The following is a 144179-nucleotide window of genomic DNA, read 5'->3' as shown; positions in this document are numbered from 1 at the left end:
AACTCTTTCCAAATACTAGTCAGTTTGTTTAACTCCTTGAAAACATTAACATATTAACTTTCTTTAATGTGTTGTCCCATTTCATATCATATGAAACCACAGAAATCAACTCTTCCCTCTACACATGTGTTAATAACAAAGATAATGTGGTCTCAGAGCTTTAGATCCTAGATGCATGCGTGGCATTGTAAAAAAAGAAAGCATACCCTAGGTCAAGTTAATTGCTCTGTTTTTGGAAAACCACATCAAACTGGCTTTGGAAATCACAAGAAAATACAATCCGTTCTGTGAATATTAAAATAATACAGTATTACAGAGACAAGTTGGTGTCCAGGCTTGATACAGCAGTGGTGCTAACCACCACAGTGCAGAGCAGCATAACTACCTCCTTGCCATCTGACTCAGAGCCTGAGTAACTTTCCCTTTTCCCTAAACACATCTAGCTAAATTTACAATAAATCAGAGAGTTTAATGCCTTTCAGGGAAGGAAATACTTCCTCTAAACATTTGCAAACATCTGATTTCAGGGGGAGACTTCAGTGTCCAGGTGCTGTCAGACTCGAACATGTATTTCCTGTCTGATATGCTCTAGATTTCTGCATTCGTGCAGATTAGATGCCCTGTGTGAAGCACAGCCAAAATGTGATAGACATTGCACATGCTCTGATCATCTGCAGTAGATTAGATACATCTCGCATTGTACACGCTAACTGTATTTGCAATGAACAATTAATCTGTGCATTCATAGCAGCCTCTTATGCAAGATAAATGGATACACACCATCTCTAAATCCTGGACAGAGCTAGCGCTCCACGGCCTTCGCATGTTTGAAGAAACAGTCACGTGAGAGGTGACTGGAAAGACACAGTTCACCCTCAAAAGCAGGGTACTTGTCAAGTAAGATTTCATGTAGTGAAAATTATTTAAGCTGTTTGTGCACTTCATCTCTTTACTCCACAAGCAAATCTCAGAGCTGTTTACCATAACCTGCTTGTACGACAGCACTCATCTCTAGTTCGCAAGAGTTCTTGTAAACACCTGCTTAATGTCATTAGCAGGGGCCACAGAAGAACCTGTAAAATGACTGACAAAGTGCAAACCTTTGGAGGGTCTGAGGTGTTACTTATCCGCAGCAATTAAATTCTTCCTCGGTGTTCTGACTGCGTGCTATTGCTCTTGTGTGGGAGAGTTGGAAATAAAAGTAGCAATCAGCTCTTAGTTTCACAGAAGTAATCTTGGTACGTTCTGTCCATATTTTGTCAGTCTGGTCCCTTTACTCTCTGCATGTTCTTAGACTTGATGCTAAAGAGGAGGAGGTGAAAGGAGAAGACATTGTACAGAATCTACAAGAACTTGCTAATTAAGTAAACATCTCATGGCTCTTTTCTCTTTCAAGCTGGAGAAAATAAAATCCAGAGAGGTAAGTTTTTAAAATAGATATTGTACCATGTTGTTGGGGTGGATTTCTTCTGTATTCACCACACCTCTGGTATTCACATCCTTCTCATTCTTGATTGATGCAATGGCAGTCCGAAAGCTGTAAGGAGGGATTTCTGTCACTACCGGACCTTGTCCTCACTGGTCTAGGAGCCGCACAGGTCGTAGCGGTTTTAGCAGCCCTCTCCAAGCTTCACAAATTCCAAGCTGAAGCAGGTGACTCAAAAGTTAAAAGAGTCTGATCAGTTTAGGTGTTTATCTTCCCATGAAAGTTGGTTGTTCACTGGTTTTGTTGCTTCTGTAAATATTTACAGTGCAAGGTTTCAAAAATCTGCCTTTCAAAACCATCACACAGGGTCCTTAAATGGATCTAGGACTCCAGAGTGAGACAGCAGGCAGGAGGTTTTCCGATGGACTGTCCTGCAGCTGATGCTGTATGTCTGTGCAGAGGACCAGTGTTTCCCTGTATACCTGCTGCACATGCATTTCTCTGAACCCTGCTGTGCTGCATTGGCAACTCCGAAAGTGCACTTGGAAAAAATGAGTATGCTTAGAAATTTCTAGTCCTGCCTGCTGGATATGACACTGAGTGTTGGATTAAAATATATGGGGAAAATTGTCATGACTGGACAACTGAATAGGCCAATTAATTTCACTGAGGTTTTGAAAACCATTTTTCCTCTGCTATGCTGAGCCTTGGGTTGAGCAATGAGAAAGCAGCAGGGACTTGTTTAAATAACAGAAAAAAATCAGAATTAAGAAGGAACTGGAATTCCACTTTAGACACATGAATACCTTTTCTCTACACTGGATTTTCCTCTGAGTGCATTCTGGATGGTGCATATATCACATCATCCATGCCCACGACACACAATTGTTTTCTTTATAATACCTCTTACAGGACAATCTCAAGGTCAGTAAAGCAGCAGATTGAAGAGCTGACATGTTTTATTACCTGAATGAAACTAATTATTGACACCACTTACGTGACATCTGAAACATTTATAGAGGTTGTTTAGTGTTTATTGCAATCATGATATTGCCTTTGTGACACAGGCCAGAAAAGTTAGATATGTAAGATCCACTAGTACCTTTTGGTAATTCTCTCGTTAGTTGCCTGTCTGCAGCTTTTTTGTGATTCTATTTTTTCAGGAATGTAAAGTTTTAAAGCATTTTAAAGTGCATCAGGCTGAAATTCAGCCGCTGGAGCTGCTAGATACACAGATGCTTTCCCATGGAAGTGTAATTAGCCTGGCTCCTTGCACTGCAGGGGGGAATTCTGCTACAAAGGAAGGAAAAGGCTGCTGGTGTCACCTGCTCTCTCTCAGCATTTCCATGTATTTGAAACTACCTTAAAGTTCACATCAAATGAACTTCTATAAGGACCTGTCCAGGAAGGCTTCTATGATGATGTGTTGAATTTGCCTGCAAATTTGGCCTTGATGTTTTTCCATCTTACTATGCCACTGAAGTGAGGAACTCAATTGCTCTAGACACCCTCAGGCATCAGTTTAATGGGTGCAGGAAAGAGGTTTTTGATCATCCTCTAAAATCAGGCAAGGCAGAGAGTGCTCCTGTCCACATGCTGTTTGAGCTGAGGTTGGGGCTGTTCTACCCCCATAAAAAACATGGTGAGAGAATAGTATCTCAGTGGACTAATGCAGTCTTCTGTGTCTTTTTATAGCATTACACCTGTATAGTCAAATTTTAGGTGCTTCAGTTAGATAGTTAGATAAATGGGACGAACTAGAGCTGTTGGAGACTTCAGACTTGCTGCTAGAAAATTAATGAAGGTTCACAGAGGCTTTGCTGTTGGTACTTATTTCCATGGGACAATGTCAGATACTTTGGTGACAGTGAAGTAGAAGGTTAAGGCAGCATATTAATTGCATGGCTCTTTATCTTCTTTTAATATTTACCAGAACTTAAGTGTTTGACCCTTCTGTACCTGCAACAGAGGCAAATACTACTTCCCTGTTTTCTTTATGGAAGCTCAAGTCTTCCCCAAGATCTTCTTTGGATGAGTTTGCACAATTGTACTTGGGAAGAAGATAAGGTAAGAAGAAGAAGAATTATTAAGGCCCCTATACATCCTTATTTGCTTTTAAAAGCAAAATTCATGGTCATTAATGAATTTGTGGCTGGAGTCCCTGTGTAAATACCTCAGGAATGGTTTAGCTGTACCTTTGCTGTATACCAGCTGAACCTCAGTTTTAACTCAACTAAAACTCGACTTAATACCAAGAATAGACATACTTAGATGTACTCATTTTCCTCCTACCAGTGTATGAGAGGGAAGATCTGTGGCTGCATTACATCTCAGGGCACTTCTGTGCTTCCTTACAGTGCCTTACTGTGGCCAGTTAACTCAACTGAGAAGCTAACTTTATTTTGTTGCTTCTTGGCTTCTGTTAAGGCTGTACCAGTTAGCCTTAGAAAGATAGCCCAGACTTTATGCTGGTTGGCTTGAGACTTAGGAGAACATGAATATGAGATCTGAGGGCCCGTTCTGCCTCTTATGTGCGCTTTGTGGAAAGAAATCTGATTTTAACTCTTGCACTCAATCCAGTAATGAAAAGTAACGTCGGATGTGAAAAGTTGTCACCAACATGTTTTGTGTAAACACTGAGACCCAAACTGACCATTAACTCTTAGAAGCTGCCATTATAAAAGTCTCTGACTAAAACAATCCTCAGTGAGCAAAGATTGCTAGCAAGATTACAAAGGTACCAGGTATGTGTTAAGTAAAATTTAAGTCATGCCAGATTAAGATCATGTATTTACAAGAGAGCAGGGAGTGGCCCAGGCCACTACACAGTAGCAGACATCGACATCCCGAGCACTGCAAAAGCTCGGCTGCTTTATTTGCAAGAGCTACTATGTAAATTGTGTGGAGTCACAGATCTGTCAGCTGTGAAATGGACAAACTTGAAGGAAGGATGAAAGCAAATATTAATGTTTTTCTGATCCTTTTGCTTTGCTTTAGTGCATGTAGCTAATGCAAATTAGTATAGACAATAAATAGTGTGAGTGCCAATTGGACTGCTTCCTAAGTATGGATTTAAATGACTAATATTATGTACTAAGAGTTGAAACATTTGCCCCTAGTTTTTGAAAGAGGACCACAAAAACTTCAAACAGAATAAAAAAAGGAAATTATATGTTGTGTTGGCTGAGAATTTCTTTCTGAACAGGGCCAAAATAAATTATTTCTTTTCCTATTGTGTACACTAGGATTGCTGATGAAATTTTTAAATGTTTAATTTGTCAAAAATACCAATCAAATTCACGTAAAGAGCCATTCTATCCCTAGCAAGTACCAAAAGAATATTCACAAAATGCATTATCCAATGTCTTTAACTTGAAGGCAAACTTCTTCAATGTAAATTTGACCTATGCTGAAGTTGCTCTGGAGTTGAACTATCCATACAACTATCTTAGCTGAGTGGGCATTTAAGATCTCTCTTTGCAGAAAATCGAATCCAAGACTGAATAGGCTCAGATAATTCTTCACATCCAAGTCAGCATGTAGCGGCATTCTCAAAGCACTCATTTGAGCTCTGCTCCCTGGGCTATCATCTTATATCCCTTCCCATTCATTGTGTACACAGAAGTGTTAGTGGAGAGACATGGGTAGTGGTCACTAAATGCCCTGCTCCTGGCCTGTCTTTGTTTCCCTCTTGTGATGCTGCACTTCAGCTGAGAGCCTCGCTATCTGTGTAGTAGAGATTATGTCTTGATGGATGAAGCACATAGTTCAAACATCAGGGAAAGCTACCAGAAGGTGGGCCAAGAATACCTTTCCCAGAAGAGACCAGTCTGCTGTTCATTACTCTTCCTACAAATCTGGATGCATCCCATCCCTGACCTGTCAGCCTCACATCTGTTCCTGGGAGGATCAGGGAATGGATCCTCCTAGGAGCTCTGCTAAGGCACATGAAGGACAGAGAGGTGATTTGGGACAGCGAGCATAGCTTCATCAAGGGCAGGTCCTGCCTGACCAACCTAGTGGCCTTCTACGATGGATTAACTACATTAGTGGACAAAGGAAAGACTGCGGATGTTGTCTATCTGGACTTCTGTAAAGCATTTGACACGGCCCCCCACAACATCCTTCTCTCTAAATTGGAGAAGTATGGATTTGATGGTTGGACTGTTCAGTGGCCAAGGAATTGGCTAGGTGGCCACATTCAGAAGGTGGTGGTCAATGGCAAAATGTCCAGAAGGAGATCAGTGATAAGTGGTGTCCTTTGGGACCATATTGGGACCAGTACTGTTTAACAACTTCTTCAGTGACAGTGGGATCGAGTGCATCCTTGGCAAGTTTGTGGATGACACCAAGTTGAGTGGTGCAGTTGACACACCTGAGGGACAGGATGCCATCCAAAGGGACCTGGACAAACTTGAGAAATGGGCCCACGTGAACTTCATGAGCTTCAACAAGGTCAAGTGCAGCGTCCTGCACCGGGGTCGGGGCAATCCCAGCTATCCATACAGGCTGGGGGATGAAAGGATTGAGAACAGCCCTGAAGAGAAGGACTACACAGAATCATGGAATCACAGAATGTTAGGGATTGGAAGGGACCTCAAAAGATCATCTAGTCCAATCCCTCCACCAGAGCAGGAACACCTAGATGAGGTTGCACAGGAAGGCGTCCAGGCGGGTTTTGAATGTCTCCAGAGAAGGAGAATCCACAACCTCCCTGGGCAGCCTGTTCTAGTGTTCTGTCACCCTCCCTGTGAAGAAGTTTCTTCTCATATTTAAGCGGAACCTTCTGTGTTCCAGTTTGTACCCATTGCCCCTTTTCCTATCATTGGTTGTCACCGAGAAGAGCCTGGCTCCATCTTTGTGACACTCACCCTTTATGTATTTATAAACATTGATGAGGTCACCCCTCAGTCTCCTCTTCTCCAACCCAGCTCCCTCAGCCTTTCCTCATAAGGGAGATGCTCCACTCCCTTAATCATCTTTGTGGCCCTGTGCTGGACTCTCTCCAGCAGTTCCTTGTCCTTCTTGAACTGAGGGGCCCAGAACTGGACACAATATTCCAAAGGTGGTCTCACCAGGGCAGAGTAGAGGGGCAGGAGAACCTCTCTTGACCTACTAACCACCCCCCTTCTAACACACCCCAGGCTGCTATTGGCCTTCTTGGCCACAAGGGCACAGTGCTGGCTCATGGTCATCCTGCTGTCCACCAGGACCCCCAGGTCCCTTTCCCCTACACTGCTCTCTAATAGGTCATTCTCCAACTTATACTGGTACCTGGAGTTGTTCCTGCCCAGATGTAAGACTCTACCCTTGCCCTTGTTATATTGCATTAACATTTTCCCTGCCCAACCCTCCAGCCTGTCCAGGTCTCGCTGGATGGCAGCACAGCCTTCTGGTGTGTCAGCCACTCCTTCCAGATTGGTGTCATCAGCAAACTTGCTGACAGTGCACTCTATTCCCTCATCCAAGTCGTTGATGAATATATTGAATAATACTGGTCCCAGTACTGACCCTTGAGGCACTCCACTAGATACAGGCCTCCAACTAGACTCCGCCCCATTGACCACAACTCTCTGGCTTCTTTTCTTCAGCCAGTTCCCAGTCCACCTCACTACCCGATCATCCAGACCACACTTCCTCAGTTTAGCAGCGAGGAATTTGTGGGAGACTCTGTCAAATTCTTTACTGAAATCAAGATAGACCACATCCACTGCTTATATTCTTCCAAGTGGCCAGCCCCTCCTTCCATGATTTGTAAACCCTCCTCTTCCACTTGAGTTTGCCCAGCAGTTCCCTGTTTAATCGAGCAGGTCTCCTGACTCCGTTCCTTGGCTTGCTATGTGTCGGGATGCTCTGATCTTGAGCTTGGAAGAAGCAGTCTCTGAATGCTAACCAAGTATCTTTGGCACCTCTACTTTCAAGTACCCTTGCCCATGGGATTTCCCCTAGCAATTGCTTGAAAAGGCCAAAGTTTGCCCTACTGAAGTCCAGGGTTGCAATTCTGCTTGGTATTCTGTTCCTGCTACATAAGATCCTCAACTCCACCATCTCAAGGTCACTGCAGGCAAGGCAGCCCTCAACCTTTACTGCTTCAACCAGACCCTCCTTGTTAGTGAGGATGAGATCCAGCAGTGCTCCTCTCCTAGTTGGCTCATGCACCGTTTGCATCAGGAAGTTATCGTCAATGCACTGGAGGAACCTCCTGGCAACGTGCACTTGCTGCCCAGAAGGGAAATTTTATCTTGGGCTGCATCAAGAGAAGCATGACCAGCAGGTTGAGGGAGGTGATTCTGTCCCTCTACTCCACTCTGTTGAGACACCCTCTGGAATCCTGTGTCCAGCTCTGGAGCCCTCAGTACAGGAAAGACATGGACCTGCTGGAGAGGGGCCAGAGGAGGACCACAAAGGTTGAGGAAAGGTTGGGTGATTTGGGGTTGTTTGGCCTGGAGAAGACTCCATGAGACCTTCTTGCAGCCTTTCAATACTATAAGGGGGCTTATAAGAAGGATGGGAACAGACTTTTTATTAGGGCCTGTTGTGATAGGAACAAGGGATAATAATTTAAAACTAAAAGGTAAATTCAGAGAAGATATAAGGAAGAAATTTTGCACAATGGGGTGGGTGAAATACTGGAACAGGTTGCCCAGAGAGGTGGTAGATGCCCCATCCCTGGAAACATTCAAGGCCAGGCTGGACAGGGCTCTGAGCAACCTGATCTAGTTGAAGATGTCCTTGCTCATTGCATTTGGCTTGGACTGGATGACCTTTGAAGGTACCTTCCAAACCATACTACTCTATGATTCTATCTGACAATACAAGATATGGATGACCTTCTTCTGCTAGGTTTGCAGGAAAATTAATTTCATTAAATGAACCAGCAAAATTGAAAACTTCCAAATACAGAAAGATTATTTATGTCTGAAACAAGATATATAAACAGTAGGAGGTCATAGAATTTTTGCTTTTCATCTGTGTTTAGAAATTGTTTTTCTTGAAGGGAAGACTATTCTTGTCAATGTTCATGTCATTGTCACTTCTGATCAGGAGAACAGACTACCCACTGGGCTTCACCACCTAGCAAAGAAGATGTTTCCTGCTCTGCTTCGTGGTCAAAGCGATTTTTTCCCCCTCTATTTCCAGTCCTTTCTATAGACTAACTGCTCACAGTTTCTGGCCATTTTGTTGTATAAACACATACAAATCTACCATATCAATCTCTTTTGGGAAGCTACCTATTGTAATGTGACAACAGAACCTGGCCCTAGTGGACTGTATGATATATGGTTTTCTTCTGGCTTTGAATACATTTAATACCATACATCTTGGCTTTCAGGAAGATCTCAGGCATGAATAAGTCTCTGGCTTGTCAGGGAGATGCCTCGTGAGTGAGGGCACAGGATGACTGTGGAAGTTCCTAGTGGAAGTGCATTAATTTGAGTGCTTCAGAGAAGCAGGGTAAAGACCTGAAAGTGTGGAAATCTCTGAGAAGTCCTTGGTTGGGTTGTCCTGTCATCTTGGTCTGAGCATCTGCTCTTTTTTCGAAGCGTATCACAAGTCATGTAGATATTCTTGGGGCCTTAGGGTTGTCAGCCAGAACACACTTTGATGAGTCATGACTGCTTAGCACCTCTGAAAATGAAAAGCCACATGGACAAAGGAGACAGTTGATGCAAAGAGTGCAAAAACTCCCTCTTCGTGCCTGTGTTAAGGTAACTATGTAAAGCAATGTCACTATAAAAGAAATAGGCCTGAAATAGTAACCTCCTTCAATATCACGTAAGCCCCATGAAATCAGTACTGATGGCTCCTCTGATCCTGGCAAGAAGGCTGCCAGCGCTGAGAATGCAGCTCGAATCCCTTCTAACTCCCCCATTTGACTTCATATTCTTGATCTTGTGTAGGCAGTTGAGAGACATATGTGATCCTTGTCACAGAAATAAATCTTGTTGATGTTCATCCTTTGTAGGTGTCTTCCATTGGTCCTGACACTATTTCTAAATTGAGTTTTTGAAGACTTTAAGGAAGTTGACTATTTATTTTCAAGGGCATTGAGCCTTTTTGGGGAATTTGATTGGAGAGACCTTCCCTCCACACTGGTGAGCTCTTATGTTCCTGGAAAGGGACTGCTCTTACATGACCACTTCCTTCTTTTCTGCCATGTTTTCCCCAGTAGCTGGTGCTGGAGTTATTTACTAACAGCTGTGTGAGTCTGGGTCCTTGAGCTGTTCCTCTGAATAGCTGTACTGAGTGATGGCACAGACCAAGACAAAACACGGTTGTATGAAATGTCCAAATCTAACAATCATGTTAATGACTCCTTCTTGAAGTCGCACATGTCCTATACTCTGTGACTTCACATCTGTCCTCATGATGTATTCCCACATGCTTTGCACATATCTCAGCATTCTTGAACTTCACTAACCGACAGGAAGGGAGTCTCCAGGAGTTAGTTCATCATGTACTATGGGAATCTAGCTTCTCCTTTCCAAACCTATCTTCTGGAATGGATTTCCAGGCTTGTGTTTGCTGTACAACCAGTTATGTTGGAGAAATTTAGGCTTATTTTTTTAACCAGGCAACTGCAAGAAATGGTTAAAAAACATTACTAGTCATAGATTTTGGGGTTTTATTCCTGCCTGAATCGCAAGTGCTGGTGGAGAATAGAAAGGGCACCAAGAAACGTTCTGCAAACCAGTCTAGGGAGAGGCACAGACCCTTCATCAAAATGAAATCCTACCCACTCTCTGTAAAATCATCTATTGCAACAAGCAACGATAGCTGAAATATCCCTCCCTCCTATGTTATGTTTGAGGATGGAGAGTAGCATTTATCAGGCTTTGAAGTATGTTACTGCTCCTGCATTTCTTCTTTCCTAGATTATTCATTATACCTGCCCTTAAAAGGAAAGTTATTCAAATTTCCTGTTTGATCAACCAGCAATTAGAGCTGGTCTTTGCCCACCTTATATTCAGGCTGTACCTGAAACTCAGCTCCCTTGGCTCTTCTTGGTGTCTTTTCTTTACAGAAGGGCTAGACAACAGATCTCAGATCTTTTGAGTTCAAACTGAAGTTGTAGTAGAGGGTGGGCTCTGTGGGAGATGGTCCTCCACAGATCCATGAGCGCTTGCCTACTCCATGTGCCAGCTAGAAGCATTCTGGGCAGAAAACACTTTTGTATTTTGGAAGTGAGGATGAGATGCTATTTGGCAGCATAGGGGTAGAATCTGCAGAACGTGTATTGACTTGCAGGTAGATTTTGGCAGGGAATGAATATGTAGTGAGACAGTGTTATATCAATACATGGAGACTCCGGGAGGAAGAGATACATGCCTGTGTTTTTCCACTGCCTTGCGTTTAATGGTGGCACAGGTGTGGTGTTAGTCTGTCTGTACCTGGAAGGATTTTGTATGAAGCTGGAAAATGGGCATCCAGGATAGACTTTTCCTCAATTCATTAAGAGAAGGCAGTTCAGTGCCCAAAGCATCATATAGATTTTTCTGACCTTAATGTTTCTGTGATTTGGGGTACACTGGCATAATTAAAGTACCAGTCTCTTTTTAGTTTTAATTCCTAAGAATGTTATTACAGGCAGAGCTCTCTATCCATAGCTTTTTCTAAGGTTAGAGCAATGCTTTAGTTTGCCTAGCAGCAGTTCTCATTAGTATTCAGGAGCAGAATGTTGCAGTAAAGGAGTCCAGCCAGCATATACCACAATACTTGTTTCAATATATTTTGAATTATTAAAGAAATATTTTTATTGTAGATAAGATAATCACATATGCAGAATATCAAGGTCAGTGCATGAGAGTGTTAAGGAAAAACAATAAATGCAGCAGATAACTAATTTATCTCCTGGGAATGTTATTTCACGCACTGACACATTTTCCTCTTTAGCATCGAACTATAAGGCTGAGTTCTGTGAAATGCTCTAATTAACCTATCATCATGTACTTATTTATGGTGTCCCCAAATGATATTATCAAAACACAATAGTCTGTTTTCTACCTCTGCTCTATGAAATGTTCCAAGATCTGAATATTTATATGAAATAGTGATTTTTGAAAACAAATATTTTCAAGCCTGTTTTATATGTATATCTCGGCACACTGACGAACTTTAATTGCCAGCAACCAGGCAAAGCATATACTCTTGAAAAGTAACGAGTCACTGTTACTTCTTTTCATCTGGCTATCAGATAAAACTCCTTTAAAATTAGTATTCAGCACTTCAGAATCCATGCACACAGGACAGGTATAATTTGTCTTTCCAACACACTTAACCCAGCAAGTGCGTTTCTTGGTCTCTTTGATAGAACAATAAGATTAAAGGTAGTTATTTCACTTTCTGTGAATCTCCACACAGTGATACAAGAATCACTCCCCATCCCTGCAGTAGGTTGGATCATACTTACTTGCTCGCTGCAAGTTTGATTTAACACAAGTGGAATGGAGACCTGAAAACCACTTGAAAAAAAAATATTGTTGCCCATAACTTTAGTTGTGTGATAACTTTTACATAATTGTATGCCCTTTTTACCAGCCTAAGATTTTCTTTCTCTTAATTAAGTAGGAAAACCTGTCTCTCATTGATTTTACTGTAAACGAAAGAACAGCCTTTTCTAAGCTCTGACAGTATGCTCAGCCTTAATTCATACAGGGAGATACATGGTTTGTAGCCAAAGTAGCAGACAGTAGCAGCTTCATCTTTTGAAAACTACATTTAAAAACCTGACAGCTTGCATTCGAATACTTTCTGTGGTTTGCTTCAGGTATGTTAGGTTTTATCGGCAGTGTGAGGCTCAGGAAGTCATTCGTTAGTGCTACGTTCGGTCTCGCACTTGTATCTGACTGCTAAGTTAAGAGTCAGTGTTATTAACTTCTAATGATGCCATCTCCTGGTGAGTGGCGCCTGAGCTGGTGTTGTGATCTAGGGGCAGCACAGAGAAGAGGGAAAATAAACAGCAAAACCAGCAGGGCTGATGAAAACACGACTGAAGTGGGAGTGTGCACACACTGAGGGTTTTGCCTTGGAGTATAGAGCTAGACAGATACTTTATTAACTGTTAGAAAACAATCCATCAGTTTTTGTCAGTTGCTGAGGGCAGTTCATTCTTCCTATGCACTTGTACAGTGCCTAGCACAGCAAAATCTCAATCTTGATCAGGGTTTGTAGTCACTTTTCTAATAATATAGCCATGTTTTAACATGATGTTGCTCGCAATTCATGTTCATGGATTTTAATGTTACTGTTTGCAATGAATCAGTGCACAGATTGCTAATAATGTCTCATCTTCTTTGCTTCATTTATTTGGACTTTCTCTTTCTTCGCTTGTAGCACCTTCAGTGATTGAGGCATCAAAGCCTACTCCAGAACAGCCTTCAGTCACTTGGGCACGTATGTGCACACACCAATGTGCTTGCAACGGTGCCAGTTCATTGGCTTAATAGACCTTTCATAAGCAGCCTCTCTGCAAACACTGGATGAATCTGAATTTTTAACACCGGTCATGAATGGCATATTTTTCTCCCGGTGAAAGGTACATTGGGTGCATTGGGCACCCCTGTGTAAAACAGTGAAAGTGGCACTGTCATTTCAACAAAGTAATGGGGCTGAATATCTTCCTATATGATCCTGTGGGGGATCAAGTTATGGGTTATTCTTGCCTTCATAATGGACTGAGCTTGCTACACTTTTCATTGCAGTATGTATTTTCGTATCTTAAATGACGTCTATATCTTTTTTCTCCTGGAAATTCTACAAATGACAAAATTGCATGTAACATTCCATTAGTGGTGTCATTACTGCCAAATACAGAATTATATTTTTCTCCTGTCCCCACTTGTACTACTCATACACTGCAAAGGGAATTCATTAGCAGATTCTCTGTCCGTTGACATTTAGTTCTTTCCATTGTTCTCTGCATTCCAGGTTGCTGTCTTCTTCTGAAAATAGGACCTACAATCTTTCTAACTAACTAAGCCATTAGCATTAAAGCAATGATTATGTAACCAGTTTGGGCTTCTCTAACTGTGGGCTCCCCTTCACCTTCGCTGCATGTCTCTGCTATGTTCTTGTGTCAGTAAAGATAGTATTGATGGAAACTAGGCTAATAAAATCAGGAAAGAAAATTTGGGGTGGATGAGTGGAGCTGGCTCACAGCACGGCTGTGCCTGGTACCAGTGTGAAAGGGAGACTAGACACATGTCCTTGTGGTCTTTTTATTAGCTCAAACTACTTGAGAAAGTTACAGCATTGGACAAACACTTTGCACCTGGAATTCACATTTGCTACTTAGTTCTACCTGCATCAATGATTCCTTGTTGGAGCTGTTGGACTGGAGGTTGGCCCACATATATTTTAGCATTGATGTCTTACTGTTGAACTTTTGGAGGTTTTTTTTGTTTAACATCACTCATGACAGGCATATCACTAAGAGGATGTGCTCAGATAAAAGGAGAACACAACACAGGAATGTACTGAATTGGCTTTTGTTGCATGTTATCGTACTGCTGGAGACGATGTACTGCACAGCATTTCTGCACAAGTCTTTTTTTCCACAAAGTCGCTACTTGCGTGTCCACACAGACAGAGCTGGAGAATAGCTTCTGTGAAAAACAGTGGGAGAGACACAGAGGGGGAAACTTAATCCTATATTTCTTGTTTCCTCTAAAGAATGATGTTAAAAGCAATAGGAAATTTCCAGCTGTGTCGCCAATATCTATCATAAAGGTTATTGACTGAATTTAGTAAACCAACACCAGCATAGCAGACAGGAAAACGGAACTCAATTCATTTTAAGCATCACATGGCTTTCATAATCTCTCTTCAAAGCTGAAGACAATGTTAACTGACACTTTGTTTTCTATCTGGGATTTCCTCATTGTACAAGAAACAGCTTTGTTACTAGTGCTGCATTGTACAGTTTTGAGGTGAGGGAATATAAAGTTGTGACTGAAAGAACAAGGCTGACATATAAAGCATGGGACTTGACAAGTCTGTTAATAGCCCTTCTTTTTTTAAACTCTTTGGTCCAAAAAATAGTCTTCAGAAGATTTCATGCACAAAGTCAGGTGGGAAGGATCTTTGACACATTCATTTTGATTCTGACTCTCTGCTTGATCTGTTTAAAGATGATCTTGCAAAGATTGTCTTGCAGCATTGTACCACTTTTTCATCTTTAATTAATTTTTATAGTACTTTTTTCCATACTTTTAAAAAATACATTATCTTGACAATATGAAAACAGGAAGAACAACTTTGCCTAGAAAACATTTTAGAATTTGACTAGGCTGTTTCTGTCAGTACAGGAGACAGAACTGTTTGTTTCATTGGTCTCTATATAAGATTTCTTCTTAGTAAAACCTTTTGAAATGCTTTATAGGTAGGACAAGTCACATAAAACTTTCTGTTTAGTAGGCAGATACAAGTATCATACTGAAGAGAAGGGGCAAAAGACATGCTGCTGGTAAGAGATGCAGGACATTATGTGCCATGTCTATAAAGGCAGTTAATGTTCAGCACTATCATGCTGTTTGATGACAGAAAACTGTATGGATGGGTTGAATATGTCTCCCATAATCCTGCCAGATCCAGTCTTGTTACTTGGGGCTGCATATGTTGTGTATCTATTCTTTCCATAAGCCTCTGCGCCTAGTGAAAGGTAACCAGGTATGCCCCACACAACATGGGAAGCTCAGAAGAGTCTCTCAGCTGGCAGAAGAAGAGATCTTTGGAGTCCATGGGGCCAGCTGCCAGGAGGCTGACCCAGGACAATGTGTCTTCTCTAACTAGTGGGACTTTAATGCCAGTGCCTTTCTGGCTGTTTACTTTTGAGCCTTTACCAGTGCTTCTGTCCTGGCGGTATATTCTCAGAATTTCATCCAGATGTTATCATACAAATAATAACTGAGTAGAAGCCTCACAGGTTGGTTTATAAATCGCAGTTTTGTAAGGATGTGGCTGGGCTGCAGCAAATGAAGACAGCTGCTAATGAAAACTATTGCTGTGCCAGCATGTACCTGAAGACAAATGCTAGGCCAAACATGCGTAAAGCATCTGGTTTTATTCCAGCGGCATACGGCAGCTTCACACCCTTAACAAGAAGTCACCCTCATGGTAGCATCAGCCAAGGGCAAGGTCAATCAGCCAAATGTGGAGGGGAATTGCATGTTCTGATGTCTTTTCTGACCAAGAATGTGCTTTGTAATCACAAGGAGTACTTATGATGCTTGGATAGTTTTCCAGAGCACAAATATAAAGCTGGTTGGTTGTCGTTAAGTCTCCCACGTGCATACACAACTGTGCTGTAAAAAGGTGAAAAAGGAAGTGAATTACAGGCGTGATTGCAGGATGACTAGATAGGCCTCCACAAGACATACTTGCAGTTCACAAGGCTGCTCAGTACGTGAGCCAGTCTGCTGCACTGTGTCACCCTTCCAATAAATGGAAGCCAAAATGTAAAGTCGCTATGTATTTGCTCAGGCAGATGAAACTGATGAGTGTAATGATCCAGACATATAGCCTGGCTGACACACTGTTAGAGTCAATGGAAGACGAATAACAAAATGTGTAGGGGTAGACCTCAGCAATCTTAAATATGCCAATTTAAAAAAAACAACTCTGGATAAACAAGTGTGGGAAATTACTTCTGATTCTGTTTGACTGGCTGGAAAAAAAAGGTCTTTTTCACAGTTATAGGTGAGGGAGGGCTATTGGCACCTATGAGCACCATTAACACTTCTCAGAGACAACAGAAATTCATCTCTCCTTGCTAGGAATAAAGTCACCTTGAGAGATAACCATCAGACACTCAAAGAGCCAAGTGAATGACACTTTCTCAGCATCTGGTGCCTGCAAGTTAGATTTTCAAGTTTGGATGAAGAAATCTTGGTGCACTAGGAAGCCTTTATGCAAAAGGAATTGCTTCCTTTGAATGCGTAGCATGTTAAGTGCAGATGGCAGCATCCCCCTGTGGACCTGTGCCAGGCTGCTGAGCTCAAGCTCTGGGGGATGTTGGCTGTAGAGGAGGCAGCCCCCACCACCGTGCTGCTCCCTTGGTCTGGGGTCCTTATCAGCAGCATGCCCGGAGGAGTGGGGGAGGCTCCAGCAACTGCAGGGATGAAGCCGTGGAGTCGCAGGCTGCACCATTTGTTTTAGCTTTGGAGTCAACTGTGAGGGGCGAAACATCTAATGGTTCTGGGGCCTGTGAGGCATTTGATAAATATTTCTCTTTGAGGGTCTTCCTCCTGCCCAAACGTGGCTACACAGAGAGGGGGCACATGCATGAACCTGTGGCAACAGATGTCTATTTTGCTGAGACGTGCCATGTTTGACAGAATGGCCCATAAAGAGTTAGCATGAGGCTGGAGAGCAAGCATCTCTGTTTGCTATAAACAAACCTTACCAAAGTGCCTGTAATTGCAGTGTTAGAAGGTGGGCCAGGCCTACATGGTAGCAAGGGAGGAAAATAATGCTTTCTTTTATCTGTTTGTGCAAACAGCTGGAGACAGATAAAAGTGCAGACAGACTTAACCTACACAAAGATTGTGACTGTGTGCTTTCCTTTGTTCCTCAGTGCTTTCTCTTTTCTTCCTTGTTATATTTTTATTTGCAAATGAGACTATGTACGGTACACCTTCTGAATGCTTTTTATTTTTTTTTTCCTCTTCTTTTTTTACTTTAAGTTAAGGAGATACCTGTTTCTCCTCAAACTCAGCTCCTGCAGCTGCCTCTGCTTCAGAAGTATGTAAGGACACCAGGCTCTGTGCTCTGTTCTGCCTGCTCGTGGCAACTTCCAGAGCTCTGACACAAAGACCAGACTAACCTCTTCCACCATTAACCATCACTCAGGATATAATTTGACATAGTAAGGAAGATGTAAAAAAGTTTTGAAGCAATCTTTTTCAGATTTTCCAGTAACATAGAATGCAATGGCATAGGCTAGAGAGAGAAAAGGAATTTTTACCTTAAAAAACAAACAAACAAACACCTTTTATCACTTATCCCAGGTAAACAAGGAGAAAATTTTCAAATCCCAGCTTTCAGCGTGAGTAGTGATTTACGATGACATTAATTAGAATCACCAAGCTAATTTCCCAATGCAATGCTTTGAAACTGTAGAAACTGTACCTTGCTGCTTCTAATTGGATGCCTTGGACTGATGTTTTGGTACAGCAGGAAAATGTTGCTTTGCTAGATTTTTTAATTGCTCTAATTCTTCAAGCCATACCAATCCAGTAATGTATAACTCCGTCAGGGTGACTCTTGCAGGCACATATGCTCATCTACATTAAGGAGTTATTTCAGATCAGCTTTTCCTGATTACATCTGCTGTGGATGTGATTGCAACAGAAATAGCTCTTCTGCTATAAAACCTGTATTGGACCACTTTTTCTTTTTGTTAATGGCAAACTTATGACTCTGTATGTTTTCTGTAGGGATAAAAAATAAGTATTGCTTCAAATTTATCTTTACTGTACTATGTACTTTCCACATATCTTGCTGCTTTCCTTCAAAAAGTCTATTTGAAGCTCATAACAAGCTGTATTGCCTACAGACTTCTCAGGCATGCTTTACAGCAAGCCAAGATGTTTTCACAATGGCACTGCTGCAATTTCAACATCTGATAAATAAAGGCATGACTATTTTCCTCCAGCTGTTCTCTTTGATATTTAATTGTCCTAAGACGGTACCTTTCTTTTCAATGTCTGTGGAAACACAGGCCCATGGGTACCAACAAGTTTGTGGAAAATAATGAGAAAATGACCATTTCTGGTCTAGTGTATCTTATATGACGAGTGAGAAACCTTACTCTTTCCACTCAAGTCTAGGGTGTGGAAAGGAATAGTCTGAATCCTCTGCAGTCTTTAACATGAATATGTTTTTACACAATTGCTATATTTCTATAAAGGTCTGTTACTGAATAGTCATAGATTCAAAAGCAGCCACAATATTATGTCATTTGTTGGTGATGGATCCTGCTCTGCTTAATAAGTGGATTGTTGTCTTGGTTTGTGGCACCAAAGAGATTTATAAAAAAATTTTAAGAATTAAATGTGTTGAACTTTTAAAAGTCATTAAGGATTTTATACATCAATGTCTTTTAAGCCAATCAAATTATGAATTTGATTGTTTCTATGTGGTAGCTTCCCTTGGCATTTTTTTTAAACAAACATGTTCCTGGTATTTTATAAACTTGCATTACAAATGCAGTTACACATTCCAAACTTTTTTATTTTGCAGCCTAGCATATAGCCTAGCCTATGGCATATAGTCAAGACAACTTTCCTATAGAAAAAAATTTAGAAGGCTTGTTCTTTTCTGTCCTTTTAAAAAGGAGAAGCTCATATTTCTAGGATGTGAAATAAAATAAACCCCCAAAAGACAAATAAGTATCAGCTATGTGTTCTTAAGAAACATGTTTCCTGCTTAAGATTATGCATACATACGATTTATCTATTATAAATAATAATAAAAGCTGAAAGACTATGTAACTTTTAGACCTATTCTGTATGTTGGAGTTTGAAATATACCTGTCCTTCAACCCCTCCTTATCTCTCCAAATCTCAGATTATTCATACTACTCTGCCCTTTTCTCACTATTTCGTTACAGGATACAATACAATGACAAATGGTAGATAAGAATTTTCAAGTTTAAATAAAACCAAACATAAAAGCTCTTCAGAAACGAAACCAGCTTTATTTGTTAAAATAGCTGTACTGTGTACAAAGGAAATTACTATAATTTAATGTACCTAAGGCATAGAACATTGAGGGGTTTTTTTCTTCCACTGGAAGAACACTATTTTAGAGCTAAAGTGTTGTTAGAATCAGACATTGATAAAAGTAATAAAATAATAATATAATAATAAATACTTCTTATTCATAATATAAATTTATAATAATCCAAGTATTTAAGCATTAACTAATACATCTTAATCTGCCTCCAACATGTAGGTAGAAGTGTCTTCTGTAGCTCACAGAAGAAAAAAGTTGTGTGACATCAACCCTGAGATGTTTCCCTTTGTCCATTTTCACAACTGCCAGCAGCAGAGCCCCAGGAGGATGGTGAGCAGGCAAGCGAGTGCAAACACTGTTTGCTGAAACCTTAGCCCATTAGAATATAGCCTGGTAATTTCCTCCTTTTCTGATTTCAGTTCTAGAAAAAAAAATCAAGAAAATAAATGGTTAATGAATAAAATATGCACATTTTAAAACATAAGGATTTTCAAAATACTTTGAAAGTCCTCTGACATCTTACAGGTACTTAAGTTAAAGGTATCAGCTGTTAAAGTCAATCAAAGAGGCTATTCTCAGGGAGAGATGTGAATAGATGTCCCATCAATGATCGTTTGAGGAGCAACTGATAGCACTTATCAGCTCTTGCAGGCATTAATCTCAGAATAATCAAAAGTAAATACCAAGCAAAAGCAAGAGCAAGATCTTCACAAGAGGTATGCACTCAAATCTGCATGTAGCCTTTTAAACCTTCCTTTAACCAGAAGGGCTTTCATTTACCAGCACAAGCAGAAAGCCATACCCTCATGCATGTGAAAGCCACCGTGTCCCTGCTCAGAGAGAGAGCAGACAATTCTCCACTGTCAGCTTTATTGCCTTCGTTAAGATGACCTCAAGTGTAGTAAGCAGTAGACTGCTTTTACTGAGCATGGCAAGGCCTGCTAGGTCTTTTGCTCCTGTAATGGGAAACGATAGGGCTGATTCAAAGGATCTTGAGCACTTAACTCTTCTGAAGAGTTTAACCAGCAAGTTTGGTGCCACACGTAATTAGTCAACACAGAAGACTTCAAGGTAAAAGTAGCTGGTTGTGGGGTTTTTGGTTTTTTTTTTTGTCTGTGGTTGCAAAGATAGGAATGTCACCTTTCTTTTGTATTTCACTTCTTTGGACCTGTGGGCTTAATTACCCAGTACAGCACATCCCGGGGACTCAAGAGGCTCAAGTTTCAAAATTTGTATTTACTTCTGAATTGGTGGTATAACTCAGGAGTCACAGATTCAGTGCACTGCTACTCAGATAAGAATCTGGTCAGAAAAGGCTGGTGTTTCCTTGGGGTACAAACGAATTTTGAAGCTATTTCAGTCTGTTGTTTTCTTACCCTGCTAAATAGTGATGCTGCCACAACTGAAGGAAAGTATATTATAGCATAGGGTGGGAGACATCATGGATAGAGAAAGGAAAGAATATTTTGCACTAACGTTGCCACTAGAGATAAAATAATACTGAACTCCTATTAGTCATCTCAGAGTATTGAAAATAGTGTGGATCTCAGTAGCCGTGGAAAATAGGTACCTGTAAAGCGATCCTTCAAGTTTTTATGCCAGCTGATACACTGTTTTCAAAAATACTCAAACCTTTACACAGAGAGTTTCAGAGGCTGATGTATAAAGACTCAAGGTAATATAGCAGTTTTGAGGAGACTGCGTGCTACTACTTTACACTGACCAGGACTACGGCTATACATTTTTTGTAGAGTGTGCTCAGTCTTAGAAATCTGTACAAGAATATTTTGAAGATTAAGATGCAGATCTTAAAATAAGGTTCAGACTAGTTTTCTGCCATTTGTGTGTGAAGTAGATTATGAAAGAACATGCAAGTTTTCAGTACTTGTTTGTCTAGTGTAATACTGGTTTCTACTTCTACCACACCAGCTTATTGTACTGTTTTTTCTCCTTTCTCATCTAAGAAAGATTTTTCTATGCTTGGATGTAGGTTAGCTGTACCAGTTGGTTAAGTGGTAAGTCATACACACGTGCAGGTTTTGCAGAACAGACTAACTTTTAATCCCTTATAATTTTCAGTTAAAATGGGGGAAAGTTTCCTATTGCACAGGATTATTAAGATCTCGAAGTATTTTATATTATGTATTATACAGACAACGACAGAATTATTTACTGTCTCACTAATGCATTCTCTGAAGCAGAGCAAGCCACTGCAGAAGTCTAAATAGAGCACATACAGCATTCTCTGAGTTACCCCACCTTTGCAGAATACAATTCTCTGTTACCCACAAGATAAAACCGGTTCTTAATGCCATTCCTTACCACAGTTATCATGCATTATTTCTGAGAGGCAGTTCAGAGTACCATAGCCGCACCGACACAGCCAACAGCCCTTCAGCACCCAAGCGCCATGGGCAATACTGCCGCAGTTGCTGTCAAGGACAAGGGAGACATTTGGTACACCCCTGATCCCACCACACAAAATAACCAACCAGAGCATCTTAGTCGCTCTCTCTGGTTTCGGGCTGGTTTTTTTACCTTTGCCGCTCATCATATTCACAGTATCTGCCAGTGAAATGCTTTAGGCAGGCACAGAAAGCCCCTAGGATACAGGTCCCTCCATTTTGGCAGCACTGCCTGTTTAGTTTTTTACCTGCAAGACAATATTACAGAGGTTACCAGGCATCCTGGAGGGCTCCGATCCTCCCCTTTTTCTCACTTGTTCTCTCAGGTCTCTCCAGTTGCCAGAGGATCTTAAGGATATCTAGTTTTATTGTCTTTAGAGACAATAAAATTATCTGCCTGTTAGGAGTGTTTGTTCAGTTAAGCCCAGTTTGTTTAGTTAAGGATTAGAAGCAGACTACTAGGGATTACAGGATGGTCAAGAAGCAATGCCTGGCAAGCCCCACAGCAGCAGCAGCAGCATATATTCAAGTGAAATATTTCACTTTAATGGAGGCAGGTTTCAGTCACACTAAGAAACAGGGCATTGTCACCGGGAAGTGCTGCTTATTTATTAAGAATGGAGGCTTTGTTACTGGGAGGAATTACTTAGTTTTGAGAGGGGAGGGGAACACTCCCTCAGGCCTTCCTCATACTCCTGGGAATGAGTACCTACTTAAAAATGTATATATGTGGGAGTAAATATAAATCTGACTCCCTCCCTGCCCTTTTTTTTTAAATTAAATAATTTTTGGTCATGAAATATGGTGAATTTTTAAAAAAATGAACATATTTTTACAAACACTTCTGCAAATCCAAGGGACCAACCCCTTCTTAATTCCTAGTATCCTTCCCTGTTTTCTGTTACCACTTTTTGACATTAGAGATCCCCGGTTCTACCTTAAATCTTTTATCACCATTTCCTAAGTGGCCACGGGAATAATTTAAATTAGCAGCCACAGAAAATCAGAGGGCTGGAATCTTCCAGGACAATACCGAAAGCATTACTGTGATACAGTATTTTAAAAAGCAATTCAATGGCATTGTTTAGATAAATAATGTTACTTACTCTCTGTAATTCCAGTGAAAGGTACCAAAGCCCTGGAATTCTGTTGCTTTCTGCTTTCATAACTATGATTCATGTCACTGAGAACATTTATAACAGTCCCTTCGTTCTTGAGCTGCAGCTTTTGTGCTGTGGTATTGAGACTTTTCACATCTTCTTCCCGTTCTTCTTTCTCACGGCCTTGACAAGAAATGCAAACATGGAAGGGTAGCTTGTAATGAACTAATGCACACTCTAAATGTACAAGAGAAACACGGGGGGCGAGGGAAAAAGAAATTTTCCTTACCTTTTCCTAAATGAACAGCCTGCCAGACCAGAGTCACAGTGAAAAGAACTCTACAAAAGACAAAGATCTGAAATAAATTTCTGACAATAAGACAGAAATACCAAACCGGAGACTGTGTGGCGGAGAAGGAGCTTTTTAAAAGCTTTATCAACCATTGATAATAGAAACTATAAATATTTTATGCCAGCAGTAATTCGAATTAACACATCAAAAATCTCAAATTAGGCTTTAAAATTGGAGGGGTGGGGTTGGGCGGGCAGAGAACAAGGACACACAGACTAGGTTTGCTTCCAGAAAGCCATGGTTTCTATACATTTGCTGGTTGACAACCAGTCAAAAATGTCTCTGTACATTTCTTTACCACAAGTAGGTTGTTGCCAGCAGTTAAAAAAGCAGCAAAGAGAAGAAGAAAACATTAACCTTCACCCGCAGTTCCAGGTACATTTGTTCTTTCCAGTTTCCTGGCCTTATTATCTTCCAAGAGCAGCACTGCTAAAAGGATAAATCCTTGGCTAGAGAAGGTCCCTGGCAGCTCAGGCAGCCTTACCTAACAGGATTTCCCCAGCACATTTTCCTGCAGCCCGAAATACCCGTAAGATCCTCCAGGAAAGCTTGAGCAGAAGAAGAGGTCCAGAGCCCCTCACTGAAGGCTGTTGCATGCGGCACTCCCCACACCACACACAGCAACAGGAGGAGGAGAAAGGGGGATGGATGAAACCTTTCTCTTTCTGTCCAGCTTGTAACGACGCCGAAAATACACAGTTCCCAGTTGCACGGCTTGCTGAGCCCTCACTGGGGTCCTGTCAGGCAGGGATCATCCTTAGGATGGGACTCCCTGGCCTGCCCCCGATTTACATGCACTGCTGAAGGGTGGAGCGAAGTGTGGGCACCCACGGCTGGGGGGACACTTAAGGGCCCATGACCACAAAAAAGTCCAAGCCCGGAAGATCTCAACTCCAGTTTATTGCTTAACAGAAAACACGTTGTATACCACAGAGTGCATGGAGGAGAAAAAACTGTTCTGCGGGACTACAATGGGTACATGAGAAACTGCAGCAGGTTTACAACAAAGGTTAAAAAGCCCAGCTCTACCTGTATGCCTTGTCTCTACCAGTTTTTCCACAGGGGGCTCTACTTTATGAAATTGTACTGCTTTGCAGCACAGATATTCCTTAGAGCCTCCATTAGAGATTTCTACCAAAAGTACTACAGAAAACAGTACAGAGTTCTTCACAGAGGTTTGTTGTCTCACAAGAGCTCTTAATAAATTCTTCAAATACCTTTTGAAACTTTTTTACTACCAGTTAAATTAGACCCATTAGTGAGTATTGCTAGTCTGAGTCCATGCAATATCAGCAGATACCTAAATTTAACTTACCGTGTGCACTGAAATGAGCTAGGACAAGTCACACAACTTTACTTTGTCTCAGCAGCATCAGCAAAAGGACCTGCAGCTGGACAGTGGTAAAAAAGCAGCTCTGGCCAGTCTTTTCTCAAATGGCTCTACGTGTACCCCTGACTCCACAGGGCCTTTACCTGAGTGGTAACAGGAAACTGCAGCAACACAGCTTTGTTTTGGGGGGGCATGTGGAAGAGGGTGATGCTTTCAGTACACCAGTGCAAATCAAGCTAGTACAAATTGCACCTTGACTAGATATATGATCACATCAGACATATTGGTCAGGTCTCCAGTTAGATATAACCGCTGTCTTAATTCACAAAGACAGCTGTCCAAATTAAGTCAACCTGCTTGGCACTGAAGCAGATGGAGGCTGTTCTGAGCACATACTCTTTCATGTCTCCTGTGGGGACACTGATCTCCAACAGGAGGATAGAAGCACATGGCTGGAGATGTGAAACGGCTGTTTCTGCAGGGGATGCTTGCAGGGAGTGCTCTGCTGGGCTGCATCAATCTTAGTGGATAAGGCATTCCCAGTGCTGGTATAACTGTGGACTCCAATTGATCTAAGCTCAACCGTTTCTTGTAGATGTGGGCTAACTTCTTTAGCTTCGTGGTAACATGTTTCATGGTGTGTTTTTTGTTTGTTACTAAATTAAGCTGATTTAGGTGATGCTATTCTTGTGCCGGGCTTGTACCAAAGTACTATGTCTTTTGGAACTGAGAATCTGTGATGTACTTTTGTGTGTAGTTCAGCTAAATCAGTAGTAGAAGAATTCATATGCTAACATTTGTAGGTAAGATATTTAATAGAAAGAATGTTATGATAAAAATCACAACATGTTAATTCAGGAAGGGATTTTGTGTTTCTGATCTTAAATAGCAACAATTTTTAAGGAACAGATTACTCTCACCTTCATGCTGTCTACCTCTACCTGCTGTGATTCACAAGAACTTCTAAACTAAAGGTGTTAAGGTTTAGGTACTTGCTTAAAACCTATCACGTGTGTTCAAGTACTGTTGTGACTACAGATGCTGTTCTGCATTAGGACTGTAAGATGTTTCACACAAAATAAAAGAGACGTAATTTTTGCATGTGTTCACAAAACATATATGTTTGTTTTATCAACATATGAAAATGTTTACTTGTGGAAAATACAGCCCAAACAACTTTTGCTTTCATTTGAGTTTGCCAGCTGTATAATGAGGTTAGCATTTTGAGTTTAAAAAGGACAGCTGTAGTTACATCTGTTCACTGTTTTTTAGTACTATATTAGGAACAAAATATTCATTTTCGGTTTGGTCTAACTGGTAGTGTCACTTTAAATTACAATATTCAGATGCTGAAACACTGTCCTTTAGCATCTAGTTTGTTGGTTTTCCCCTTCCTATAGATTGAAGGCAGAAAAAATAAACAGACATAAGTAAACACAGGAATGTGACACTTACTGGGTTCTTTTACTAAATGCAGTGTCAATATAGTTCTCCTGGAGAGCTTTTCTGGGTATCATATTCTTAGCCCTATACTGGAGGTAATTTTCAAAATGAGGATGCTGGTGAAGAAATATTGATCAATTTTCACACCCTGTGCCATTTGTTTAAGACCAGAAGTCATCCCTGTAACCACAAAGGCTAACAAGCTGGGGAACCGTAAAGCAGTTGGTAAACATTTCTCAGTGTGATACCTCGTTGCTTCCTTCCTTCTCCCTACAGCCACGCCAGCAGCAGGACACATAGGAATGGGGACCATGTAAATTGCTCAGATGCTGCTGTGGCCTGAGTGCCCTATAAGGGTGAGATTGGTGTGATGCTGCGGAAGAGCTGCTGTTTGTTGTTGACAGAACCTACCAGAAAGTGATTGCTTCTGCCCAGGGATTTGTGAGGAGCTGCAGTAAGGGTAGACACAACGCCTTTATCAGCTTGAAGTAAGATAAGAGTGGAGCCAACCAAAGACCTGGTCTTGAGCATTTCTGTCGAGCCTGGTATATGCAGGGGATGGTTAACCATTAGTTAGGGGCCTTCAGTGCTATTAGTTCCGACAGTGGGTCAAGCAGCCTATATGGATAAAGGTGGTAAGAAAACATGATGTTACTTTATTAGTCCACATAACTCCTTTTGTGCACATCCAGGAACCTGTAGGTCAGTAGCCTACATCTTCTGGTACTGTTTCCCAGTGTGCAAGTGGACCGCAACATTGAAAGTTAAAGTGTGGATAATACGCGCTGGTTTTTTGGTATATTAATGTTTCATACCAACTGTATTCCTGTGTCTATACTCCATATTTGTGGAGCTTCAGGATCAATAGATGCTTAAGGACTGGATGTAGCAATGGGAAAACAATAAACAAAGGTGATGAAAATGTGTGTGCCCCTGGCTTCCTGGGAGCTCTGCTGAAAAACCTGCTCAAGGGTATGCAAAGTTCAATGATGGCCATGCAGCCCAAATGTCTGCTGACTAGAAAGCTTTAGGTTCCCAAATTCCAGCTTAGAGCTAGGATCAGATCTCTAACCAGATTGGGCAATGTTAAATCAGTTATGCAGAATATTATGGAAAACAATTGAAAACAATTGTGCCCCTTGAACATTTATTGAAATCTTAGGAGTAGAAACTTTTGTGAAGCAAAGCTGTCAGCCTGAGTGACTTACTGTTCTCTGAAGAAAGGGCAGACCCCAGGCAGTCTCTGCTGGGAGCTCTTAGAGTGTGCTTAATTCATTAAATGCTAAGAATCCTGGATGGAGGGACCTAATAATAGCCAGCCTGATATTTTTATTTGTTTATTTTTTGTTGGCTACAGCTGCTACTAGGACTTCTGACAGCTACCCAGGCACTCTTGATTTCTAAAGGCTATGTAAAACTTAAACACAGTCAGACTGAATGATTTTTGTGGTGTCACAGAACTTTCTCAACAGGGGATGGTCAGACCAGCTCTTGTTACTGTCAGAAATTTCCTGTACAATCGTGTAGAGGTTGCTGTTGTTACCTCTTCATCTCTGCGTGTGTATGAAGCGGAGATCATACACAGGCACAAGGGCGTTCACTGGTTCCAATGAGCAGCATAAATGCCCCAAGCACCTTTTTTCACTTCAGGCTAAGAATGGCTTACATTGGCTAAATTGCAATCTGCCAGTAATTGACTTAACAAAGTAAGAAGCAGGAAAGGAAAAGAAGATAATCCATATGGTGACTTGCACCAGTTTAATGCCACAGGTCCATGATTAACTTAAGCAGGATAAATGGCTGCTGCTGCTAAAAGCATGAGTCCCCTTCTGTCTTACTCCATGGGCTATTTGTTTGTACTACCTCCCTCACACTGCCAATACTGTTTGTGCAGCCATGACTGAGCTAGAGTAGGGAGTTCATCTGAATGAAAACTCAGCTGGCAAAAAAATGGTTAGTTTACAGCTGGATCAGTTCCCTGATGTGGTTCGCCACATGAGCACTCGTGCTGGTAGAAGCAGGAGGCAGGGATAAGCAGCCATGGCTGTGTGACGGGCAGTTCCTTTCTGTAGCAGAGCTGATTTATACCAGATTAAATTGACTGTGGAATATGTAAGTAGATTTCAGTTCATAAATTTAAAATGGTGTTCCTCTCCCTAGGAAATAAACGACAGCCAATATAACCACATGATGATGATACCACCTTCTATGCTTTCATCCTATTAGCATTGAATAATACAGAGGAGTAGAGCAGTCATCCTGCATCTCTCTGACAGCATGTGAATGAAGGTTAGTACAAGGAAGATGAGAATGAGATTACCAAATGAAAGGAAACAGCTACAGCAGTCCCTTGGAGAGGGAACGTCATGTAGGTGTTGTACAGAGATGTAATGGTCTATCACAGACTGACATAGATTTATGGCATAAAACCAACCTTATAACAGAGCATCCTATAGGTTTTCCTTCTACTAACAGTTACTCATTAAACATGATGAAAGTAATAATATAATATAATGAAATAATATAATAATGAAAGGGTTTTGTAATGAAATGAATTTAGTTTATGACTTTTGTGTACAGAAAAAAAAATCTACCAGTACACAGGGGAAGTGATAAGAAGATCCTGGTTATCTTCCTCTGAGAGAAAGGTTCTTTGGCAAACAAATCAGCAGAAACACTAAGAGAGTGCAAGACTGAGACTTTTTTTTCTTCTTCTACAAAGAAGTTTCTTCTTCTACCAGAAGTTTTAATATTTTACTGGAGAAAAAGGAAGTCCTGAGGAAAAGGAAGTTTTGCACAATTATTTATTTTGAAGTTTGAAAATACGATGCTTTTAACCACCCCAAGCTCTACAGAGACCCAGAAAGTATTTTTGTAGATTTAGTAGTGCTGAGCTCTATCACATTTTTGGCTGAACACACTGCTCATCCACATGCTCTCAGGTGTGTGTGTCTCTGTCTTGTCCACCATTTAGGAAGCTGTGTCAACATTTCAGGTTTAAGAACAGGCTCTTTCTGACTGCAGTTCACCAAGTCTTGTGCTGTCTTACTAAGGGGCCATTTGGGGACACTGTAGTAGTGCAGTCATGCACTCAAGCTATATCTTTCTTGTGAAATTACTTTAGGCATCTATCTGAAAATCTATCTTTTCCATATACAAAATGCAATTGCTTGAGTTTAATGGCATATTTTGACCTGGCTCAGCAGTCTTGCTCAGTGCTGTCAGCTGGCACTAGAGTGAAATTTTCACTCAGTCAGGTGATCCACTCTAGCAGCAAAGACAGAACCAATTCAAAGGTTGAATAGCTGTCAGGCATTTCCTCCACTGTTTTAATTTGGAAGTATTGCAGTGTGGCTTTGCCTGTGGTTAACAGTGCTGCAGTAGGATGTGACCCCAGGAAGCCTTTTGGATTTATGTGGCATGATACAAACTAGGAATTTCATAGCAGACTTGAAGGAGTCACAGAAGAATTGGTGAACCTGCAGCCTAATTTAGGGACAGGGATGCATATCCCAGGTGACTGTGAATGGAAACTGCTGCACAGATCTTGCCTTTGATCCTCAAACTAGGCAAGGATGCTGGCATTTCTTCAAGATGAAGCTACATGTTAAAGCTGAGCCAATGTTAGAAGGCTAATTCCCAAGTCAAGCATATGCAGAGATTTAACTGGCTCTAGTGGTATTGGACCTCTTATCCATTTGTTAACCTGGAATAAACCTATTTACCTTTTCTCTGAGATAGTTTTCTGTCTTATGAATTGAAGCATCTCAGCAAGAGGTCCAATGAGCACTGGGGCTGACATGAAGAGGGTGAAGGAATGTGTGGCTGGGAGCCAGGCATTGAAGGAATGAGGTGGGCAGGGCATGTTTTCAGGTATTATGACCTATTAGATCATCTTAAACCACAGAGCCTTGCTTAATCTTTTTTTTTTTTTTTAACCTTCTTGGATTCACTATTTCAAATACAAAGTAGAAGGAGCTTGAATATACATGTAAAAGTCGCTTCGCAAAATGGGATATTGGTCATGAGATATGTGTAAGGAACAGGTCTGACACTTGCTGGAGATTTATCCTTGTAGGCCTCAGGTATGACAGGCAAAAATGAGAGATCCAGTGATTATTTTAATCTATGATAATAGCAGTTAAATGTTAGTATCCATTAAAATAGGAACAAAACAGTATAGCATAATTTATACCGCTGTCAGGAGTCCAAACCTTTCTTTTCTCTCCAGTTTATTGTTCCACTTGAGGGTTCCTGTCCCCTGTGCCAGGCCTGGGTTCCAGCTCGGCCCTAGCCCAACAATTCAAAATATGCTATGTGTTCCACTGTTTGTGGATAGCTTGTTCTCCAAGCTGCTTTTCTGAGAGGAGCATGTTGAAGTTGGACTTCTGCCACTACAACGGCTTCATGTCTGCTTCATGCTAACTGGGGAACTACGTGAAGTGAACTGGAGCTGTGTAGGTCGGCGCCTTTAAAACACATCTCTGTACCAGAACTGGCACATATATAACGATGCTTGAGGAAAGCCGCAGCTGTCAGCAGAGGACAAATTTTAATATCTTTATCCAGGCACTCAGGATGGATTGCCACATCAAAACGCAGTTTTGGAAGTTTCTAGCCTGTGAGTGTTAGGGAACAGTCTGTGAAGTTGACAATATAAAAATCCCACGATAAAGAACAAACTAGGAACCCCATGAGCAATGTCTGGAATACAAGGGTTATTTTAAACAGTTATAATAGATTACACATGGGCCTACAGAAGGAAAGGAGCCATCTCTCTGTCAGCCGTGGTTGCCTCCAGTGTGCTGGAGGTCTCTGTGCTGACAGTGGGATTAACGTGGGGGAAAGCAAAAGCAACAGTGAGATCTGTACAGATAGAGTCAGGCTGTCAGGGACAGAGCACCTCTCAACATATGCTTGACTTGGGGATTAGCCTTCTGACATCACTTTTCCCTTTTGGTTTGAGAAGAGTGATTATGGATTTAAGGAAAACTGACTGGTGTAGTTCCACAGTCTGTTACTGAGTATCTGCAAATAGTAAAACTTTATCTTTTTTTTTTTTTTTAAAAGCATGGTGATATGGTGAAGACAAGAAACAGTTACGAGTGACATAACTAGTTATGACAACCTCTGCTTGATCGCATTTGTTTGTTAAGACTGGAGAGATGCATTGTGAAAACACAATTTTCTAGTTACTCTGCCGGTTAGGAACAGTGTAATGCTGGCATGGGAGGATAGTCACTCTGCTCCAGAAACCAGTGGTTATGGCATGAATGTTGTTGTAATAGTACTATCCCCTGAAGACAGGAGGGTAGAAAGTCTGAATCACCTAACACAGGCATATTGTGAGCAGTTACATTAATGGTATGACTGCTCTAGCATCAAACATTCAGAGGAGGAATTTCTGGAAGCCAGGAACAGTAAATTGATATAAGATTTTTCTGGAACACAAGGTTTTATTTGATAATAAGGACTATGAAGGGCACAAGACAGGATGACAGCTGCAGTTTCACAGTGCGATATGTATATTTGTGCAAATGTAACTTTTTTCTTTTTTTTTTTCCTTTTTTTGTTTCCTTCCCAGAAAAGCTAGTTTTTTATGAGCTTTCTGCCTTGCTTCTCCTCCTACAGACTTCTGTCTCCTCAGTTACATTGCCCAAATTGTTCAGGTCATAATTTACAGCAGAGAAAATATTCAAGTTTCCAATTATTTAATTTAAATTTTGGCCTTTTACAGATCAAACATAGAGGGCAGGCTTGCAAAGAAGTTGAATTGATATAATTGATTAAACGAAACCTTAGCCCATGTGCTCAGCTCCTCTGAATGACTGAGGAAGAAAACTAAACTTCTGAAAATATGGTGATTTTTCAGCAGTGTTTGCTTGTAGCCACCTCTAGGGGTAAAAAAAGGTTGAAGCAGTTTAATAGATGACCACTAAGTCCTGAGTCTCCAAGGGACATAGAGACCTGAAACAAGAACATGGTGTGTGTATATTTTGTTAATGCAGTTTTGTTTGGCTAAAGATGAAAAAGAAATAGTTGGGGAATTTTAGAAAGCAGTAAATCTCATCCCAGGAAATGATAGCAGAGAAAATATCTGTGAATTTAGGATGACTTTACAGCTTGAGATGAGTATGTGTTTAACATTTACGGTGGAACTTGGCTTAGCTTAATTCATTTCAAGTGGTGCTTAATGGATGCTCTGGGAACACTTATAAACTTCCTCTTTAAGTGAAAATCTGCCATTTTCTCTACTAAATCTTCCTGTTTTTACAGGGACACAGATTTCTAGGGGCCTATGACAGTTTATCATTTGGAAAAGTGACCTTTATTTCCATACATCAAAATTGATGAGAAAAAATGCTTTCTTCTTTTAGTAAATTGTGATGTTTCTCTAGTAATAACAAATTTCTTCCACAGTCTGGCTACATGTGTGTTTGTAACAGGTTAAATTTATTCAACAGAACAGATTCTGTCCACAAGAATAAAACCAGAAACGTTTGTGGGAGAGGAACACAATCCCTGATCTATGTGAAGGAATCATGTCATCGTGATACACCCTCTGATGTATGGAAGGGTTGTATTAGTTGGGGATAGTGCTTGTGCGGCTGGGGCTGATGTCACTGAAGCACCCATGCTCACCAGTCCCACAGTGACATATCTGTACTTGCACGCACACATTTTACGTGCTCTTATCAAAATTATGGCTGACATTTATAAGCTATTTTAAAACATCTGTAAACTTAATTTGCAAATTAGATGCAGAGCTACATTAACGGATATTTAGTCTAACACTACTATCAGGGACATATTTTAACACCCAGATGGAGATCTGATCCGATGTCCATCTATGTGTTCCTGACCTCGAGTGACTACATCACAATAATTTTTATCTGTCTTGTTGTCACTGTGATTTCATTCTGACAGAACTACCTTCAGCTAGCTTTTGGTTTTTGCCAAAACGTCACAAGTAAGTACATACATATCTCTTGAGGTGTAGCCGCACTGCTATATTAACTCTGTAGCTGCTGGCTGGCATTATGCAGAGCTGCATTTGACCCATGAAGATGGGCCTATAGCCCTGTGCAGGGATGGGAGGCTAGTGTTTGTCTTCCTGCACACATCAGTATCAAAGTGGGTTTGCTTCACTCCGCCTGTGCAAAGAGGAAAAGAACTATGTTTGGGATCATTTTGCTTTTTTACCCCTTCCTGCACTGAGCAAGCTGGCAGATTGGCAAGAATTTATCACAGTGGCTGAAGGTTCATCAGGATGTCCCGAGACTGACCTCTTACCAGTCAATATAGTTTGCATTTTACATTTCTGCTGGGCATTATCACTGCTCAGTTTGGTGGCGGTCAGCCAGGGACTTGTCATTATCTAGGATTCTGTTGGGAAAGGTGCAACCAAATATTGACAAGAAAGTCTCTGTTCCAAAATCTTATAGATCATTAGGTACCTAGAGGAACTCCTAGCTTCATGGTTTTAAGTTAATGAAAGAGAAGCAGGGAAATGAATAGCTACTTTTAAAAGCAGTGATCTACCAACTACTACTACTACTTGATAAGCCTGATCTTAAGTCTGGTTGTTTTTCTTTCCCTAGCACTGAATCTCTATATTCTCTCTGTCTCAAACTTGCCCCAGCACTAACAGTTTAATGTAGTGGTGTTTAACCCTCATCCCAGTTAACCTCTCCTGGATGTTCCCTGTTTCTATCTTTCACAGGTTCATGCATGAGAAGGCAGATGTTTGTGCATGCCTGAGCTACAGGTTTTGCAGAGAAACACAGCTGAGTAGGGACAAGTGGCAGTTCTCAGTGTACAGAGTTACTCCATGATGTGTCAGTCTAACTCTTCATTAGTAGCTGACAGTTTTGCAGCATTAGGAGCTCCAGGGAAGCATCTATAACCGCCTGCAGATCAGAGAGCCAGAACAATATCTCATTTTATATGAAACAGCCCTTTCAATGAGCCATGCCACATCTGTTCTGTTCTGTTCTGTCAGTTTCCTGTTAATAGGAGACTTTTATATATATTTGCATTAACAAGACAGAATACTAAGCATCCTCAAAACTTATTTTTGGGGATTTGGTACTAGATGGTTCTCCTGAAGGGTTTTTCTGATGCTCTAAAGACTTCACATACCTCCCTTCTCTGCCAGCTATGAAAACATTCCTTGTGTACAGATTTCCATCTCAGAAAGACTTTGTCTAGAAACTCTTAGCACTGTTTTGCACTATTAGACGATAAGAGTTGTCTGATGAAGAAATTACACCAAAACCCCCACCCCTACAAACCCCAACAAATCACAGGGACCACTTTAGTGATGCATAGAAGTCAAATGGAAAATAACATATACCCCGCAAAGGACAGCCTTGAGAAACCAAGGTGACAAAGCAGGTAGGCTGCATACAGTACTGTTACATACACTAATATAGTTCATTTGTCTGTTTTAGGTGAATGGTGCTCAGATCATGCAAGGCAATGCTCGTGTGGGTGGCATTAATGCTGCGGGCTTGTTTTTACCATAGGACTCCACTGTGCTTAAATGTGGTTCTGACAAGCTAGATTCGTTGTTGTGATGCTATTGTGGGACAAGGGGGATTGAATGTGAGCTTTACACTGCCCGTAAAGGGGTGGTCAGCCTGAGCATGAAACAACCCCATCCTAGAGATCAGTGAAACTATGAGCTGCAGCTTCCTGGCTTCTACTCCAGCTTAACTTTCTGTCTTGTAAAGACTTGCCACTGAATTTGTGCCAAAAAAAAAGGAGATAGAATCATAAAAGATTTTGCAGTAAAGCTTATTTTTCAGTCTGATCAATTTCTCTCATCTGGTTTGCAGCATAGCTTCCCAAACACTTGAGTAGCATGTCTGAGAGGAAGGTGTACCCTGCCATGGAGACTGGGGGAAGAAGAGGAAATGGGAATGTTGTAAGTTCTTAAAAGGGGAATTGAACCTCTAGTAGAGAGTAAAGGACAGAAAAATCAGAAGCACAGTGAAAAATGGCCTGTTGTCAAAGATTCAAACAAAGGGTTGGCTGTATTGTTTTAAAAGCAGAGTCCTACTGTCAGTATAGTTTATTTTTTGTTAAGGTTTTACTCTGTCAGAAACTATGTCCATTCCCAAGTGTCCATTTAGCAAAATGAAAACTCAAATTTGGATGCAAAGAAAAAAAATTAAAATGCTCTGTCTTTATGCCAGGTTGAATTTTTGGGCTTCCGTAGAGGTAGCCTCAGGCAACCATTCTGTGCATCTGACAATGAGGTTGCAGTCCTGTAACTATGGCTGGTTGGAAATGTTGACAAATTGGAAAAGGCCTGACGTCCAAATGAGGTGCTGTGGAAATGCATTGTTTTGACAGAGCATTGTTCAGGAACTGGGACTCACTTTCAAAAAAGGAAAATAACTTGACAGTTGTAGCTCTCAGTTGGGATTTATGAGATCTAGGTTTGAATTCCATCTTTTTCTGATTTAGCCTCCGGAATGGACTTGGGTTTTCACAAAAATCTAATTTTAGTGTCCTAGCGAAAATTCCTTTAGATATTTTGAAGCCCAACTCTGTTCATCTGCCTCTGCCTTCCTCTGTCTATTTGTCTTGCATATTTTCTTTCCATTTATTAGGGAAACAAAAAAAAAGCCTTGGCTTTGTTCCGATGCAAAGTAGGAATATGTTTTACATCTCAACATTTGCAGGACAGGGAATCAATTTTCCGCCCAGCTCTGTCTGGAATGTAATTATAGCAATTTTAATATCCTTAGCTTTAATTCTTATTATTGATCCTTTTATTGACCCATGTCAGCTCGTTATTGTGTAAATGCTGACAAAGAAACTGGTAGAAAATAACAGTTATCAAGTAGCATCAATTATTTTTTTTGTTTTTCCCACCAGAGAGTGAAAGAAGGTTCTCAATGTTTCTGCAGCAAAAATCCAAACTTCTTCCATTCTCTTCACAGTCTCCAATGCAATCTTTGCCTTTCAGTTGTTTGCAAGCATTTTCTAACTCTCTACTCTCACATTCACACTGGATGGCTAAAAAAATCTGCTGTGGCCTAAAAAATGAGATCTCGGGGCAGCATAAAGCCAAAAAATAATTTCTATGCCCATTTTGGAACCAGAATGTAAGAAAAAAGCCAGCAAAGGGCACTGCACTGACTGCAATTATTTCCTTAATGGGTTTGTTTTTGTTTTTCAAGTATTACATTCGAGCTAACTGCTTTGCTGAATGGCCGCAGAAATCAGGGTGGAAAGGAGGTAGGATATAGTTGTTCAGACTGTGGGCTTACACCTGATGTGAGTTCTTGGCTATGTCTAGGCCATTTTTGAGCTTCCTCATTACTGATGTCGGAGCATGTCTGGCATCCAGGGCATGCATAGTACAGTACTTGGATCCAGTCTGTTTTAGCATGCTTTGTGCATAATTAAATAGGTTATGGCTAGATTATATTTGTCAAGCACCTTGGCAGATTGTTTCTCCTGCATGGTCAACATGAGGCAAAATGACCAGTTAACTCTATTTTTACCTACTTACTTTATAACTGTAAAAAAAGTAGTGATCATGATTTTGTTGTGTCCATGTATGCAATCATGACAAACACTTTTTTCACAGAAATGCAGAGTTCTTTTGCTGGGTTAGGCAAAGCCAGTTCTTCCCACAGAAGCTAACTGCAACTGAACTGCTGATATTTGAGCATATTTTAATTTTTTCTCTCATTTTATTCTGATACAACTACCTAATGCAGACAAAAGGTATCTCATTTGTATCTAGCAATACCATGTCAATCTGCTCATATTCATGGTGGAAGTGCTTTGATTCAAGCAGTGTGTTGCAGTCGCAATGATCTAAAGTAGGCTAGGTCACATCCAAGGACAGATTTCCAGGAAGGGTCTTTTCTGTTGCTCTTATTTTGGCATTGCTGGCAGTTCTTTCTTCTGATTCCCATGTGCAGTTGTGGGGAGATAGAGGGAGGCAAACTGTGGTGCAACACAGCAGTTAAGGAACATGCGGTTCCCTTGGGTAATTGCTGTGCATGAAGAAGATGGCCAAGGTTGTGCCCCCTTTGTGCTGACTCTGCATCTGGCCCTGGAGTTGTATCAGTCAATGGTTTTGGGTGAAACCAAGAATGATGCTTCAGGGGTGAGTACTGGGACAGTTACAGCCACAACTCCAATGTGTGGCTGGAGTCAGCGCAGCTCAGGATTTTACTCACTGTACCAGAGCATGACAAATTGTGAAAACAAAAAAAGGCTCTGAACTTTTTTCTGAAACCGCATGATAAAATATAGGATAAAATAATAATGCAGAACAACAGAAGTTGTTGGGGGAAACAAGGAATGATGCTTGGTTGGAACTTAAAGAAGAGCCTACAGGCAATGAAATGGAAAGAAATCTAACCTGTTTCCCTCTCTGCAGGACCTCAGGACTGAAGTGTAATGTCTGTTACTGCCATAGTGCTTTCCAAGGATGCAGTTTTTTAGGTTTTTTGTTTTGCTTTGTTTTGTTTTCCTTTTGGAAGTGTTGTTTGGGCAAAACTAAAGATGGCAAATGCCCTGAGGACAGGGGGATGAGGGAATTAGGGAATTTAAATATCTTGTTAGAAATTTGAAAATACTATGTTTGATTCTGGTCATGTAACTTTACTTCCACAGTCTATAGATTGCTTGGAGGTATCCAGAGATTTTTTTTTTTTCTTCCCACCAGGGAAATAAAGAAGTTCAATATAAACAAGTTGCAAAGCCTTGGGATTCCTTTGAAACCAGCCTGTTGTTTTCTAGGCAGCTATGTTTGGGACAAGGGAAAACAGGCTCCAGGACAAGGTGGGTTGTAGTTTGTAGGGAGTTTTCTCCTTGTCCCTTCAGCTCTGAGGCTACTTATCCTAAGTGGCAGTCCTGAGTAGAGAGGGGGCCCACCATGAACACGAAGCGAGGAGGAAAGCATAAGAGATTCTGCCCTTTGCACATTTTGTAAATGACTTTCTTAGCCATTGATCATGATCTGTCCTGCCAAATCTTATCCGTAGACCTTGTCTTTTATTGTAATAATCTTCATACTGTACGTGGGCATTCATTTTAAAACCCTGAGTTCATCAGACTGTCAGTTTCTCCACCCATGCAGCTTTATACAAGCAATGCTTTGTGAAGTGTTTTACACTAAACCATGATTTCCCTGAAAGCAGGGACAGAAAAAATTTCAGGGTTGATTAGTAATATCTTCTTTTCTTAAATGAATTCAAATTAAATAGATAAAAAATGAAAATTGCCTTGGATAACCTAGTATTTATGGTGAAGTACAGACAGGCTCATCTGCAAACTATTACCTTATGGAATTGAAAATTACTCTTTTTTTCACCAAAGGGCAGTGAACTTCATATTCACTGCATAATCAGAACAAATAACTGTGCAACTACTATGAAAAAGCTACCATGTGATTACTTTTACACTGCTGTTAGAGCTCCTTCATCTTGGTGTGGGAAATTACTGACCAAAATATAAGCATAGTGAGTGTAAAATGCCTGGGACACACCGACTGATCTATGTGGTAGGTGGAAGGCATACAGAATAAAAGCTCCCTATGTCACATACAGGTAAAGGATATTGGATTTGAGTGTGTGCATATCAAGGATTTCCATACGTCATTTAATCCGGTCAATTCTACTGCTCCAGCTGGGGTAATTGCAAAATATTCAACAAAATGCCCAAAGTCTGTGACACCAGTTTGTCCCTTCACAGGCAAAGGTTCTGCTTGAATGTCTCTTCTGAATGAATGGCCCTCCAGCAGCTCATCTACCAAGGTAGCTCCTGCTAGAGCCTGAGCTGCTACTTTGCTTTGTGAAATGTTTAAAATTTCCTTGATGCAGTAAAAGGGTTAAATGGCTTTCTGTTAAATGCTCACAGAAGTAACAAAAACTGTGTTAACAATGCAAAAGGATGACTGGATCTGGGATATGCCAGGGCTGCACCATGGAGAAGAAGGTGTAGCAAGGTTATTTAAAGCCACAGAAAAGAAAAATATCTGTTTTCAACCTTTCTTTTATTTTTTGACAGTCTTAGGGCAATGATTGGCTTCTTTTTGTGCCTGTAGGACCAGGATCAGACACTGTATGACTATGAGGCAAAAGGACAAATAACTTCTTTAAATATCAGAGGGCACTGAGGCACTTTGAATACTGTTCTGCTTGACTTGCTCCTGTAAGTGGCACATACAGCTTGGATGTTCACAGTGTTTTCCTAGCTCAGCTCTGCTTCTGTCTCATGAGCTGTCAGATTCAACACACTTGATCTGTGGGACTTTTATGAAACCTCCTTTCTGAATGTTTTATTGATAAGAGCTATTATACTGGAGTTTTAGACAGTAGGTGGCTGGAGATGTGTGTTCTAGCCCAGGCAATTTAAACTCATGTCTCCTAGGTCTGGTAAGAATGACCTTACCACATAGCTACAGGCTAAATTCATGACAGAGAGTGGGTCAAAACTTGTAAACTGCTCTTTGCGAGTTATGTTCCTATGTACCTAAAAGACCAATAGCCTATGAAGAACGGGAGACATAAATCTGTACTTCTTGCGCAGTGAGGTATGCATTTTTATCTCACCTGTCTCTATGTAAATCAGAAATAAATCTGTAAATGGAGACTGGCAGCCCAGATCACTGCTTTGAAAATGAGTGCACTTAACACCAGAGCAAATCACAAGTAAAACTCTCCAGTTCCTCTCTGGTCCAGTGCACTTCTGTGCGGGTACAGCTTCAGTAGCAGCAGTAAAGGATGCCCTTGCTGATACCTAAGCTTTAACATGATGCTTACAGCTCTCAGCTTGGGAGTGAGAGAGATTAATGGGAATTGCTCAAGCTGAAAAATACATTTTCAATTTGTAGATGAGCAGCTGTTTGTAGAAAGATGGGTATCAGTTCAGAATCAAAAATTTATTTTAATTCAGTCAGCTGAAAATGCGTGATGACTTGATCCCTTAAAGACTGTTGTGCGCTTTCGTTAGTTATACACACAGATGTGGTTGATAGAGACTCAGAACCCAATTCTGACATTGATTTAGGTAGTGCTTGCCTACGTGTAATGACAAGGAAGTCAACAGCAGGTAGACCACACTATGGACTATAGGCCTTCTTTACACTTGTGTAATTTTTCGCACTCGCTATTTGATGCCCACAATGGCATTATAATTCCATTTTAGATTATTGTTCCTAGAGAAGTACCTGTCTTCAACTAGAGAGACTAGCACTTGTTAACTAACATCTCCCATGGTCTCAGCTCCCTTGCTTGACTTCTGTAGAAGTTATTTCATCTCAAGTAGTGGAAAAGATGTGGAATGACTGTTCTCTTACCCAAGCACCTGCAAAAATCTAGCTGAATGCAAGTTTTATTAGTAAATGTACTTTATACATGTTTCACTAGCAGCATGAAAATTTTACTCTTGGTATTGTTTTACATAGGTATACTTGGGTAGTAAAAATCTTGTAGCTAGATTATGTTGTCTTTGTCTTGTTTCAGAAAACTGAAATTCTGAATTTCTCATTTATTCTTTCTGGTGGACTTAAGCTTTTTGAGGATCTCACATAGTACTTCCTTTTGAATACAGGTATCAGTCTTTTCATGGGAGTAAACTCTTGGGCTGTTCGTGAAATATGAAAAAATACCGTAGAAGGAACTAGAAATTTATGAAATGCTTGTTAATTCAGTGAGTGTAAGAGATCAATGCTCCAGAAGGTCAAAGACTTAAGACTGTAATCAGTGTAAACTTTGGCTATTTAAATACCCAAATTCTGCTTCATTTTCATGGATCTCCGGTCCGAGTGCTGAAATTAATGGCATTCAGTCTGGATTTATTATGCTGGTGTAACAGTTCAGATCTCTGAAAAAGTAATTGGAAGGATGAACTAGACAACCAGTTTATTGTCTATAACTAGCTTATATTTATAAATGCTATTGGAAAGGTTGCTAGATGAAGTGGAATTCAGCATTTGAGCCTTTGCCATTTTCAGTTCATCGCTATAAATATCTGTGAGAAGGACTGAACACATTACGATAGAATATGTGTGATAGCTGCAAAATTCAGGAGACACAAAGGAAGAAAAGGAAGTTTAAGCTGAAAAATGTTAGTCTTTAACTACCAACTATTTTCTATAAAGTTAATGTACATCACTGTGCAGCTGCCACAGTCCTTGAAATGGATTTAGAGAACAATGCAGTCATCAGGTACAGTCAACATGGGTTCACAAAGGGAAAGTCCTGTTAATCTAATTTGATATCCTTCTATGATAAGGTCATCTGCCTATTGGATGAAGGGAAGGCAGTGGATGTATTTTTTCTTCATTTCAGTAGGCTTTTGATACTGTACATCACTGTACCTTTCTGGAGAAGTTGTCCAGCTGTGAGATGAACAGGTCCACAGTGTGTTGGGTGAAGAGCCGGCTGAATGGCAGGGCTCAAAGTGTTGTCATGAATGGGGCTACATCTGACTGGTGACCAGTCACCAGTGGTGTTCCTCAGGAGTCAATTCTTGGGACAATTCTGTTCAATATGTTTATCAATGATCTGGTTGTAGGAGTTCAATGCACCATTAGCATGTTTGCTGACAACAAACTGGGAGGTGCTGTTAACTCTCTTGAGGGACAAGATGACTTGCAGAGGGATCTAGATAGATTGGAGCACTGGGCAATTATCAATTGCAAGAAATTTAACAAGAACAAATGCCAGATTCTGCAACAGGGATGGAGAAACGCCAGGCAAAAGTAGATATTGGGAGAGGCATGAGCTGGAGAGCAGCCCTGCAGAAAGGGACCTGGGGGTGCTGGTTGGCAGCAGCTCAGCACCAGTCAGCAGTGTGTGCCCTGGCAGCCTGAAGAACAAACCGCATCCTGGGGGGCATCAAACACCGTGTAACCAGCCAGTGAAAAGAGGTGATTATCCCAATGTATTCAGTGTTAGTGTGGCCTCACCTTGAGTACTGGGCCCCACAATTTAACAAGAATGTGAAGGTCCTTGAATGCATCCAGAGGAGGGGAACAAAGCTGGTGGAAGGGCTGGCAGGCATGTCCTGTGAGGAGCAGCTGAGGATTCTGGGTTTGTCTAGTTTGGAGAAAAGAGGCTGAGGGGCGACCCCATTGTTCTCTACAGCTTCCTGAGGAGGGGATGTGGAGAGGGAGGTGCTGAGCTCTTCTCCCTGGAATCTAGCAACAGGACAGATAGGAATGTTTCAAAGCTGTGTTAGGGAAGGTTCAGACTTGACATTAAGTCTTCATCCATTTTGACCACCCATTATGTGGAAGAAGAGCTGCTGGTCCAGATGCTGGGTGTCTCCTTCCAGAAAAGGAAGGTGACATTCGTGCAGGAGATTATCTGTGTCACCATGCAACAAAGCAACAGGCCTGCACCTTTGCAGCTGGTCCTGAGGCAAATGTTTCCCGACAGGAGCTCTTCAATGGCCAGCCCGTGCCCTATTGCTTATCACTCCAGACCTGTCCTCCTCTCTGCAGACTCTGCCCCACGTTCTGGGGCTCTGCTCTCCTACCAGTCTGCACTGTCCAGTGCAGCCTCACTACAGTAGTGCCAAAATTCCTCCTTCTACGCAGAGTCATGACTTGGTGCTGCTCTCTGCTTCACCCCAGGGTCATACCCTGTCAAGGCAGGAGCCCTGAGAAGTTCAACAAGAGGAAGCTCAAAGTCTTGCTCCTGGGGAGGGACATTCCAGGCCCCAGCACATGTGGTGGATTGTCTGGCTGGAAACCAGCCAGGGAAAGGTGACCATGCTGCTGCCCTTGAGCACAGGCTTTCTTTCTGCTCTTCCAGATCCAGTGTTGGTACTGGCATTTCTTCTCCATTTGGAAAGGACACCTCTTTGGCAGATGGGTGCCATCAGTTCCCCAGAGCCCCTCACTACCACCTCGACCACTGGTCCCCACCGCACAATCTCTACAGGACTTCCCCTGGTACAGCCCTTCTCTGCTGCGAGTGAACCCCTCTGAAAAGGCAGCGTGTCCTCTCTGTGCTCCCCAGGGCCCTTCGTCCTCCTCTTACACAGGACCTTTTCTTCAGCCAAGCTGGCCATGCAAGATGAGGGGATGGACAAGAAAGTGGCTGCTGAGTTCGGTGCCAAGAGCTGCTGCTGGGCCCCAAAGAAAGGCCCAGGACCCAATGGCAGGGCCAGAGGTGACCCTGCATGCCTCAGGCACGCAGCAGGAACGTGGGGAGGAGCAGAGCGGCGTGAGGCTCTGCGGGCAGAGAGGCAGGAAACAGTGAGAGCAGGTCAGCCCCACCGTGCTAGGGCTGCACAGAGCGACAGAGTTCTGCCCTGAGAGGAGAACCCTGCTGTTCTGGTAGAGACGGGCTCTCTCTGGAGACCAGGTGATGCAGGGTGTTCAAATGTGATAGTAGGAAACATTTCTTTACAGAGAGAGTGGTCAAACACTGGAACAGATTTCTAGAAGGGCGGTTGATGCCCCAGGCCTGTCAGTGCCTTAAAAAGAGGTATTTGAACAACACCCTGAATAACATGCTTTAACTTTTGGTCAGCCCTGAATTGGTCAGGCAATTGGACTAGAAGATTGTTGTAGGTCCCTTCCAACTGAAATATTCTATTCTATTCTATTCTATTCTATTCTATTCTATTCTATTCTATTCTATTCTATTCTATTCTATTCTATTCATATAACTCCAAGAGACTGGTTCTACTCAGAGGTCGAGTCTCTTTCATTCAAAAACTGGTACTCCCACAGATGTGTTATCAAGCCCTGATACATAAATGGTTTAATCCTGATGATAAAAACTGATAGAAATACAGAATGAATGACATTTTCAGTCCACTGGCTGAGACATACTGGTATAAAAGTACCAGTAGAAGTAGATATTTATGATCTCTCATTTTTAGGAATGGAGACTTTGGCCTTCAACTTCTCCTTATTCAAACTTTTTAGCCTTGTTATGACCAGAACAAAATAAAATGTGGATGACCAGTAAGACTACTAATATGGTTTCACACAACATTTTGCCGAGTCTAAGAGCAGCTGAGGTACTCCTGGCAAGTTAAACAGCTCTTTCTGTATTGAAACCTGGCACCCACTCTGGGGCTAGTAAAACAGCATAAAACATAGGTCCATTTGACTTACTCTTTTAATTCTGTGTAAGTTTTGCAGTTGAAGCACAGAACAGGTGCATCTACCTCTCCCCAAACCAAAGGTGTGTGAAAGATTGCAGGGAAAAAAACAATGCAATTTACATCAGCCTCAATGAGAGAGGGGTAGCATCTCCACACTTAGGATGCTACTGCATGAGATAGTATCTGCTGAATCCTAGTTTCATTACACAAAACTTCCCATGAGAAGCCCGCAGGCCCTGAAGAAACCTTCTTACAGAGAAGAATATATGAAGTATCTCAGCAAGACAATTTTAAGTGGCCTAAGCATTTAAGTGTTTTCTTTATATAAATCCTTATGTGATTGTGCACTTAGACTGCAGTAAAGATACTTCATACTACAGAATTGCTCAGGAATAATTATAAATTTTTTTTTTTTTTTTTTTTTACTTCTGTAACTTGCTCTGCCTTAAGTCATTGGTACTGTTTTAGCCAACCAGACTAGCTAACACATAAATATTAACTATGAAAATAACATGGCACATCTTTCAAAACTGAAAGAAAATTAATAATGACTCCCGTAAGGATTGTTTTCTTGGAAAGCCTGAACTGATCCATAATAAGGTACTTAGAGTGATATAACTTACAAAACTTCCCTTTTTCTCTTTCTGGAGCAAAGGGTAAATGGGAGGGGAAGCCTTCTCTCTACTTAAATAAATACATTGCTACCAGCTTAAAAAAATATAAGACTTTCAGTCTTAAAAAGGTCAAGCAAACAATTTATGTTAAGTTTTTACACCAGCATCAACAGTTCAAGATGATCACTCAGTCTCTTCAAAGAGACAATCAGCTCATAAGATGGATGATATTGTCTGGAGGATCATTTTGGAAAAAGGTGGCACTTATTAACAAAAAAAAATGTAACCACCCATTAGAAAGAAAAATAACCTCACTCAGACAACAAATTATTATATCAGCATGTCAGTCAGTTACAACGAAAAGTTGAAAAGGAAGAAGCAAGTTACCAAGGTTTTGCAGGGAGGGGGTTAAGTTTAAACATATGGGAACAAACAGACCTCTCACAAAGTATCCTGTGAGCTTTCAGCCTGGCACCAGCTCCTGCTGTGCACAGCAGGCGTTTCCCTTCCAAACTGGAGCATATACTCACAAGACACTAAAGAGGATCAGAATTTTTCCTGATTCCTCCTTGAGGAACACATATTACTTCTGACTTTATTGAGAGGATATAGATCCATCCTGAAATGGGATTGAAAAAAGCTGACAAAAAAACCAAAAAGGCACTATTAAAGATGATGTTCCTGACTTTTGCTAACAAAAACCCTCACTCCCAAAACCCAAGTGAGCATACCCAAACCAATCAAAGCACTATAAAGTTGTTTTCCTCTCTTTCTATCCTTCTTTCTCCCTTTCTCTCCATGTAAAAGTTCTACTGCTGCAGATATTTTTCTCAGAAATGGAGAAAAGAAAAACAATCTACTGTAGGTATGATCACACCAGCAAAATACTCCTTTCTTTCCCCTTGAGGGTCAACAAAATCCATACTTTATTTTCAGCTACCTCAGTAGAGGGATAAAGCAATACAGAATCCATGGTTTGGCCAGAGTTGCAGTGGAAAAATTGATAGATACTGATGAAGGTAATTTTGTATGTGCAGCAAAACGCAGAGGTCAGAATGAGAAGTGTCTGAAAGAGTTTCCTCCACTAGACCTGCACTACAAAATCCCTTTAAAATGAACATTGTGCTACTTGTTGGGTGTCCTTGCAGTCACTTATTTATGCTTATAGTTGTGGTAGCGGTGTTTTTTTCTTGCTGCTTCTAGGTATCTGTTGATATTATCTATATCTGTGATACCTTGTGAGAAGCACAAAGAGTGGAGGTGGGCTTTGGCTTTAAGCAATTTTTGTTCTTTTCAGATTTGGGACTCACAAAGGTTAGTTGGGGTTCCTCCAAGGTTTTTTCTACTTTATCACAGTCTAAAAAAGACTCTTATGAGGGCCATCATAGGCAGAAACTCCTGCCATAGCTATGTCTTCTGGAAGGAATTGCTGAAGGAAGACGTGCCAACATCTTGTCCCTGGAAGCTGCTTTGTTTTGGTTTGAATCAGGGATGCTGTTAGTAATTGGGTCACTTCAGACAAGGCTTTCATGTCCCTCAGTATTCAGTGCAAGTGTTCCTGGATAATAGTGCTGCTGTTTTCCTCTTCTACCTGCTACTATTCAACATTTGGAACCTGAGTCTGAACTTACAGTGGTATTTGAACGCTTTTGTGTCAGTGTGTCTGCTCCTTTTTCAGGGGTGTTCACTGCATAAAAGGTCTGTCTAGGAATAACAGGGTGTGCAAAGCATCTCGTTACTTCACATTTTTCATCCTACTGTATTCTTTGACATAATTTGTGGGGTCATTCAAAGGCATTCATGTCTTACTTTTTCTCCTGAACTGAAGGGGGACCAACGCCTAATCACCAAAGAGAATCTGGACCTAATTATCCATGTGATGCACAGACAGGTTGTTGAACTTTTCAGTTCACCTGCTGAAAATATTAGATCTGACATTAATTCATTAGCAGCCTGAATATTTATTTTTCTGTTTGAAACACTTCAACAGCAAGTGAAAAACCCCATTGTTTGGTTGAGTGTGATGTGAGATAACCGAACAGGTCAGAAAAGGGCCACAAAGGATGACTCTGCATCCAGTCTGCCTTACTGGGTAAGATGCTTAGACTTAATATTTTGATTCAGGCCTCATCTTTAATTTAAAGCTTCACTTGACTGGTTTAAACAGAGAACTGATTGCCTAGTCAGATTTTCAGTGCTCCACAGCAGCAGTCTATTAACCTATTTAGATGGTATCTACAGTAGTAATGAGATTAGAAACTAGAAAGGAAACTGAGATAGAAGGGGAAGTCAAGAAATTGAAAAGCAGATTAAAATTTTGGTACATTTTTTGATGAAAGCACCAGAAATAAGGGTCATGTTGTCCCACAAGTGAGTCTGGCCAGCTGATACAACGTAATCCTGCAAAGACAGTAATGTACCGGTCAGATTCTGAATAAGTCTGATGCTTAGGTAATACAAAACAATAGGAAGATTATATGCATTTCTCCTCAGTGACATCTCCTCACAGACTAACTGTACCTCTTTGGAGCACTGTATTTGCAATAAAACTAGTTATTTTGGGTTACAAAGACCTGAAAGCTGTAGTTCCCAAACTTTCACTGATGACATTAAGTGTAAGCCAGCTTCAAAAATTAAATTTCCATCACGCTCCTGATTTGGCAGCTGCCGCTCTAGGGCAGAAGCACTGTTTTGGGCCCCAGAAAACCTAGTGCTGCTTTCTCCAAGAGTACCTTCTGTTCCAGAGCTGCTTTGTCTCTGCATGTCAGTTTTACAGCTTTAAAATTATGACGAATTTCAATTTTATTTCTAATATGCCTGTTTTGCCTGATATAAGTTTTCATCTTCCCAATGGCAGGATCTGTTTCTCCCTTTCTTTTTATTGGATCTGTCTTTGTGATATCTTCATGTGGCTTTTAGGCCAATAAGACATTATAGTAAAGAACGTGTGAAATCCGTAGCTACTAATTTGCAGAGAATGCCTTCAATCAGCAGTTTAGGACCTTATTTGAAGCTGGGGATCAGAAGGCTCCCACAATTGGTCTTTATAGCTATATTTTGCCATTGATTTGATCGAAACAAAGGCTGGTTATCCTACAGCCCTGCAGCAGGAAGGCATTGGTTTTTAAAGGAAAACCACAGCCTATTAGCAGCTGTGAGCACAAGCTATTGCCCATTACAGCCATTCTTAGAAGCAACTGCCTGTGTACACAGGTGGAAAAGTCTGATTCACTAGACTGTGCAAATCAGGAAATGGCCACACTGAGATCAGAATCAAATGTGTTTAAAAATCTGCAGCTCAGCAAAAAGTCCAGCAAGTGTTATGCTCTAAAAATGCTTTTATATAGAACACATTCTTAAAGCACAAAGTAAGTATCAACTGTAGATAAATGTGAAATTTGAAAATTGTAAATTGTTCAAGGAGTAACATGGGAAACACAAGACTCTAAGGATGCTAAGTGTTATATTTATTTCTTTCTTTTTAAGTAGAAGAGTAAGCTTCTGTTAATAAGCAAACTATTTAAGAGAGTACCTGGAAAAAGAATATGGGGTTTGTTTGTTTTGCTATGTTTGAAGTACAGAAATTGAACCAGTTAAAATAGCAGGTTATAACAGGATTAAATTTGTAATTCTTCCATTGCATTTGCACATGCATGTCAGGAATGCTTCTGAACATAGAAGGAGATATGTATATCCAGAAAAGGCTAAAGTAAGGTTAAGTGATATTCAAATTAAACTTCTTGATGAGACAGAGAAATGAAAACTTTCAACGTGTGAGGAATAGTAACCTCAGTTTTCTGAAGAACAGTAGTTATTTGAACTATTTAAGTGGATACTGCATTGTTTAATTTGTCATTTTAAATTTCTTATCAGTCACTGAAACTAATAAGTTATACCCCTAGAGTCTTTCCTAAAGAAAATATAATCTTGTTTACCATACAGTACTTGTGAGAAAAAAACCTCACTACTTAAAAAATTCTGTTCCTCTCAAGGAAGGTAATTTGGGGAATCAGAGACATAACTAAAAGACTTAACTAGATGTCCATGAAAAACCTACAGATATTTAAGGGAACAAATATCTTCTCTATGCATTTGTAGGAAATGGCATCCTGTGTCAAAATCTCTATTTGTAAATCCCCTCCACCCCCTCCTTTTTCCTCCCCCCCTCACAAAAGAGTGTGAAGATCCCTGGATAGTGACTTGAGGTCTACTGACAGTCACCTTGATTTCTGTGTTACATCTTCCACGGTGCTAGAAGCAGATCCCTGCAGGTACAGAAAGCCACAGCTTTAGAAGAAATATCTCCTTTCCTTACTCAGAACTCTTAAAGCAGCCGGGAGAAGCTGATATTGCTAGTTAGGTTCTACAAAACGTTTCTGTTAAAAGAACAAACCCCAACTCTCAAATCTCACTAGTAAGCCCAAAGACAAGTGGAAATGTTCTGGCCTGCTTCCATAATGTAAGGCTGAGTACAAGCAGTGCGAAAAAACCACAGATGTTTTCTGCTGGTAACACTCTGTGAAAGTATTTTGAGAATCTCCTCTTCATCCTTGCTTTCCTCTGCAAGCGTAAATCAAAAGGAGGAACTCTTTCAGCAGTGAACATGCACATTTTCTCCTTCTATTCAAAAAACCTATCTGAGGCATTGGAATGCATTTCTGGCAGGCACCCAGGAGCACAGGAAATTTGAAAGGAGCTGTGAATAGCTGCTAACAGTTGCATTCAGAAGAGAGAAGATAGTGGAAGCTAGGAAATGTAGAGCAGCAGTTTGCTCTTTACCTAGTAGGCAAAAGTCAGATTCTTGGACTTCTAGGTAGCTTATTAAATAATCTTTTCATGAACCTAGCTTTTACCTTTTTTTTTTTTTTGTGGTTTTATTAACACAGACCTTTGATTTGGCACTTCCCCCCTCAACTAACTAGAGCTGTCTTGTGGTATCAGTTTTCTCCGAGATGCTTTTTGACATGTTTGATGTCCTAGTTGTAGTGTTGATGTCGGCTGCCTTCTGCAACCTGATAGTTGAGGATCCTGCTTAGTGAGAGAATGCATACTATATATCTGCTGTCTCAGCCTCTGAAGCTAATTTATTTACCACAAGCATCTTGAAATATGTGCTATGTTACATGGAGTCCTACAAACACACTTGTATAGAGAGGAGTTAGTTCCTTTCTACCATGGATAACAGCACAGTCTCTGTTAAGTGCAGAAAAATACAGAGCTTTTAAAATTAGTCAATTGGTCAACTAGAAGAATATAGACTGCTTTAAAAAATTTCCTTTATGTTTTTTGTTCATCTGTCACAGAAGTATTTAGGACATTCACAAAAAACTGCCCAAGATACAAGTTCTTCACTTTGCAGCAAAGTTTAACAAATTTAACAATTTGCCTGTTAAATTTTATTAAAAGCAGTGTTAAATGCCTAAATCCTACATTCACATAGGCATGTGTTTCTACATCTGAGAGTTAAAAATAGTGATGTTCCTTCAAGTGTATTGAGATGCCATAAACTACAAAAAAACCCCAAACCAAAGCAAACAAACAAACAAAAACCCCACAAGGAAATATTGGAAATGTCTTTTGTACAAGGATTATATTGCTTTTGGGTATTCTTCATCCTATCCTGGGCCACAGGGCAGGATGATAAGATGACCTCTTGATGTCTTGCCTCTCCTGTTTTTTGTGGCTCTGTAATTGCTTGATATTCTTTCAGCAGAAGCTGAGAAACAGGATTGTCCTTCAGCACTATATTTTCCTCATGTTATTGTCTAACACAGATTGAAGTCAGGGTGAAAGAAGGAAATGGCTCTGTAAAACCATTTTAGGTAAAAAATCATCCCAGTCTGCAGTGGTCGGGGAGCTGTATTAATTTATTGCCAGCATTACTTTGGCAAGGATACAGAAAAAACTCATGAGTCTTTTTTCAAGTAAGAATGCACCTAGGAAAATGATTTTGAGAGAAGAAATTTGGGATATTGCCAGAGTTTTAAAATATGATCATGAAAAGGCTAAGTTGGTTCCCTCACCCATTATTGGCCTTTCCCTATCAAGACCAAGTCTTCTAATACAGAAAAGGTTATTTTCAAAGCACAGCATATATAGTTCATTTCCCACATGACTTCACCTTTTTGAAAAATATTTGCTTCAAGTGATCAGAAAATAGGTTCTTTGAAACACCAAGCTCTCCTTGGCTTCCAGAGTGAAAGACTTTAAATAGCTTCAAGTAGAGATTGGTGAATACACAGCAAGGTTGCACATTCAAATTGTCATAATTGGTGCTTCTCCTTTATTACAAGTTTTCTAAAGTAAGAAAACCTACCAGCAGCAGAAGTACTTTCCTACATTCTTGATCCCAGAAATCCTGAGTGTTTATGTCAGAACGATTTAAAAATAAGAGCAAGTAATCTAAATTAAGGGCTAGAAACATGCAGAGCAAATATGGTGGTCAAATAAAACATCAGAAATTAAATACAGATGGACAGCTTACTTGTTTAATACCTAGTTGCAGAGGAATGAAATTGGCTCACAATTAGCAAAACAAGGAGAGGCGAAAGTCACTAAGGCAGTTAGAGTGAATTATTTAACCATGTTGCAACAATTCCTATGGCAGAAAGATTGCTCCAGAGCATATTTCCTAATTATATGATAGCACAGGAATTTACTGTCTGTGAGGCCAAGGACAAGTAGCTGAGGATATACCTTTGAAAAGACATTTGTTCCATTAAAAGACTCTAGGGAGAATCCAAAATATATCAGGTGTGGTTGTGTCCTAAAGTAACTGTCTCTGCCCAGTTCCGTGGATGTCTTCTGTTGTGCTCTCAACTTTAAGAAGCAAAAATATACTATAAGAAGAAAAAAGGGAAATACTTTTGAATCTTCCCTAGCATACTGACAGTGAAAAGGCTTTTACCAGTTGCCAGTCACTGTGTCAGAGAACAGAAGCAGAACCCAAACGGATCTAAGACACAAACCAGGGCTCAGCAGAGGCACAAAGGACAAGTCTAAGTTGTAGCATAGGTGGGAAAGGTGAAAGAATCCCTCAGAGCAGGTATTATATGATTTAAAAAAAACTAGTTAGCAAAAGCCCATGTTAACTAAATTCAGCTCACTGGAAAATCAGAGAAATTTTTTCCCTTCAGCTAGTAAAAAAAAAAAATCAGTCAAGAACACTGACAGAGCTGCAAAGAGGATCTTGACCTTTCTAGCCTAGTAGGGAAGCTCTTATTCATTATCCTTCTGTAGCCTTTCAAAACCAAGAAAGAAATAACAACATACTCTGTCATCAAGTCCCTCTAGCTGTTGCTTACCATCATCTGTTTCAGGAACAAATCACTGTGAGAACTTGAAGCAGCTTTCCAAGTTGTGTTCTCTAAGACTTAAAAGCTGCTACTTCTGCTTTCCTGCCTAGCAAATCAGTCAATAAGCAATTGAAAGGCAATTATCACCTGTCTACCCCCCACTCCCAGTATGGATATCTCCACCACAGTGCACCTGAGTGACCGTATGTCACAGCAGACACAGACTGCCTGTGCCTCTTTCTTGCACCCGCTGCCCCAGTACTGCACGCATGGTGCATCATGTGTCAGAGGCAAATGCAGTTTCACTGCGATACATGGGATGAATAATTATTTATATCCATTCAGGCTTAATTGCCCCAGAAACATTTTGAAAAGCCAGTAAGTTGTGCAGAAAGATTTTTGTGAATGAAAAAAAACCCCATCTGTAACACATTCAAGGAAACACCTAATAAAAAACCGAAACACTGCAGCAATGAGTTGAATGATTTCTCATCTCCAAAAGAAATCCTAATTACATTAAGTCTAGGATGTCTAAATAGGGTCGAGTTATGCAGTAGCAGACAATTTTGAAAGCTGATGCAGTCCCTTCCTTCCCACACAGGGACCCCGGACATTACTTGGGCGTGGAGCTGAAACCTGCTACAAACTGGTAAGTCCTGTCAAAGCCTCCTGAAATCACAATATCTCTAGGTAGGCTTAAAGCTCTGCCAAGCCAACACACAACTGAAAGCCTTGTAGGTAAACCTTGCCTTGTATGCAGACAGATGCCTGCCTCAAGAAAACTGACACTTGTAAAGCTTAAATTTGAACAAATCATCAGGTGAATGTCAGGCAGGTGTGCAAGGCTCTTTAAGTCTAACACAAGTTGTCGAAGCTTTGTGGGCATTGTAAATTATACCTAAATTGCCATGTCAAAGGGCCCAGACCTTTGGGAGAAATGATATGACAATATGGATTTATGCATTCCTTTTGCAACACAAGGGCACAACACAAGGTCAATGCAATAGAGAATAAAGAGCTAGAAGCCATACCTCCATTAAGGTCATATTAATGTCATTTCATATGAGGGCTAATAAAAATCAAACTCCTTTGCTCTGAAAATTATTGGTGGCCCCTTGGGTAACTGATGTTGGTGTTTTGAGTATGCCATCATCTGCAGCTATTTGGGATGAATCTCATTGAAATTGTGCAGCTTCCTGAGCACACAACAGAATGACCATACTGCATTCTTTGGAAAAATAACCATCTCTTTTTCTCATGCGCAAAGCTATGTGAACAAAATTTAAAATGACTTGGTAGGTAACTTGGGGAAATGGAACTTTAAAGGCCAAATATAAATAGGTGATTACTAAAATTTTACTCTGAGATGCCCACATTCTTTGGATGCTCATGCATTTCCAAGACTTTCATACAAAAACCCAACCAAACAAACAACAAAAAACCAAAAAACAAACTACAGGAAGGGAGCAGCAATGTCTCTTCCAGGATGTACTGAGAAATATCTTCAAGTCATACACTCCCTTGTAGTACTTGCATAGTTTTTTCCTTGCTGCCTTCTTTTACTAGCTTCAGCTACTTGGTGTTAAATTGAGCTGGCAGTGTTACAGGCTATTTTAAATCGATGCTTGCACAACTGCAAGAAGCGTGAAGCTGCCAATGAGTAGTCAATGAAGAGGCAGTGACAGCAGTTATCAGCTCCTCCATACAAATGTCCCGAGTTCGCCAGCTGTGTGAACCTTCCCAAGTCTGATTAAAAAGATATTAATATTATTACTTTTTTAATAAGGATATGTACATACACATACACATACATACCTACATATATATATATATATGAACCAGTTTTTGTGGGCTTACAAGTTATGACCCTTCAGACAAGTTTACATTTCAAGGCACCCAATTTTCCCATGGTGAACTGTGTTTTCAAAAAGCTAAATCAGTTTTGGACTGGACGTATTAATGCTATCTTGCATGTGGTTCACATCATTTCAGTGTCATGCCAGAACTGGAAGAGGCTGTGATTCAACAGTGAAGACAATGTGTTGAGTATGACTATGTTTATATCATTCTGAAAATACAGAAGGCCCCTGGTGTGCAAGTGAGGGCAGAGATTTTTTTCTTCACTTTGTATTGCTTGCTATTGATGTGATGTAGTTCTGTCTGGATTAGGCAAGGGAGGTCATGCCATTTAATTGGGAATACATGAGCTGCTTCTGTCCAGTGAACTGGCTGATCTCTTTCTCCCATCCCAGACAGAAAACACACTGAACAATATAAGAAAGTGTCTTTTTCTTTCTTTGACCTGTGACTTGAACTGGCTCAACTGATATCAGATTGGGTGTTTCTTGGTCAAAAGCAGGGGAGGTGGGAAGGGTATTTGGAAAAGGAAGGAGTAGGAATCACAGAATCACAGAATGTCAGGGATTGGAAGAGACCTCAAAAGATCATCCAGTCCAATCCTCCTGCTGGAGCAGGAACACCTAGATGAAGTTACACAGGAAGGCATCCAGGCGGGTTTTGAATGTCTCCAGAGGAGACTTCACAACTTCCCTGGGCAGCCTGTTCCAGTGTTCTGTCACTCTCACTGAGAATAAGTTTCCTCTCATATTTAAATGGAACCTTCTGTATTCTAGTTTGTATCCATTGCCCCTTTTCCTATCATTGGTTGTAACCGAGAAGAGCCTGGCTCCATCTTTGTGACACTCACCCTTTATGTATTTATAAACATTGATGAGGTCACCCCTCGGTCTCCTCTTCTCCAAGCTAAAGAGACCCAGCTCCCTCAGCCTCTCCTCGTAAGGGAGATGCTCCACTCCCTTCATCATCTTTGTGGCTCTGCACTGGACTCTCTCCAGCAGTTCCGTGTCCTTCTTGAGCTGAGGGGCCCAGAACTGGACACAATATTCCAGAGGTGGTCTCAACAGGGCAGAGTAGAAGGGAAGGGGAACCTCTTTTGACCTACTAACCACCCCCCTTCTAACACACCCCAGGATGCCATTGGCCTTCTTGGCCACAAAGGCACAGTCCTGGCTCATGGTCATCCTGCTGTCCACCAGGACTTCCAGGTCCTTTTCCCCTACACTGCTCTCCAACAGGTCATTCTCCAACTTATACTGGAACCTGGGGTTGTTGCTGCCCAGATGCAAGACTCCACACTTGCCCTTGTTATATTTCATTAATTTTTTCCTCGCCCAACTCTCCAGCCTGTCCAGGTCTCGCTGGATGGCAGCACAGCCTTCTGGTGTGTCAGCCACTCCTCCTGGTTTGGTGTCATCAGCAAACTTGCTGACAGTGCACTCTATTCCCTCATCCAAGTCGTTGATCAATATAATGAATAGTACTGGTCCCAGTACTGACCCTTGAGGGACTCCGCTAGATACAGGCCTCCAACTAGACTCTGCCTCATTGACCACGACTCTCTGGCTTCTTTTCTTCAGCCAGTTCTCAGTCCACCTCACCACCCGATCGTCCAGACCACACTTCCTCAGTTTAGCAGTGAGGAATTTGTGGGAGACGGTGTCAAATGCTTTACTGAAATCAAGACAGACCACATCCACTGCTTTGCCACCATCTATCCACCTCGTTATGTCCTCATAAAAGGCTATAAGGTTGGTTAAGCATGGCTTCTGTTGTTGTCAGCAAGCTCTGTCAGCTCACCATTAGCTGAGCAATTCCACTGAAATTCACCTTAGGGATAAAGTTGGCTAAATATGTGAATATGAAACGTTGGATTCTAAAAACTGGGCCAGAAACATCACAGCCTCCCTCATCTGCAATGTGATGATAATCCAAAATTATTAAGATCTCCCAGTGAGTATGCCGGGACAAGGACTGGCCAGAAAGGCAACAGCATTTTTTCGCATGGTTCATATCTGTAAAGATATATTACCATTTTATATTAGCCTAATAGACATTAAAAAATGGGTACATGGTAATGTCAACATAACTACATAAATTCCAAGCTATATAAACTGGAATATAATAAACTATGTTTTTCTTTGCATGTTTTCTGTATTCTTCAGGAAACAGTTTAGAGAGGGTGACGTGAATGTACCAAACACGTGGTAACTTAGAGAGCCTGCAAATATATGTCTTTACACCACAGTTGTATTTGCAATTGCCAGGATATAAATCCAAGCAAAATAATCTGTCAGTAAATGTACCATGAGTTTTTCCTTTGTGCAACTGTAAATACATTTAAATCCTATGGGATGACTTGGACATGGAGTGTTAAATGATGCTGTGTTAGTGAAGTAACATGACTCCAGAGAAGAAAGTGAATGCCATCTCTTCGAAGAACGTGCCAAGCATTTATGACTTAAGACAAAACTATTAATAATCACGCTATGACGTTCTTTTCATATCCCTGTACCACCTCCCGTCCCCCCCCTTTTTTTTTTTTGCCTTAAACTAATTTCACATCCTGCTGAACTGAATACAAAAACTTGCTACTGCTGATGGGGGAAATCTCCCTCTGCCTCTCTGCTTTTTTTCTTCCCACTCCCAGCTGAGCAGCCCAGTTGTGCTGGTACGTGTTAGATCCAGAAACCCTATACTAAACCCATTTGTCTCTCAGAAAGCTACTGATGTATTTTGCTGGAACAGTTTTCTACTGAGTTAATAAGAAACTTACAGAGGGGAACTGATGGTTACCAGAGCTGAAACAAGTAAATGGTAGGAGTACCCAGCTGGGAGCAGGCAAGGAACTAGAACTTAAAAAGGGACATCAAGAGCTCTCTCTTTTAATAAAATTGAGCTTCAGGTCAGTTCACCCTGTCTCATGAAATCATGCCCTAAACCCTACAGTCAGACATGGACTACATGCATTGTAGAGAAATAAGGACTTGGGTGCCTGTATATGCCACTTGACCATAGATCTGTAGGCAGAAACTGCTATGGCGTACATTATTCTCTACCAGAAGAGATCATAGAGAAAACTTTGAATTTGGGTCCCAAAATCTTATACCAGCAAATTACTGTTCATATAGACCAGCGACAAACAGGGAAATAATGAGCCAAACCTATCAATATTTATAGATAATGGTCAGTATAAAACATATGAAATTTCCAATACCTACACACAATCTCTTGATAGAGGCCAGCAAGGTCTTGCAGGTCTCTGGGGCTTTTCTGAAGACCCTTAAGTATCTTTTAAAATCTGCTCAGTAACAGTAAGATCTCTTGTAAGTAAGTAAGTAGGCTCTCTTGCCAGCTGTGCAAATGAGTTGTGATTGTTTGTCTTAGACTGTGCTGAGACTCTAGTTCCCCAAGAGCTGAGCTAAGTTGGCTTTTCCATGGTCCTGCTTACCTAGAGCCTTGCTTGTGTGGGACACCTCCCTTCTGCTGCTGCTGGTGCTCACCTGACACCGAGGTTTGCCAGCTGGGGAGTAATGAGCCAGAAACTAACACTGCAAAAAGAGACGGAATTTTTCCCAGATGCTTTAGCTCCCCAAACTTGCTGTTTCTGGAACAATGCGAGTACCAGTGCCAGCAGAAGAGAAGGGCAGAGGTGCATGTCCAGGGCAGAGCAAAAGGTAGGATGACTGAAGCAAGTCTGGTAGGTGTTCTTCTTTTTTTCCAACAAGTTTTATCCCAACTTCTTCTTCTTCTGCCCCTTATCAGAGGACTCATGTAGCCCTCCACTAGTGAAAAAAACAGGCTCTCCAAACTTGTCTTTTTGCCTGTTTAAAAACATTTATTTATTTTGCATGCTTCTTCATTACTTGCTTGTAATACAGATCTCAAATCTCTGAAATAGAGTCTTCCAGTTAGCCTTATCAGAGCTAATGAAAAACTATTTAAAACACAAACTACCTGAGAATCAATGATGCTCAGAAAACAACCTATCATCTCCCTTTCTTTTTGGCACCCACTGCTTGTGGATACAGACTAAAGTGCTGCTTAAATCCCTTTTTTTTCTTGTGTACAGAGAAATGTAGCTTTTAATTGCTCTGTTTTCCACATGTTACCTTTTTTTCCCCTAGTTCTTTTAGTTCTGCCATCCTGTGTTGTTTGGTAATTATTGCAGAGTAAAGGAATCTGATAGAGTTATCCTTTATTCAGCTCCTGTACTACTGTGGGTCAGTGCTGTGCAAGCCTCTGCACAACTCAGCAATCTGTCCCAGCACAAACTGGCTTTGAGTAATTATGGGTAGGATACAAGGAGAGGGCCACTTACTTCCAAACAAATGAGCTGTGGGTGTCTCTTTTTCAGTAGCCCTGATGGAGTTTGATCAGCTGGTGAAAAACACTGTCCTACTGGTGCCTGCAGTAGTAGAGGACCAAATTAAAAAGACCCTGGAGTTGAAAGGACCTTCTTAAAAGACATTTTCACTGCAGTATCTGTCTACAAAATGTTACTTAAATAATGCCTCTTCTTTCAGGGGTATTTCGTTATTTCCACTGTAGTACCTGAGTGCTCCATATGCTTTTTGTCATATCTGTGTTAGAAGCCTGTAATTTCATTGCTACAGATCCTAATGCCTTGCAGTCCCAGTATAAATGTGCATTTGTCTGTTGAAAATATTTAAAAACATAGCAAAACATTTCGATTTAAATTATTACCAGTCTTTCTGATTTGAAACTTTCTGAGAAACTATTACCACCTCTACTTACGAGTTCATTGTGTTAGAATCTTTACCACCTCTGACATGCATCTATAAATCTGTAATAGAGTTATTAAAGCTGTGCTAAAGGTTGGGCTTATTAAAACTGCCCTTCCAAATGAAAATGATTAATTTGGGTCTTAATGGAGTAGTTCATTTAAATAAATTAAACACCATTTAAACTGTTTTTAAAAATCATTACATTCTACTAGGTCGATTATTTTAAAGTTATTGTTTAATCTGTATGAATTGCCCAGACAGAACACGGGTCTTTCATCCTTTGTTGCAATTCGTCATCTGCTGTGATAAACTACTTTGTCTCCACCTGTAATTACCTTCTGTAATTGCCACTGCCCCCTCTTGTAATGTTTGCTTGACATCCTGAAAGGTAATATATATTTAATGGTTGTAATACCTTTAATATTTGCTGTTGTCAACAATACAAAGCTCAGCTGCTTAAAGCTGTACTGGTAATGGATAACACTCTCATTGGCGTACTGATGTGGAGTTTTTCATCTGCATGACTGGCTAGATCTTCAAGTGTGTCTTCCATCTGGATATTATAGCACACAACTAGTGATGGGTCTGTGTGGACACAGAGAAAATTAATGTATCTGACTGGGCAGAGGAACCTGGAAAGGGCTGCTAGGACCAGTGTTGAACCATTCTTGAACCAAAGAACCTGCCAAACCCAGTCCTGGCTCTTCAGCAGCTGAGTGGTGGGACTTCTGGAACTGTTGTCACCTCCACCCTGTCTACTATTCCCAGAGCCCCCCAGACCCTCAGCTTTCCATGGCATGGGGATATTTAATTTGTGGCTTTTGGTCATGTGAAGATTTATAGGCTGCAGGGTCAGCAAACTTGGTGACTCTGCCCTTGCAGAATATAGTCTCTTTTGCCAGAGATAGTTCTCCGTTCCTGCTAAATATTTGATTCAGTGGCATCCACATTCTGTTAACTAGGCCCATGAGTCATGTGCAGAGGAAATGCCTGACTGTTTCTGGGTGAATTACCTTATCAATATTAATGTGTGTTAAGAATGCTCATAAAATTAAAACTCCTCCTTATGCACCTTCGGGACTCCATTCTTATTCTTGGTCTTTGTATTTTTCTACTTTTAATCCTCTATATGAACGAAAACCACTAAAACCCATCAGACCGGCACAATTAATTTATTTGTCTTCCTTTCAGGGCTCTTACAGAGTCATAGAATCACAGAACCTGAGCTGGAAGGGACCTAGAAGGATTATTGAGTCCAACTCCTGTCCTTGCATAGGACAACCCCAAAGTTTACACCATGTGTCTGAGGGTGTTTTCCATATGCTTCTTGAACACTGTCAGGTTTGAGGCCATGACTGCCTCCCTGGGGAGCCTGTTCCAGTGCTACACCACCCTCTGGGTGAAGAACCCTTTCCTCATGTCCAACCTAAACCTCCCCTGGCACATCTTCCTGTCATTGCCTTGGGTTCTGTTATTGGCCACCAGAGACAAGAGATCAGCACCTGTCTCTCCTCCTCGTCCCGTTGTGAGGAAGCTGTAGACCATGATGAGGTCTCCCCTCAGTCTCCTCTTCTCCAGGCTGAACAAACCCAGTGACTTTAGCTGCTCCTCATACGGCTTCTGCTCCAAACCATTCACCAACTTCGTGTCCCTCTTCTGGACACTCTCCAGTAGCTTTATATCCTTTTTATCCTGTGTTGCCCAGAACTGCACACAGCGCTCCAGGTGAGGCCACACCAGTGCAGAGCAGAGCGGGACAATCACCTCCCTGCCTGGCTGGCAATGCTGTGCTTGGTGCACCCAGGTGTTGCACCACCCTGGGTGGCCCTCTTGGCTACCAAGGCACACTGTTAGCTCATGTTCAACTTGCTATCAACCAGAACCCCCAGATCCTTCTCTGCACAGTTGCTTTTCAGCATCTTGTTCTCCAGTCTGTACATACAGCCAGAGTTGCCATGTCCCAGGTGCAAAATCTGGCACTTGCCCTTGTTAAACTTCGTGTGGCTGGTGATTGCCCAGTTTTCTAAGTTTTCTAGATCCCTTTGCAGGGCTCTCTGCCCTCGAGAATGTCAACAGCTCCTTACACTTTTGTGTGACCCATGAACATAGTATTCTATAAAGTCCTGCATCCAAGTCATTTATGAAGACATTAAAGAGTGCTGGCCCTAAGATGGATGCCTGTGGAACCCTGCTAGTGACTGGTCTCCAGCCCGATGTAACCCCATTTACCCTTTAAGCCTGACCTGTCAGCCTTGTAATTTTTACAACAGCAATGTTAAAATGGTGTCTTTTGGGGCCAAACTCTCATTCAGTTTAATTTCTTTCGGCTCTGTCTGCACTATATAGCAGGAAATAAAGCATGGAGAGAAGCACTACAAAATTAGCACAAGGTGGCACAAGAGCTACAGAGACCACAAACTTTTAATTACTACCCTAGATCGAGCTTTATCGCCCTAGATTGACCTAGCTTATTATGTGTAACTTTGAAATGAAAAACATCCTTTTCGGATGGCCCTCTCATCTGGGTTGCAAGCATGGGAAATTCACCTAAGCCATTGTCATATTTATTAGGTCATGCCAGTGTGATCTAAATTTAATCTATAATTGGTAGCATGACACTGAATTGAGAAGTCACTGAGTTTTTTTGCTGTACTTATCTGAATGTTGCTTCTGTTGGAGCAGATCACATCCAGATGCTCACTTACTCTGCTCATAGTTTGTAGGTATGGATTAAAACTCCTTTTCCTGATAGCTCTGACTTACCTTATAAAGTTATGAAAATAATTTTGCAAAAGCTCAAAAATGTTGTGCAGGTGGGGGCAGAAGAGGTGGCCGGATGCACATGAGCAAGAAACAAGTATTGTAAACTCACAGGACAGATTTTCTATTTAAACCACCTGGGTTACATTTTTGTTGTAACTAACTGTTTCTTCCAGTTCATGTGTAGTCCAAGAGGTGGCTCCTGAGTCAGCAAAACAATAAAACTACCTGATGTTTTCAGGTAAATCAAAACCGGTGCCAGCCAAGCTCAAAATTTTGTCCGCAAACATGCTTCAGAGCCCTTTCCTGGTCTCTGCATGGTTGGTGGGAAGCAGGCAGTGGGCAGTGTAAGGGTGTTTGCCATCCTGGTGGGCAGTTCTTGGTCATGAGTCAGAATCCCAAAGTCCCCTGTGAACCTTCAGTTCAGCTTCCTTTGATTAACCATGTGTTAGAATGTCAATATGAGGTCAGATTACATCTTTTCCCTACTAAAGACAGGAGTAGGTTTCTGGCACTCCAGGGCAAATTTGTTTTCTGATGTCACAGCTTTTCCTCACTTGTTGACCTGACCCATGTGGTAGCCTCATGAGTTCTCGTGAGGAAGCTACAATGATATTTGTCTTTTTAAATTTTTTAAAAAATCTTTCTTTCTTTCTTTCTTTCTTTCTTTCTTTCTTTCTTTCTTTCTTTCTTTCTTTCTTTCTTTCTTTCTTTCTTTCTTTCTTTCTTTCTTTCTTTCTTTCTTTCTTTCTTTCTTTCTTTCTTTCTTTCTTTCTTTCTTTCTTTCTTTCTTTCTTTCTTTCTTTCTTTCTGTCTCTCTGTCTCTCTGTCTCTCTGTCTTTCTCTCTGTCTCTCTGTCTTTCTCTCTGTCTTTCTCTCTGTCTTTCTGTCTTTCTCTCTGTCTTTCTGTCTTTCTCTCTGTCTTTCTTTTCTTTGGTGTCTCTGTTCCTTTATTTAATCAAATTCAAGTTAATTGCCCTTGGATTCGGGGGTCTGCAGAGGCCAGTTCTATTTCCTTATTTGCTTTTCTGTGTTGTTGTGACAATTAACTCCAAGCATGAGGTATCTAAGGAACGCTTACAAGGCATGCTGGCTGCAAATAGAGGTTAAATATTGAGTGTTGCTTATTGGAGAACTTTTTAACTTACTGGCATCAGGTCAGGAAATAAAAATACAAACATGTTTCTGGATTAGAAGACAGAGACAGCTTCTCTCTCTTTTCTATCTGTAGCTAATACTCATATATGCTGTTCCTCTGGGAAAATTACTGTCTGTAGCCTAGTAATAAAGACATAGACCCCTATGAACTACATATTGTAAATGGGACTACAGTGGGACTACTGGGAAAATGCAGTCAGGCCAGAGCATTACACGTTCTAGTAACATATTCTTGTGTGTATTCCGCAAAATAGACTACCAAAGCAGATTTATCTCTGAGGGTCCATATGATAAACAGAAATAAAGGAAAAAGCAGATATTTGTACTCATGTTTCTGTAGCAGTATTATCGGAGGCAGAAAATCCTCAGGGTTCAAAGCTATAGATGCAATGAACTAGGTGTCCCTGTTATGTGGACAGTAGATGGCACCATTTGATTCATTCTTAAAAACATCCTGTTCTACTGTGGTTTTGTAAAGCTGCAGGTCTGCAGGAGGGTGTGACAACAATGTGTGTGCTGCTTCATAATTGGCCCAGTGTAGGAACATTTATTTGATTTTTTTTTAGTGTACCACAGTGGAGTGCAATGGGGCATGAGCCGTAAATCTGTGGGGAGCAATGGTGTGATATGGTTTTCACAGGGCCAGTGAGTCGCCTCATCCTCTCAGACATGCTACCTGAGCAGGCTGCCACGACAAGGTGTTGCATTTGATAGACCAGTGGTCTGTTTGCTGCTGTTTTCCAGGTGGACAAAAGTGACTATAAAGGGAACTGTGTTTTCCTGTCTTTCCTGTTTTTCTTCCAGGTGTAATTGTCCTTGGAAAAAAATGAGTTTTTATCCCTCAACTGTGCCCTATGACACCTTGATGAAGATATGCACCCCTGGAAAGAGCTTGTGCTGCTTCACAGACTTGGTCAGCATAGACGGATAGCTATGGTTCATTCCCTTTAATGACACATCTAATGAGGCTGTCTACTGAGCCTGGCTCTTACCAAAAAGCCTCCTGTTCTCAGCAATTGCTGGTCAATCAAATGTAATGTACATCTCATTTCTGTTCGTTCACACCAGTGGGCTCCTGTGCCTTTAATTTGTTGCACAATTAAATGTAACAAGAGAAAGATCAATAGATAACATGCCCATTATTTTACTCAGAAAATGCTTCTTAAATTAGGTGATGCAGTTCAAATCAGGTATAAGTGTAAGTAGCTCTAAAAGGAGCCTGAGATTGAGTAAAGCTGTGCTTCCATTTACCACTTTGTGCAGCTTTCACATGGAGGGCTGATCATCAAATGCTAATGCTAATATTAGTACTGATATTATTTCATCTCAGGATCCCTTATAACCTTGTTAACAACCTCCTTGGAAGAACTCAACCAGTTATAGCTTTGTTGTCTACTCAAAGATGTTGGCAATGTCTCTGGTGTCTTGCACAACTCTTGATTTTAAGTGCTGTATTTCTTCTTCACAGTGCCTGCAAAACCCTTCAGGAGCTCTCAAATATTCTTTCTGTCATGATTTTAAGGTCCTTGCACATTTACTGGAGGGCAATTTACCTCTGGACAAGCAGCCTCAATGAGCCAAAATTATTTTTAAGACATTTATGAAATACTGGGGACAAGTCTATAGGCGTCTTGTGGTTCTTTGAGAGATGCTTATTCCCAGACGACTTGGGAGCTGTGACTGTTGAGGACTTACCTACTATGTCAGTAGGGTCCACAATGAAGTCTGTAAACAGCAGCAGTGAAAGGGTTTGTTTTCAGCAGAACTATGCAACCTCACCATAAAACCATGAGCCAACATAAAACTGAGCCATAAGCCAAGCCTGCTGAAGAACTTGTGATAGCAGAGGTAAGTCTGCACGAAAGGCTTCATAGCACAGCTAGGAGAGCAAGGTGGTGTGACCCATGGCTGAGAATTAAAAACTTTGCCTGAGACTTTGCCCATCACACTAATGCTCTGGGCACATTTCAGAAAAGCCATCTTTGGGCTGTAGCTCTGTCAGGAGTTATAAATCAGATATTTCCCTTGGAGCACACTGAGACTGTATCAGAAAGGGCCAAACCCTCAAGACTGAAAGGTAACAGATAAAATAATCTGCCCTGGTGAAGTGATTTGTAATGTGACTTATGGATTCTGCAGTATTATTACAGTTATTCTGCAGCTCAGACAGTCCTAGACTGAATGCCATGTGGATAGTGTGACTATAAAGAAACAAACAAAAATATTTTGCTTTGCTGAACAGTTCTGTTCAGCACATGATGAATTAGTACAGCAAGTTCTATCCTCTCTTAAAGCCTGCCCTTGTGTAAGTCTTCTAAAAGATTTTACTTTGTCATTTGTTTATGGGAAACATGTCCCTAAAAAACTGTTAACTGTCACGTGTTTTCTGGGTGTTTTGATGACAGCTATGTCAGGAGCACTTTTGTTATCAGTCTTTTTTCTCTAAAGTGTTATGTGAAGGTGCCTAGTCTACACCAAATGCTCTTCCCACTTCTTCCCATGCTGGGTTTTGGCTGGAGCTGTGTTACAAGGACACTCACATGAATATCCAAAGTCTTCTGACCTTAATTTAGTCACATGCTATTATGCATGGTAGGACAAACAAGGAAAACAGACCAGAAAAACAAGCTTATCAGTTGCAACTGATGATCTATAGCAACAATTCATACAGTAGATTGTGTCATTAGTATCTTTATTGCCTTTACTTTGTGAGTTTTCTGTAAAGTGTCACATCAGAAGGGATTAAGTAGAGTTAACAGTAAACTCTTGGTTACCCCACTTGGATTATCTGAGTTGTGGTTTTATCAGTGTCAGGGGTAGAGGATCTACTATCTTAAGACAGTAGCAGGGTTAGATGAGTACAGTGATTCATGATCACAGCTGTATTGCTTTCAGGGTGAACTCATCAATGGAAGCAATACAGCTGCTGTCTCATGGAGCAGCTGGCTTCACACTGCGACAGCTTAGGCACTTTTGCATGTTGTTGCCAAGACTGGGATGCCAAGGATTTCAGTGCAGGCTCCATCTCCATTTGGCGATAGGTCCAGTTTGGAGAGGCTGATGAGTTCCAGAAGCCAAAAGGGATGTGTTTTGTTATGAAATGGCTGCTTTGGTACCGCTTCCTAGGCAGTGCTCCTTATTCAGTGAGATGATTCGGTAGCCTTCAGTGTCACATGAGCACATAGACCCTGAGTGGTCTACTGGATCAGTTGGATGAGGAGCACTTTCCAGGGGAGCAATGCGACAGGTGTGCAGTGCCATGTTTGAGAATCTGCTGAGGCCAGTTTGGCTCTGGCAGACCAGCACTGTTGCTGGGATGCAATTTGCAGAGAGTAACTTTGAAGGAACTAGCCTCTGTCAACCAAGCATGCCTTAAATTGATTTAAGCCTTTTGATAGGCTTAGTTGGATGCAAACAAATCTTCTATCTGTTCGCTGTGTGTCTACGACTCCCTTGTTTTTGGTGTTATCCATACTGTCCAAGCTTTTTTTTACTATTTGCTAGTATAGCAGCTCCTCCAAGAATGGACTATGCTTTGACTGGATTTGTGCAACCTTAGATGCAAGATACTCTTTGAATGAAACTGGTTTTGGAGACACATTTAGGTACTGACTTAACATACAATTTTCCTTTCCCTTAATCTTTTATTTTTTTTTGTAAAGTACACTGAGATCCACACTAAACAATACTATATGTTCTTTTCTCTCTCTTTCCATCTCTTCGGTTACATTTTATACCTTCTCTAAATCTTGCATGTGCTTCCTCAGTGTTCTTCCATCATTGGTGTCTTCTTCTTCATAGGATAGCCTTCTATAGCTTTTTTTCTTTTTATTTTTTTTTCTTAATTAGCTGATGTCTCTTTCACTACATGATCTTTTTTTCTCTTTTCCTTCCCAACACACACTGCAAGTCTCTCCTTCTCATGGATAGGCTATGATTGTAATTTGAAGAACAGCTGATCTATGACTCCTTGGCTAGGACCAGGGAGGTAACTGTAAGGTCAGCTGTCTATTGCTGAGACATATCTCAGTTTTTCAACACTTAAAGAGCACAAGAACTCTTATCTTCCTCAGCCAAAATCAACACCTGTGCAGCAACTGGTAGATCCTGAAAAAATGAGGTGGAGATCACATATTTCTTAGTATAATGGCTAATGAAGAATTATCTCATGTTATTGTGTTCTGAACAAAAATATAGGAAGTTTCCTAGGAAGTTTACAAGAAAGCAGAAATCTGGAGCGTGCTTTTGATCACACAAGGATGCGCTTCTCTGCTTCAAAGTATCATCTCCTTCACTGATTGCTTCATCAGCTCTTGCAGCTGAAGTCTGAAATGCTTCACTTCTACAGGAAACCCATACAGCTATTTGTAAAAAATGTGCATGTTAGTGGGCAGATGAATCAGAAGATAAAAATATTTTAGGCAAATGAGACATGGTAGCTGTGATCAATACACTTTTTATTTATCATGAACAACTGAAAGACTGAAAGATGACTGAACAATAAGGACTTGTGATGCAGAACCTTCAGGCATGTCACCACACCTTGAAACACACTGCACCGAAAAAGATTGAAGTAAATTGTGATACTATCTCCTTCAGGCTTGAAGACAAAATTGAGTGTTTAAATCTGCACTTCATGTTTTTCCCTGATTTTCCTCTTTCATTTGTACCAATGTGATGTGATTTCAGGGAGGGCACTGAAAACAGAACAATGTAAAATTAGTAGCTGAACTTTCAGCCAAGCTCAGCTGCTGTAATTAATACTCATTATTACTGGCAGTGATGAATAATAAACCGAGATGGCTGAAAAATGCCATTTTTTAAATCAGAAAATTAAATAATATTTTAACTGAAAAGCTGAATTTAAAAGGAAATTAAATCAAAACCAGTTTTTGGAAATGTTTCTGATAAAAAACTTTTTTAAAAACATCAGACCCAAAATGTTGTGCTAAATGTCCTTCCCTCCTTCCTTCCTTCCTTCCTTGCTTCCTTCCTTCCTTCCTCTGGTTAGGTGTAAATCAGTTGTTTTTTTGACTAAGAAAGATTTTCTGATTAGGAATGGATGGGCTTATTTCATTAAAGGTGCAATCACAAAATTTCAACCATTCATGCTGGATTGTCAGGGCCCTGGAGGCCTTGATGGGCCTCCCCGTCCCTGTCTGCATCTTCCCCTCGCCCCCTTCTCCCCCTCTGCCCTGACGATGGGGCTTCCCCATCCACCCACAGCCCAGGACCTCATGTCAGCCCCCCAGTGCCATCAGCCCCTGCCCCAGCAATGCCAATGCCACAGCAGGGATGGTCTCCAGCTGCCTACAGCTGCATGGAAGGGTGGAGGAAGAGATAGTCCATACCAGAGTAATGCAGACTGTTTATTTTTTTTTAATTCTCCTTGCCTTTTTCCAAGGAAAATTCATAATGATGAGTAACATTATCTCTCTCACACTTTCCTTGGTGCAAATGAGATGCTGCCCAAGCGCTGTTGTTTCTTGTTCTGTGTCGAGTCATGCAGTGTAGATACTTTATCCTGCCCGTTCCTGCTGTAAGACCACAGATCATGTTATCACTTTACAAATATAGCATATTAGTACATCTGGAAGGCTAGTCACGCTGTGGGGTTCAAAGAGGTCTGGCTAGCCATGAGCTATGCTGCTGCTATAAACAACCTCGGTGTCCCAAATTGAATAACCAGAGAGAACACTTGGGAGCTCTGGACGTTTGTGTTCTTTAGCAGTAGGTAAGTGATAGTTTTGCTGATTATTGTGTTTCTTCAGATGTGCGGGGTCAAGGTGGGAAATGGCAGGGAAAGTGAGTAGTTGTTAACAGGTCTTCGTTGCTGCTGCAGTGCTGTGGATTTTTTAATGCTAATGTATGTGGGAAAAATAGCTGAAACATGGAGTGTTAGTCCAAAGTGATGTGTTTGCTGGATACCTTTAAAGATAGTAAGATTCATGCTACTTATGGTTCCTCTAAGTAGATTTACACCTGTGACAAATCCGGACTTTATAATTTAGGAAAGCTTTCAAGACTCACTCCATGACTCAGTTGTAATAAACCCTTGCTATTACATCTCGAGGACATAGGCTGGCATGAGAATGATTTTCAATAAAAAATGGTTGGAGAGGTTGGTCATTTATCTTTGTTGTCTGTCAAAATTTTGAGTGGAATTTAAAAAGATATATAGAACTTCAGTTTCTGAATGCCACTAACAGTTTATCTAACTGGTATATGAAATCTAGGCTGCTAATTTTTCGTGAACAAAGCCTATCCTTTAAAGTAAAATATTGTCATTATTGTTGTTGTTGTTGCTACCATAAGTATTCATGTGCTATCACTGATATGTTTCTTTCTGTAGGCCAAAAGGTACTGACCAGCTCTCTTCCTTTCAATGGTAGTTAACTGAGCACCATTTCAAGGATCAGTGATAGGTGATAATGCTCATTAGCCAAAGAGGTAGATACAGTCTACCTGATTCAGTCACAGAATTTGATGGTTAGGAACTGGCTATGAGCATTTTACCCATTATATGAGTAAAATGATTTTGTATCTAACACTGGAGATAGGACTAAGTGGCTTGACATAGGTTTTTGCTCTCCTCTGCAGTAGAGGAAGAGACAGATGATAGGATTGGATTCTTATATCAATGCATGGAAAATGGACCTCTGGGAACAAAAGGAAGTGATCAAAATTTTGAGGGTCTTTGGCTAGTTGCAATTAGGACAGGGAATCTAAAATAACATTTGTCCACATGGATAACTTCAGAGGTTGGACCCTGTACAGGAAAGGCAACAGGAGTAGCCTCACATCTTGGGGATGGTCCAGGTCCATTAACCTTAAGACAAATGAGAATAAGTCAACGAAATGTTGTTCTGAAAAACCGGATGTCATAAAACACGTCTGAGAAATATGAGACTGTAATTTTATGCTTAGATCATCTAATTGCATGTGAAAGCCTCCATGTTTTGTTCAGTGGCACTGAGTGGGTCTTTGTATCAGTAGTTAAGTGTGGTCTCTCTAATCAGTTCTCAGCACATGCTGTAGCTTTCCCAGGACTCTCTTGTCTATACTACCTAAGACAATGGTTTTCACCTGCTGACTACAGCTACATTCATAGATTCAAACACCTTCAAAAATATCTAATACACTTGAGTGTTCTGTTTTTACTTTGGCAAGAAACAGCCTTAAGACACATACCCATTTCAAGTACATCAACCCTCTGTCAATCTTATGGGAATTAAACCTCTCTTCAATAATGCCCATTGGAAAAGAAAAAAGAACGCATTTATGTCACAAACGTCAGTCCAGTGTTTCATTAGCTTAATTGTCAGTGGAAGAATCACTTTGAATAATTAGTCAGCTCACTGAAGTGCTAGGGGAATACATCTGTAATAAATACCCTTGCATACATAACATCTATCACGCTTGATGGCAAACATAGTGCTACAAGAGTTGAGGAAGTATAAGGAATATTGTAATTCAGCTACTAATTAATCCATAATTAAAGAACAAATTAATGAATAACCCTGTGAAAACTTGTCTAAAAATCAAGATGTGAAGACTGCAGTGATAAAGAGGAATCTTGTTTGTGAGACTGATTAATTTACGTCTAGAATAGGAACTGATTAATGAAAACTGTCAGTAAGACATTGTGCTGCAGCACTGGACAAAGGGAAATACACACATAAATATATGTGGAAACCAAGCTCAGCCTTTACATATCTATATTCACATTACCTTTAAATTTTGTGATGTTCACAGTTATTTCCACCTGAAGTACCAGGAGTAGGTTAAGAAAAGACATATCTACTCTCTAAGCTGTGGTAAGTAAACACTGTAAAAGTTATTTATTTGTGTGTGAAGAGGCTAATGTCAGATTTTGTTCTTAAGTGCCTCTTTCATGAAACAGCTAAAGCAGAAAACTCAAAAAGAACTTGATTCATCAGAGCATTCAAGATTAAACCTTGTGATATGCAAAGGCAGTAATTTCTGAAATTAACTTCAGTGAAAGCTGAACTAATTAATAACTTGGAAGTGTCACTCTCTGTCTGTGTTTGTTTACCTAGGAGCCGGCTGGCTGAGACTGCACTCTTGAGAGAGCAGGAGGGAACATTTCGAACTCCCAAAACATCTGGGCTCACATCCAGGTGTCAGGACTGCTTTCTCCAGCCCTGAAGCAGCTTGTCCCTTTCCTCTTCTATTTATTCCGTGGTGCAGCTGCATTTGCTGGATCTCTGAGGACCCAGCCCTTCAGGTGGCACCCATGGTGATCCATAGCATTGCCCTGCCCACATGCTTCCCAGGACCTAGCCATCACATGAATGCATATATGATCTTAAGCACAATCTATGTTGGATTCCCAGCTCAAACTCTCACTGTCAAATCTCTGCATCCGGCAAGTCTAGTGACAGGTACACAAGCCAGACTAGCAGGGAAGGTAATTCTCTGCTGGTGTATAACAACAAGAGGTTGTTACTGACAGCAAGACTAGGCAGGGAAGAGCACCTTCCCGCTTTGCAGCCCTCTTCCACTCCCCAAGTGGCACAGGGCAAAACTAGCCCACTTACAAGCTGTGCACAGTTAGGAGAATATAGTTGTATACTATGAGCATTGTCACCATTTCTATTGGTCTTTCAAACACGGCATGTTTCTGTAATTTAATCTTTCCCTGATAACAGAAAAAATGTTTTCAGTTGCCATCCAAATGTCAGGTTTCCTTTGAATTATTTAAAGACTTGTGAGATAAATGACTTGATCATTCTGAAGCACACTGTGAGTGAGCTTATTTCCTAAGAAATTATTTGCAAGATTGGTAGGAAATATGTTCACCCACATTTTCCCTTATGTAATCCTGCCAGCAATATTCATAAGATTGCAGAAGATCTCCCACAGTGATTATCTGAAAGAAAAAGGACCCAAGCAAACAAGGCTGTTAAACAAATTGAAAAAAACCCCAAAACATTAATAATTTGGTAATTCATGTGAAGCAGCAAAGGAAAGTACACACAGTGCTGTTATTGAGGGCAGCTAGGCCCCATATGAACTCAGGAGGGCTGTAAGAGAGACTAATATTGGCTGTATCTGTAGTATCAAAACTATGTTGGACATCTTCCAGATTCAAGGGAAGACATGGGTCTTGTTTTGCAGAATACACTGTGCACAGACAAGTTGTCCAGCATTAGCACTGATGCCAGCTGTGTTCAGAGGGGGCTAGACTGTAGTATAATAAAGCAAATATAATTTTGGCTTATGACTGGCTGTATTCAACTCACTCCATACAAGACAGAGACAAGACCGGTAAACAAGTAGAAGCCATAGAAAAGTTGGTACAATAAGTCATGGAAGGCCACACAGTTATCATATCTAAGAAAAATTTCCCCCTGTGCTTCACTGCTTTCCTTTCGAAAAAAGACTTTGCCTTGTCCTATTTTTCTTGTAGTATGCTCCTCAGTATGTCTATACATTGATATATCTCAGACTCTCAGATGAGTGCAGAAAAGCTGCAAACTGTTGATTCAATGAAGCTGTTGATTTGAAGAGCACTTCCCTGTGGACAGCCTTCTGTCTGAAATTCAATGTTACTTTTAGCATATGCATCCTTAAACACTTTGCTTCTTGAATATCGGTCAGACCGTGGCATCTTGTGATGCTGGCAGAGGTAACTGATATGAAACTCATTCGGTGCTAAACACCAGGAGCAGGCAAAAGGCAATCCCATTTTAAAACTCAGTTGCCTGAGTGTTCCTCCATATCCCAGGTTGGTTACACTTCCAGATGTATTGCAAGTCATCATTTTTCCCCTTTTTAATAAGCCTAGGGGGAAAATAAGAAAGAGTCAAACACCTACACTGGGTACAGAGGCCAAGCGGAAACAAGTGGAAACAAATACAAGTAAGTGGTCATGAGATCACTGGCGGTTGTCAGAGATTGTTGTGGAAACATCTGGCACGTCTGTGGCAGTGCTGCAAACATGAGGTGGAGAGATCAGTAACTGAAGGGAGCAAGGGCATTTAAGAGGCAGCATACTAAATCTTTCCAGTTTTACTGGTGGGTCAACATAGTCTGAAGTATACATATCTTTGTAGCAACAAGATGAACAACAATAAATAGAAAATAATAAAGATTATAGACATTACAAGGCAGATATCTTCCATTCTGTAGTTTTTCAACACCTTACTGAATAGATTCTGGTCTAGAGCTTCTGAGTACTCCTACTATTTAAAGAAGAAAGTCTTAAGTAGATGCTAGAGAACTGTCTGCATAACTTTAGGTGAATTTACACAATTAAAATAATATAATATAAATGATAAAATAAAAATAATCCAGGGAAATTCTTAAGCGGATGCTTTTTCTAACAATAACATTTGGCATTAATGTCGTATAATTTAAATGAAAACATGAGTACCATCACTAAGGTTTTGCTTTTTGCGACCTACTCCTCCAAACGCTGAAGTGTGCTAGTATCCTTATACACAAAAGGACTGTGTTTGATTTTAATAGCCTTATTTATATATGCAGTTAAATAAATACTATTTTTGAAAGATTATAAAGGAACAGTGTTGTTTTGTTTTTAAAACCAGAAATCCCATGGAAGTTTCTGTAAAGGCATTTGTTCTGTTCCATTCATGTAGGCATAGCTCATGGCAATCAAAAACCTCAACCCAAATATTGACAGGAAAAGAGTGCTTTTATGCGATCAAGTGCTTCTTCTCATCTCAGCTGGTCCAGAGAGATGATGGATTATTAAATTCACCTGGAAAGAAGTAAAGACGGGTTTCAGTGTCAAGATGGAGTTGGTAGTAGGGGAAGGCTGAGAGTGTTGCTGAGAAGAGGGGCTTGGTAAGGTGCTCTAGTGAAAACACAGGGCTCTGGAATGGTGAAATTGAGGAAAGTTTGTAGGTCATACTATCTGGGATAGAAAGTACAGCCCTAACAGGAGAAATATGAATTTGTGGTTTAGAATGTAGAGAGAGGAAATGCTAGTTACAAGGATTTTTGTGAGACCCTTATTGATGAGAATTGGAACAAAGTTGCAGATGACCTAGCCTGCTATTTGAGGAAGAGAAGATGTTGCAAAGACCATGATATTACAAAGATTTTTTTTTTTCAAAGATAAGTGCTATTTTTTTCTTCTTGCTCTTCTTAAGAAACTTATAAAGAGAGGGAAGAAGTGAAGCAAAGGGAAACTTCTTTCCTCTGCCATTAGTACAAATTTCTCTGGTTAGAAAATCTAGTATCACTTTGCCAAATAATGCAAATTCTTATTATCAAAAAAGCTACTTTTTGTTTTAAAATTAATTACTTAAAATATGTTACTGAAAAATATTGCCTTAATATGTAGTTGCTTATGAAGGGAAGATCTTGTAGTCATTAAAAAGAGAAACATGACAGCTTTGTTCCTGAGCTAACCGTCTTTCTAAAGGTAAGAAATCAGACTGGCTTCCCAGTATGTTGCCTTTTAAGGATATTGATTAAGGCCTTGTAGATTACTTGTTGGGAGGTCTAAACGGCTAGGGATAAGATTATTTGCTTCCACAGACACGCACAGAAATATTTTCTCCAGAAGCAATTCTCTTGTAAATGACATCTTTGCTTTCTCTTCATGTTCCTGAATCCCTTTTCCCTTGGAAAGCACTGTGCTTTCATTATCATACGTTATCGAACAGCCTTGCTTATGTGATCTATCTCACTAATAACTCGTAAGACTGAATGAGTGTTATAACCATGCATCATCTAAGAAAGGTGTGGTGATGATCTACAACGTAATTTAGATGTAGGTGTTACCCAAGAGAGACAGCATTGAGCTGCGAACTCGGCATAGTTTTGAAGTAGGGCCTTGTCAATGCAGGTGGTGGTTGCTCTTGTGGTCAGGACTTGTCCTTAATGAAACCAAGGTTACCCATTTCTTGAGTGAGAAATAGTTTATGTTTTTTGTCTTTTATTTACTGACATATTAGTGGGTTGAATAATCCTCACAAGTATGACCAAAGCTTGTCCTTAATGAGCACGTGTAAGTATGGGGTGTGAAAGGAGTGATGCTAAACTACAAAAGGATGGGGAAATTGGAAGAGGGCTGAAGTATGTGTAGATTTGGATGAATAACTATACGCTTTGAGCAGGACAGCTGGACTAGATAACCTCCAAAGGCCTTTTCCAGCCTCTCTGCCTTTGTGACTTCTGATAATAGGTAGAATGCTAATAGTGATCACCTGTGAAGAGCCTAACTGGGGGGGAACACAGGTGTGGAATGCCAGTTAAAGGGAAGAAGTTAGAAAGAAGTCTATAATGAGGCATTTCTCTACCCAAATGTTAACTTCCCAGCTATGACTAATAAATCATAGCTTTGGGTTTTCTTGTGCAGGCCTAACGTGGTGATTGAAAGAAAGCAACTGCTGTATGTGAACTTGAACATGTACAGCCTTCAGTATTTCTAGAAATGGAAATTACTACTGGTAGTTGCTTATTCTGTCACACATTCTTGCATCCTGAAGCACTTACTCTTACGATCAGATAAGTCTGGTTTCTGCCAGCTTGCCCAATTTTTTTTTTTTTTTTCAGTATCTCGTTGTCAGGAAAATGCTTGCATCTGAACTTTTGGAAGTATACATTCTGCCATCATGCTTGATGTTTCATGCTCATTTTTTGGACTAGAATGTGGGATAAAGCAACAGCCTTGTGAAGGTTGGGTGACATTTTGGAGTTGTAGACAGCAACAAAGTTTCATGTTTGTCCTGATAAATATTTCTAAAGCCTTAGCCACGCCATGACCTGATCAGGATTTGTAGCTTTGCTCCTTCTGAACAAATTAGTCCTGAGGACTAACGATGGACAACTCTCGCTTCCCACCAATGCTCCTCCTCTGCTTGGTTTTACCATTGAAGAGAAACTCTGATACATTGCAGCCTAGTTGAATATGTGGATAAAAGCTGTACAAACTTTTCCACCCTGAGTGCCTAATAAATCAGTGTCTCAATAAAGAACAAATGAGTTAACCTGGGGGACAGGAAGGTGGAGAACAAGTCAAGGAAATAGAGTACTTTCACATTTTATTCAGACTTTGTGTTGATTAAGGCCATCTAGTTTCAACAGAGGTCAAGTGTCCAGCTGCCACTTCACTGTCAGCTCCTGCAATAGCCCTTCTACCAAAACCCACTGCTATGAATTGGTCTATTAAAATGAATTAGATCCTGCACAGTGACTGCTGATCTCTGCAGCTACTGTGAGGGAGAAGTCCTTGTCACTGGTTTCTTGATTTTGGCAGTGGAGGAGAATGTTTTATTTTATGCGATAAAGAGTTTCCTCTAAATTATTAGTGAATACATTTTAGAAGGGTGCAACCGATTATAGATAAGCCTTTCCATGGAGAACAAGGTCACCGTTCTCATTACGCTGCTATTAATGGGGTTTTGACTCAGCTGTCGTCAGCAGTCGGTTCCAGATAGGTTGGGAACTATTTTTGCCTGATTGTTAGTGCTCGTAAAGATAAACAAGCAATGAGAGTAGCTTTATGAACAGAAAAGATAGCAGTTCATATAAACGTTCTAAGATACAGAAGACTATGTCACAGAAAAACATTGGTTTCTGACTGGTCTTGGTTCCAGTACTTGGAGGTATTTGTAAGGATGTTTCTCAATGAGGTGACAAATAAGGTGGACAGATATGAACCTTTCCTCTTGGCGTACCTATGAATAATCCTTTTTAATCTGTGCTGTGCATTTTCCAGGGGACATGAGGGTGTTTTGCTGGCTCAGAAGAAATTATTCCTTTATGTGTTACATATTACAGAGAGAAGTACGGGTGAAAGACAAAAGGTACAGTTATGAAGTTACAAGAGGAAAAGTACAGAGGGGTGAATAAATTCCCCTTCCTCCTTGGTATTATAACAGAAGGACAGAAAACAAATAGTCTCAGATGAAGCAAGTAGAGCTTGGAAAAAATGACCACAATAAAGTCTGAGGAAAAAGTAATAGATACAAGCTCGAAAACGCCCAGTAAAGGAAGGGGCAGGTTGTTTTCGAAATGATCAGTAGATGGTCCAGCAGAGTTTTCTTCTTGCCTTTTTTAATTTTATTTTTTTAAGCTTATGAATGGTATAATAAATGTGGTGTCTAATGAAACCTCAAGCAAAGTTTAAATAACTGATTTTCCTTTTCTCTGCTTTTACCTTGGTAGAAACAATTGCTTTTAAGAGGCTTTGAACTTCTGTTGTATAAGACTTGTTTCCAGTGGTTCAGCAAACCATATTATAAAGAAGTAAGCATGACAGAAGTGCTCTCTAGACAACCTAGCTGCATTTCATGAAAACTGATGTATTTTCATGATTGTACCCTCACCAGTGATTCCAAGTAAGCGAGTACAGTCTTACCTATTTTATCAAGATTTGTATTTGTACTTGCATTAGTGATTTAGTAGGTGATTTGTTTCCTTTTTTGGTATTGAACTGTTGCTAGAATTTAGTAAGGAAAACCATGTTGCCAGTCACACCGTGATGTAAATTTGAAGTCTTAATCTCTTGTGGTTGTTAAAGATACCAGAGTGTGTGGCTTTTTTTTCCTCAAGTAGAAGGAAGGCAGTGTTCATACTGGGTAAAGATCAAGCATCATGCCTACTAAAGGGAATGAGAGCTTTGTCACAGACTTCAGTAGGGATGAAGTTCCTGCAAGAAATTTCTCTGGTTTTAACTGAATATGGAAAGCTTGGTGAGTTAGGGTACAGCTCAGCTCAGTTCTTAACTGCAAAAGACCTAATACATTGATACCAAGCTGTCAATTGTTGAAGGTAATTCTAGACATACTAGTAAGTGGCAACCATGTGTCCACAAACCTTTCAGCTTATCTCTGCCTTAGGTAAATTTTCACTGCATATTACAGGGCTGGTCTTTCAACGCCTTTCACAGATAAGCACCTACTTATGCAAACACTGGAAATTCCCAAATTCTGCTGGAACAAGGCAGCTTGGGTGCCTAAAGATCAAAACATGAGAACCTAAGATGAAGTGCTTCTGCATGATTTACAATGAATGGAGTCTTCAGGACCACTTGTTTTAATATTAGTTACATAAATTGTAAAAATACAGAGTCTTTAAAGTTATGTTCATCAGTCTCACAATCAAATTAGTATTTATTTTGAAAAGGGAAAAGTGCAAGGAATAAAAAAATTCAACATTTGGCTGTTGCCATAGATTTTATGTGGAAGTCAATTGCATGCTACATTGATTACTGCCAGCATAAAACCCTAAGACAAATTAGGTAAGATGGAAAGCATACTATGTTAATATTTCTTATGACTTCAGATTTTTTCTCCCAGATAATTTTAATGAAACTTGATCATTTAGTTCCTTATTTTGCTCATTATTTTTCTCCTGAAGTGTTCACAATGGCTTGTTCTTGCAGGAGAAGCTTAATGTCAACAGTATGGGGCATCAGGTGATAATATTTGACTTTTCTGTCATAAGAGGACTGTGGGAAACTCGAGTTAAGAAGCACAAAGAACGTCAGAGGAAAGAGAAAGAAAGATTAGAAAAAAGCTCATTGGAGAAGTAAGCCAATTTTTCTGCTGTTCATTTTAACTGAATCTGTTATTATTATCCACTAATATTGTCATATACTAAGCATTATCAGATGATTCACATTTTACTTTTTTGGATTTTATTTCAATGATTTTTCACCTCATTCTTCAGATGGTTGTAAGAGAAATTCAGCACAAACTGTGTTTATATTTCATTAGTCCCTGCTCTTTCCTATGTAGATTGTAATTTGCTAATGGTGTATATTATTGTTTACTGTGTAGACTTAATTTGAAGAGAAATATAACACATCTCATACCTTTCTATTGCTTATATGCTATATAAAAGTATGGCTTTTTACTATGGAATTCATGAAAACATGCTCATAAAATTAAGGACAAAAAATACTTTGTCTTTTTTGTTGAGTTGACTGAAGAAATTAAATGAATTAAATAAGTGGGCACATATGATTACTTCTGAATAAGAGAGAGAGCACAGAACAGAAGGATTATCAGAGGATGTTTTTATTGTTCAAATATTAAAGGGAGCCTTTATTATAATGCTTACATCCACTAATCATGTTATTGTATTTATCATGTTTAATTTATGGTTTCTTTAAACAATACTTTGGTTTCTTTGTGTTCATTCCCATTAGAGACAGTGAAATATTATATTGTGCTGGCAATGTTGGACATATGACTCATCATTTTTCTCCTCTGAGAAGAGAACAAAACAATAAAAATCACTTTCTGTTTTTAAAATAAAATGCACAGGGTTAAACAGTGTTTAAGAGCATCATTGCATTGAACACCACATGAAAGTGTGGTGTTTTGGCTGTCTCAGGAGACCATCGCTTACAAATTGTCACTGCCAGTGCAGCTACACTGACAACAGAACAGCTGGACTTAGAGGAGACCAGGGTAATACTATACAAAGTCTGACTGCCCTTCCTGCATGACCTTTCTCTTCAAAACATCCATAGATGCAGTCTTACTTTTCCTATCTTTACCCAAAGCCTGCATTAAACCCCATAATCCTAACAAAAATTTAAAAAAAAAATTAAAAAAAAAAAGAAAAATGAAGGTCATCCTTCAGATTAAATTCTCTACCAAGAATAAGCTTTCTTTTTGGTACGAGTGAAGGACTGAAAAAAATTGCTGTTGTGCGTGTTGCCCTTATGGGTGAAAGGATTTGGGATGAAACTAGATCAAACCTTATTTCTATCCTGGATGCTATGTTAAGAAGCGGCTTTGTGCAATTCTAATGCAGATAATACAGACAACTGTCTACTTTACCACTGTCTATGTCAGCTAGTAGCTCTTGGGCTGCCATTGCAGCCTTCTTCATAAAAAGGATATTATGATTAGGAATCCACACCTGCAGCTGCTAACAGTGCATGCAGTCATTTTCAGAACTGACAAAAGGTCACTCCCAGTGTGGTTCTAAATGTCAATATCTGCCTGCCATGTTTTCTTTGGTTTTTGGTTTTCTTTGGTTGACTAGTATGCAAACCAAAAGTGTCAGGCATGGGGAGCTTCTGTATGGAAGAGGGAAATAGGGTAACCTTATGCGGTAATTAATTTCAGCTCCCATGTGTTTTGTCAGTAGGATACATTAAGCCCCATTTCTTACTGTGACTTTTGTTTTCCATAAAAACAACATACTCTCCCTGCCGTTCCTGCCTGTGTTATTTGTCTCTAGCTACTCCTTCATCAGAAACAGTGGAGCTTGACCACCTTTTCTGCTCCTTTCCACTAATGAGGTCCAAAGTCATCCTGTTATCTTCCTGCACCAATTGGAGATGGGGAATTTGGGACAGGATGCAGAGAAGCAAAACTTGCCAAGTTCAATTTCAGCATTCATGAAGGACTTTTATTTTTCTTTTTTAGCTTGCAATTTGCATATGGTATTTCTTCTTGTTGCACTTCTTCATGCAATCAAATTGTTTTCCAGTTAATCCTCTTTCTTTTAGAACTCCTGGAAAAAAAGAAGGAAATACATCAAACTTTGTTTCCTGATATGAGTGATAAGAATTTCACCCATCGAAAGAAATGGCAAAGTTCATGTTCATTATTATGATTCAGGTCTCATAGAATAAATAAATCTGGTAGAATAATGGCAAAGTCACAAAAATATTGGTAATAAAATTAAAACATCAGTTCAAATAAAAATCTTGTTTCATAAGATATGTAGCAACCACTGGCCTTTAGGTCCTAAAGGTCAGATCACAAGTTATTTATTAGATGCTTTTCAGTGCTTCCAAAGTTTGGACGCAAAATAGGACAAGATTTTGCTTGTTGATAGTGTGAAATTACAGATAAAATTGTAATTATAATTAAATATTTAATAGAAAAAATGTTTTCTTGTAGCAATACATTTCATGATTTTAGGGAGTTCCATGTGTTAGTAGATTCATATATACTACTCAGAGATCGAAATATTACCACTGTTGGGTAGGTGCACTGAAATCAATGCTAGTCTTAACTGTCAAGCCACAATAAGAAAGTATTTTGGAAATGGTTTTAACCCAAAATGATAATTCCAAAAAGACATTCGAAGAAAGCAGTTTCCCAAATTGAGGGCTGAGTTGTAACATTTAAGATTCTAGATATTTACTTTTGCCAGCAGCCAGAGTGAATTCCCAAATGGGGCTGAAATTAATAGAGTTTCTCTGCAAATATACTCATGTAACAGATGTGTTTGGAACCTGGCCTGCTGAGGCTGCTTTGCTTTTTTGTTTTTTTTTAACAAAACCCGTTTTTTCTCAAAGAGGTTACGATCCACTAACACCCTTGAGGTTGTGCAGTTCCTTATCAGTCATGTTGCTATGTAAAGTGACCTGATAACATGTAAAGAAATGTAGTATTTATTATTTGAGGAAAACCTCCCAATTAACCTCTAGGGAACTTTGCTTGCCTTGAGGCAAGGTAATTTAGTTCATGCAGAGTCAGTAAGCAGTCACATTTGAGATATATTTATTTTTTGACTGAAGAATTTCTAAGAGGAAAACCCCACAAATAAATGCAAAGCTTGAACTGTGTTTGCATTAATGGTGAGGTCTTGTAAAGATTTGGGGAATCTCTCTGTCTAGAAGCTTAAGAGTCTTAAGCAGCTGGCCAGTGAAAGCTGATTCTGAAGAACAGTCTACTGAGAATATTGTGAGAGCCTCATATCTGTCTCTCTGAGATACTGGTATCACATCACTTTGGGTGGAGTTATATCAGTCCTCTGTTTTCCCTTTTGTGGGACTGTACAACAGTTTTAAGGAACCTCTGCTTCTGGGGGGAACATATAAACCAGCAACTGAGTATAAAAGAAAAAGAAATAGTACAGTGTTGTGCAGGAGTAATTTTGTTTTACTTCATGCCCTTAACATCAGACAAGCCCTTTCTAAACCTCTCATAGGATATAAAACATGAACGGTTACAAAAAATGTGCACTGTTCTGTGGTTATCTACATGTTTATGAAAGTCCATACTATAGAAAGAAGTTTGTGTTTATAGCAAAGTTGTATATTTCATCTTCTAGATTCTGTTAGTGGAGAACAATCTTATATTGTCCCCTGAAATCCTCAGTGCAGTCAGACTAACTTGATGTGGTGTGATGATTTTCCTCATTAATTTTTCCTTTCTACTGGTCATATTTTTTGGAAAGGAAATGAGAGTGAAATTTTGCAGTTAGTTTTTGTTTGTTTGTTTTTTAAGGATTACAACAGGTTTGTCTTCTGTGTGAAAAGTAAGTAATGTAAGAATTGAAGGCTGGCAAATTAAGCATTCAAGTGAGGAAATGCCAGAGCTGTTTGCCCAGATTAGCTATCTAAATCTTTGCTGTGAAATGGCACAGCGTCTTCTGTCCACCAACCAAACATGCAGAAAAGATAACAGATTTTAAAGCCATCTCTCCTAGTGTGTCTCTTCTCCAGAAATTTCCTCTCAAGGTCTGGCTATCTAAGTGTGCATGCATTATTTTTCTGAGCTGTGCACTTCTTGAATTTTAAAACTAGAAGGAAATCTTTCACTCCACAGGCAGACAGTGACTTTTTTCCCTGAGAGGTTATGTGTTTGTTTAATAAAATAGTTTTGTCTCTATCTTTCTGTCAAACTTCAGTGTTATAACTCTATTTGTACCTGAACTAAGACTTTATTTGAAATGTTTATCTTCCCATTCAATATCCAGTTCAGAACTTTTTCTAAGCAAGACTAAAACTCAAGCTGTGAGTCCTTAGTCCCAGACACAAATTATACACAACAAGTTGGGAGTTTATCTGCAGCACTAATAACCACTTAATTTCCCATTGTTCTTAGGCACTTGTGCATACAGACCTTGCATCCAATATAATGCACGCAGATGGGTTGAAAGATAAAAGCTGCTATTCAGCCACAATCCTTTACAACCCATGGAAGAGCCTGGCAAAGACTGGAATTAAATCAATTCAATTGCATTTGAAGCGAATGTTACTCATCTATCAGGAATATTAGTCTGGGCTAAGCTCCAGTTTAACTGTACTGCTCTGATAAAAATTCCGTAGGATTATTTAATGTTCCTGTGTGGTTAGTGATTCTGACTTAAACATCACCCAGGAGGACAAAACTGATGTCACCATGTAGTGTGCTGGTTACTTCTTCCATCCTGATTTAGAGGAAACAGTGTCATCTAATGAAACTTCATTTCTTTACCTAAGAAGCATAGCTTTTCCTCAAGACCTGCTAAGCAGACATTGAGCAGTGGGTAACTGCAAAAGGAAGAACCATTCAAAGAAACACAGCTACTCCTTATTTATTGGAATGGCTCTGGAATCCTTACTAATGCAAACTTTCTGTTTTCCAAGCTGGTCACTCCTTTGAAGGGTCCAATCATCGAATTTATTTTGCAGTAATTCTTTGCATCAGGTTTACTAGATTTGAGATTTTGCTGGAGACTCTAAAATGCCAAACAAAGAACTCCCATATCCTCAAAAGAAAATATTTATAATAAAAATTATAATTGTATGTTGTTAAATATCTTTGCTGCAGATGTACTCCAACATTGAAGTAATATTTGCGGAATAATTACCTGAAGAAATGTTCATCACTAATCAAAACTTGAATATTCCATTTCCCTGCTGATCCTTTTTCATATCTGTAGTGTATTGTCCTGAAAACTTACTAGAAACCAAAAACCTATTGGGAAATAGCTTGCCAGAATTAACCTTTCCTCTATATAATTTACAGTCTGCTTTAGTGACAGATGTGTTTTTGTGTTACAGATATAAAGTTACGAAACATAACTTTTTTTGGACAAATATAAACAGCATGCAATCAGCCTTTTAAAAATTAGTCTGAAACACTGGAGTAGTTAGCCATGTTGGAACCTTAGATCTCATCTGGGTCCTATGGCCAAAAAAAAGCCTTTTTTTTTTCTTTTCTTTTTTTTTTTTTTTTTTGTGTTCATACTCCCACCTAAGCTAGGCTTGACTTGACTAAAACCTACTTTTTGAACATTGAAAATGGTAGTTGTTTCTTTAATCTGACTGTAAATGTTTGATCAAGCTCTAGAGGAAGATCAAACTATTTTGTTTGTGAATAGTAACAAAAAGACAAACTTCAGGAAGGCTGTGATTTTACAATCAACTCATTTGTTTGTCATATGTGAAAATGCGTTCCTGGAATATCAGGAGCCTTTGAAGTGCCAAGACCAGAAATCTAATTTCTCTAAAAGTATATTAGTATATTTAAAGGCTCATTTTATTTCTGTGGACTTTTTTTTCTGTTTGCTACACTGGTTTAGGTGTCTTTCCTGTCTTTCCTGAAGACTTATGCAATAGCCTCCAAATGTAACAAGCTTGGTGGTAACTATTATATTTAAGGATTGTCACCAAAAGAAGAACTTCAAGTCGTCTTTATTTTCATAAAGATCCTTTAAGAAGTATCATCATGTCAATTTTTTGTCTGTGACAGAGCTGAGTAACAACGATGTAGCAAAATAAATCCTTTTGGTTTGATCTCAGCTGTAACCTGCAAACTGCAACTTTGCAATCTTTACTTAATGACGCACACTGGGTTGATGTGAGTCACATCTCCAGGCCAGGAATGCTCATATTGATTCATTTGGTTAGTGTGTACCCCAAGGGTAGAAGTAGGGGTTGTAAATTGTCAGACCTGCTGCCCTTGCGATATATTACATTTTTCTTCTGAGACATACTAGACAAAATTATGCATGTTTGTTGCTCCATTATTAATTGACTTTCCATCTGTTCAAAATGTGCTTGTACATAGTACTTAGCTTGGTGACTGTAAGTAGACATTCTTTAAAAGCTCAACGGAGCATGTTGCCACCATTTAATGTATGAGTAAAGAAGAAATTTACCACAGGATTTCCACATTGTTGCGTGATATCAATGTTGAATTCCCAACCAGATTTAATTTTTAATGCCTATCTTTCTTTTGATGTCAATATTTCACTGATTGATTCAGTTAACAGAGGTTTTTTTTACTGTTTTGTTTTGTTTGGCTAATAGTGTGTCATTATGTCCTGAGATTTGTGTTTTGTACATGTTACCAGTAAAGTGTCAGAGGACAGTTTATTCTTTCATCTTTAATGTAGCTCCCTTCTTGCAGTATTCCCTATTCCTTATTGTGTGAGAATAAAATTCTAGATCTGAGCCCTCTGCTCTTGTATTCCTGGGATCTACCTGACACGGTCAGCACTGAGGTGTAATGGAGCAGCACAGTGCCTCACTTTTTATTGAGAGTTAGACTTTTTGACCTCTTATTTCTCTTTGTTAAGTTTCTAATGTTCCTAGAATTTATACTGCAAGGAATGAGTCAATTCATTTTTTGTACATGAGTAAAGAGTAATGAATATAAAAAAAGCATCTTAGGGGCAAGCTTTTTCAGTGCACTGAATTATGCAGTGAGATCAAACATTTATTGCTTTGGTAGAAAATGAAGGAATTCCATGGAAATGAGAGGGCAGTAATGTAGAATTAAACTTCACGGAGGGACAGAAAAGCTGTATGTGCAGGACTGGAGGAATCTATGAGAAACTGCAGTACAGTGGTGTTAAGTAAAACTAGGATTATTTAGAATATTTTAGAAAAAAGGAATGCCAGGTTTTTGGTCCTTTTTAATTCTTGCCTTTTAGTGGTTCAGATCCTTTTGTTGCTCTTTTCCTTGGGGATTCAATTAACTTTTTTTTTTTTCTTGCTCCTGTCCACTTCACCTCCTACCCGTGTCTCACAGTAATACAGAGCTTTTGTAGACAATTAGCTATGCTTACTGGTAGGCAAGTTTTTAGAAGAAGTTTAGTAGGTGGTTTTGGCCTATTTATTTTTCTTATAGTATATGAAAGTGTTGTTTTATAGCTTTTCCTAGTGATCTCTTGCTACTGCATTGTCTGCCCTCTGTTGTGCTGGTGGTCTATGGCGTTAAAATGACAGACTGAATAAGCAAGATCAACACTAAAAATTGAATTGGCTCATGTGTCTAAACATCTGAAAGAGGTGTTTCAGCTTGCATGTCTGCTGGTATGGAAAATTCTGTCATCTGAGCGCTTCCAGTTTACAGCTGGAGGGGATACCCTTTGGTGGGGCTGACTAGCACAGTCAGATACTTGGGTGTCTCTCCACCTGTAACCAGCAGTATCAGATGCAGCATGTTGAAGGATCACAAAATGGGCTAAAGAGCTGTGTCTTCTCTAAGCTACTTTCTTGTCTTTGTTAAATCAAGTAGCTACAGAAAGATTTTGAGATGTGGTGGATTGCTGGTGGACTCTGTCTTGACTGTACTATCAGCCTCAGTACCCCTCTAGGGAGTCTCTGAGCTGAACGTGTTGCTGGACATGTTTTCTACCTGTCCTGTCTCTTTCTTCACAACTCATTTATGTATCACAGCTCACTATGGTGTATAGCAGTCCAAAATTAGACACTGAGAGAAATCAGGAGATTTACTTCAAATATATTTTATTTTTATTCTAAGCCACTTCTATTGACACTTTAAATATTAGAAAGTCCTCTAGATGTCTACTTGTAAAGAGCATACTGATCTCTTTAATGAAAACTGAAGCCAAGGACAAGTAATTTTTCTGCAGATCTCGATAATTTCTTTAACTATTTCTTCACTGTTCCTTTTGTACCTTGATAAATGCTAGAAATCCTTTCCCTATCCATTTGTAAACTTGCAGTAAGTGACTTCACTTGCTTCTTTTGTGCTTTTACACCTAATTTATCAGAGCTTATACTACCTTCTCATTTCTCCGTTTGAACCTAAATGTTTTTTGTTTTCCTTTTTAATAATTTTTTTTTCATTTTTTTCTATTTTTGGAAATGGGGAGAGGAAGAGATCCTTACAGTGGCTTTGTTAGAATGTACTTTGAGGTTGTTCTGATTTCATGTAGTCTGCCAGTACTTTACCCAGTGAGTTGCACTTTTAAAAAACTTCACTATTGTATGTACTTCCTCTTCTGAAATATTTGTAGAAGACGTTTTTCCTTAGTTTCTCTTTATAAAGATGTTGCATGGGAGTACCTTGCGGTCATTATTACAGAAGGGACTTTCTGTAGTTCTCTGATGACCCACACATAGTGTGCTGCTCCTCGAAACTAAATCCAGTCCTCTTGTGGTCTCTCAGGCCAGCTGCTCTGCTTAACTGTCATACAACGGTTCCAAAAGTGTATATTGTCTACACGGTGTCAATGTGCTGTGTATATGCCGATAGCTGAAGTCTCCTGCTGTTGCTGTACTCTCTGCTTTCAAGTGTCTAACATCCCCAGAGGTTTCAGTATGTGCCACAATTTGTGCTGGGCAATTTATAGCTGTCTCTGTATTACCTTTTCTATTTGGGCATGCAGGTTTGATTTCTAAAGATTTATTTTGATAGCATCAGATCAAATATTACTTCTAATCTACACTATCAAATTTCCATTACTGTGCTCTGCCCTGCAGTTTCTATCTCATACCTTGCTATGAGTGTCCAAAAATTACTTATTTTCACCAAGTCTGAAAGATGCTTCTTGTACCTATGTTTGTAACTGATTTCTTGTATGTGACTTAAACTCAGACATTCTGTTCCATGTGCCATTTTTCTAACATCTTAGCATTTTAGAGAAAATCTCATGCTTAGCTGGGAATACGTGTACAAGTTTTGTTATTTCATACTTGAACTTTACAAACTTCTATCTGCTTCTCTTTCTAGGACATGCTATTTTTGACTTTGTCTAGGGGGCACGTTATCCTGAACTTTGTGCCCTTCACCTGTCAGTTTTCTTCCAGTATTTAGCTTGAAACTTCTGCCAGAGTGTGGAGATCACACAAATGAATCTCATGTACCACAAGAATCTAGCATTCAAAGTGTGAGATCAGATTTATGATGCAAAGGGCTCTGCAGAGTCTTGTTTTGGTATAAGGAAGGCTTGTTTCAGTTAATCAACCCGTTCCTTAATTGACTAAGCTGAAATAAATCTCTCTTAAATTAAAGCACATGCTTTTGGCAATGCTTAATTATATCAAATTGAATTTGCACCTGAAGTTATATAGGTAAAAGTTTGCCCTGGAAGTGAGCCTGAAGTTACACTGAAATTGAATCTGAAATTAGTTGGCATGTAGTAACTTTGACCTTTACTTCCACCTTCTATGATTATATTGGAAGATATTGTGTAAAAAATGAAAATAGATCATTATGCTTGAACCAGAAAGGGCAGGGGAAAAAGGAATATTTCTAACTTTTTACTTTCTAAACCAACTTTTTTCTACTGAAAAATTTTGTGCTTATCACCAGAACTTTGTTTTTGTTCATATATATAATTCATTCTGTGAGAGTGTATTTCCTGCCTTATTGAAATAAAGGGCACAATTCATGCTGTTTTCTGTGACAGTGCACTCGGTCACCACTTTTTTATTACTCCCTGGGTGTCACAGTTTTATGGTCAGTAAATGAAATCCCACTCATCTGAAATCTATGTGTAAGTCTAGAAAATCTAAGCATGACTCCAGGAATGCTTTTTTTTTTTTTTTTTAATTTATTTTTTTTTTTTTTTATGGTCAATACATTGAGTGCATAATTGTATTTTGTTAAGGACTGGGTAAACAAAGATCAAGATTTAAGACTTATTTACCACATTGTTTCAGCTGATTCACATAAACCCTTTTTTTGGCACTATTTCAGGATAAAGCAGGAATGGCATTTCATACTAGAGTGCCGGAAGAAAGGTATTCCTCAGTCAAAATATCTCAAGAAAGGCTTTGTGGAGATCAATGAGAAGATCTTGGACACTTATGGAAAGACTCCTCAGCTCCAGAAGAGGCATGCTTTGTCAGATGAAGCAAATAAGGAAAAAAACAAGTATATTTTTCAGCTTTCTGGCGAGCAGTGGATGGTAAATATGATGGAAAATATATTTCTCTTATAATACAGTTTTGGTAGCTTGGCACTGTAACTTTTAATTCCCCCAAACTTTTTTTTTTTTTGGCCAATGCATATGACATTGATGCTTTTTCACAGTGTTGAAAGTGACAAAAACATTTCCGATCTTAACCCCAACTAGTGGTTCCATTTTCAAATATGCTTATTTTAAATTCTCTACTGATACATGTAATTTATCTCTCTCAAAGATTTTGGTATAAGCAATCATATTGCGACAAGATATCTTTCTCTGAAATTCCCCAATCGATGGAAAGAGATGAAGATAATATTCAGCTTTGTTGGCTTGTTGATGTCTTCTACTACTCAGATATCTGTCTTCTTGCTCTAATGATGTGATAACATTTTTCTTTAGCTCTGTTCAAATGAAAACTAATATTTGTATCAATCCACAATGATCTTGCTGAAAAACCCACGTTTTACCTGCAGTTGTGTTTGATGTGAAACAGCAGTTTGGAAGTAAGCTCTGCATTAGTGTGGTTTTGAAATTCCGCAAAAGGTGGATTAGTGTTTGTCTGAAGTTTTCTAGAGTTGTTAAAGCTTTCACTGAAATATATTTTGAATATACACTCATTTATTAATGAGAAAGTGAAATTAGAATTTTGACTCTGTTGTTGTTTATAATTTTGTAATATATTTTTGAGATTTTCATTACAAAAAAGGCAAGTTAAAAAGTCAATCAATAAAACGGCTAAATTTTACTAAAACAATTATTTTGATTGACCTAAACCACAACTTTGTCCTAGATTTGATCTTTGATATGAAAAGGTTTTTTAAAAATTATATCAGTTATATAAATTGTACCACTTATTTTGCTTTTTTTTTTTTTTAAGTCTCAACTGCCGCTTCTAAATCAAAGACAGAATCAGACATTACACTCTTTCCCCCTATTACTCTCTCACAAAAAAGTGCAATTAGGCAAAATGAATTTGCAGACTATAAAATCAAAGCTGCACAGGCTGGCAATTTGCATGTGAAGAGATCCATGGATATGCGACAGTTTTCTCAGAGAAGCCTTTATGTTATGTAGCTAGGAGCTGTGGTATCAGTTGTGGTTTAGTTTTTGTAATGTGTTTTGCACACAAATACGTCTATGAGTTGAAATGTTGGAAGATTAAGTGCTCAGGCTCTAGGAGAAGTCAGAGCTGGGGTTGCCTGTGCAGTTTTATAGGCACAATAACCAGCTTATTTGGCTGGCCACTTACTGTTGGCAGCAGCAAACAGCACAGCCATGGGAAGTGCCCGCTTGGGAACCAACCACTGAATCCTCTATCTCACTTGCTTTTAGCTGATAGGTATTTCTATTATGTCTCCCCTTTTCTCTCATCAATGAAGCAGTAATATATCCTCTAGACAGTTGACAGCTATATCTGAGGAGGTTGCCGGTATGTGTTACAGATTTCATTTTGAGAACCAGGCTTGCCTCTGGGCTATAACAGTTCTCTTTCTGGAAGCTGTGAAGTTAAGTCTCACTGAGGAATAATCCCCACCATAGGGATTTTTCAAGATCAAAGCAAGGGGCTTTACCACATCCTTCCTATAGGTCTCAATGTAAGGGCTCTTATTGGAAACTCCAGCAGCAATTGAGCTGAGTCCACAAATCAACTAAAAGTGTTATTTGCAATGTTGTAGTCGATTAGAATGGTAGCTTGTGTTTGGCACCAGACTGTCTAGAAGGCAAAACTGTAGACATGTTACAAAGATGCTGCTGTCTCATGCTCCATATTCATACAGTATAACAGTGAATCTGGCCCGCTAATTCTGCATCATTGAGTACAAGGTTAAAAATGAGTTTTGTAAAACACCTCATCATATACTGGGATAGCTTGGACAATTATTTTGAAAATCATCTAGATAGTGCTCTTTTGAAAATCATCTTGGATCCCTTTTTTAGAATGTTTGTAAGGGAGAAAAGGAGAACAGATCACACATTTTGAATTTTAACAGGAATTCCTTCCTTCAGGACCTCTGTGCCACATTTTTCCCACCTCTCAAATGTCATTGAAATGATAACATATTTTCATTAGGTGGAGACCCATTGTTCCTTGTACTTGTAAAGTAATTATTTTAATATATCTCAGGAAAGATAAAGCTCATAGAATTAATATTCGGTTAGACAAATAGGCACAGAGTAGGGCCTGATTTTACAGGGTATGAATTCTAAGGAACTGTGTCCTGTTTATGCAGATCCATAATTCCCTGTGGATCATTAACTCTTACTAGTTATCATTCACTTTTAAGCCAATTTTTTGAGAAATACAGTTTGAACCTCTAGACATCTCAAGTCACAAAGTTTTTTTAACAGCATAGTCACACTATGGAAATCTTCTGAACTACGACACTTGAAGTAGGATTAGTGTCAAGCCTTTTTGCTTGGAGAACATGTTCCTCTGAATTTGAAAGTCCTCCTGTAACTTGGGTACTGGTTTGGCCATGCCTGACCAGGGTGGTTAGATGTGTCCAGTGGTTGACAACTGCAGCGATGAGATAGTTCTAGCTTTGTGTATCAGAGCTCCACCTGGAAGAGGCTATGTGACAACATCCTTAAAGTTCAGTGGTCCTTGACTCCTCTTTTGCACACCAAGAAAATATTTATGACTCAAGTATCTGCATCCCTGTGTGGTGCATTTCTGACATCTAGGAACAGTAGTGAATTAATATTTGTATTTAGGAAAGAAAAGGTCTTATAATAACAGATGGGCTAGTCTCATAATCTGATGTTGTGAATTAAACTAGACAAGCCTTTCTCCTTCCCCTTCCCCTTCCCCAGCAGAACTCAGTTCTACTACCCTAGCAGCAGTCTCCTAAATCCTCTTGTGTTTGTGAAACCCTTGGGACGTGACAGCACAAGAATGGTGTACTTTTCCACAAGCAATCTGAGGTTCCCAATGTATGTTTCAGAATAACTTTGTCTTTATCCGAGAATTTTCCAGGCAAACCCAGCATGAAAAGAAGCTGTATAAGGACTTTGGACTCTTGAATTGTGTGTTTGAATCAGTTGCCTAGGAGAGAATGATTAAGAGTTGATGAAACACTTAATTGAGATCCTTTGTACATGTAAACATGTATCTACTGAATTAAATTAGTTCTTCGGAGAAACAGCACTGTTATTAGAGCAGAACGAAAATTGTGGCAAACTAATGCCATGAATATTCATATGAATTTTTCAATGAATTCACTTTAACTCTGCTTTTCCCCTGTGAGTGTTTACTTTCTACTCCTAACTAATGAAGGTTTATTCTCTAGTGCATCAGTGAATTTTAAATGATTTTCAGAAAATATTCAGGAAAAACAAATTTTTGAATTTGAGATGTCATTATTGGCAAAGGAAAGGTTGTGATGTTCAATCAAGTACAGAGAAGGACTGTTCTCGTTTCTGCTGCTTTATCTAAGCAGAGGATCTGTATGCATAGATACTTCCAATTAATGTCAAATATGCACAACAAGTAAATGAATGATTGATGGTAAAATTTTTTACTCATAGATCATTACCCTCTTGCATAGAATTTCTTCACAGAAAAAGGCAGAAAACTGATTACTACATTTGTATTTATTCTCCCAGTTTTATCATCTAACATGCTGCGTATTTTCACAGAGAACAGAGAATTTCCATTTGTTATTCCCATTAGTGACAATGAGGTATCTATTTGCCGCAAAGGGTCAAGTAGAATTGTTGCATTGAATGGACAGAGAAAGCCTCTTTTGTGCTTATTTAACTTCCAGAGATATTTTTTCCAAAAAAAAAAGTAAAAAATTCCTGAGCCAGTCAGGTAATACTGGTGGCACTGAGATGTACTAGCTTTGGAACTAGCTCCAAACTTTCTCAAAGATGAGCGAAGTTTGGATCCAAGGTTTTGGTTTGGCCTGTTACAGATAAAACTACAGAGCTGGAAAAGGAATTGGAACTTCTTAGACCTTTGATCACAGTTCTAGTTCAGGACCATGTCTGGCAGGTAAATTCTGTTCTAATTAGAAATACTACAATCAAAAATTGTTGTAGGTTTGCTATTTATTTCCTTTTACTACCATCCCCACTCCCCCCCACAAAGAAAAAAATCAAAGGAAATTGTATTGTTTTGCTGTTAAAGGCAAAAGACTGGCTATCCTCCAAGTGTCAGTCTTCATAGAGCAATTTATCAGCACACTGCCAGCTTTAGCATGGCAGCAGAAGATTACAAAATAACACAAGGGAATCAAAGAGTAAAGCAAATGTAAAGCTTGTGCAAATTTCAGTTCCCATTGCTATCTAGTTTGTAAATTAAGTAAAATATCACATCAATTCATGTTTCAGCAAAACAAATAAAATGTATTGTAACATGGAGAATGCTAAAACCCACACATTATAGCAAAGTTTGCAAATTGTATATATGATTATGAGATAAAAAGAAATAATCTCAAGAAAGAAAAGTAAGTCAGGACAATTGGCAGAAGAATGAAATCTACTTACAGTCTTTTGAAGTCACGTCTGAATTTACTTCAGTTGCTGCACAAGAATATCTTGGTACCTTAAACTACCCTTAATACAGACGTATTTCTGGTTTTAATATGTTGTCTTAATTTTTCTAAAATTATGAAGGCATTTGATCTTCATCTGAGAGAGTGCTTTTTCTGCTGTACTGTTTTCAGTGTGTCAAGGAGAATTTTGTGGGATACGCCCTTCAGTCTGGAAGAATGGTGAGGCTGTTGGCTTCACCGGGACAGGCATTCCCCTTTGCTCCCTACTCTATCTGCCAGGAAGGAGCTGGAGATGGTCTGTTGTGACAATAAGGTGTAAAAAAACAGTAAGTCAGTAGAAAGACAGACTTGGACTATAGAGAAATAGAGTGGTAAATGGTATCTGTTACCCAGACATCTTTTTTTCCCTCCATTATGACTGTTCTGCATCTGCTTTCTCTGTGAATCCAGAGTTCTTTCCTACAGAGGCATCTATGACACCCCAGCTAAATGCTGTCTCCACACTGCATTTTCAGTTCTGTACAAGTGGGAAAGACAATACTAACTGAATTTGCAGTTGGTATTCTTTTATTTTGCTGCAGAAAAATGTGCAACACTGAAGGTGGAGGAATGGTAACCCACTCTAGAAAGCTGGCAAAATTTCTCATTACCAGCCCTGAGGCATTTCAAGCATTTCATTTTTTAACTGCCATAAGCTGACAAATATAGAAGATGGATCACAATGCAATATACACGTAGGAGGAAAATGAAGCAAGACATGAAACTATCGATATCAAATATGGTAGGGCAGGTAGCAAGACAGAACTACTATATAGGCTAAGAGTCTGCATCTGTAAATTTGAAAATAATTGAAATTAGAGGCAGTAACCAAACAAAGAACAGCTGATGATCAACAGTCCAGTATATCTTTAAATACAATTAGATGTTTCAATTCAGCTAAGAGTTAAGTAGCACTATTCCTCATTCAGAAGGTCAGAATTAATAAAAAACAATTAAAGTGCATAACTCTTGTTAATGTCATGGGGGATCTGTGAAATCTAGAAGGAAAAAAAATAGTGTGCAATGTCCGCTCTCTAAAAAACAGTAATTCCTACAGTGTTGTATTCTTCAGGCACAGGAAAAAAAATGAAGGTTATAAAGGAAATAAAGGCTGAAACTCTTACATCTCTTTTTTTATGGAGCAAAGTTAGTGATAGCACATAATCCAGATTATTTATTCCAGATGTTATGAATGCACAGTTGTATGAAACCCAGGACAGACTGGTAAATTATGCGCTGCTTTAGAAAGTGGAGTTTAAGTGATCTGACCTTCAGCTTTATGAATTGATTTCTGTGTGTTCCAAGTTCAAGGAATTTGATGACAGATTTCAAACAAAGATGTGTACACGTGAACTGCATACCAATTAACTCATGCAATTTTGTAAGAACTAAGGCTTTAAAACTTTTAGTAACTGTTACACGTTGGAGATTTTGGGCAAATAGAATAGTCTGGAAATGACTGAGAAGCAAATTTATTTGCTGAGTATTTGGAACAATAGTAGAGTTCCTAAAGAAAAAGATTCTGCATTACTAAAATAAGAATTAATTGCAATTGTGGAATGATTTAAAAATTGAGTATTTTTATTCTTCCTAATGAAATTTATCATTTCTTTTTTCAAACATAGCTGAAATAACTTAGGAAGTTAAGTCACTTATTTGAAAAAAAACCTTTCAAATGATGATGTGTGTGTATCCTATCCGAAATGTTTCTGTTCCTTGGACTATGTTCCATCTTAACAAACACATTTTGAAACATTGGCAGGGATTAAGGATGTAGTCATACTTTTCTTTTTTTTTTGCAAACCCTGTTTAGATATTCTCCATACTCACTCTTCTGTTCTGTGTTGTATTTTACATCTTGATGTGTGAATTAAAGCACTGAAATGTGTTTTTAAAAAAATCCTCCAGCTGGAAAGAGGAGATAATATGGGAGACACCAAACAGGTTGAGTGCTTCAGATAGGTTTCAGTTTTAGAGCAAAAAGATTGCATTAGCAGTTAAAAAATAAATATGTGTTGAGAGGCAGCTGCAGTGCTCTTCAAAAGCAAACAGCTCCTATGAGAGTTTGCCAAACTGCTCTTGTACATCAAGATAATTAAGCCAAAGTGTTGAAGTTTGGCTGTGGAATTTTTTCCCCTGTATTTAGAAACACGTTAGAACAAAATTCTAACCTGATGCTTTCTATTTACCTGTTCTTATCTCATTTACAGGAATTCCCAGATTCACTGAAAGAACAGATCTACCTGAAAGAATGGCAAGTGTCCAATACATTGATACAAACCATTCCAGCCTACATTGCATTATTCCAAGATCTGAGAGTACTGGAGCTGTCAAAAAATCAAATCAGCCATCTCCCAGTGGAAATCGGTAAGTTGGTTCAAGATACTCAGTTATTGATACGCCATTTAAGTAAATCACAGGAAAATGAGCATCCACGGATATCGTTATTCATTTACTGATAATTGTCTTCTCATTTGTTTGCAGTGAACAGTCCCCTCTAAATTTTTACAGCTCTCTGGCTGTAATTATACTTGCAAAATTTTATGCAATACCATGTGTGTAGTATGGTTCAAACATGGGAAAAAACTGGCCCATTTGACTGTAAGATAGATATTGTTTGTATTCAAGTAGATGGAGAGTTCTTCTGCAGAGCCGGCTAAGAAAAACAGAAATATTACAGAATTGTAAACCTCAAACAAGATGAATTTAAACATAAGATTGTGGTAAAAAGAAATAAAAAATATAATGTTGCATAAAATCCATCTTTTGAATTTTATAATGAGTACACTGATGATCTCCATTTATTAAAGTGGTATATGCAACATGAAATCAGGCTTTTTAGAGGAACAAATCCTTAACACGTACATACTTTGGTGTTTGGTATTTTAAGCTACACAATAACAAGAATTCCAGTGTTTGGCTCCTTGTGGTTTTTGATCTTACAATATAAAAAGCCTGTTTGAAAGATTGCAATGGTTTGAGCAGAGTTTACTGCTCTTACAAGGAAGAGAGTTGCTGTAACTGGTGGTATCTTTCAGAACTGAGAAAACTGGGTCCGCTATGAGGCCTCTGTATTTGAGGCCATGCACCCAGGCATACTAACACTTCAGCCTTTGTTTTTAAATGCAGTAGTCCTAAGCTTTCCCTGTGACTGGTATTCCTTATGTACGCTAGGAGCTAAGAACCTTCAAAAAAAGAGAAAGACTAAAACGTCCACCTCCGTAGTTATCATAAGTTTAACTAAGAAAAACAGGGAGAGACCACAAAAACACAGAAATCAGTGCTAGACTTTTCTACTATTTTCTACTCTTTTTCTACTCTTTTTCTACTCTATTAGTAGAGTAACACTAATGCTTTTGACTTATTTACTAACATTCTATTTTACACAGAAAATTTCCCACTGATAGAGATATATTTTATACTTTCAACTTGTCAGCTAAATACACTAACAATTCATAAACAAGATGCAAGCAGAAGATAATGAACTTAAAGAGTGCTGTTTTGTCAGCACTTTGACTGTGGAATTCAGATGGGTGAATGAGTTAAATGGATGAACACCTTTTATCAGGTGATGTGGATGAAAGGGGAAAGGACATCATTCCCATCCAGAGGCTACCCTAAACCATTAAACATAAGGTTATAAGGTGTTGCTGCTTAACAACTGAGGCAGGTAAAGGCTAAGAAAGTTTTTTGCTTTCTTCTTGTAATATTATGCATTGTTAATGAAAATGATCCCCAATAAAAATGATTATGAACACTAATAAATTCTGTTTTCAGAATAAAGGCATAAAATTAGATTATTCAAGCATAACCAGTTCTCTTTAGAGGGTAATATAGAGGCCATGGCAGAGCTTTCTTGGGGAACAACGAAGAAAATTTCAAATGCTTCTAGTAGCAATCACTGTTCTTTCAATTGTGTTTAAATGATGTGATTTCTGCTCATCAGTAGTTTTCATGTTATTCCCATTTATTCACTTTCCCTCCAATATGCTCATCCCTCTGTCTTATATCCAAGATGCTGCTTTCTTCCTTTCAATGTTTTGTTGCTGCTTTTCTATGTAAATGTTTGACTGGAAAGTCCAGTGAATATTAGAAAACTGTACTGTAGGTCCTGGCTCAAACACAGTGTTAACAGCACTCACCATCCTCCTCTTAACAATGAACTCTTGTTCAGAACTTTTTTTTTTCAAGATTCATTAAATGAGAGTGGGCATGACTGTACTAAACACTCATCTGGAGAAACCTGAATTTTATTCTTTCCTGCAGAGACACTATGTAACCAAAGTAACAAATTTGGTTAGCCATAGATGCTGTTTATACAACAATTCTACATCACAGAAGTAATTCCAGCCTATCCAGACAAAGACACAGATTCACTGATGGAATTTGAAAAGAAATGATACAAAAAAGCCTCTCCAGGGCTGTGCAACTGAACTGTTCAGCACTTTTTTTTGGTCAAAACTGCTTGATGATTTTCAATCTTCGTGAATGTCCTGTGTTGATAGTCTACCTGCTAGTAGTGCCGTGGAGCTGCACTTGTTGTTATGGCATAACTTACAGAGAAGTTTTTATCTCAATTTGTATATGCTCTCTTTGTTGACATGCACGGTGGTATGCTTGCAAATGGCTAGGCTTTTATTTCATGTACTATATATGCATAGACACTAATATGGTTGGAAATGTTAATTATTTTAATAAGACATTACTGTGAAAGGTCTTGGATATTTTGAAGTATTTGGATGCTGCTTCAAAATGAAACCTTTCACACTTTAGTCATTTAGCTGCTAAATAATCACAGGGAAAATAATCCATGTGGATTTGGTTTGGGAGCTCTATCTAAGGAAGGAGTGACCAGAAGATAAGGTCTCTGGAAAGGTTAAGTGCTGAGGTATTCATCATTTTGTGTTCTGTTTACAAAACAGCAGCAAGTAGGTAAATATCAGAGCTAAAACATACTTCAGGGTAATGACAGATGGTTGAAGCTGGCAGTGACACGCATGCAGTTGAGTCTTTAATCTTCAGACGGAATTGAAGCCAAGTTTAGACCAACAAATCATCCAGCAGAAGCTAAACTGTTTAGCCATGTTTGGACTGCTTTTGGTTCTCAGAAGAGGGCTTTAAAGGTGTGAGAACAGGAGAGAATATTTTCAGTGAAAAAAAGTATTGCTATAGTAGCCGTCTCTGGACTAAAATACTTGCAGGAACTGAAGTTCATGTTCCTGTTTTGCCTGATTTAGAATGGAATGCTCTATTCTGAATCAGAGAGAAGAAAGACATGAATCCATTGTCAGATATTTCAAATCACGCTCTTAGCTATAATCACTTATGCACTTGAACAGATCAAATTTATTTCAGAAGACAAATGAGAATACTTTTGATTTTATTCTTTTTGTGGAGTAGCCAATATTTTTATGGGAAACAACCAAACAAAAATGGAGAAAACTGAAACACGGAGTCGCTGTCTGTCTCAAAGCTGTCAGATTTGGTTTTCCCGGGAGTTACAGAAAAAATGATCAGGGCTGTAGCTGAGGGATTTTCTTTTACAATGGCTTCTGGGTGAGTTTGCAATCCTGGCTCTGACTGCACGTCTGCGGTGCAGCTGCTGTATATCAGTTAGTGCTGGGACACTAATAATTGGTATAATTGAAAATATCCAGTAGAATATATTCCTGTATTCACATAGGAAGTAGTGAAATGCATTTTCATGTGATCCCAAAGCTTTTGTGCTTGGATGGGATCATAAGGCTACATCAGGATTTTCTGTCGTGCAATTTACTCATGAAACACCTCGAAGACCTGTTAATAAAGTTTTTGTACCTCTTTATGTTCTCTCACATTTTTGATACGCCAAATGTTTAAGAGGAAAAATAACTGTGTTTTTGAGACATAGTTTAATAAGAAATCACAGGAATTTTTTTGGTCTTCTCCTAACCCCACAGTATAATATTTCATTAATCCAATTTCCTAGAACTCAGAGGGGAAAACTATAAGTAATACAGTTTTAAATGACTTCCTGATACCTAAAATAGCTTTTTCTATTAATAAGATTCCCAGTGTGCTGATGTGTGAGTTTCCAAGAAGAAAATACATATTCTCAGTTTAAATGCGGTCTAGTTCTGAGGAGTTGCAGACTCATTTCTTACCCTTGCCTTTTATTAAGTATATTCCCCATTTGAAGGGGAAGTATTAAATACCTCTGCTGCAAGTTGACTGTTTTTAGGAAGATGTCAGTTGCTTTAAGGCTGGCTGCCCAAATGATGGCTTGCTTGTACTGGAACAGCTGGTAGACTTCTCAAAATTTAACCCTTGGTTGGTGAATCACGAAAGTACAAAACTGTAATTTTTATTGGACCAACTAGAGAGGAAATAATCTTTTTATGCTTTTGCTTAAACTATCAAAATGGGAATATTATACTAAAATGTAATACAAACATACTGCTTTAGCAAATTTCAGCGTTATTGGATCTTGCAAAGGCCTGTACCTTATTAAGCTGAATTTCTTTAAAGGATTTTAAACAGTGCCACTGGGTACTGAGCTCAGACTGTAAACATTGTTATGGAAATTACTCATTACATAAATTATTTTTGCCTAAAGATTCATATCTATTGACTTTGTCATATTGCTTTATGTAACTACCCTGTTTCTCCCAAAATAATTTTTGCTCCAAAACTTATTACTTTTTTACATGTATAGCTGCCTGGACACTATTTAAATAGAGTTTTAAAATAAACTGTAACTAGGGCTTATTTTTGGAGTAGGGCTTATATTTTGAGCATCCTCAAAAATCCTGAAAAATCGTGCTAGGGCTTATTTTCGGAGTAGGTCTTATTTTTGGGGAAACAGGGTACATTATATGTAACAATGCTAGAACACGCTCCTACACAGAGCACATTGGTATTAGCAAACAGTGATTTATTTCTCGGTCTTAAGTTGGGTGATGGTGGGAATGTTGGAAGCTGTGCACACCATTCTGGTTTTGATGGAAAAGTTTTATACAAGAAGAAGCTTTTTCAGTTTCCAAGGTGATAAAAATGTATTGTTCTACCCTTCTCAAACAGTTTACTCCATGTTTATTTCTGATGCTTAGAAAGTGTTTTCCAGGCTGCAAACTGAGCTTATACTCTACTTTGCCCTTGGGAGATACACCCTCTTTCAGGGATCCTCAGGGAGATTAGAGTCTGTGTTTCAGTTTATCCACTCACATGAAAAAAGGAAGTCATATACCTTTCTGTAGAATTTCTGATCTACCAAAATATCGTTAGCTCATTGCATTTTTCTTTTCATTAATTTCATTCTCAGCTGTTTCAGTAGACGCTTACCTTCCTTTTCTTTCCTCTTAGGTATCTCTCTCTACCATTCAGTCCACAAGAACTTCTTAATGTTTTCCTACCTCAGTTTTGCTACAAGAATACCTTCTTTATGGGGTTCTTTTGATTTTTTTTTCATTGCATATATGAAGGTTGGCTAAAGAATGAAATTTTACTACCTCAGGGTCAATCTGTTACTACGCTACAGCTTCTGCAGGCTCTATGGGCAAAAAAAGGTTTTGCAACTCTGTTACGCAAAAGAAGTTCAGGAAGTCTTCAACTTTCTCTTGCTTGGATACTTTGACAAAAAAAAAAAAGTTCTCACTGTTACCTGTAAGCTTGAACTTAATTATCTCCTTTCAGATAAATCAAAGTCAACGTCAATCAATTGGCAGAGATGATTGGAAAAGAGATTATTTGTCATGGCCCATAGGAAGCTGCTATTAGATCATTGCAGATCAATGCAAAAGTTTCCATTGCGTTAAACTTCAATTTATACAAGTGGATCTGCATTTGCATTGAATGGGATCCTTAGATAATAAAGGCTCTCTCTGACATTATCTGTACTTTGTCTCTGACACCTCGTTAGGAACACTAATGTAGTTTTGCCTAAATAGTGAAGTTGCATCGGCCCTCAGAAATTAGAGAGTATAATTACTGGTTTTATTTTTTAAAATAGTGAATTAAAAATTTAAACTGGGGATAAATGCTATCTTAGGCAACAACTATGGCATTGCAGCTCCCACTTAAAAATAAAATATTCTTAATTGTGAAACTGCCAGGGAAGCCATGGATTTCATTACTGCTTTTACTGCCTCTCTGTGGAAAACACAGATATGTTAGTTGTTTAACTCCCTAATTTGCATGTTTTATAGAACTGAAAATTCAGTGTCATTAACCATATTTAACAATAGTGTTGTAACAGCACCAATTTTACTATTACTGCTTTTAACTGAGAAGCTGTGCTTGAGTATTTTTTGAAAGTATAGCTGGCAGGTGTGGTGGTCAAATCTTACTCTACATTTGTGCAGCTGTGAAGGGGGTGTCACCTCCTCTGTCCCCTCCTAAGGCTGCCTCACTGGCTGTATTGCATGCTTATTAAACCTGGTGGTGGCTGGGCACCACAACTAAGAGAGTAGAGAACTTCTGCATTCGGAAGGTATAAATAAGCCCCTAAAAACAGATTACTGGGTGGTGAGACTTGTTCATACTGCCTCACCATCCTCCTCACCATCCCAGCCTCCAGCTGTTATTGCAATAAAATCCAAATGTAGTGGCTGTAATCTTACTGACGATGCCTATGGCATTTGAAGTTTATTTAGGGAGTCATTGCTCCCCAATTTTGCACTCATGTGAAGATACCTGGATTTGAGAATCTTGAATTGCCAAGAATGTTGTCATATAGTCATATATTTGCACTCTGACAAAAATAGCATAGCAGCCTTGTTTAACAGGTCTAGGTGAAAAGGAAAGTGACAGTCTTACTCCTTTCATCTGAGAAAGGAAAAGATCTCAGTCTGTAACCTGGATTACCATTCAAGTAACTCGTATAACCTAATTCTATCCTTGTATAGATTGTTGCTTGTAAGAACTTTAAACAGTTTTTTAGAGGAAGGAGTAATTAGAAGAGTGGAAATGAATGGAAACAGGTTCGAAAATAAAAATTTATAAAGGAAAAACAAGTTGTGCCCAACTGATTTGTTTTCTGTCTTTCTTATGCAAAGATGATTGAGCTTCAAGTAGTAGATCTTGTCTGTCTGGCATCCCATAAAAAATTTGATACACAGAACTATGGAAAATTAATGTTCGAAACTAAAGAAATGGACTTTGATGCAACAACTGTGAAAATGAGCAAACAACTTGCTAAAGCAGAGTCAACAAGGCACTCATTTGGAATGAGAAACTATCCATCAGGAGGAAGATCACTTGTGGAGTTTCTCAAGGATCAGTCCTGAGTTTATTTTTCAGCTGTTTGGGTGTTATTGTCACTGCACAAACAGGAGGAAATACGAAAAGCTGTATGAGCATGTGGGCTTCCAAAAAGGTAGAGAGATTAAATTAGTAAATGCAGAGTTCGAGATCATGTACTCAGAAGCTAGTAATTTGTGCATCAAGGCATGAGCTTCTTAAAGGCAAATAATTGAAGAAATGAAATTCCTAATCTAAGAGTCATAGAAGAACAATCCAGTATGATGCGTACATAAAGTTGTAGTCACGCAGATTCAATAAAAGTTATTTCAGATGGGAACAGATGCCAAAGAAGTCTATTAGGACCATTGGAGGAGGAGATTTTTTATTTCTTTTGTGGAGAATAGAAGAACTGGCTTATTCAGGCTAGTAAAATAAATTCTGATATGTGCGCTACCTATGAAAATATCAGAAAAGTAAAAAGCAGGGAAGAAGAGCTATTTAAAGATAAAATTGGCAAAATACAAATAAATTCAGATTAGCAGACCAAAGACCATTCCAAATCATGAAAAGGATGAACTCTGTAACTTTGTTTTTCCATAAGAGCAGTGGATGTTAAAAGACAAACTACAAGATGGAATGTGATAAATCAAAAAATGGGATTATGTGAAGTGGTGGTGCAAGGGTTTTATCCAGGAGCTCTTGGCAAGTCCTATGTGTGTCTTGTGGACCTAGAGGGAGAGTTAATGCTTGACTGCTGCTCAGCTGTCAGGTGTCATAAATTAATCCACTGGAGAGCCCAGAGGCAAAAAAGCAGCCGTTACAGAGAATTGCAAGAGATTGCTCTCCACAGGCAGATCTTGGTGAACTGTATCTCACATATTTGTGTTGTCCTGAGTTTGCTACCAGAATTAAATTAATTTGCAAGACTCATGGCTTTTTCCAGTAATTTTCATAATCTTAGCCACAGTAATTGCTAGCAATTGACTCTAGATTCTGTAGTGCACTTCTGTCAGATGAGAGAGAGATTATGTATTGCAAGAAAAAATGTGATACATCTTCTGCTTACTTGCTTTCTCATACCTGTAAGCTGGGACAAACCATATTGTGAACACTGACCTACATGTTAGAAACCGCGAGAGGAGAAAAAGCTCAAAAAGCTGCGGTTTCAGAAGGCAGGAAAGTCAGAAGGGGAAGGTATGCTTGTCTATGCCACTCTGCCCAGAAAGCCAGAAAGTTTACTAAAGGTTCATGGTTTTGTTTTTTTTTTTTTTTTCCTTTGGTAAGCAATTCTGCTCCATGTCTCCCAGTTATGGAACTGAGAGGTAGAAATTTCAGTGGCTGATAAGTTAGCAAATACTTTGTTGTGGGTTAACACTCATAGGCAGCTAAGCCTCCCACAGCTTGCTCAGCCTCCCACAGCTACTTGTTCAGTCTCACACAGCAGGATGGGGAGAGAAATGGAAGGGCAGAGGAAAACTCGTGCATCAGGATGAAGACAGTTTTATAAGTGAAGAAAAACAAGCAAGCAAGAAAAAAAAAACAAACAAGTGATGCAAAAGCAATCATGCACCACCAGCTGACCAATGCCCAGCCAGTCCCTGAGCAATACCCTCCTTGGAAAACCCACCCCATTTCTCCCCTGCCTCCAGCTTTGAATGCTGAATATGACATTATATGCTATAGTATATTCCTTTGGTCTATTTGGGGTCAATGTCTTGGCCCTGTCCCCTTCCCGTCTCTTGTCCGCCCCTAGCTAACTCATTTGAATAGCAGAATAAGAGAGAAGGCCTTCAAGTTGAACAAATGCTACTCAGAGATAGTGAAAACACTGGTGTGCTGTCACCCCTGTTTGGTCACAAATCCAAAACGCAGCACCATACGGACTGCTACGAAGAAAATTAACTCCATTCCAGACAGACCCAGTACAGTATCCCATTGCTAAAAGAAAAGACAAAATATCCCAGTGCTAATGAGTAAATAGTTCCTTTTTCATTCCAATAGGATTTGCTCTCCTTCACTGAGGGATTAATTGGATGAGGAATTAATTTGTGATTCTCTGATTCTCTATTTTATTTTAAAGCATTTCCACTTCAGTTATTATTTTGTTGCAATGAAGTGGTAAGTTGATGTTTGTGCTACTTAGCATGTGATGTAATACCTTCCCTTGTCTATATCATGATACTAAACCTGGTGAGGCTTCATCATGGGTAGGCTAAACTCTGATTACTTTTATGGGCTTAAAAATCTCAAAGCAAGTATTTCACACAGTAACACCATCAAGTTGCTTCCATTAATCTCTTGCGCAAGCCCCAAAGACCCTTGTAGGATAGTAATGTACTGCCAAAATGTTGCCTGTTTTAGTCTTACAGAAAATTTTGCTTCTGCTATTTTAACTAAAACAGCACTTCACAGTGACTAAGAAAGACAAGATTACTATCCTAAAAGTATACCACCTCAATTTCTGTTTCTGATAGAGCTAAAACTGGGAGGAAGCTGACAGGAAGTTTCTATATTTTTCCCTGTTGCAACCTGCAGAGATTAATATAAGCGAGTTTTTACCATATACAGCTTGTCTGCCACCCGTGAGAAAGATTTGGGTGGTCCAGCCAGCATTTGAAGACAATATTGTGTCCAAGGGAGACTCTGCGGTTTATGTAAAATGCTGTGTGATTTGGTGGCTGCTGGTATCGGCCACCAAACTGCATGCGTCTGCCTCTGACAAAATCAATTTCTAAGGGAGAAAACATTGGGCTTCCCGTTCTCTGTGTTTCATCTCAGTCCTTTTCTGTGGAAGCACCATCTGGCCTCTGGTAAGGATTTCCACAGATTGCAAATGGTGACCAGCTCTAAAACGACTTTTGCTTTGAAGAGAGTTTAACTAAGTGTTAGTGCCTTAAGGATAAGCTCACTATTATGATGCTGTTTTGAGCACTTGAGATGTACTCTAGAGAGATTCTCTGCAGTGTCATTCAAATAATATGAAAGACCAGATTATTTTTAAAAATTTCATTATAAACAGAAGACTAATATAATATAATATAATATAATATAATATAATATAATATAATGAATCTCTCGTATGTCTTGTCTTGGTTTGCCAATATATAGTCTGCTTTGAGAACCTGTTGACACAAGATGCTGTTCTCTCTTGATTTCCAACTGCTGTATTGCATTTAATTTTCTTGCTGCTGCTTTTTCTTGTGAATGCTGTACTCTGTCACTGGTTAGAGGGGAATATTGCAGGAATATCACTGATTAGAGGGAAATGTTGCAAATTATAGCAGGGTGAGTGGTACAGCTGATACACTTGAGAGAAGGGATGCCATCCGTGGCAACCTTGACAGGCTTGAGGAGTAGGCCCATGTGAACCTCATGAAAATCAACAAGGCCAAATGCAAGGTCCTGCACCTGGGCTGGGGCAATCCCCAGTATCAATACAAACTGGATGATGAACCAATTGAGAGTAGCATCATAAGGAAGGACTTAGGGATACTGAAGGATGACAAATTGGATATGAGCTGGCAACATACACTTGCATCCCAGAAAGCCAACCATATTCTTGGCTGCATCAAAAGGAAGGTGGGCAGCAGGTCAAGGAAGTAGTTCTCCCCTTACACACCATGTTTGTGAGACTCCACCTGGAGTACTGTGTCCACCTCTGTTGTAACAGGTCATGAGAAAGGCCATGTAAATGGTCAGAGGGATGGAAAACTTTCCTATGAAGAAAGGCTGAGAGAGTTGGGATTGTTCAGCCTGGAGAAGAGAAGGCTCCAGGGAGACCTTATTGCAGCCTTTCAATATGTAAAGCAGACTTCTGAGAAAGATGGAGAAAGACCTTTTACCAGGGCCTGTAGTGACAGAGAACAATGGTTTTAAACTGAAAGAGAGTAGATTTAGATTGGACATAAGGATCAAATTTTTTATCATGAGGGTGGTGAGACACTGGGACAGGTTTGCTAGAGAAGTTGGGGATGCACCATAATTGGAAGTATTCCAAGTCAAGTTGGACAGGGCTTTGAACTAGACGATCTTTGAAGGTCTCTTCCAACTGAAACCATTTTGTGATTCTGTGATTGTATGATCATTTATGTAATACAACAGCATGGCTGTCCATAGAATATTTTCATTTTGTTATGTATGTATGTAGAGATCCCTTTGCTGTTAATAACATGTCAGCTCTTTGATACATTCAAATTCCTTATTTCCTTCCCCTTGGACTATGTCACAGTGTATTTGATTTTTTCAGTATAATATATTTTACATTTTAATGATGTTTCTAAATCTGTTTTTACGGAAGATTACGTAATGCTATAAATGGAATAAACAGAAAGTACAATGTGAATAAATGTAGCCTAGAATTTATAAGTGCCTTAAAATAAAGCCAGCAGGGATGATAAATTGCAATAAAGAAAACAAATGCATACGTCCATTATCTTTTATAATTAAAAGTAGGCAATGCTGGATACCAACAACAGAATTCTTGATGTAATAAGTTAAGTAGGACCGATTGTTCCCAATGAACAGCTTGTTTAAAAAATACTAAGATGTTTTTCAGTTAGCAGGCAAATTTTCTGAAGTGGCCAAACCAGAAGCCAAGTTCTGTAATTTCAACTCAGGTCAACAGGTATCTCGTCCCTGGGAGAATCAAGATCATCGCAAGTCTTTCCTGCCCCCTTTCAAACTCTTGCCAAAACCATTGCTGATGAAGGGAAGTCCATATGGCTGCAGCACAGCACTGTTGCCCCCTCAATGTTAGTGACAACTTCAGAAGATATTTTTAATTTCTTATTCATCATCACATTAAGGAGTTTTTTCTTGCCAAACTGAGTATGCCTTTTTTTTTCACTTTCTCCTTTTTTCCTCCTTTTTTTTTTTTTTTTTTTTTTTTTTAAATGTGCTGATTTTAATTATCTTTCCCTCACAGGCTGCTTAAAAAACCTCAAAGTGCTCAATGTGAGTTTCAATAATTTGAAGTCAGTCCCTCCAGAATTGGGTGATTGTGAGAATCTGGAAAAACTGGATTTGTCTGGAAATATGGAAATAACAGAGCTCCCATTTGAAGTAAGATAACAAACTATGTTTCTTCCACCTATTTTATTTGGCTTACAAGGTATTTTATCACAATATTAAAATCTTTTCTTAACAAATTAAATCACAGTTTTTAGGATTATATAGTAATATCATTGAAAATGCCTTAGCGGAAGGTAAATGGGACCAAGCTTCTTTGTTTTGGTTTTCAAGTGACTAAATTTTGCTTGTATTTATTCTGATACATGAAGGAGGCCATCATCTCAAAGAGGATTTGGCCAGTGGTGATAAGGAGAAGGCTGCAAATAGCTTTTTTCTGTAGAAGTGAAGTGCATCTTGACAGTCAAATTCACATACTAACCTTCACTTGTTCTGAGTGTCTGTTTTCCTTTAAAAAAAGTATGGAGAGTTCTGTAAACAACATTGCATGTTGCTATGAGCACAAATATCTGTCTGAAAGGGACATAACATGTGGGGCATGGTATGAATATATAATAAAGACTGAGAAAAGGACTCCCAGGCATGCACCAACATTGTTTCTTTTATTGGATGCATAACTGCTTTCTGCCACAGCTGCTCTGAGACATGTTCAAGAAGAAATGAAACTGTCAGCTGGTACCTGACCACAGTTTCACATGTCATCTGTATTTCTCAGGTTCTTAGTATTCTGATTCCTGGAAGATGAATTGGGGGCAGCTTTAGGGAGAAGTGTCAGGATCTTCTTTACGGATTCCTACTTTTTCTCTAAACATCTGTTACCAGTGATTTACAAGCAATGTTGGAGTGGATTAAACTTACGTGAGATCTGGTTTGGTCATGCTTATATTCTGTTCTGAGGAAATACAAACTGTAATTAAGTTTCACTTCTGAATTTACACTATAAGGTAGTCTACCTGAAAAGAGTTGTTAAACAATGATATGAAGGAAACAGAAACAAAGGTGAACATTAGCTTCACATCATAAGTGGACAGTGAATAGTAATGCTAGCAATAGCACAAACAGTGCAGTTCTCCTTTGTCCTTCCTCTCCTTCTCCTTCAGGTAACAGGGGACAAACCAGATAAAACTTAGCTGGTAAAAAGGAACTATAATGGAATCAGAAAAGCATATCTTGAACAGGCAAAGGAATTAAATATAAGCATCTAGGAAAAGTGAGACTATCCAAATCAGTGGACTAGAACGGTGAATTTAGCCCAAATCATTGGTGTGTTAAAATCAATGAGTATTTTCCCAGAGAGTAGGCAACTGGGTAACGCTTCACTCACAACCCATGGAAAAAATTTGGAGCTGTGCAAATGACTTTATATAATACCAAAAACTGGAAGCAACATCATGTGAGCATGGTCTAAAAAGTCAAGAAGAAAAATATTGGCAGTGTCTATTGTGTTTCCTTGTTTGTCTGGAGGCTGGTATTTTAAGTTATACTTGCAGTGACCTGAGAGGCAGGCTACACGATCTCTTCTGATTTAGTTTATAAAATTAGTTTCCCAGAATCAACATTTCAAGGGCAGCTTTGGAAGCTGAACATACAATTCATATAGCAACACACAATTAAAGGAATACTTTTGTCAAACGATTAAAAGCTGCAAAAATGAGCAAGTATATGCCAGCTCTGTTTAGATAGGTGAATTTGTTCCTTTTACAACATTAGGAAAAAAGGAGAAAACTAGACAACTGATACAAAAAATAAGGTAGAGAGTTGCTAAAAATTTTTCCTGTTTATCATCTTTCAGGAAGTTCAATATTTGACTTTAAAATCCTTAAAAGTTTCTTCTGGGAAGGTTAAAGAAGTGCATGAGAGCAGCACCAGTATTCTCCAGTGTAAAACTTACTCAAAAGAGATAAAGGCAAACTTCAGCCCAGCAGAAATTATCAAAGTCTAATTTTACCTGGTTTTGTACATAGAATAATGGCCGGAGAGACACTGATAACATATATGAAAATAGATTCAAAGAGATTGATAACATGTCTGTAGTTCAGTCAAGAATTTTTTGACAGGCCCATAAAGGTTTATGAGATCATCAGAACTCTGAGACTGAATTACATTTTCAGTAATCAGTCTCTCTGTTCCCTTTCTATCCATTTTCTTTATGACAGGTGCAAAAAGTAGTGAAGTCTTGAAGCTTTAGTTTATTTGCTTATCTAGTTGTTCACTTTCTTAGGAAAAGAGTTCAGGGTTTGTTTGTTTGTTTGGGTTTTTTTAACAGACACAAAATATTATATGATGAGCTAATTTAGGGGGAGAAATCTCGATGAGATAAATCATATAATGCATGACTGTAGTTGCTACCCAGAAGTGGTAGAGGGTGGCCATAGATTATTATACAAAACCCTACACTGTCACCAGATACCTATTTTGAATTGAAGTTCCTAATTTGTGAAGAGAGCTACCATATAAGTGTAAAAATTTTCTGCTGGCATATCAGTTGTTTCTGTGCCTGAATTTGTCAGTCAGACATATAATAAATTCGCAGACTGTTGTGATGTCTGTTAAGTCTGTTAACTTGTTTTGTAAACAGGGAAACTTCAAGAAAGACAAGATGCTAAGCATCTCGTACTACTTTTCAGGTAAACTGCAGTTGTTAAGGAGGTTTCTAGCATGTATGCTGACTATACTTCTTGCCTTTTTAATCTATCAATTTCATTTTTCAATGCAGCTATTTTAAACTGAGGTATACTATGACTGAGATGATATAGCACAACGGAAATCTTGTGAACTTTAATTTTCTGGTAGTAGATTCAGTGTTTGTTAGTGACACATCCATGTTTTTTCAGTGTGTGGAGAAGATAACCACCCCAAACCATTGCATTCTGCTTGGCCTAATGCAACTTGTTTTATGGAGTGGCTGTATCAGCCTACGAGGAACATGTATGTCCAGTACCTGGAATTTTGTCAGTATTTCTATTTGGGTGTTCTTTGGAGCCATGTCCTGAGTGACATGCCTTGTGCCATAGCATCAGGAGGCAAGAACATTTTTCACTTGTTGGTTCATTTCTTGTGCAAAGCTCTTTCCATATTTTCAAGGGCCACTTCCAGCACCCTGTAACTTGTCTCACTGAATCTTAAAATGAAGTAATCTGAGGCTCCATTAAAAAAAACTGAGGATGTGTGCTCTCATATTTTACTTTCTCAAGGCTGAGGATTTCATACCATTCTGTACCATGCCTAAAGAGGAGCAAGCTGGTTCAATGTCTACATTTCAGGGTTTTTTTTCTCTCTTCTACTGTTGGATTTTGAACGTGTTTTAGATTTTAAAAAGTTCCATTTAATTTCAATATTAGATTAGCATTAATTGCAAATTAAGTTCTTTGGCAGAAAATGCTTATGGATCTGCAGTTGAATTCAAATCTGTCACTTTTGTAAGATAAGAATACGTTTCTCTGGACATGAGTGAAAGTATAAATTGAAATCAAATGTAAATGGTAGAAGAGGCAACCTATATGGCATTACATTTATGCAGCCAGTTTGTAACAGATAACTTCTGGACTTCAGTAACCAGGCGCAACAGCGGAAGGTACACTATGAAGTTTAGGGCACAGTCTTCCCTGAGATGACACATAGCTGATAAGACTCCTCTGTGAAGGTCAATTTGTTCATCTAGCTAAGATGCTCAGGAGGGGCATGCCCTGTATGTTATCGAGCCCCTCTGCTAGTACAGTGGGATTATACTGGGTATGATACTCTGTAGCTGCAGAGAGAAGTGGATCGATGGATGGATTTGTTTTTAAATTTCTTATAACTTCTGTGCGTGAACTTAAGAATTACTATGATACTAGTATTTGTATTTTAACTGTTTGATGGAATTCCTATTTCTATTTTCATACATGTTGTGTAACTAATTTGTTTTTTTAGGAATAAAAATGTTATAATATGTAACATGTTTTCTGATATAGGTTTGCAGGAAAACTACTCTGACCTTATTTTGAAGTGGGCTTCCTTCAGTTATTTACTGAATCACTCAATTAAAGTTTCCTGTGCATGGCAGAATATCAGTTTTGTGCTGTTATTTCAAAGAGACAGCTTTACTGTGTTGAAGGCCCAGTTCTTCTTCCATACTATAAAATTCTGCTAATAATGCTGCATCAGCCAAAAGTATCCATAGATGTGACCTGAAGGAACTTTAGTGAGAAAAGAGGGAAGATGAAGATAATTTTCTTCATCTGTACCATCTGGTGTGGCATATGCTGTCAGTCAGAGGAAAGGCAAATCACTTCGCACTACCAGCAGCAAGACACAAATGCTTACAGATAGATGTCCTGACATGGAAAATAAATTTAAAATTTATTCTGCTTTCTACAGTGTTCAATACCATATCTGAGAAGTCCCAGCAAGTGATATAAAATGTTTTCTGTATCATTTGTGAGGTCTGGTTAGTGCAAAGTAAAGGAATGGAACAGAGACTCTTACAGCACATGAATACTTTGTCAAAGAAAGAGCATATGTATGTATACCTGCATTTCCATGTCAATCCTGTATAAACTGATTTTTGAAGTTCAGAGGAATGGCAAGGTTATGCTTTCTGGATGTTTTAGCACACTGTGTTTTCAACAGATCAAATAAAATCTTGTTTTATATTTCTGATGCATAGAAGATTTTGGCTAAGTCCTAATATACAGAGGTACAGACTTGGAGAACTTTCAAAATCATAGAATCACAGAATAGCTCAGATTGGAAGGGACCTTCAAAGGTCATCTAGTCCAACTCCCCTGCAATGAGCAGGGACATGTTCAGTCAAGTTGCTCAGTCCCATCCAACCGGGCCTTGAATGTTTCCAGGGATGGAATGTTTCCAGGCATCTACTACCTCTCTGGGTTACCCGTTACAGTGTTTCACGACTGTAAGTGGTGAAACTTTTGTGAAAACTTTCTTCCTTATATCTAGTCAGAATCTGCCCTCTTTCAGTTTAAAACCATTGTTCCTTGTCCTGTGACTTTATCATAAATCTGCTTTATATATTCAAAAGCTGCAATAATGTCTCCCTGGAGCCTTCTCTTCTCCAGGCTGAACAATCCCAACTCTCTCAGCCTTTCTTCATAGGAGAAGTGTTCTGTCTGCCTGATAACTTTTGTGGCACTCCTCTGGATCTTCTCTAACACATCTGTGTCTTTCATGTACTGAGGCTGCCACAGCTGGATACAGTACTCCAAGTGGGTTCCTAAAAGACCAGAGTAGAGGGGCAGAATCATCTCCCTTGTCTTGCTGGTCACGCTTCCTCTGATGCACCCCAAGACACAATTGGCCTTCTGGGATGCAAGCGCACATTGCCAGCTCATGTCCAGATTTTCTTCCACCAATACCCCCAGTCCTTCTCTGCAGGGCTGCTCTCAATCCCTTCATCCCAGAGCCTGTATTGATACTGGGGGTTGCCCTGACCCCCATGCAGCACTTTGCACTTGGCCTTGTTGAACCTCATGAGGTTCACATGGGCCTACTTCTTGAGCTTGTCCAGGTCCCTCTGGATGGCATTGTGTCCCTCAGGACTGTCAGCTGCACCACTCAGCTTGGTGTCACCTGCAGATTTGACGAGGATGCACTCCATCCCACTTTCTGTATTTAATTGATGAATATATCAAACAGTACTGTCCCTCATATGATCCCCTGAGGGACACCACATCAATGATTTCCATACAGACACTACACCGTTCACCAGTACTCTGGATGTCATCATGCAGCCAATTCCTTATCTACCAAACAGTCCATCCATCAAATTCACGTCTTTAATTTAGAGAGAAGAATGTTGTAGGAGACCGTGTCAAATGCCTTGTAGAAATACAGATAGATGACATCTGTAGCCCTTCCTTTGTCCACTGATGTAGTTACTCCTTCATAGATCAGGCAGGACTTTCCTTTGGTGAAACCATATTGGATGTCTCAAATCACCACCCTGTCCTCCATATACCTTAGCATAGCTTCAAGGAGGATCCATTCCATGGTTGTCCCAGGAACAGCGGTGAGGCTGACAGGCTGGTAGTTCCCAGGATCCTCCTTTTTACCCTTTTTGAAAATGAGCCCAGTCACCAGGGACTTCACCTGACTGTCATGACTTTTCAAATATCATGGAATGTGGCTTGGCAACTACATCAGCCAATTCCCTCTGGACTCTGGGATGCATCTCAGGTGGTCATGAAGATGATCTTCTTTACAGTGGGAGGGACTTTGCTCCACCAGACCCTGCCTTGAGGTCCATCCACTCAAGAAGTGTGGGAAGAGAGGTAGCCAGTGAAGACTGAGGCAAAAAAGTTGTTGAGTTTCTCAGGCTTCTCCTTGTCTATTGTGACCCATTTGCCAGTCACACATATCCTTGGGGGCATACACCTCCTTTGACTTTCTTTTTCTGGCTGACACACCTATAAAAGCCTTTCTTATTAGTCTTTGTATTCCTTGCCAAGTTCAGCTCCAGTTGTGCCTTGGCCTTCCTGACCACATCTCTGCAAAACTGGGCAGTGTCTCTATGCTCTTCACAGGATACCTGTCCCTGTCTCCACTGCCTGTGCATTTCATTCTTGTCCATTAGTTTGACCTGCAGGTCCTAACTCATCTATGCTGGTCTCTGGCCTTCTTTTCCTGATTTCTTACACCTGGGGATTGAGAGCTCCTGTGCTCTGTGGAAAATATTCTTAAAGATATGGCAGCTATATTCTGCTTGCTTGTCCCTGAGGGCAGTTTTCTAGGAGGTCTTACTATCTCCTTCAAGAGCTGGAAGTTGGCTTTCCCAAAATTCAGGGTCCTGACTTTACTCTTTGCCTGACCCATAACCTTTGGGATTGTGAACTCCATCAATGCATGATTATTGGAGCTTCAATCTTGACATCAACAGTTAGCTCACTTGTGCTGGTAACCAGCAGGTCCAATAATGCATCCCTTCTGGTAAGGCTGTCTAGAATTATAGGAGTTAGAGGTGGTGTCATTTCTCTGCTTTGTTTACCTTAAAAATAGAATTATGATTGGTTGTCTCTTGCATCTTTCAACAATGGTAACATAGAATAATTTTGGTTGGAATAGACCCTCAAGATCATTGAGTCCAACTCTTAATCTAACTTTGGTACTAAACCATGTCCCTAAGAATCTCATCTACACATCTTTTAAACACCCCGAGTAGTGGTGAATCAACCACTTCCCTGGGCAGCCTATTCAAATGCCTGAGACAAGACTTCCAACGAAGAAATTTTTCATAATATCCAATATAAACCTCCCCTAGTGCATCTTGAGGCCATCTCCTCTCATCCTATCACTTGCTTGCCCTCCACGCTACAACCTCCTGTCAGGTAGTTGTAGAGAGTGATAAGGTCTCCCCTCAGCCTCCTTTCTCCAGGCTAAACAGCCCCAGCTCCCTCAGCCGCTCCTCATTAGACTTGTGCTCCAGACCTTTCACCAGCTTCATTGCCCTTCTCTGAACTTGCTCCAGCACTTTTCTTGCAGTGCGGGGCCCAAAAGTGAACACGGGATTCAAGATGGGGCCTCATCAGTGCCAAGTACAGGGAGACAATCACTTCTCTAGTCCTGCTGGCCACACTGTTCCCAATACCAGCCAGGATGCTGTTGTCCTTTTTGGCCACAATGCTGGCTCATATTCAGCCAGCTGTAAATCAATACCCCCAGATCACTTTCTACCAGGCAGCTTTCCAGCCACTCTTCCCCAGGCCTGTAGCGCTGAATGGGGTTGTTGTGACCCAAATGCAGGACCCAGCACTTGGCCTTGTTGAATGTCATACAACTGGCCTCAGCCCAATGATCCAACCCGTTCAGATCCCTCTGTAGAGCCTCCTACCTCCAGCAGTTCAACACTCCCACCCAACTTGGTGTCATCTGCAAACTCACTGAGGGTGCACTCAATCCCCTCACCCAGATTGTTGATAAAGTTATTAAACAGAACTAGCCCCAATACTGAGCCCTGGAGAACAGCACTTGTGACGTGTTGCCAAGTGGATTTGACTCCATTCGTGTGGCCCTAAAAAAAAATTCTGCTGTGATTAGAGTTTCACTGAGCACTAACATTAGTTTCCTAAGGTTTTCAAACACAGCAGTATCCAGAACAGACATAAGTAAATTATACATTAAGACAATTTCAAATGATATTTTAAAATTGAGGTTTAACAGCTGGAAAGTTTTCAATATCTTTTGGTCTGGTTCTGTTTCACTGACCAGTCCTATTCAGCAAAGGAAAATATCTATCAGGAAGAGCAGAGACAAAGCTCTATGCAAGTGTGATGAGAATTCATATAAATGCCCCCTGAGAATTTCCATGTAACTTGTCTTTATGATCTGTGACTCACACCTCCCAAAGCCATACCCTGGTTATGCAGGCAGGACACCTGCAGTCTCAATTGAACTGTTAAATGACAGGTTACTCTACTGGCACGTTTTTCTTCAAAGCTGCAGTCTTCCCAACCTGCTTCTTTCCAATGTCATTTTTTTGTTTGTTTGGCTTGTTTTTGTTGTTGTTGGTTTTGTTTGTTTGTTTGGTTTTTTATATGTGTAACAATTTTTAAATGATGCAATCAGAGGGATGTGCAGGACATTAATTTTCCACGGATTTCACTATCATCAGGCGCCAGAAGAACTCACCCTTAGCTCTTTTCTTCTCTCATTAAGCACTGTCATAAACGACCTGTAAAATCTTCACATTTGTAGAATTTTTAGAAAGTTACAAAGGACTTACATATGTGATTTGTTAAAAACTGAATTTTATTCGTGTGGGTTTTTCAAGTCCACAAAGCAGAGAGGAATGGTGTAATAAGCATGGCACTGTGAAGCCAATAGCATTAAGTCAACCTCTGGCAAAATTCTTCATTTAAATCACTGGCAAAAGTCCAGTTGACTTGAATCGGACCAGCATTTCTATGCATACATTTCTTAGTCTCAGAAATATTCTTCCAACTGCTTAGCTTGGTGCATTTCTGTTAGACAGAATTTCATCTTGCCCTTCTTTGCTCAGTGCTTGTATTCTCTTTCAGTTTGCTTAATGCTCATGGTGAGTTGTTTTCTGATACAGCAGGCCAAAGTGCTGTCAATCCATGCAAAGCAACAGCTGCTTTATAGAACTGGCATAAGTTGTAACATCAAACATTAGCAGGAGGGGTGTGAAACCCAAAAGAGCAGGTGCAAAGGTGTTAGGTGTCAGAGGAGATTCACAGAGGCCTGACTGCTGCAGGAACTCACATGAACGTTTTAATAGACAAGGGGCTAAAGAAGGGCATGGGTCTATGTTAGGAAACAGGATTATGCAGTCAGGCACAGGAAAGTGTGTCAGTTGATCCTGTTCTTGACACTCTGCTTCCAAAATCTGCTAATTAATATAGCATCACTTCAAAAGCGCTCCACTCTCAGAGTAAGTCAGCAGCTAATAATAACAGCCAACTTCATTGGCGAACCAGCCTATGCCCACCTCTGGTCTGTGAGGCCAGTGACCTTTCCTTTACTTTTCACACGAGTTCAATAAAAGTAACATCACCTTTCACAGTCAGATTTTTTTTTTTTGTAGTAGGGAATGACAGAGAAGCAGTTTCACAGCAAAGACTTAACAATGAGCAAAGGGTGGTGTGTGAACACAGCTATGTTGTTACAAAAAGCATGAATCTAATTGTAAAATAATTCAGTGGTAGGAAAAGTATTTGGTACTGGTCAAGCTCTGCTTTCTCTGAAAACAGTTCAAAAATCTCAAAGTCTGATGGCAAAATAAGCTTCAAAATCCTGACTAAATATCTCCCATTCATCAGCGAGATAATCTGGAACAGAGTTTATGTAACTACTGAACAGAAGCAGAGAGGAGAAGAAATACATGGCACTATTATATTTGCATATTTAACTTAAATAAAAATGTCTCTGGTGCCCACATACATGGATTGATGAGGGTCAGAAGGAGTTGTAGGTGGAGAGAAAGAAAAGTGAGTTATTCGTTACTCATAGAATCATAGAATCATAGAATCATAGAACCACTTTGGTTGGAAGAGACTCTCAGGATCATCGAGTCCAACCATAACCTAACCTAACTCTAGCACTAAACCATGTCCCTAAGAACCTCGTCTAAATACCTTTTAAACACCTCCAGGGATGGCGACTCCACTGCTTCCCTCGGCAGCCTGTTCCAATGCCTGACAACCCTTTCCATGAAGAATTTTTTCCTAGTATCCAATGTAAACCTCCCCTAGTGCAACTTGAGGTCATTTCCTCTTTGGCCTATCACTTGCTACTTGGGAGAAAAGACCAACACCCTCCATGCTACAACCTCCTTTCAGGTAGTTGTAGACAGAGATAAGGTCTCCCCTCAGCCTCCTTTTCTCCAGGTTAAACGGTCCCAGTTCCCTCAACTGCTGTTCATCAGACTTGTGCTCCAGGCCCCTCATGAGCTTTGTCACTCTTCTCTGTACTCTCTCTAGTACCTCAATGTCCTTCTTATGATGAGGGGCCCAAAACTGAACACAGGATTCAAGGTGGGGCCTCACCAGTGATGAGTACAGGGGCACGATCACTTCTCTAGTCTTGCTGGCCACACTATTCCTGATACAAGCCAGGATGCTGTTGGCCTTTTTGGCCACCTGGGTACAATGCTGGCTCATATTCAGCCAGCTGTCAATCAGCACCCCCAGATCCCTCTCTTCCATAAAGTGCAGCTAATGACAGATACAAGAATAATAAAATCGGAGAATCCAACTAAAGTTAATTAATGTAATTTATTACTGAAAAAAATCCTATCAGTTGTAAACTAATTATAGGCAGCTACTCATTGGTCAACTCTTCACAGCTGTAAACAACACTTGGTAAGGCTGACTGTGATTTTTATTCATCGTCATTTATCAGTGGGAAAGGCATAAAGACAAGAGTCATCCCTATCAGTTGAAAGCAGATATTATCCTATTTTTTTGTCTCATATAGAGCTCAGTCAGGTAAGATCTCTGCTCTGCTAGTGCTGGGCAAAAGAGTGTAGAATTATATCCAGTGTGAAGTGAAAGTGCTGCTGGAGACGCAAGAGAATTCAGTGGAGGATATGGCCCAGTGGTTCCTGCTTTTAGTATTGAGAACATGCTGGCTTACAAACCTGGGTCTCTGTCATGCTTCTGAACTTCAGTGCAAAGCACAATGAGTTTCATTTAAGAAATTAACATCTGGAAAACTCAGAATGAATACTAAAGAGACATCCCTTCACCTGCTGTTTAGACTATCCATCTAATTCACTGTCATAGCTTGTCATAAAGCTGGTTACTACTGCTTGAGTTTAGAAGGGGTTACATAATCTTACTAACAATAAAAACACAAGTTATGAAGGTTATGGTAAGGTTAAAGTAACTTCATGCTTTATGGTGTAAATGCAGCTTTGCAAGAATAAGATTTCTCAGACCTCACTTATCTTTTCCTTTGCAAAATTAATTCTGGTAACTTTTTTCTTCCTATTTATTTTTAAGTGATGTATGTTTTGTTTGTTTTCCCATCACCTGCATTACTCTAGCCACATTGGCCAGTTGCTTTCTGGACTAATCTAAGATGATACTGTTAATCCCGGCCTGCCAAACTCCTTGACCCCAAACTTGAGACTACACACATCAGTTTACATGGGCAGTGTGGATGCTGGGTATATGTGACCAATGCTTGCCTGTATGTAGTCTTTGTGTGAAGAATGTGTATAACTATGTGGCAGAATTTCCTCTGGTTGTGTCTGGTTATACGATACACGATTATTTGGCTATATGACCGGGGAGAGTATGTACCACTAAACTGCTGCTAAGGGCTGTGACTCCTAGGCTTCAGTCCTGTCAGGTGGCGTATGCTGGTTGCCAAGCTGTCTTAAGGATGTTATTTTGTCTCATCTTGAAATACAGAGCTGGGCAGTTAAAAGCTGTGTGATCATGGTGGCAGAGGGGTTGCAATTAGTCAGAAGATATATATGTCAGGATCCCATGTGGGCATCACAATGTCATGATCTGCTCTTCTTTTTTTCTGCCTTTGTTATTGGTGGTTTTCTTTTGTTTTGTTTTGTTTGGGTTTTTTGTTTGTTTGTTTGTGGTTTTTTTGTGTCTGTGGTTTTGTTTGGTTGATTGGGTTTTGTTTGTTTTTTGTTATTTTAGTTTCTCTTTGAATACACTCCATGCAGGACAGGGAGATGGTTTAGAAGAGGCCAGGCTACCCCAAACTTCTTTTAGTATGGTTGAAATATTTTTCATTCTCAGAAGCTGGCTCCAAGTCTTCAGATTACTAATACAAAATGCTCTTTGAAATACTGGTTAGAGGCAATAAAAAGGTTGACTAGACTCAAAGACCTAGCGTGATGCTTCAGAACTGTAGGATGCTAGAGTACATTTTTTTTAAAAAGGGAAGAAATTAGGAGATTATAAAGAATATAGAGCATCTTAAATCACCACTAGTTTCATTACTATAATCAAATAAATTCTTGATATGTGCCTGAGACTTTTCAAAGTAAACACCTGGAGTGATCCTTAGTATGTCAAGATTAGAAATCAGGAAACTTGTGTCCTACTTTCTCTGACATATTTTTTTGACCTTGATAAGTGACTTCTTACCGCTGTGTTTCTGTTTGCTTTCTGCCATTTGCTTGTCATGGCTGTTAATGATATCAAAACTGCACAGTAAACATCTCTCAGCACAGCATCACAGAGCTTTATTTTCAGTTCTACATGCTTTAGGAATAATGATGCTAGCATTAGAATACACTGCTAAGTTGCAAATGTGCTTTCCAAAGACTTCAACTTTTAGCAGTTTCCACCATTGAAATCGCAATTAACAAAGCTGAATATAGAACGTTCAGAATTATTCTGCTAGAATGTCAGTGAGGTGATTGTACCATATTCTGAGGTTGAGAAAATCTGAACTGTTCTTGTTTGAACCGTAACATAGAAATAGAGGTTTTAATTATTTGTGTAAACGTCAGCTTCCTCTGAATTCTGCAAAGTTCTTAAACTGAAAAACATGTTGTTGTTGCAAATCCTATAGCCTATTTGTATAGAGGTTTCATTTTATCGGGAAGTGAAATGCTTTTTGGTTATGTTCCTTTTGTATCATGAAGGAAGAATGCAATGTGAATTTACCATTTCTCGCTCAATTGTTCTAATCTTTTTGGTCTTTCCTAATCTTGATTTAGGTCTTTCAGCACTATCGCAAAAGAAAAATTAAAAAAAAAAGTTTTTCCATGCAGTTAATGACTGTTGCTCATCTCTGAATCTCATCTACTGTTGTATTTTTCCTTGAGAAAAACTGACAAGAAGTATGCTGCTTTCTATGTAGGTGTACAATTGTTTTATTTAATGGCAAGGAATTTTGGGGTTAATGATTGTATATCACATTATATGTATTTCCAACTATTTGCTTTTTTTGACCACTACTGCATATTGAACACAATACTTTCACTGAGTTATAGAGTTATTTTTTTCATCTTTCCATCTTTTCCCAGGTTTCAGTCAGATTAAGAAATGTGTGTAGTTCGCTGTTCTTGTATTACCTTGTGCTTCTCCATATTAGATTTTACTTGCAGTTGTGAAATTTTTGACAGTTTTAGATGTATGCTGTTAATAATAAATGTAACTCCTAAGTATTTGTTCAGTAGTCATAGCTTCCTTTCTTATATTCATGGTTTTATATGCTCAAAGCATTACATAGGTATTTGTGAAATGTCAGGTTCACAGAAAATATTATCTGGCATTGCACATGATATACATAAATATACAGAAGTTTTCTGTTGTTTACTATTAAAAAATTACTAGGGGAACATATGTCTCTGGCAGTAATGTGTAGCTAAGCAAAGATAAGTTGCTTGGACACAATCTGAAGGGTACTGAGTAGTAAAACACTTCTTTGGAAGTTACTTGTTTTGATATAGGACATAGAAGAAAAAGTGTAAAATGTGTCTGATCTTACATTGTTTCAGCACCATGAAACCTGATTCTACACAATTTATCTTCTGAGATAAATCTTGCTGGGACGGGCCAGATGACTGGTTTTATTAGACACCATTTCTTTGTTGTTTAAGAGACACAGGACAAAATTTAGAAATCCAAGCAGGTAGCATTATGGACCAAGCCTTTAGCTGTATTTGTGCCTATCTCTCCCTGAGGTACTCTTGAGTTGATGGAAGGGTTTCTGATGTAATTTAGACCTAGAAGCTTGCCCGAAATGTAGGAACCTCTTGGCTACACTGGGCCACTGGGTACCTGGCCAGCCACTTCCATGCAGTTTTTTTTTTCTTGTTTGTTTGTTTGTTTGTTTGTTTGTTTGTTTAAATAAAGATGATTTCAACAAGTGCTTCATAAGTGTACAAGGGAAAAAACAAACACATCCCACCCCAACAAACAAACAAACAAACAGAAAACCAAAACCAACCAATGAAAAACCTTGAAGAATTTCCAGTAAAAATCAGATGAGGTTTGTAGGCTTGCTACATTCTCATCTGCGGGGCAGTACCAAAGATCATGTGCTGGATGGTATTATTGGAGGGCTGCAATGTGCCCAGTGCCTGCTCCAGGTCTCTGTAAATTCATAGAATCATAAAGTAGCAAGTTTGAAGGGACCACATGGGCTCTACCTTCTCAAGTGTCCACTTGCCCACTCAGTTTGGTGTCATTGGCAAACTTCGTCAAAGTACACTTGATCCCATCATCCAGATCACTTATGCAGATCCTGGACAGTGTTGGACCCAGTATTGATCCCTGAGGAACCCCACTCATGACAGGTGGTCAGTTTGAAAAGGAGTCATTTACCAACACCCTCTGGGTGTGGCCTGTCAACCAGTTTCCCACACACCACACAGACGTCTTGTCTAGACTGTAACACATCAGTTTCCCTAGGATGAGGCCGTGGGAAACCTTACAGAAATCCTTGGAGAAATCCAGGTAAACAACATCCACCACTTGCTCCATGTCAAGCGAACATGTTACTTTGTCATAGAAGGTGATCAGGTTTGTCAAGCACGACTTGCCCCTGGTGAATCCATGCTGGCTATTCCCAGTCACATGCTTAAAATGACTTGTGATTGCCCCCAGGAGGATTCGTTCCATAACTTTCCCAGGGGCTGAAGTAAGATTGATGGGCCTGTAATTTCCTGGATCTTCCTTTAAGCACTTCTTGTAGATGAGGGTGACATTAGCCTTCTTCCAGTCTTCCAGGACATGCCCCAGTCTCCACGACTTCTCAAAGATTATGTAGAGCAGCCTTGCGACTGTGTCAGCCAGCTCTCTTAACACTCTTGGGTGGATATTATCAGGGCCCATTGATTTGTAGGGGTTGAGATCCTGTAATATTTCCCTTATCAACTCTTCTTTTTGATATCTCTGGTCAATTTCAATTTGAGCTGAGCTGTTGCTTTTCTAACTGCATCTCTGCACACTCCAGCAATGCCCTTGTAGTTCTCAACAGTCATTTGTCCATTTTTCCACCTTTGGTACGCTTCTCTTCTGGTTTTGAGCAGACTCAGAAGCTCACAGTTAAGCCAAGAGGGTGTCTTGCTCCGTGCACTTCCATTACCTTTAAAGGACATGAACTGATTTTGTGCTTCCAGGTGAGCATTCTTGAAAAACTCCCAGCACTCACTAACTCCTTTATCCTCCATGTAATCTTCCCATGGAATCCCTCCCAAATGAGCTCTGAGTGAGATTAAGTTTGCTCTTCTAAAATCTAAAACCTCTGTCTTAGTACTAACCTTCAGCGTGCTCAGCAGGATCCCAAACTCCACAATATTTTGATCACTGCAGCCAAGGCCATCACTAACCGAGATATTACAAAGTAGGTTTTCTTGGTTTGTGAGTAGCAAGTCCAGCCCTGCCTCATTCCTGGTTGGAGCATCTAATATTTGTATGAGGAAGCAATAGTCTATGCATTCCTGGAACTTGATGAATGACATGTGAGCTGCTGTATTGTTCTTCCAGCAAATGTCTGGGTAGTTGAATTCACCTATCAGAAGCAGGTTCTATTGACCCAAAGCTTGCTTAAGTGACTCAAATATCACTTCATCAACCTTACTGTGTTGGTTTGGAGTTCAGTAGCAGATACCTACTGTAAGATTCCCCTTGGAGATGACCTCTTGGATCTAGACCCAGAGACATTCTATAGGGCTTCCACAATCACTGTAGTTGGCTTCTAAACTTTCCAGGTTCTCCTTACCATGAAGCACGAGTCCTCCTCCTCTTCTTCCCTGCCTGTCCTTACAAAACAGCTTATAACCATCCATTGCGATCCTCCAGTAATGTGATTTGTCCCACCATGTTTCAGTTATTCCCATGATATCATAACTTTCTGACTGTGCACGAAGCTCCAGTTCCTCCTGTTTGTTCTCCAGGCTGTGTGCATTGGTATACATACACTTCAGGTGGTCGGTCTTCTGGTTTTCTTCTTGAGAGGCAGCTAAGGAACATTTGTCACTGCTCTGGTTGGCCTGGCTTATTCCACAGTTGGTTTTAATGTCATGAGCACTACTACCTTGATCTTTGCCCTGAGTCCTTCAGTTTAAAGCCCACCTTACCAAGGTGATCATCCCGCTGCCAAAGATTCCCTTGCTTTTTCTAGACAGGTGAATCCCACCCCTCCCTAACAGGCTATAGTCATTGTGGAGTATCTCATTGCCATAAAAGTTAAAACTCTCTTGATGGCATCAGCCACAAAGCTAGAAGTTGATTTGCATTATATATCTATTTCTGGTTGCACCCCTTCTTCTAATAGGTAAAATGGAAGAAAAGGTAGCTTGGGCACCAATACTTTTTGCTCTCACCCCAGGGCCTCGTGGTCTTCCTTGATTCTGCCCAGGTTCTGGCTTGTGATGTAATTCATGCCCACATCAAAGTGTAGCAATGGATAATAGCCTGTGCACTTGACAAGTTGTGACACCCTCTTGGCAATGTAGAATCATAGAATCATTTCGGTTAGAAGAGACCCTCAAGATCATTGAGTACAACTGTTAGTCTAACACTGGCATTAAACCATGTCCCAAAGAACCTCATCTAAATATCTTTTAAACACCCCCAGGGGTAGTGATTCAGCCACTTCCCTGGGAAGCCTGTTCCAATCCCTGACAACCCTTTCCATGAAGAAATTTTTTGTAATATCCAATGTAAACCTCTCCTGGCGCAACTTGAGGCCATTTCCTCTTGTCCTATCACTTGCTACTTGGGAGATCAACACCGTCCATGCTACAACCTCCTTTCAGGTAGTTGTAGAGAGTGATAAGGTTTTCCCTCAGCCTCCTTTCCTACAGGCCTAACAGCCTCAGTTCCCTCAGCTGCTTCTTGTAAGGTTTGTGCTTCAGACCCTTCACCATCTTGGACCTTAGCTCCCAGAAGGCAGCAAACCGCTCGTGACTCTGTGTCAGGCTGGCAGATGGGCTCCTCAGTCTTCCTTAACAGAGAGCCACTCAGCACAAGCACTCATCGTTTCTCTTTTGTGGTATCCACTGTGCACTGCTGTGATCATTTCTTGTTGCAGACCTTCTTCATGGGTGTCTGTATATGTTAAAGCCTCATATCTGTTTGTTTTGTGGCAATGCTAGAAAGTGGGGACCGAAGCCAAGTCCCACTGTTGTGAGTCACCAGGGTTCAAGGTGCCTTGTTCTCTGCAGTGTCCGCCACTGGCATATGGTTCTGAAACCAATTATCCATTTCAGCCTTCGCCCCTCTAATACTGCGCAGCCCATTAGATGTTCCCTGCAACTCGGCCACCTGATGCTGCACATCACCAGCCTGTGCACATCTTTTCAAGTACTTGCATTTTAGCACCAGAAGGGTCTAGACACTAACTACAACCTACCACTTGTAGTGATGCCTCCTTCCTTATGTCATCTGGGTGGAAGTATCAGACCTCTCATGGGGCTTTTCCTGTAGAAACACTCGTTTTAACTCTGAGATGGGTGCCCATAATTATGGCACCATGTGAGGTTCTCTTGAGCTGGTAGGGTCACTACACCCTCCCTGCGCACCCTCCCGTGAGACCTGCTATACGAACTGCTGTGCCATGCCCTGGCTGATGTGCCACACCCTATTTGCCTGCCCTGGTCCCCGAGCTCCTGGGCTGCTCTTTACAGGTGTCAGGGTGGTCACCATTGCTCTGGCAATGTCAAGATCTCGACAGCGTCTCCCATGAGGGAGCTGCCAGCTCCTGGCGGGTTTCTCCACTGCCCTGGCATTTCCCTGCCTCAGGAAAAACCTCAGTGCACCAAGATTTACTGCTCTGCTGCAGACCAGGTCAGCTTCGGAGCAGCTCCCTTCAGAGACTGACAGTTCCATGGCACGGGGAATTCTTGTTATAAAATGAGTCTTGAAAGCCCAGCTTCATTACAGGCTTTCATAGTAAGTGTATGACTAAGTATCCAGTTATATTTTTATTAGCAGACGCTTAACAAGAATAATCATAATTTAATACCTTAAATTACTTGGATACTCTCAAGTGACTTGGACACACTCGAGTGACTTGGACACACCCTGGATGGAGTAATGCAAAATAGCAACAATCACTAAAACCCACAAGTCATAGCCTCATGCTTTTAACTGCATCAAGTTCTTAGAAAGTAGCAAAATATCTATTTGTGCAAAAAATTGACCCACTGTATGTACAATGTATGTGCCATTCTTCAGCTTTCTTGTCCAGATCAGGAAAAGATCTCTCCCACATCTGAATCTTATACTAAAATTAGCTTTATTTCTAATTTTTACATGTTTCTATTAGAGCAAGACGTAAAGCATCCTAGAAACTTTTTTACAGTATAGAAAGAAAATAATCCTTTGGGAAGGGATGAACTCAGAAGTTTTCCTGTTAGGTTTGTCACCACCTCAAAGAAATTATGTAAAAAGCCCCTGCATCTATCTATCAGCAGTATGAGAAAGGAAAGAAGAGGAGGGAAAGTTTACTATAGTCCTAGCAAGCCACAAAACTGTAAACTGTCATGTTCAATTGTTGGGAGCATTCTTAAGTGTAGGTTTGTGTACTGTCAGTGTCTGGCACAAGTGGTCTGTGGCATTACAAGAAAAATAATTTTGATGATAGACATTTCGCAACAGTTTGCTCAACTAGATAAGGTCTAATTCCAGACCAGATATGTCTCCATTTTGACTTTCCAGAATTCAGGGATTTTCTTTATGAAACTCCTGCTTTAAGAAGGGATGAACACAGTTCCAAGTTTCAGGGTTCTCCTGCTTGGTAGCCAATTAGTGGTATTTGTCAAACTGCTTGTGCCAGCACCACAGCAGGCAATAATCTTGTGCATTTTAGTGAAGTTACTCCATACCAAGGCAAACATCTACCATTTCTGTTTCTAAAGCAAAAGAACAGGGAGGTGTTCATTCCTGGTATCATAGGCTCACAGATCACAAACATTCTGACCTCTGCTGCTGAAGTCAGAATGTCTTTTCCCCCTTAATATTCTGTCTTCCACTTACATTTACAAGCAAGCTCATTTCTGGCTGAGATTCCATGAAAGTCTTGTTTCCAAGTTTATTAGGCTATATCTGTTCAACCTGGCATAGAAGGCTGTTGCCATTGCCCAGTACCAATATAAATGAGGTGAAATTATTTCATCATTAATCATCAAAATGGTGTTATTGTAATAGGTTAGAGTCATAGGACCACATTCTTAGTTTCACTTGAATGCTTTTCTCGTATCATTTTTCTTACTATATATTTTGCTTCTGTCAATATTATGCCATTACCTGGTTCTCTTCTACTAATACTAACTCTTCAAATATGCTTGATATTTTTTTCTTTCAATGGAATGGTTACTGTTTTATCAACGTAAAACAAAACCCTCAACCAGTGTGTTATAGTTCTTTATTTTTGCTGTCATCTTTGTTTATAATATCTTTTTTGAGTTGCTACAGAATAAAATTTCCTTCTCTTTTGGGTGTTTTCCCTTTGCAAATAGTGATTTACTCTGGGTTTCAGAATGAGCTCAAATGAACATACTCAGCTTTTAAAATCAGAAGAGTAACTTCATAAGCTATAGTGTATTGTCATGGCAAAACAGAATAATTGTAAGCATTTAAATAGTAATTAAGATGGTACCATTTGAATAGTATCTCTTCAATTGCTGTTGCATCTTGGAGAAGAAATGAAAATAAGTTTTTAGCTTTGTCTCTATTCTGTTGAGAAAGTGAATAATTTTGGTCATCTCTTGGTGAAGGAACAGAATATATCTTAAAAGGGTCTTTTGACGTATTCCAACCTAAACTTCTGGAGAGGTTAGTTGATGTTTGTTGCTGCTGATATTGCTGCTCTTCCTCTTCTAATGGCTTTAATTAAAACATACGAAGGGCATGCACCCAAGGTGAGCTACTGGATCCATTTAAGTTGATAAACGTGTAATAGGCTTTTGGTAGAGCCCATTTTTCCCTTCTAACACATGTCCTTAATTTACAATTTTAGGAGGTTTGAAGATGAGATGATTTTATGATGGCAAAGTACAATAATATAAGCAGACCGTGTGTACCTGTGGCAGTAATACTACAAAAATTTAATGTAACTAATGAATATAAATTTATTTTTTGATACAGAGACTTGTTTTGACTTCAGCCTAGCATAATTAATTTCTTGTACGTGACTCATCTATTGGCTTGGAACAACTCCTATGCTTAAATTTAAACACATGATCCACATATTTAGGGATTTTATCTATTATGAAGATAGTCCTGCTCTTATTGCTACGTGGTTCTTCAGTCACCTGTGAATCATGAATACCTGCTATTTTTGTGAATACTGCACATGCAGCCAGCTTTCTAATTCTTTGCAGACCTGATGAAAGGTTTGTGTGTATAAAAAATGCTCTAATAAAAAGCAAAGTCCCTTTCTATGAACTTTTTATGCTTAGATCATCATAGCTGTAATTCCTCTATTAGACTTTAAACATTAGGCGTTCAAGTGATGGTAATGCTCAAAAGATGAAAGCAGATAATGTTAAACTTCCAAGTAAACAATTTGGCATCAGAATAACAGCGTCTGTGCATTAACTCTGCAAAAGATATAGGATTTTAGCACTGCAAAATCAGAATAGTGCCATTTGGGTGAAGGCTTGCTGCTATAGATACATACATTTCCTGGATTTAGTTTATCATTTTACCACCAAATGAAAAGCTGTTTGAAGTAACGCATTTTTATGCTTTAAAGGGTTTTGTCACAAAATACCTGAACAGTATCCTGTTAATAAGGGATGGGGTTGACTGTTAAATGCCTTTGCCTCCGCAAGTTTAAGCATCCAGTTTGGAAGTCTGATGGTGGACTGGACTATAAATATACATGTATGTCCTCATGACAAATATCTTCTGCCTCTAAAGATGTTTGCACCATGTTCCTTTAATTGGTGCTTTTGTCCAGGAATGTCAGTGAGATTATAGAAGAGGTTACGCTTACAGCTGTGTGAAAGAAAAGCTCGGGATTTTGTTCGAATGCAAAAGATCCAAGTGGGCAACTGTGCAGTTCACACCTAGGGTGCTCCTTTGTCATACATCCCATACCGCTTTCAGCGAGCCTACAAGATGCTGAGTGCCAATCTATGCATTTTGGGAGGCAACATATGAGATAACCCGATCCTACTGAAGTGGTACAAATTTTCTTTGAATTCATTGAGTCTGAAATTTCTGGGCAAAAGCACATTTGTAATGCATTGATAGACATTTCCAGGTTAATCCTTTGTATGTCTTGTCATACATTGACTTTGATGGGATGCTGTTTCTGTCACAGAATATTTACATGTAGCTGAAGAATACAATATTTTTGTGGTAAGGCTTCACATGAATCTACACCTTTTCATTTGTTGGTGCTGAGTAGTAGGCAAATCATGATATACTTGTATGCAGCGTTATCAGTAAATCACTTTCATGGCAAAAAAGCAGAACAGAAATAAAACCACACTCATTAATCAAATAACATGTTCAGCCCAGGGCATGGTGTCCTTTACTTTCAACTGAAAGTTTAACTGCCACAGGGAAAGAGAAGCGGCGGAGTTCTACAATGTTATCTGGATTATTTCTGTGAAGAAAATTGTTAAGATAAACAAAATGAGGCAGTTTGTCAAATAACAATTACAACAGTGATTAAACATAAGAACCACAATAAGTGGTTCCAGGTAGCAAGACTATCAAATATAGCTGTTTTTTAAAATGGAACTAGCATAAAGCCTATATACTGATTGAGTCAAAGTCACATAATAGAGGAAAATTGCAGAAACAAACATCAAGCTAAAATACATTTATAATGTAAAAATGGTAAGGGAGTCATGCTTGTTTGAAAATGAAATGTTATAAAATGTGCAAAAATCCATCAGTCCTTCAAGAAGAAATAAAATACACACAATTTCCTTTAGAAAATATACATAGCTGCCATAATTTCCAATGCATCATACATTATGAGTGTTTTTTGGTAACTTATCAGAGACAGATTAAATAAAAACTCCATTAGGTTTCAACATAATATAGAAAATGGATAGGTTTTATTAAATATTATCCTAAAAGAACAAGTACCAAGGACTTGCAGTTTGCACAATATAATCGTGGCTCCATACATTCAGTGGAATGCTGAACCAAAATTTATATGGCCTTATATTTTGTTGGTACACTTTTATGGGAGTACAACCTCCTGAAAAATGTAGGTTTTCGTCTAATCAAGTATTAAAACATTCTGTTTTTAATACGATATTAAAAAATGGCAGAAACCCTTACCTTTATTACAAAATTTGCTATATTAATGTTAGTTTGAATATTTAACACAATAAAACACTTAGGAAAACATCCAAAACTAGTTATTGTGGTTGAAGAAATACCATTTTACCACCTAGTGTTAAAGTTACCAAGTTGTTTCAGCATGAAAGTGAAGTATTTAGGAACATGAGTCAACAGTGATGTCAACTTGTTTTAAAATAATCTGCTGCTTGGTGTTTATAGACTGTGGCTTTTCTTCTTTGGGTATGGTTTGAGAACATTTTGTGTGGCATTTAAGCCTGTGGGACGTTGTTTTAATTCTGTGCTTGCTAAACTCCTTGTGGGTAGAGTTTGTTGAAAGTAGTATATCAGCAGTTTTAGTAAATTGTTCTGAGTGCAGAGAAACTTGAAAAATATGCTTGGGATCTGGAATTTTGACAGTAATTTGAAATCATGAAGTAAATGCAGTGTAAAGATGGTGCCAAGCGTTTCCTCCACTCTCTCATTGCAAAGATCTAGAAGAGTCACTCTGCTTTCCTTGTGCAAAGAAGGGTTCTGTGCTGTTGGAAAAAAGATTCAGTATCTGGAAAATTTACAGTGTAGGAGTGAGTGTTCATTGCTAGTAGTCAGTCCTCAAAATGACAAAATGGTTTGGAAATATGAAGTGTCAGAATAAAATGTGTGCTTACCTGTTCTGAATCAGGATGGAGACATTTCCATGGTAATGCCTCTCTAAGGCTGCTTTAATGCAGTGGTGGGCAGATTTTGAAATTATATCTTTGACTTGAGAAACTCTGAACCTCTATTATGTTTTTGAAAAATAAACTTAATTGTGTAGTCATTTGTAATATAACTTAGTAAAACTCCCTGAAAAGATTTCCCAAAATTTTAAGGTCTGGTGGCAATATGAGGTTATATCTAGAAAGCAAAACCAATCAACTAACCAAAACCCCCACGTACAAAAAAACCCACTGCCCAAAAATCCCAAACCAAACTGGCTCTGACACAGCACCAAGCTGTGGATGTAAAAATTTAAAATGGCAAGTGTAAATTAAGATCAAAGTCTGGCAGTATTGCAGTAAGAAGAATTTTGGCCATAAAACATAAGAAAACAAGACTTGATTCTTAAATAATAATAATAATGATAATAATAATAATAACAATAACAACAATAATAACAATATCCTTCTCAAGGATCCAGAATGTATTTTATTACTTTCTATTGTTTTCATAATTTATACTGTTGCTTGCATTTTGCTCACTTTGGAAGTGCAAAATATATTTGGATTGGGGTTTTTGGTTTCTACATTCTAAGAAACCTTCAGGTAAATGCTAATTAATGTTTTTCCTACTTTGTTTTCTGTATCAGATTCTATAGAGCTAGATCGTGATGGTGACAAATAATTAGAAGCTCAGAGACATAATTTCCATTCTAAAATACTATTTTGGTTAACATTTCTACTCCTTTGACATTCATTTTAGCTAGCTGCATGGTTTTATGAACACTGGTAGTGTGAATAATTGATTCAGTACACAGAGAGCTTTATTTAACACATTTATTTCTTTAACAGGTGTATTTCACATTTGCAGTTAACCTTCATTGCACTAAAGGTTTATTAGTTAAAAATGTAATTCATTTGAAAAATATTCAAACAAAATGCTCTAGTGCACTTTATATTTAGTTTGCAGTATGGAAGGTGTATTTTTCTAAGATCTTTGAAAAATTTTGGACCAAATTTCCCGTTAGTTTAAACTGGAAGTTTCCTTTCCTAAGGGTCTGCTAACAATACACTGTCAGTGCATAACAGAGTTATAGCAAAGGAAATGTATGTATTTTTGATGTGAGTTATAAAATCTCTGATTTGAGGTGAGTAAGCTGGCATCTATTAATTATCAAAGCTATGTTTTTTCACGGCAGACCTTAGTTCATATGTAACCTAGGAAGGAAGCAAGTAATTGTCTGGTTCCAGTCTTTGTGTCATCTGACACTACAGGTTTTTTTAGAATGAAAATTTGATTCAAAACCATGACAGGGCTAGCAAGTTGATAAACACTTCGAGATGTAGTTATTTCTGAAATCTTTTTTCCTATAAAATGATGACTAAGAGATAGGGCTGGCAAGAAGTTGAGTAAAAAAATAATGCAATTCTTATTTTTCTAAGTGCTTTAAGACAAATAAGAATGTTTGATGAATGAAATGTCTTCTTGTATTTGCAAAATGTAACTAAAACAAAGCACCACTTCTTTCTAGCTAAGTAACCTGAAACAAGTCACAGTTGTGGACCTGTCAGCAAACAAGTTCCATTCTATTCCAATTTGTGTACTCCGGATGTCTAATTTGCAGTGGTTGGATATTAGCAGCAACAACCTGACAGATCTCCCAGAAGACATAGACAGGTAGTTTATGTTTTAATTCATTGACAGGCTTGTGAACTATAATGCAAATCTAGAAAGTAACAAGCTTCCAAGGGACACCATTAATGAAAAATCACACAAAAAAGTCACATTTGAAATGCATCAGATAATTTTGATGTAAGCTTTACCATTACTATTGGTCAACTCTGTCAGAGAACAGAAACTACATTTTCTAGCTCATTGATGGCAGATTGCACAGCCAGTGCCTCTACTGTTCAGTTGACTAATTACATTTTCTGTTGTGTTAATGATAATTTGTCATTATATACAGGCATTATTATTTGAGAAGTTCATGCGGCATACTTTGCCCCATTTCCAGCAAAGGTGACTCACCATATGAAGTTGGCAAGAGTTTATTTCTGGAGGGTAGATGGGATGGAGAGAAAGATGGACTAGAGCATATTTAAGTTACTGAAAGAACCTGATAAATTTTGGAAATATAGCAGAAAAATATTGATAAGAAAAACAAACAAACAAAAAATACAAACCAAACCAAAACTCTTAACAGTCCTCCCCTCCTACATATACTCAGTCTCTCAACTTAGGGATCCACTAGAAGTAATTAAAAAAAAAAAAAAATCATTCTGATCCTTTTAATGGGACTTAGTAGCCTGAGAAAACACTGTTGTTACCCCTGGATCTATTTATTCACTCTGGAGTGCTGTTGTAACTTACTTCACAAAACTTTACATAGCCATAAGTAAACCAAAACACATATTAACTAAAGTTTGTTTTTAAAAAATGGATTATTTATTGATCTGGGAATAGAAATCCTCGAGGCAGAAGAAACTTCACAGAAAACTCATTCAACCTTAACTTTCACAAGACCTTTGTTGCTGGGCAAAAAGTCTTTTCTGGGACATTGTGTAATCACAGATCTCTCTGGCAGCAGGGCTGAAGTCTTAATTTGTATTAGAACTTCACCTGCTATAGCCACAACAGCATAAACCTGCCATTTTTTTTTCTTCCGGGGGATCTGAGCAGAGATTTGATTGACTTCGAAGAGCTTCTAGGAGGATATTTTTATTTTATGGGAGAATACTCACTCAATTTGAAAGTCATTTTTTCCTGTAACTTATATATATTTCTCTACCTCCAAAATATTCCTTTCCTACATTTCATCTTCTCCATTTTGTACTGAGCTGCCAGCATCAATACTAAAGCATCATAACCAGACACCATGAAATAAGGTTTTAGTTGCTTGACTTTGCGTTTTGAATTTTGGGATCTCTGGGGCTTATGTGTATTCTGAAGACTAGAATTTATCAGGATAACCCCAGCTCCAATAAACAGATACTCTTATTCAGATTCATTTCAATGCCTGCAGTGTTGAAGAGCCTCAATGAACTATCATGAATTCTGTGATTAAAAAAGATGAGTGGGCAGTAAATTGAAGCCTTTCCCTGAATTCAAAGAAACCATGTGGGCCTGGTAAGAGGTAGCCTGCAACAGTGTTTTAGGAATGGACCTTTCTGGTCGAATGAGAGAAACTTGTTTCATCAGTTTGCTATGCTTTTTGTTTTCTGTATACTCCAAGGAAAAAATGCTTGGCCAAAAATTACTATTGCATTAGGAAAAGCCAGGGGAAATACAGCAAAATAAGCCAAATGCCTTCCTCCACAAAACATTGCCATTAAATTGATTTCAGTGGGACAACTTGGAAGAATCATATGACCAGGAGCTGGTCTTTCTCTTGCTCCCCACAGTACTAATTACTAGTGAAAAACAATAGATGGGAATGTACTGCCTAGCACAGCTGTATCTAGTTCATAGAAACTAGCATATGGACAAGGTGTGAGCTGGTGACCCATACTTTTCATTAGTTCTGGGATACACATGGTAAGGCTTTATATCATATTCTGTCAACATCTTCTGTATGAAAGCACAGTAATTTTTGTAACCTTTTATGTTGGGCATGCTTCTGAGTACTTGTCAGAGGTATGCTATTAATATCTATAAGGAACCATGAACCATGACTGGAAGTTTCCATTAAAGTTGATGACAGCTTGTGAAAGTGTGGTATGAGTAATTTTTGAGAAGCCAAAGCTGATACATGCAATTGTTCTTTTATACAAGATTAAGCCTGCATTTCTGTTTTGCATAGATGCTCCTGTCTGAAACAAATATTTTAAGTTATCTTTATCTTTTACATTTTTACAGGTTAGATCAACTGCAGACACTTCTCCTACAGAAAAACAAGTTGACTTATCTTCCACGAGCTCTGGTCAATATGCCAAAGCTCAGTTTGCTAGTTGTCAGCGGCGATGACCTGGTTGAGATACCCACAGCTGTCTGTGAGTCAACCACAGGTTTGAAGTAAGTAAAAGTGAGAGAAAAAGGAATGTGTACAAAGATAAGGTAGATGCACACAGGAGAAATACTTTCATAAGCATCAGTTTCTTCCATATCTGATGGTCAAATTCTGACATAATTTATATCCAAGCCCTTATGGAGGCACTAAAGAGATTGGAAATTGCAGAGGAGCTGCAGCATTCTGATTTTCATCTGCCAGTTCTCCACCGTGTGCATCTGTATACCTACATGGCTATTCTGTGTAGACTTGGTCATAGCAGGTTGACCTCTGAAGTTGCAAAGCTGTGCCCCAGTGTGAGACCAGTGGCAGTTAAGTGTTCATAAGCTCTGTGCTATCAAAAGTACCCTGCTAGGAGTGGGAGACATGGCCAGTTAAAAGATTGAGCGGTGTCACATGAGTTTAATAGTTCATACATGCTTTGTTGTGGAACAGCACCTTGTTGCTGCATGCGGGATAATACTAAAAGGCCATTTATTTTGCAATTACAATGATCTTGCATTTCTGCAAATGATGTTCGGGTCTTTGATTGCAAAACCATTGGAAACTCTATACTAGGTCTGGCTGCGATGGAGGTAACTTTCTGCTTAGCAGTCCTTATAGTGCTGGGCATTGTATTTGTAGCTAGAATGGTGTGTTCACCAAGGTCTCTGACTACTGTTAAGCAGTGCTCCTACAGCATCAAGATTGTCCCTCCAACCCTCCCTCACAAAGATCAGTAGTCTGAAGATAAGCAAAGGTTGGGATGTGACACAGCTGGGACAGATGACTTAAACTGAGCAAAGGAATATTCCATACCATATGATGTCATACTCAGCAATAAAAGCTATGAGAAAGGAGAAAGGAGGTGGGTCATTATCTTCCAAAGCAGCTGCTACACGTACTGAGTCCCTGCTTTATGGACATCACCTGTTGATGAGAAATAGAGAATAATTCACTTTGCTTTGCTTTGCTTCCATGCATGGGTTTTGTTTTTCTTCATAAAACTGTCTTTGTTACACCCTATGAGTTTTTCATCTTATATTCTCCCTCTGTCTTCCTGAGGAAGGGGAGTGAGAGGACTGCGTGGTGGGCACCTGGCCATCCAAGGTCAATTGAGCACAGACTTACAGCAATTCACGAGATTTTAAAAAGCCATGATTTGTTGGAACATTTGTCCTTTGGAAAGTAACAATTATTGTGGCTTTTGAATTTTTTTTTCCTTCTTGGTGTGGTAACGTCATCAGACATTTTTAGAATGCTCTGCACTTAATTTACACACTATGTAAGTTGTTTATTTAACCATCTAGTTTTTCACCAACAACAAGTACCTTTAGGAAATTTACAAATACAACATAATACGTGTCCAGTCATGCATTGTAAAAGAGAAGTAATATAACAAACAACCAAAAAGTGGAGATACATATTGTCAGCTAAGTGATACTGGCAAAATTCCAGATTGCTGGGTAATCTTGCTAGAATGGAGTTCATACTTCTCATTAACAGACGTGAAATTACATTGTAGTCTGTAGGAGTTCCACAATAAAGAAATATACCTGTTATTGCAAAGAATGATTTATGTAGACAGGCAAAAAGAAAGAGATAAATCTGATCATTTTTATATGGAGAGTACAGAGAAGGTGCCACTTAAAAACTTTCTAATAATAGATGGATCCTAAGAATGCCATAATGCAAAAAATTGAGAAAATGTTCTTTACATTTATCCTTCTGGCTGTAGTAGCAACTTGTAAAACATTCATGTAGGCCAGTCATGTTTATAAACCTGTTGCCTATGTTCTTGTGCTAATCTCTCTAGATTCATAAGTCTCAAGGACAGCCCGGTTGAAACTATTGTATGTGAAGACACTGAAGAAATTATAGAAAGTGAACGTGAACGGGAGCAATTTGAGAAAGAGTTTATGAAAGCATACATTGAAGACCTAAAGCAAAGGGGTATGTGTCAACTTGCAATAAATTTCCTGCTATCTTGGATATAACTGCAGACACATATTGGGAACATAAATTTTTAAGAGTACAAGCAATATACCTTTAAACTGTAATCATCTGTTATGGTATAAGTAAGACTAAAAGTGGAAATGGCAAATGTATTTTGTTAGCAGCTTGCACCTTAACTAAAATACTTGGTATTGAACAAAAATTAGAGGTGTGTTTGTACATGCATAAATCTTAATTTAATGATAATGTATGCAACGGCTATCCTCATTCTCCAGATTATCTCTCTTGGGATTAGCATTAGTGATTTTGAACTCTTGCAGAAATAGTTCTCCTCCTCGAAAAAACACAGTGTGTATATTAAATGCTCTTCTCATTCATAGAACATTCTTTAACAATGTATCTACATCAATGTACTAATTATTCAACCACTGTAAAATTATTGTAGTAAAAAATCTGCTTTTGCCTTTCAGGTGCACAGTACCTAAAAGTTTACATATTACTTTATTCTGCTATTCTGTCTTATATTTACCATAACTAAGTAACTGTCAGTGTCTTGAGTCTTGTTTAGTAAAAAATGTTAGGACACAAAGGGAAAATTTCCTGTGAGCCAAAATACCCTATAGATTCTGTTCAAATCTCCTTGAGAGTTTGGGCATAGAAATGAATTTTTGTGTAACGAATTTTACAGTCTCTTTTCATTCTTTGCACTTCATGTAAATGAACTGTATAGTAGTCCTACAAGACTTCATAAAAAGATATGTAAAGAAAGGCCACGTGATGTGGCTGCAGTATACTTTTCATGTTCTGATACTGGACTTTTGTTCCTTAATGTCCATAAGATGCACGCTTGAGTATTCAAGCTGCCTAATTCTAAAGCAAAGCCTGCTATAAAAGTGCCAGATTCTGATAACGGTAGCAACAGTAGTTAAAATGGAGAGAAGGAACGGAGGAGAAGCTGAGATCATATTGGCTTTAGAGATACTTATGAAATATGTAGTGATGGCATTGTGTTTACATACTTATGTCTGCTGGGCTGCCTGAAACCTGCATTTGGCCCTGTCAGGTACATGCCAGCTTTATATTCCTTTGGGACAAAGCAGCTCAGGGATACACTCTGCTGCCTTCCTAGACAAAACTTGTCTCCATGCTTTTTATTATGATATTGGGTCATGAATACCTCTTGGATTTCCAGCTTCTGAACTCTTGTGCTATAGATTATGCCAGTACCTGCTTTTGAAAAGGAGACAGGAGAAGGAATATCTTCTGTATAATAAAAGCCAGTGGAATTTCTGAAAGATAGCACAGAGATCATTTGTAGAGTACCTTTGAAATGAAACCAAACCTAGCTGTTTCTACCTAAGGGCTGCATTTATTTGTGCTGAAGTCTGAGATTTATTTCTTTTTTCTCTTTTCACAGATTCTGCTCCATCCTATACTAAAAAAGTCTTGCTCAGTCTCCAGCTCTGAAGATCAAAAATCTCTAAATCACTAGTGAATATCAGAATAACTCCATTTTTATCCATAAAACACTGGAAACCATACATGACCAGAAGCACTTCAAAATCATCATGAAAGTTGCTCCCAGTAACTACAGATAAAAAAAAAAGAGCAGCAGCACCTTCATAACATGCTGTTTCACCTTTTAAATCAAAATATTTATTTTCCAGTCCACAACAACAGCAATTAATTTACATATAGACCTGCTAAAAGTAAATATTCACTGTAGTAATGGATGCATGGGCACAGATGCCCTCAGGATGAAGACATCGTAAACTGTATTTGAAACAGTGCAACATAAATAATCATCTTAAAAAGATATTTGATTTTATAAAAGGGGATAATTTAAAAATTAAATAATGTAGAAAATGAATACAATCTCCTGTATTCTCAAGACCAAATAACACATTTCATTTTTTACAATATTTAAAGTGCAAACACCTAATAGATAGTTGTTTGCATTTACTTTTCTGTTCTTCAAAGAAATTCTCCTCTTCAGGATTTTCAGTTTAGACAAGTTTCAACAATTTTATATATAGAAACTGTAGCAATTCTGCTGCTTTTTTGAAGCATATTATAAGCTTTTCCCTTTTTGCAAACTCAAGTGCCAATGTGACTGAAACTTCTGTGCTAAGCAGCCTTATAATACAGCAGTGTTTTAAGCAAGACTTTAAGGACTAAGCAGAGTGAACAAATAATATTAGCAAAACTGTGACAAAGGTCTTCTACTAATTGTCTCAGATTACAGGATTTTGTGAACATTTATTGGGATTTTCCAAGGCGTATAAGAATGAGTTTGCTAGATAAAAGGTTTTGTTACTTGCTATTTAATAATCTGCTGTTATAACTATGTAAGTGTATATACTGTAGAATTTCAGAAAACTAGCTTTACTTTTTTGTTGTTTGTTTAATAAATCAGTACTTTTTAATCTAAAAAGACTTGAGATTTTGACAATTTAGGCTCAAATTAGACTCAAATTAGAGAACTTAAATAGTTATAAACTTAGGACTGTAGTTAGGGGAAATGATATTTACATCTTGCTTTTTTATTATAGATGAGCTATGTCCAGTTTTGTGCAGCAGAGTGCCACTTAGGTCAATCATATTTAAAAACAAAGCAACAAAGGATGTGGTCCTCAAGACTCCATATAAAACACTGCATTTTATGTTTTCTTTCCTTTTTACCCTTAATTTGTCTGAAAGAAGAGAATTTGTCTATTATTTATGCCAGGGACAAACTCCTGCAGTTACATTACTATCCAAAACGAAATCCTCTAGAGTTGGTCTCTAGCTGTTAATGCTGATTTTAAGCAAGTCTTGGAACAAAGAGAATGTTTCAAAAAATTCCAAGAAACTTGACATTGATCTGAAACAGAATAATGAAAGACCTGATTTTTTTTATTATGAAGATATTAAAATGATTAAATCTTGACAGCCAAACTGGGCTTAAAGAAATCAGCGTATCTGAAACTACCCTATCAAACTTTTGCTTAGTGAAATAATAAATTTGGTTGATTAGGTATTGATATTGAAGTAATCAACTTCTGTAATACATCTGAATTGGCATTCCTTGAAATTCTATTTCTGGAGTTCTACTATAGTCTAGTAGGACCCACTGAAAATCATAGGAATGGAAATCACAACTGCTGAATTTATAGAATGGAAATGTCCACTATGGGAGTTGTAACTTTAAGAAAAATTAGGGGTGCAAATATAATTAACTAAACAATACCTCCCAGTGCAAATTCTAGTTTCAGAATTGTTGGATATATAAACAGAAGGTGCTTGAGTAGACATGTTGTATCAGTACTTGCTTAGCATTGCACTTGATCTTACTTGAAAGATTTCTGCTCTTCACAGATAAGAGTGATGAAGATAAAATAGGAAACATTCAGAAGAACACCAGCAGCATAAATACAAAACCTGTTATTTTTAAGTTCATTGAAAGGTGAACAAGCCCATTTGCTTGTCATTGTTTATCAATAAAAAATCACAGTCTAAACCGAGCATTTTTTTATTTGCAGGAGAAAAATGTAAGGCAGAAGGCTAGAACTTGAATTCACAGATTTGAACTAGAAACAAAAGGCCAGCTGTCTCAGCCGCATGGCAGCGTTTGACAAATGTATTGACCTGCAGGAGAGGGACATGCTGGTGAGGCAACATGGCTTCATTTAGTGGCTTCAGTGAGTGTCCCCACAGGGTGCCCTGGGGCCCACTCCTGGGCAGCTCCTGGGCTGGGCTGGACACTTGCTCCAGCTGGTGGGGCTCACAGTCCAGGCTGCTGGGAAGCTGCTGGCCGGCTGTGGGCTTTGCAGCTGAGAAGTGCTCAGCATCGGTTGTCACTGGGCCAGGGTGTTTTCCTGGGCTTGTGGAGACTCGTGTCCTGCCTTGCCCAAGGCAGCAATGAGAAATAGCTTGGGAGGAAGCCCGTGGGGCTCCTAGAATGGCCCCCTCTCTCCCATATCAAGATGGGCTTGGGAGGCATCCACCCTGCCCTGTCTTTCATGCCTCTTCTGCCATGCAGGACACTCTGTCTGCTCTTTGTCAGACTTGAGCTGGCTGTCACCTTTGCGCTGTCTACCTGGGCTAAGGACATCAGTAGGAAACTTCCTAGCCTGGTATAGCCCTCGGACTCCTACCCGTTACTGGTCTTGCATGCACGTGGCAATGAAGTTGCTCTGAGCCACCTGATCTAGTTGAAGATGTGCCTGCTCATTGCAGGGGGTTTGGACTAGACGACATTTGAAGGTCCCTTCTAACCCAAACTGTTGTATGATTCTGTGATTTTATGCTGTGGTGCTCTGCATCTCCTGGTACGATGCTGAGGGGGGGCTGTGAGACTTGAGCCCCTGACCTCTCTTTTCCCCACTCAGGGGAAGAGGCAGCAGGAGCTGCAGGAAACCATGGTGCAGCTGAGCATGGAGGTCAGTGTCCCCTCCACTGCTTAAGTTGGGTGTTCCCCAGTCTGACTTTGGATCTCTGTGAATCTCATATTCATAGAATCACAGAACTATTTCGATTGGAAGGGACCTTCCAAGGTCATGTGGGCCAGTACTTCTGCAGAGGTAGGGACTTTTTTCACTAGGTCAGTTTTTTCAAGCCGCTCTCCAACCTGACCTTGAATACTTCCCGTGATGGGGTATCCACAACTTCTCTAGGGAACCTGCTCCAGTGTGTCACTGCTCTCATTGTAAATAAATTATTCCTTAGATCCAATGTAAGTCTTGCCTATACCTGGTTAAAACTGTTACCCCTTGTCCTGTCACTACAGGCCATGGTAAAATATCTTTCGCTGTTTTTCTTGTAAACCCCCTTTATATATTGAAAACCTGCAATAAGTTCTCCCTGGAATCTTCTCCAGGCTTAACAACCCCAGCTCTCTGAGCCTTTTCTCATAGTAGAGTTGTTCCAGCCTTCTGACCATTTTTGTGGCCCTTCTCAAGACCTGTTTCAACAAGGCCATGTTTTCTTCTACTGGGGACCCCAGATCTGCATGAAGTACTCCAGTTACGGTCTCATGGGAGCAGATAATCACTATGCTTGACCTGCTTGCCCTGATTCTTTTGATCCAGGATACGAATGGCTTTCTGGGCTGCATGTGCCTATTGCCAGCACATGTCCAATTTTTCATCCACCAGTACCCCCGAGTACTTCCCCGCAGGGTTGAGAGCTTTTATTCCTAGCTCTTGTAGAACATTACTTCCTGAAATCTAATCCACAGAAAGAAAGGATTATTTTTGTCACAGAATTTGTCAAGTGTCTCTGTTTAAGGGGAAGATGGTATACATGTACAATTATCTCTGCTACATCTAAGACATCCAGTGGGTAATATCAGCTATAGCTGAAAGTCCTAATTTCTGTGTAACTGCATTTTGGTTCTACTTCAATGTACTGTACTGCAAAAATACTGTGAGAACATACTTATCATATGCTGTTAAATATAATTTTAATTAGTGTCATCCATTGCAGTAAAAAATCTGTGTGTCAAAAGACATCTCATTTTGAATTTAGTCCAATTTTATTAGTTTATCTACCCAGCTTGGTTTACTAGTAATTTTGCTTTGAGCAGTCGTCTTTCACTAATAAACAACTCTGTTATTTTCATGTTGCATACTTTCTTCTTCAGTTTTTAAAAGTGAATGATTTTATTAATGAAAGGAATTGTGTGCACTAATGGCAGTTTATAATAGAATCTTGGAATTGTTTAGGTTGGAAAAGACCTTTAAGATCATCAAGTTGAACCATCATGATATTTTCGAGCTTCTGACATCACGTACTTAGAAACCTAAAGGAAAGCAACATGTTTTTTCTTCTAAGCTGCAAAATCAACATGTATGCATTGTGTACAGCATTTTTATTGGCTGTGACTAGCTGCCAATACTACACTTCCTACACTCAACCCTTTCCTTCTACTTCGCCAGTAGCTGCTATTCAAAAGCAGCAAGACTAGGAGCAATTGAAATATGTGTTATAGAATATTCACTGTCTCAATGTGCAAAAGTAAATCAAGTAATTATATTTCATTGTGTTCCTTTCCTTGTTCTGTATTGTTTTGTCCTTGTTTTTAGGGACAACGGAAGTATAAGCTAGGAAAACAAACTTGTAATGCAAACAAATAACCTGATATTTAATGAGAACCTAGGAATAATATAGTCTTGCTTCGGATATTGGTTTAAAATTTACAGTTAACACTGGACAGTATACGCTCTTTTTTTCCCTCCTTGAATATTTACATACCATCAGAACTGTTTTACTGTGTTTATTTGCTGCAAAGGAAGAACTAAGCAAAATGATAAGCAGAATGTTTGTTTCTTGCTGATGTGGCTGGATTTCAGTAGCTCCTAGGTCCTGGTCTATGGAGGACTTCCATATAGATTAGCTCTTGCTTCATAGAGGATAGGAGAAGATTGGATTTTTTTTTTTTATTTCCCTGATTTTGAGACCTCATTTGAACTAGGCCTAATAAAGAGAAGAACTGTAACTCAGCATCACTCTGGTTATGTGCCTCTTGTGTAACCCTTCTATATATTGAGCAGTTCAGGAAGAGTCTCTTTTCAATAGCTGAATCTGCTACTTGGATTGATTCCAGCTGCAACTATATTCCATCCTAAAGCTCACTCTCTTCTTTACTTCACTGGTCCAGTAAGAGCTGTGAGTGTGTTGCTTAGTGTAAATAGGGGATCTGCATGGTTTTTTCATTACGTGCCATGTGGCGTTAGTATGAAAGGAACATTCCTATCTCTTACTTCTCCCTGGAACTTTCTGTTTTCTTGTTGTCAACTGCAATGTAACTACTTGAGGTTCAGCAAAATCTTAGTAAAGATGCATTTTATATCTAAAAAGCAATTTCATCTTAAACATATTGCCTTTGTTATGTTCAGAGATTTTATTTTCCACTAATGCTTCCAGCTTTTTCTTAAAATCAACAGTGACGTTTATAAAGTAATTAAATTATCTGTCAAAACATGGTGAATAGATCTGTAAGGAAAGATACCAGCTCAGAGAACTAAAAATGAGCATTAGGCTATACAAGAGCAATGTTTGAATCCAGATTTACATATACAGCATACGTATACAGCATTACATTTTCTTATTCATTCATTACACAGGTCAAGACAAGTTAAGGCTGAATCAGCCTTTGGCTCTGTGTATTATGTAATGACATACAATAATATGTTTAGGAAAAACAATGTGTTACACTGTGGGGCCCTAAGCTGATAAATACATGTGCTGCTCTTTTGAGCTACTGAATCTGCTGTCTGTGCCTGGGATGTGTGAGATTTTTTGTATGTATGCCAGTTAAAGTGTTTTCCATTATGGAACACCACAACATATTTCTTTCAGACTTCCTACAGGTTTATGAATTGCATGAAAGGTTATTCAGTGGTTCATTCTTATTCTGTGTTTGCTGCTTTAAAAACTGTGATGATATGTCACCTGTGGCATCTGTATAACCTACTTTCAAATATTTAGCTTGACAGAAGGTTGATCTCAAGTTTGTTGTGGTACTGCCCTTGGCCCAGGGAGGTAGAGTAGGTCTGCTCTGAGAGCATTCAGAGGAGGCGAGTTCAGTGCTTAGGCAACTGCAGGAACCACGAGTGGCAACACTTGATACGACCAGGTTGAGCTTTTCATTTTTGAAAATGTAAATCTGGATTTGTTTATACATTTTAAGAAAGGTCCATATCACCAAGGTTACTTTCTCTTATAGCTATGGGAGCTGTGCATCAAAACAGGTTGGCATTTTAAGGTAGCACATGATTTCAGGAATGAGGATTTAAAGAAAGCAATAGTATCTTAGTTGGAGTAAAGTGACCATTGACAATACTGTGATATGGATGAAAATGATTAGGATATATCTGCTTTTATGCTATGAGAAGGCTTTGTGTATGTTAGAAGGTCTCGCAGCTTCTGTGCAGATGTCCTGTAGTTCCTTTTCCTCTTACTTTGAA

The 144179-nt window shown here is 39.3% G+C and overlaps 2 protein-coding genes across 5 annotated transcripts; one reads left to right on the top strand and one right to left on the bottom strand.

Moving 5' to 3' along the window:
* Nucleotides 1–19458: 19458 nt before the first annotated feature.
* LOC136002462 (cryptic protein-like) lies at nt 19459–23615 on the bottom strand. Its single transcript, XM_065657523.1, is given in 7 exon segments — nt 19459–19583; nt 21485–21594; nt 21701–21815; nt 22674–22850; nt 22957–23006; nt 23504–23579; nt 23582–23615. Coding segments are annotated over 7 exon segments (687 nt in total).
* A 44329-nt stretch (nt 23616–67944) lies between these two features.
* On the top strand, nt 67945–141829 carry LRRC2 (leucine rich repeat containing 2). Of its 4 annotated transcripts, XM_065657760.1 has the most exons (11): nt 67946–68060; nt 70082–70143; nt 76493–76665; nt 77712–77857; nt 87964–88174; nt 94923–95079; nt 106856–106992; nt 131821–131966; nt 134145–134300; nt 136091–136227; nt 137648–141829. In XM_065657760.1, exons 4-11 carry the CDS (start codon nt 77733–77735, stop codon nt 137695–137697), a joined length of 1119 nt encoding a protein of 372 aa, XP_065513832.1. In that variant the 5' UTR covers nt 67946–68060; nt 70082–70143; nt 76493–76665; nt 77712–77732; the 3' UTR covers nt 137698–141829. The 4 variants fall into 4 exon arrangements, with proteins under 4 accessions (XP_065513835.1, XP_065513832.1, XP_065513834.1 ...); XM_065657763.1 differs by lacking the exon at nt 76493–76665 and having other exon boundaries at nt 67945–68060; XM_065657762.1 differs by lacking the exon at nt 70082–70143.
* The last annotated feature ends 2350 nt before the right edge of the window (nt 141830–144179 follow it).

The sequence above is a fragment of the Caloenas nicobarica genome, chromosome Z (assembly GCF_036013445.1).
Source record: "Caloenas nicobarica isolate bCalNic1 chromosome Z, bCalNic1.hap1, whole genome shotgun sequence".
Classification (NCBI taxonomy): domain Eukaryota; kingdom Metazoa; phylum Chordata; class Aves; order Columbiformes; family Columbidae; genus Caloenas; species Caloenas nicobarica.
This window is presented reverse-complemented; position numbering and strand designations above follow the sequence as displayed.

Coding starts and splice junctions, on each gene's coding strand:
- LRRC2 (XM_065657763.1), top strand. CDS start 77,733: ATGGGGCATCAGGTGATAATATTTGACTTTTCTGTCATAAGAGGACTG. Junction 77,858..87,963: donor GAAAAAAGCTCATTGGAGAA/GTAAGCCAATTT, acceptor GCACTATTTCAG/GATAAAGCAGGAATGGCATT. Junction 136,228..137,647: donor TGAAGACCTAAAGCAAAGGG/GTATGTGTCAAC, acceptor CTCTTTTCACAG/ATTCTGCTCCATCCTATACT.